The sequence below is a fragment of the Oryx dammah genome, unplaced genomic scaffold (assembly GCF_014754425.2).
Source record: "Oryx dammah isolate SB20612 unplaced genomic scaffold, SCBI_Odam_1.1 HiC_scaffold_20, whole genome shotgun sequence".
Taxonomy (NCBI): Eukaryota; Metazoa; Chordata; class Mammalia; order Artiodactyla; family Bovidae; genus Oryx; species Oryx dammah.
The window spans coordinates 37882023-38023865 of NW_024070204.1; the positions used below are offsets into that span (position 1 = coordinate 37882023).

At 40.7% G+C, this 141843-nt stretch overlaps 1 protein-coding gene across 1 annotated transcript; it reads right to left on the bottom strand.

Annotated features, from left to right (window-relative positions):
• Window positions 1-14478: 14478 nt before the first annotated feature.
• MROH2B (maestro heat like repeat family member 2B) lies at window positions 14479-90997 on the bottom strand. The gene is made up of 42 exons (XM_040262388.1): window positions 90970-90997; window positions 89708-89769; window positions 87292-87402; window positions 85884-86043; window positions 84706-84804; window positions 79900-80054; window positions 74441-74581; window positions 73982-74074; window positions 73824-73893; window positions 72081-72194; window positions 70945-71018; window positions 67573-67695; window positions 66740-66853; window positions 64631-64787; window positions 64444-64484; window positions 63673-63814; window positions 63097-63140; window positions 59372-59479; window positions 56039-56155; window positions 52745-52852; window positions 52037-52189; window positions 48391-48417; window positions 46997-47116; window positions 46691-46770; window positions 41233-41368; window positions 41036-41131; window positions 37726-37815; window positions 37191-37311; window positions 32741-32838; window positions 30171-30323; window positions 27856-28013; window positions 27169-27295; window positions 26498-26685; window positions 24506-24646; window positions 23872-23986; window positions 22868-23014; window positions 22167-22349; window positions 18216-18371; window positions 17750-17884; window positions 16979-17081; window positions 15021-15086; window positions 14479-14585 (listed from the first exon to the last, which is right to left on the bottom strand). The coding sequence occupies exons 1-42, from the start codon at window positions 90995-90997 to the stop codon at window positions 14479-14481; spliced, it is 4761 nt and encodes a 1586-aa protein (XP_040118322.1).
• Between the last annotated feature and the right edge of the window lie 50846 nt (window positions 90998-141843).

The window sequence follows — 141843 nt, forward strand, 5'->3', positions numbered from 1 at the left end:
ATGGTAACTTCAGGCTGAACACAAGAGTCTTAGAGCACCACTCTGTTGCCTCAGCACCAACCAATCAGAAAGAAGTCACACACCCTGCAGCCCTCTCCCCAGATGCTGCCTTCTGTTTCTGGGGACCAGTAATGACCATCCTGTTAGGTTTCCTGTTTGGCCCCTGTCTATTTCATCTCTGAGAGGAGCCAACAGTTTCAAACTAAAGTGCTGTTATTTACAAGGGTGAATGCTGGTTTCAGGCAAAGAATACCTCGACTTAGAGCAGGTAGAGAGAGATATCTGCTCTGCTAGGCAGGCCTATGCCCATGCATAGTAGGAAGAAGTTACAGAAGAAAGATACCTCCGCCTCAATTCCCAAGAAGTATCTTGAGTATGAAGTCTCTCAGGGGGGAGTTGTTAGGGGAAGCACACTGACTGAAATCCCCCACCCTGGCCAGGCACCATAGTAACCACTTACATGAGTTGTTTTAAGACAGGAGGTCCCGGTAAGGAACACGGAACTAATAAGCCACTACCAACTGGAAGAGTTCAGGAAAGGTGAAAAGGAGATACCACATGTCTGACCACCTCCCAGAATCCTTCTTGCTGGCATCCATCTTGGCTGAACAAGGCAGGCACCACCAGGAAGGACTCTGAGTCAGAATGATTGGCTAAAGACAACCCATAAACTAATCCCATCACCATAAAACCTGAGACCATGAGCCATGTGGCAAAGCAGTTCTCCTGGGTTCTACTGCTCTCCACCCGGGTGCCCTTTCCCCATAAAATCTCTTGCTTTGTCAGCACATGTGTCTCCTTGAACAATTCACTTCCTAGTGTTAGACAAGAGCCCAGTTTTGGGCCCTGGAAGGGGTCCCCCTTCCTGCAACAGGATCACAAAGAATGGAACACAGTTGAGTGACTGAGTACATATGCACACGTGGGTATATCTACCTAGAAATATGTCTATCATGATTTTATCCTAAGGATATGAAACTTTTACAAACATTGACTTTTTAATTAAATAACATTAATTTTCTAAATATTTTGGAGATTTCAAAATATCTTTCTGTTATTGATTTCTAGTTCAATTCCACTGTGGTTATAGAACATACTTTGAATGATTTCAACCCTTTTAAATTTATGGAGATTTGTCTTATGGTTCAAATATGATCTAGTTTGGTGAATGCTCCATTTGCACTTGAAAGGAAGTTGCCTTCTGTTGCGGTTCAGTCGAGTGTTCCACGATGTCAATAAGGTCAAGTTGGTGGTGTTGTTCAAATCTTCTGTGTCCTTATTGATCTTCAGCCTGCTTGTTCTATCAGTTATTGAGAGTGTTGAGAGCTCCAACTATTGTGTGGATTTATCTATTTCTTCTTTCAATTCCATCAGTTCTGCTTCATGTATTTTGAAGCCCCATTATTAGGCGCATAAACTTTTAGGATTATTCTGTCCTCTTGATAAATTGACCCGTTTGTTGCCATCAAACATCTCTTTGTATCTGATATATTCTTTGTTTTGAAGTCTACTTTATCTGGTATTAACATAGCTACTCCAATTTCCCTTTGATTATTGAAGTAGTATGTATAAACACTGTACATATAAGTAGACTTTATTTGTTAGGGTTCTCCAAATAAACATGTATAAATATATACATGTACATATAAAATAAGTTTTATTATTAGGAATTGGCTCATGTGATTATTAAAGCTAAGAAGTCCAATGATCTACTATTGCATGCTATAGACCCCAAAGCCCCTGGTGCAAATTTCAATTTGACTCCGAAGGTCTGAGACCCAGGAGTGCCAGTGGTATAATTCTCCAACATCAGGAGGAGACCAATGTCTCAACTCAAGCATTCAAGTAGAGAGAGAAAATTCAACATTTCTCTATTTGGGCTCTCAATGGGTTGGGTGATCCTCATCTATATTGAGGCCAATCTACTTCATTCTATCCACTTTCAAATGGGAATCTCTTCTGGAGAAGCCCTCACAGACACACCCAGAAAAAAGTGTTTAACTAGATGTTTTGCATCTTGTGGCCCAGTCAAGTTGACACAGAAAATTGACCATCACAAGTCCATACCTTATTAAGTTGTGCACCCATGCACATCTCTACACTATACTTAATCTCCAAATGAAGATAATAATAAGGTCATAATTCCACCTAACTATCTTACCTACAACTGAAAACATACTCATCCTTTCTCCAGAAGAGGAGGTAGAGAACTTGAGAGATTCTTACTTTTCTCTTCGATATCCTGTTAAGTACTATGATGCAAAATGAACAATACTTACATACATGATGTAAAGTATGTTGCATGATAGGGAAATAAGGGAGAAAAGAAAAAAATTATATTTGCTTAATATACTTGCAGAAATTCATGACAAAGCAAAGAGAAAATATTCATGACAATTATAGCTCTCATCTCTACTATACAGCTGGTCATGTGGTTGTAGCTGGTATTTTAGTTCTCTTTTTCAATTACCAAATCTGTATTCCCTTTGCCTTGAGCAAGCACCTCAGCTAGTTGTGGTTCTTTACCCAGTGGAGTGACCCACACCTTCGTTCCTAAATTGTCTGGGCTGTTAGTAGCCCTGCCTGGATTAGGTTGTTGACCTTAATCACAGGGCATGGTAGCACCAAGAGAAGCCCTAAAGGATCTCCTGTATTCCAGACATGCTCTTCTTTCCTTCATTGTGGATAGTAGTTCAGTTTCTCCTTGGTAAACAGGATCAATCACACCAGTCAGACAATTACTTCTTTCTTTGTCTGTTGATTCAGCGGCATGAAGAGCCCAAAGTGGCCAGGTGTTAGTCTTAACTTCCTGTTCACAGGGAAACATTTACCCTCCGGAACAAAGACTTCTAGGCCTGCAGGTCATAAGATCATGGGAGCAGAAAACAGAATTTACTAATGGATTACTTGGGATAATAATAGTGAGTGACACCAGTGAGTGAGTGATGCCACCCCCATTTCCATCCTTTGGTTCTTGGATCTCTGAGTAGTGGACGGGAGAAATAGTACCATTTCCTGGATTTGGATTCAGAGCATGTACAACCTTCTTCAGATTTTTGGCTAGGAGCATGTGCCTGTTGTAGCACTTCTTTTGCTGTGAAGGGAGTTCCTAGATTAGAAGCAATCCTGTGTGGAATACCATGACTGTGGATAAGACATTCTGTAAGTCAACAGATGTTAGTTTTACTAGAAGTATTGGATGCAGAAAAGGCAAATCCATATCCATACTTAGTGTCAATTTCAGTAAGAACAAAGCACTGCCTCTTCTGTAATAGAAACAGTTCAGTGTATTAGTGCGCCCTCAGGCTGACCACCCTGGGAATGGTGCTATACTGAGGACTCAGTGTTAGTCTCTTCTGCTGGCAGATTGGTCACTCCGTGGTGGCTGTGGCCAGGTCAGCCACGCTGCTGAGTCTATGCATGACCTTATCCTTGTCACCACGGCCGCTTTGTTCATGAGCCCACCGAGTGATGATGGGACCGACTGGGGAAAGAGGCTGACTGGTACTGTGTGTGCATGCTAAGTCACTTCAGTTATGTTCAATTCTTTGTGACCCCAGGGACTGTAGCCCCCCAGATTCCTCTGTCCATGGGATTCTCCAGGCAAGAATACTGGAGTGGGTTGCCATGCCCTCCTCCAGGGGATCTTCCTTACCCAGGGACTGAACTCTTATTTCTCCTTCATTGACAGGCAGATTCTTTACCACTGTGCCACCCGGGAAGCCCAAGTTGTACCATAGAACAAGTCATTCTCTCTGCTTGATTATTAAAGCCCTCCACTGCTGAGATATACATTTTGGTGAGCATTTACATGGGACACAAACTTCTTCATATTTTTTTTTGAAAATTCAGAGAGGTTTATCCATGTTCCTCTTCCCTAAATTTCCTTGGCACCAATTTTCCAGTCATGTCTTTCCATGTTCCTGACCATCTAGAAAATCATGGGACACAGCCTAAGAATCTGAGTATAATGCACACCTTGCCATTGCTCCTTCCAAGCAAAGTGAAAAACCAGATGCCCTGTTCAAAGTTCTGTCCACCAGGAGGGTTTCCCTTCCTGCTGCTTTCAGAGGAAGGGCTGTGATGTTGCAGCCATCTGCTCCTGAGTGGTGACTGCAGACCAATCTGTAGACCAGGTCTGAGTTGTCCCTTCCTCTGTCAGCTGATCATGGCACTCATTGTGCGCCAAGGGGTCATGGGTGCACACGGGAGAAAGAGGGCAAGATAACAGGAGGAGGGATTATGGGCATTTGGGTCACATAGTCTCATAACTTACTTATGTTCTTCAGCCTGCTCAGGCCCAGTCACTATTCATCACTGCTATTTGATGATGGAGAGCTGCAGTGCTCATCAACTTTCTGGCTTGGTGGTCAGATAACACCCAATTCACAATGTGCAGCTCAGCTCACACAGTAACTTGGTGACCCACGACTAAGCATTCCATCTCTATTAAGGCCTGTGAAGTTGCTCAGTTGTGTCCGACTCTTTGTGACCTCATGGACTGTAGCCCACCAGGCTCCTCTCTCCATGGGATTTTCCAGGCAAGAATACTGGAGTGGGTTGCCATTTCCTTCTCCAGGGGATTTTCCCAACCCAGGGATTGAACCCAGGTCTCCTGCATTGCAGGCAGATGCTTTAACCTCTGAGCCACTCTATTAAGGCCTAGTAACAGGCAAAGAAGAGGAATTTGCAGAGGATGGCAGGGCTTTGCTCCAAAATACAAAAGCCTGTTGTAGCACTTCTTCTGCTGTGAAGGGAGAGGCCCACGAGGCGTTGTGCCTTTCTTGGCTGGAGGAGCAGCAGGATACAATAGTTTACCCCTCATCATAGATAGGATATCTCCACATGGGCCCATACCTCTGGACCCCTAGGCATGTCACTGAGGGAGATGTTCTCAGTTTAGGTAGATTTCTTTCCCAACCTCGAGCATGTTAAGGTCTTACCAAAGAATCTAGAGTAGTTGCTATTTCTTGCTCACTAGATCCAATCAGCAATGCAACTACCTGATGTGATATTTTGTAAAAGAGAAAGGTGGTCTATATTCCTATGAATTCTTATGCCATAAATCCCACTTGAGCATATTGTGGTGTATGATCCTTTTAATACCCTATTGAACTTGACTTGCTAACATTTTATTGAGGACTTTTGCATCTATATTAATCATGGATTTTGGTCTGTAATTTTCTTGTCTTGTGGCATCCTTGTCTGGTTTTCGTATCGAGGTAATGCGGGCCTTGTAAAATGAGTTTGGAAGTGTTCCTTCCTCTTCTATTTTTTGGATAAGATTTTTTTTGAGAAAGATTGGTATTGATTCTTCTTTACATGTTTGGTAGCGCTCACTGGTGAAGCTGTCTAGTCCTAGATTTTTGTCTGTTGGAAGAATTTTGATTACTGATTCAATCTCCGTACTAGTAATTGACCCTGTCATTTCTTTCTTCTTTATTTTTTTAAAGTTTATTTATTTATTTTTTTTTAACGTAGACCATTTTTAAAGTCTTTATTGAGTTTGTTACAACATTGTTTTGGTCTTTTGGCTGCAAGGCATATGGGATCCTAGCTTCCTGAGTAGGGATTGAACTTGCACCCCCTGCATTAGAAAGTGAAGTCTTAATCACTGGATGGCCAGGGAAGTCTCCGTCGTTTTTAAAAATAATAGTCCTTAGTCCAAAAAGCTGTCACCTATGTCTAACTCACCAGCTTATCTACTCTGTTAATTGCATGCTAAAATACTAGTTTTTTATTTCATTACCTTGATCAAGAACTTCTTTTGATTTGGTTTCTTCCAAATACAGTATAACTCAATTTGTCCTCCAACATTTGGCCCTTTGCTATTTAGCTGTCTTCATCTCGTAGTAACACCTTTTTAATACAGTCATGGTGCTCCATTCCACACTCTATGACATGGTACAGATTGCAAAATGGCCCCATAGACCTGTCTACACCCATCCTCAGGCCTGGCACATTCTCACCATCTCAACTCTAAGCAGAGCCATTGAGGGTTAGATGTGAGATAATTATAATTCCACTGGATAAAAGTAAAGATAAATTTCAACTCCCCCATCTTTCTCAGAAAAATTTTAAAAGTCCTGGTGAACCTGTCCTGCAGCCTAATAAGCAATTGTCCACGTTTCCCGTTTTAAGATAGAGTTTCTTTTTGACTGCCGTGCAATTGAGGTGTTAGGGCACTGGTCAATTTAATCCTCAAAAGTCACTTCAGAATATTAGGAGGAAGTGATAGGTAAGGTAGAGGGAAGGATTTCTTATCTTGTGTTTTTTGGTGGCTCTCAAATTGAAAAAGAAACTGTGAGTCACATATATTTAGAAAACTGTGTTCTCCAAATTTATCTTTCTTTCAGGATAAGCACCTAATTCTATAAATAAAATCCAGGACAGTGTGTCCAGAAGGAATACAAACAAGTAATATTGTTTTGTTGGATAAATAAAGTTTGGTAAAGCAGAGGGAAGAAGCAAATGCTATTTCTCAGGTCATGCCTTAGGGGTTTCTATATGTGCACAAACACGTATTTTTATGATGAGCCACACTGTCCTTCCCTCACTTTGCTCCTGACTCTTCCCATGTTTTATACTGTCCTGGTTTTAGAGATACTTAAGGTAAATTAAAAAGAAAGAGAAATTCTGAAAAATGATAATTCTCAGACTGTAGCTGTAGAAAATTTCTTGCTAGAGAGTTTCTCTCTGTCAGGATGTAGATCAAACACTCTGATCACCTTACAGGTTGCTACCATGTCTGACTGACACGTGCTTTCTAGTTTTATACATAGATAATCTGAAGGATAATTATGGGGTTGGAGACTAAGTTAACTGAGAATATAACACTGTTAGAAGATGTTTGCTACAACCTTGTTGGAGTCTCTTGAGGACTCCAGAATAAGTACCTGGTCTTGGATTTTCTGTTTTCAGAGTGTGGTGGTATGGGGAAAATCTCCTTTAAGCAACCCCTGGCTTCTTTCTCTGGAAGCGTGTCTCCTTCTTTCCATTTGTGGTTTTTTGTTTTCCTGTTTTCTGGTAAAACTGCCTTCTTAGCAAAGTCAGCCAAGCTAAACGTCTCTGATTTACCAGCAGAACACTGGCTTTCACTGTTGGGTTAAAGGGCAGAGTGCCGAATTGCAAAATAATGTCATTCAGAGGGCTTCAGAGTAGCGCTGGCCCATTAAGCAGTCTGTGAACATCACTGAATCTCTATCCTAAAGTAAACACAAGTTGAAAAATGATTACATGTGCAAGTAATGGTGAGGCAAACAGCAGGAGTAAGACTGGAAAACAAATCTGTAATTTCTTCAAGAGTACTTGAATATATGTTTTCTCTATAACTCTATTTCCCTAAGATCTTCAAGAAGTCTCTTCCTGCTGAGTAACATGCCTGTGTCTCAAACATAGAAGTGAACCATGGAGGCCAGTGGAGGATTAACCAAAAGAGAGGCATCCAGGGGTGTAGGGGTGGGCAGCTCTGAGAGGATGGTAGTGTTTGGGAGGGGTTAATGGAAATACTTGTTGAGGTGAGCAAATCTAAATTTCTCCTGTCACACAACCTGACTGTGACTTATTCTGTACGTATGAGAGCAAGCAAGAAGCCTTCAGTGGGAAATTATAGTCTGTAAGAGGCCGCCAGAACAGCTGAACTGGATCCTCTGACTAGAGGGGCCATGCTGTCTCCATCCTCCCAAGAAGAGCAGCAACATTCACTGAGCTAGGAATGTGCCACTTAGGGTGGGATAATCAGTTGGCTTTATATTGTCAATCATGGAATTTATGTTAAGATTTGTGATTCTAGTAATAAATATGTTACTCATTAATATTTATATTGTATAGTTGACATTTAGTTAATAATGATTCTGTGCCAGATTTCTACATTCTTTACATGTACACTAATACGTCTAATCTTCACAATAGCACCTTGAGGTAGATAAGTATGATCCCAGTTTCAGTTCAGTTCAATTGCTCAGTCATGTCCAATTTTTGTGACCCCATGGACTACAGTATTCCAGGCCTCCCTGTCCATCCCCAACTCCTGGAGTTTACTTTAACTCATGTCCATTGAGTCTGTGATACCATGCAACCGTCTCATCCTCTGTCCTCCCCTTCTCCTCCCACCTTCAATCTTTCCCAGCATCAGGGTCCTTTCAAAAGAGTCAGTTCTTCGCATCTGGTGGCCAAAGTATTGGAGTTTCAGCTTCAACATCAGTCCTTCCAATGACTATTCAGGACTGATTTCCTTTAGGATGGACTGGTTGGATCTCCTTGCAGTCCAAGGGACTCTCAAGAGTCTTCTCCAACACCACAGTTCAAAAGCATCAATTCTTCAGCTTTCTTTCAGCTTTCTTTCTTCAGCTCAGCTTTCTTTATAGTCCAACTCTCACATCCATATATGACTACTGGAAAAAAACATATCTTTGACTAGATGGACCTTTGTTGGCTTTTTAATATGCTATCTAAGTTGGTCATACCTTTTCTTCCAAGGAGCAAGAATCTTTTAATTTCATGGCTGCAGTCACCATCTGCAGTCATTTTGGAGCCCCCAAAATAAAATCTGTCACTGTTTCTATTGTTGGCCCATCTATTTGCCATGAAGTGATGGCACTAGATGCCATGATGTTAGTTTTCTGAATGTTGAGTTTTAAGTTAACTTTTTCACTCTCTTCTTTCATTTTCATTAAGAGCCTCTTTAGTTCTTTGCTTTCTGCCATAAGGGTGGTGTCATCTGTGTATCTGGGGTTACTGATATTTCTCCCAGCAATTTTGAATCCAGCTTGTGCTTCATCCAGCCAGCGTTTCTCATGATGTACTCTGCACATAAGTTAAATAAGCAGGGTGACAGTATACAGCCTTGACGTACTCCTTTTCCTATTTGGAAACAGTCTGTAATGAGATCAGCCCTGGGATTTCTTTGGAGGGAATGATGCTGAAGCTGAAACTCCAGTACTTTGGCCACCTCATGAGAAGAGCTGACTCATTGGAAAAGACTCTGATGCTGGGAGGGATTGGGGGCAGGAGGAGAAGGGGATGACCGAGGATGAGATGGCTGGATGGCATCACTGACTCGATGGATGTAAGTCTGAGTGAACTCTGGGTTTTGGCGATGGACAGGGAGGCTTGGCGTACTGCGATTCATGGGGTTGAAAAGAGTCAGACACGATTGAGCGACTGAACTGAACTGTTCCATGTCCAGTTCTGACTGTTGCTTCCTGACCTGCACACAGATTTCTCAAAAGGCAGGTCAGGTGGTCGGGTATTCCCATCTCTTTAAGAGTTTTCCACAGTTTGTCATGATCCACACAGTCAAAAGCTTTGGCATAGTCAATAAAGCAGAAATAGATGCTTTCCTGGAACTCTCTTGCTTTTTCTATGATCCAACAGATGTCGACAATTTTATCTGATTCCTCTGCCTTTTCTAAATCCAGCTTGGATTTAGAAAATTTCAACAGTATGTGAAGTTCATGGTTCACATATTGTGGAAGCCTGGCCTGGAGAATTTTGAGCATTACTTTGCCAGTGTGTGAGATAATCGTGTGGTAGTTCAAGCATTCCTTTGTGTTGCCTTTCTTTGGGATTGGAATGAAAACTGACCTTTCCAGTCCTGTGGCCACTGCTGAGTTTTCCAAATTTGCTGGCATATTGAGTGCAGCACTTTCACAGCATCATCTTTTAGGATTTGAAATAGCTCAGCTGGAATTCCATCACCTCCACTAGCTTTATTCATAGTAATGCCTCTTAAGGCCCACTTGACTTCGCATTCCAGGATGTCTGGCTCTAGATGAGTGATCACACCATCGTGATTATCTGGGTCGTGAAGATCTTTTTTGTACAGTTCTTCTGTGTACTCTTGCCACCTCTTCTTAATATCTTCTGCTTCTGTTAGGTCCAGACCATTTCTGTCCTTTATTGTGCCCATCTTTGCATGAAATGTTCCCTTGGTATCTCTAATTTTCTTGAAGAGATCTCTAGTCTTTCCCATTCTATTGTTTTACTCTACTTTGCATTGATCGCTGAGGAAGGCTTTCTTATTTCTCCTTGCTATTCTTTGGAACTCTGAATTCAAATGGGTATATCTTTCCTTTTCTCCTTTGCCTTTTGCTTCTCTTATATTCATAGCTATTTGTAAGGCCTCCTCAGCCAACCATTTTGCCTTTTTGCATTTCTTTTCCACAGGGATAGTCTTGATCCCTGCTTCCCGTACAATGTCATGAACCTCCGTCCATAGTTCTTCAACTACTCTATCAGATCTAATCCCTTGAATCTGTTTGTCACTTCCACCGTATAATCATAAGGGATTTGATTTAGGTCATACCTGAATGGTCGAGTGGTTTCCCCTACTTTCTTCAATTTAAGTCTGAATTTGGCAATGATCTGAGCCACAGTCAACTCCTGGTCTTGTTTTTGCTGACAGTATAGAGCTTCTCCATCTTTGGCTGCAAAGAATATAAGCAATCTGATTTCAGTATTGACCATCTGGTGATGTCCATGTGTAGAGTCTTCTCTTGTGTTGTTGGAAGAGGGTTTTTGCTATGACCAGTGCATTCTCTTGACAAAACTCCTCTGTTAGCCTTTGCCCTGCTTCATGTTATACTCCAAGGCCAAATTTGCCTGTTACTCCAGGTATCTCTTTATTTCCTACTTTTGCATTCCTGTCCCCTGTAATGAAAAGGACATCCTTTTTGGGTGTTAGTTCTAGAGGGTCTTATAGGTCTTCATAGAACCATTCAACTTCAGCTTCTTCAGCATTACTGGTCAAGGCATAGACTTGGATTACTGTGATATTGAACGGTTTGCCTTAGAAACAGACATCATTCTGTCATTTTTGAGACTGCATCCAAATACTGCATTTGGACTCTTTTGTTGACTATGACGGCTACTCTATTTCTTCTAAGGGATTCTTTTGCCCACAGTAGTAGATACAATGGTCATCTGAGTTAAATTCACCCATTCTAGTCCATTTTAGTTCACTGATTCCTAAAATGTCGATGTTCACTCTTGCCATCTCCTGTTTGACCACTTCCAATTTGCCTTGATTCACGGACCTAACATTCCAGGTTCCTATGCAATATTGTTCTTTACAGCATCGAGTTTTACTTCCATCACCAGTCACATCCACAACTGGATGTTGTTTTTGCTTTGGCTCCATCCTTTCATTCTTTCTGGAGTTGTTTCTCCACTGATCTCAGTAACATATTGGGAACCTACTGTCCTGGGGAGTTCATCTTTCAGAGGCCTATCTTTTTGTGTTTTCATACTGTTCCTGGGGTTCTCAAGGCAAGAATACTGAAGTGGTTTGCCATTCCCTTCTCTAGTGGACCATATTTTGTCAGAACTCTCCACCATGACCCATCCGTCTTGGATGGCCCTACACTACACGGCTCATAGTTTCATTGAGTTAGACAAGGCTGTGTTCCTCGTTCTCAGTTTACAATGTCCATGACCCCAGTTTACAGATGTGGAAATTGAAGTACAGGCAGGTAAAATGATTTTTCCCAAGTCACACAGCTAGTAAACAGTGAAGCTGGAATGTGATAAAAAGAGTCTTGGAAATTGGTGTCAGGGTGAATCCCTCTAAGATCAGGGTTTAGACAAAAGTTCAGTTGTGGTATGTGTTTCACGTGGCCATTCTACCTAATTTCCACCAATCAATGATAAGGGAGGCTCTTTGCTGGTTGCCAGGGTGGGTGAAGAGTAATAGTGGTGATGGATATGTGAAGAAGTATCAGATAAGATCTTGTGTGAGTGAATTTACACTTGTTGAGAATGTCCTATAGTTCTGGGTGGCTCAGCCCAAATTCTGTTACAACACTTTGCCTCATATTCTGAAATTGTCTTGTGGGATACTGTAGCTAATAGGTACATATGGCTACTTAAAATTAAAAACTTAATTTCTCTGATAGACTAGCCATATGCTAAGGCTAGTGGCTACCATATTGGCCAGTGCAGATATAGAGCATTTCCATCATTGCAGAAAGTTCTATTGGAAATGTCTTTTGACTTAAAATAACCTGCCAAAGAGGTCAACTAAACCGTATCTCTTGTCTTCTTGCTTTGTTTCATGTGTCGGAATAGCTCCGACTCCATTAAGAATTTAATCAAAGTCATTACCTGAAAATACACCTACGCAATTATACACAGAAACTTGCATATGACTTTAGGTGGGATCACAGACTGTCTGTGTAATAGTTACCCATCAGTGCATAGCAAATTACCTTAAAGCTTAGTGGCTTAAAACAACATTGATTTATTATCTCATACAGTTTTGTGGTTTAGGAATCCAGGAGTGGTTTAGCTTAGTGATTCTGACCCAGGACTCTGGTTAGATTGTACTGGAGTGACTGGATTTAACAAATAAAAAAATACAAGATGTTCAGTTAATTTGGAATTTTAGAAAAACAATAAATAATTCTTTAGTAGAAAGGTGTCCCATGCAATAATCAAGACATGATTTTACTGAAAAAAGTACTCGTTGCTCGCCTGAAATTCAAATTTCATTGGGCATTCTGTATTTGATCTCATAATCCAGTCAATGTGTCAACTGAGGCTTCAATCATCTGAAGGCTTTGCCCAGGGCTCAGGGATTCATTTCCAAGATGGCTCCTTAATGAACCTAGCAAGTTAGCTCTGGTTGTTTGTAGAAGGAATCAGTTCTTGGCCACATGGATCTCTTTTTGGGCAGCTTGAGCATCCTTATGTTGGCAGCTGGCTTCCTCCACAGTGGGTGATTCAAGAGAGGGCAGTACCATTTATGACCTTGCCTTGAAAGTCACACACTGTCATTTCTGAACTTTTGTATTGATTGCACAGGACATTTCTATTCACTGTGGGAAGAGGGTTTCAGGAACACCAGGAGACAAGAATCATTTGGAGCCATCCTGGAGGCTGCCTCCATCCTCTGGAAATTATATACAGATGTCATAAACTATAAATTTTATGAGGGTAGAATTTTTCTACTTTTTTTCTTCATAGTTGTAGCCCCAGTGGCTATAACAGTGCCTTATACATTTATAGGCACTTAATAAATATTTGTTCAATGGATGAATAAATGAGACTCTGGTCTAAAATCTCTGACCTAAAAGACTCCTTTGGTTCCTAAAATGTTTGGTGGAAATGAAAGATATTTTCTCAAGAACTTGAGGATGAAGGGCTTAGAATATAGATTAGAGGAATTTATAAGGAGACATGTCAATTTAGTAAGTGTTGCCGTTGTTTGCGAAAAGAATCCTAGAACTTGTTGGAAAACTGGGGATTTTTGAAGAAGGCACTAACATTCTGTTTCTAGACTGCTGTGCTAATCTATAGATTCTAGACTTGAACTGCAACACTTCCAGTCTCCAGCCAACCCTGCTTACTTCAGACTGGGTCCCACAATCCGAATTGGCAAGAGCCAGTTCCTTAATATCCAGTAACTGAGTTCTGAGTTCAGTGGTTTTTGTATACTGACAGACTCCTAGTTTTTCTCAAGTCTGGAGTCAAGAGGAGATTCTGCCTCCGTTTTTCCTCCAATTGTATGGCTTGTCCCTATGTTTGTGCTACTAAATATAAAAGGTATATAGTTATAATACCTCCTAGATTTTCTCTAATTGTTTAATGTACAGTGTTAAATACATTGCACCCTTAAAGCTGTCTATCAGTTTATCTTTATTTCAGAAATCTGAACAAAGGGCCAGATCATACTTGAGCTCAATGTTTGAAATTTAAATGTCCACAAGACAAAAATAATAGCAAAAAATAAGGCTGCTAATGAATGACTATGATAGTGGTCATGTTAAATGAGTCCTGGACTCTGTGTTAGAAGTTTCTTTGTCTGAACATGACTTCCTGTATTTTTAGGTGTGCATTGTGAAAAAGAGTGAAGAGTTATGATTCAGATGCCATGAAGCAGGTTAACACATATGCACTTGCACACACACAATTCAAAGAGAGGAATGCTCTAGGATAAAAATGGAAAGGAGATAGTGAGATTTAATACAATGTCAGGAAGGGTCTTTTGTAGAAAATTCCCTGGGGCACAATCTTGACACATAAATTACAAAGTAAGAACAGACAGGTTAAAGTTTGTCATAAGACTGATTTTTAGAAAGAAAAGAGCCTAAGCAGGAAGTCAAAACTGGCAAAGATATGAAAAGGGGCTATGTGTGGAAAGTAGCAGCAGTCCTCTTCTCAGTGGCAGCAGAATTGTCTGACGTTCTTTCATTTTTTTTGGTATCTGCTGGGATGTAAGCTTCCATTGAAGGCCATCCTGTCCAAAGCCATGTGGCTTTCACCACTCACATCACAGGTTATTCCTCACGTGAACTGGTGAGTGTGGTTTTTGCTAACAGAAGCCACCAGGGAGTCTGGAGGGTAAGGGATATACCTCTACCTCAAAATCCCCACCCTAGGTGCCACCTCTGTCCTCAAGATATTACAAGTTTGTGAGTTGTGAGGATGAAGACAGGAGTCAGTTGTAAAAAAAAGCCTAGCAGTTTATTTCCTGATGGTTTACAGATGGACACTTATGTCTTTACACCTTCTCAGGAGGGTCTGCATGGCAGCTTCAGCTGCTCTCTGGACACTGATACAAGGGTCCTGTCGAAGTGCTTGGAGCCCTGAAAAGGGAAGAAGAGCAACGTCCACTGAGGGAAGAAAGCCAAAGCAGTGCAGGGAAGCCTCCACTAAGGATCAGAGCTACATGGGGCTCAGGTCCCTGGGCTCACATTTTGCCCTAATGGTTAGGATTTGGATCCACAAATTTAGAAACTAGTTTTACATTGAAACAAGGGAAGAGAAGATGCTGACCTTGGGACCAGTAGGTTTAGAAACAATCGAAAAATTGAAGTCTGTTGGGAATGGTGCCTACAATGGGACGGAGCTGGGGGTCACCTTACACTCTGGGGAAAGTCCAGTATATGGGGAACATCAGAGACCACTGATGATGGGGTACACTATGATTTTACAGCTGATGTGGAACTTGGAGTGGCTCTAGCTTCTCTTACTCTAAGAATATAACAGGGCTCTGGACAGAAACTAGGGTTGGTACTCACGTGTGGTCAGTTGTTCCCTGTCTACTAGCTCCACATATTGGTAGGTCAAATTGAGAACAATGGCATCTAAAATCAACAGGAAGAAAAGTTACTATTTGCTATAGAGAAATTGGCCACAAAAAGTCAGGGCAGACTCTGCACCTGGTCAGAAGTTAAGTGGTCTGAATAGTGAATGAACAAGTTAGGCTCCTCTTGCACCTCCAGGATGATGTGAGGGTGATGTGTATGGAGTCTTGAGTGCTGTGACTGGAAGCGGTTGCTTGCCCACCGCTTGCATGTTACTGGGAAAACTCACTATGTCCTCCAGGGGGCAGTGCGAGTTGTCAGGGTTTTGAACATGTATGGCCCCTGTCTTCCAAAAATTTACAACGTAGTTAGGGGGCTATGGTTTTTCCAGTAGTCATGTACAGATGTGAGAGTTGGACCATAAAGAAAGCTGAGCACTGAAGAATTGATGCTATTGAAATGTGGAGCTGAAGAAGACTCTTGAGAGTCTCTTGGATGGCAAGGAGATCAAACCAGTCAATCCTAAAGGAAAACAACACTGAATATTCATTGCGAGGACTGATGCTGAAGCTGAAGCTCCAATACTTTGGCCACCTGACGTGAACAGCTGACTCATTGGAAAAGACCTTGATGCTGAGAAAGACTAGGGCAGGAGGAGATGGGGGTGACAGAGGATGAGACAGTTGGATGGCCTCACTAACTCAATGCATATGAGTTTGAGCAAGCTCCAGGAGATAGTGAAGGACAGGGAAGTCTGTCATGCTGCAGTTCATGGGCTCACAAAGAGTTGGACACATTTTAGTGACTGAACAACAACAGAAAGGGGATCCTCTATAGGATCCAATAAGGGATCCTTAGGATCCTGGCTTTCCTGGTGGCTCAGACAGTAGAGTCTGCCTGCAGTGTGGGAGATGCAGGTTCCCTAGGTCGGGAATATCCCCTGGAGAAGGAAATGGCAACCCGGGTACTCCAGTATTCTTGCCTGGAAAATCCCATGGATGGAGGAGCCCAACAGGCTACAGTCCACAGAGTCGCAAAGAGTCAGACACGACTGAGTGACTTCACTTTCTTTCTTTCTTTCTTTCTTAAAGGTGGCCAACCCAGTGGGCCTATTCACTGTGGGCCTGATTAGATGGAATGGGTTTCATGATAAGACTTAATCTTCAGCGATTCACTTACTTTCCTCTTTAATTTTGTAGATCAAACAAAGAGGCAACACAGTGAAATTAAGTGAATTGTCCAGAATCACCCAGCAGAGCCAAGGTCCGCTGGCCCCCATGCACCCATACACTTTTCACTAGTTATCATGTTGCTGCTAAAGCTCTCAGCTTGAACTGAATTTAGAAGGTTGACTATGGTTTGTGTTAATGGGTGATACAAAGGAAAACAATTTGGCAGGGGCTGCAGGCTTGGATCAAAGACCTGGGGAAAAGAGGGAACAGTGACCTGGAACCAGAAGAAGCAGGAAGGACCCAAATAGGGGGAATGGTCTGATGGAAAGAGAATGAGTGTTGGGAATTCAGAAGCTGCTACTGTAAGTTTGCAAAGAGAACAGGTTCTTTTGAGGGAAGATGTTGTTATACATAAAATGAATTTTCTGGCTTATTGTTTTTTTTCTTTTGGTCATACCAATCATACTGGTCTTCCCAGGTGGCACTTGTGGTAAAGAACCCACCTGCCAATGCAGGAGACATAAGAGACATGAGTTTGATCCCTGGGTTGGGAGGATCCCCTGGAGGAGGGCATGGCAGCCCACCCCAGTATTCTTGCCTGGAGAAGCCTATGGGCAGAGGAGCCTGGCAGGGTACAGACCATGGGGTTGCAAAGAGTCAGATATGACCAAAGCAACAGCACACAATCATACCAGCATTCATGCTGGGGTAGTTTCCAGGCAAAGCAAAACAGGATGGCAAGGAGCAGGCCTGTGAGTGGAGAGAGTGGAGAGGCCTCACCTGTGAGTTTGATGGCTGCACTCCTGATGGTCTCCCAGCTGCTGCTGAAGAACGTGAATGAGTGTGTGTGGAGGATCCATAGGATTTCTTGGTTTCTCTTCGACTGGAAGAGATATGTGTTACAAAAAGGGCAACTGAAAGTGGGAGGGATGGGTCGGCAAGGGAAGGACTGGGGGTTTGGGATTAGCAGATGCAAATTAGTATATAGAGAATGGATAAACAACAAGGTCCTACTGTATAGCACAGGGAACTATATACAATATCCTGTGATAAACCAGAATGAAAAAGAACATGAAAAAGAATATATATGTATAACTGAGTTATTTGGCTGTTGAGTGGAAATTAACACAACCCTGTAAATCTACTATACTTTAATAAATTTAAAAAAAACAGAAGACAACTGAGAAGTGACTCTAAGAAATTCAGCATCCTATAGGCCCCAAGAACAGACATCAAAAGGCCAATAAGCATGCATACAGCCGTTAATTGTTCTGCTGGAAGGTGTCTTACGGCTATTTCATTCTACATTTAATCAGGGTGGCGCTGGAGCTTATAGGACTAATCAACAGATGTTTCAGGAATCAAGAGCAGATTCCAGCTGGAACTTGGGGACAGAGTAGAGGGTGATGTGGCAGGATATCCAGTATCACTGTTCTTCCCAGATGGTTCTGGCTCTAGCTGGGATTCTTTGCTATGTGCTTTGTCTTCTGGGATTTTCCTGGACTCTTGGCCTGAATTTTTGGAAGCAGCACCTATTTATTGCACACTCACCAGCTTCACGCAGAACTGCCTGTAGAAATCCCTGGCTCTTGGTAGATCCTGACCATCCAGGAGATGGTCTAATACCCCATAGAGTTCCTGGAGGCCCAGAAAAGGAATGCAGATAATCAGGACATCACGGCAAGCCTGAAAAACAGAGTTTTCTGCGTCACAGTGCATAATGCTAGTTCCGCTTCCAGAAGGGAAGGCAGGCTTATTGGTGTGTTGGGAAAAGAGCAGTAAAGAGTGATGCAAGGGCTGGACAGTCAGTGCTACCACCTTCCCAGTTTCAAAGATGGAAGTGCAAACTCAGGAAGTGATGGCCAAAAAGGAACCCAGGATGGGATAACTGGTTTTCAGGTTCATCTGAGACTGGTGTCTTCAGATATGGCTGCTGGTCCAGCCAGACCAGGCTTCCTGGCACCTCTTGGCTATGGGCAGAGGAGGAGGTGCAGCTGTTTGTGCAAGGGCCACTTACAGTTCCAATCTTGGGATTGGGGTCCCAGAGGTGGAGAAGGAATGAAATCATGCTCTTTTTTATCTCTTCAGCAAAAAAAATCTTCCACCTTCTTCCTGTTAGGGATGCCAGATTCTCAAATAAGAGGATGGCAGTCAGCCTCACATCATCCTGCTCCTGTGATGACAGATGCATGTCTTTGGTGAGTCCCCCACACGGCCATTCCCAGCTGGAAACCCCCCGGCCCACTCTGCCCCTTCCCATTCAGTAAAGGAGGCTGGAGCCCAGGTACTGGAGCTCGCTTGTCACAGCCCCTGTGTGTTCCAAGAATGCCCTTCCTTTCCCAGTATCTCTCCACCCACATGACACGAGTTTAGAGCTGGAGTCTTGGTTTTTGACTTTGAGGAAATAATGAGGAAATGTGACCACAGGAATAATAAACAGGGAGTGCTGGTGGCAGAAGACCAGGGAGGGTTCTTGTTTATTCTGTATTTTATACATATTAGTCTGATTGCATCATTAGCCTGGAGTTATGGGGCCTCTGATCTAAACTGCTCAGTGTCTAGGATGCTTCTCCAAGATCCCATACACTTTCCAAAGGGATTACAGGAAGCTCAGAAATTTGGGCTTTGGGTCTCAAAGAGAGAGAGAGAGAGAGAGAGAGAGAGAGGATAAACAGAAAAGTGCTTAGCCCTACTATTGTATATATGAAGTTATGGAGCTCCCTTGCTTACTGTCCAGGAGGGTTGGCAATGCTTTTTAAAAGGCAAAAGATTTATGCGATCTCAACAGGTGGTGGAGAAAGATGGCTTTCTATTATCTCAGACGCTTTGTTGATATGGTTTAGAGTTCTAACAAATTCTGATGAATTTTCTGGAGGTTTTCTTTTTTCTTTCTTTTTCTTGAGGGAGTTGGGTATCTAGAAAACTAGTCTAAAATACCCATAGGAAGGCAGAGGGATGAGGGGAAAGGTCATTCCGGGTAACAGAATATTATTTAGATTAGCAACAACCAAGGACAAATAAAAAAGCATTCCCATGGATATGAGGGGAAGAAGACAGAAGAGTTAACTTTGATAGAAAAATAAAATGTGTGAGAAGAGGGCATATAAACAACAACATTGTGAAAAAGGACACTAATAAAGATCTACCATAAAAAAATAAAGACGGCTTGTTGGGAAAAGGCTAGAAAAGTTAAATACATGAGATGTGACCTTGTAGAATAGAAATGGAAGTAGACATGTTCTTTAAATGTACTAGAAGTAAGGTCAAGGTATATATATTTAAAAGATCTCCTTTTAGAAAGAGAAGCAACCCAATGACAAAGTATCCAGAAGCTAGAGAGTTATTTACTTAAAAAAAAAGAAACCATTTGAATTTTCTAAAATCAAAGACCTAAAGATAGGTCTGCAAGGAGATCCAACCAGTCCATTCTGAAGATCAGCCCTGGGATTTCTTTGGAAGGAATGATGCTAAAGCTGAAACTCCAGTACTTTGGCCACCTCATGCAAACAGTTGACTCATTGGAAAAGACTCTGATGCTGGGAGAGATTGAGGGCAGGAGGAGAAGGGGACGACAGAGGATGAGATGGCTGGATGGCATCATGGACTCGATGGACGTGTCTGAGTGAACTCTGGGAGTTGGTGATGGACAGGGAGGCCTGGCGAGCTGTGATTCATGGGGTTGCAGAGTCGGACACAACTGAGCGAATGAACTGAACTGAACTGAACTGAACTGGAAGATAGGTCAAACAGGAATTAACCAATTGGGACAATGAGAAAGCAGAAAAGAGAAGGGTAGAAGTGTCTTAGGTGCTGGGAGAAGTATTAAAGTTTAATTTCCTGTTATAGAGAGTGATGTGAGTGCTTGGGTGCTGGCGTGGGAAATAGCAGTGAGCAGGGCCTGGAGCATGGGACAGCAGCTGTATTTTCTGTTCTACCATTTTTTCAAAGTGTCACCATATTTTTAGAGTTTCAAGAAAGTATTTGAATAGTGAAGAAAAGAAAGAATTTGGAGATTACAGAATTGTATGTTTTACCTATAGAAAAATATAGGGGCAAAGTATCATAATTTATTTGCAGAAAGAGAGCATTGCTTGCACCTAGTTGCTTTAGTTGTATCCAACTCTTTATCATCTTATGGACAGTAGCTCACCAGGCTTTCCTGTCTATGGGATTCTCCAGTCAGCAATATGGAGGTGGGTTGCCATGCCCTCCTCCAGGGGATTTTCCCAGCCCAGGGATTGAACCTGCATCTCTTAAATCTACTACATTGGCAGACAGATTCTTTACCACTAGCACCACCTGGGAAGCCCCCAAAAGAGCATTATAGGACTGTAAAGAACATGTCGTTATTAAGACTCAATTTTTGTCAAATTTTATGCAAATTTGATGAGGTTGATACCTACTAGACATGAAAAAGTTCTAACCTAACAACCAGAAAGACTTTAGATTTTTTTCTTTTGCAGTAAAACTGAGAAACATGCTTTTGACCATAAAACTTGTAGACAGACTTGTGATTAGTGAAGGCTCAGATCCAAGAGTGTTACTATCATTGAATCAACTATGGTCCAGGAAACCTAACAGGTAGGGCTCTCTGGAGCTGACTTCAGCTCTTGGTTGTTAAAGATTGTTTCAATTATCTGTGTATTGAAGAAAAGAACATCTTTGTTATTTTACAGAAGATACTGAATTGAGTGAAAGCCCATAAAGTATTTTTGAGTACAAAATGAGAATGAAAAGTAACACTAATACATTGGAGAAAGTAACACTAATACCAGCAGAAAGCTGCTTTCAAAGGTCAGGTTTAGACTCACACAAAAGAAACTGAAACACACAAAACTGGTGGACTATGGACTGAGGGTATGTATTACAACCTGAAATCTGGAGGTCGGGGTGGTTAATACATTTCTGAAGAGTCAGGAAGAAAGGGTAAGATAAAAAAAACTGGAGTGAATAAATAGGAAAAAATTGGACTTGAGAGGTGATTTTTCTTCAGATTCTATTCAATACTTCTCAGGCCTCATTTAGAGATACAACACAGTCACTGGCTTGTAAAATATTAAAGAGCTGAAAAATTAGGTTGATGGTGAATAATGAAGGAAATAAAGACTTTTCATTCTGGAGACTATCAGTGAACAGGTAATTTAATAAAGCCTGAGTGCTTAAGAAGTATGCACTTGAGGAGGCAGCCAACAGTTTCCATCTCCTCCAATCACACAACGGGAGCAGACAGGTTTAGATTATAAAAAATAGGTTTATGTTAGATGTGAAATAGATTTCTATATTAATGGCAGTGAATAAACCAAGAAGAAATAATAAAATCTAGTTTCCCAGAAGGTAGAAAGAAAAATGACCTTCCTTTGCCTAGGATCATTGACTAATCTTTTCTGAAATGAGGGCTGTAAACCAGATCAGGGGTTGACAAAATTTTTCTGTAAAAGACCAAACGCTGAATAATTTAGACTTTGCAGGCCACATGGTTTCTGTAACAACTAATCAGCTCTGCAGATGAAGTGTGAAGGTTGCCATAGATAACATGTAACCAAAGGGCATGGCTGTGTTCCAACAACACTACCTTTGCAAAAAGATGTTCTGGGTCGCATTTGGCCCATGAGCCACGGGGCAGTTTAATGACTCCTGGATGAAATGAACTAAGCAAGTATTTTAAGTTTTTGAAATCTTGCACATGAAAAAGATAGTGTTGGAGGCATCAACGTTTAGCCCTGTAATGAGTACTGTCATCATCTGTGTTCCCCCAACAGGAAACATTGAGGTAAGGATTTAAGTGTAAGGGATTTACATGGGAGGTGAGCCCAGGAAGCAAGATGGGCGAGAGAGGAAGGCTATGAAAGGGAATATAAGTGGGTATGGGAGATGGACACCAAACTGGTCTGCTGCAAGCACTGCCTGAACCTCTTTCTGTTCACTCACTTCTTCTGGGAAGGGAAGATTCCTGAACAGGTTCACTTACATCTTCAAGGAAGGTTCTTGTTTGCAGCACTATTTCTTTGAAGTAGAAGCTCACGTCTCTGTCTGTGAGCAGATCCAGGATCTTTTTTAGAGCCTTCAAGCTTTCACAGACGACCTCAGTGCGGGCCAGGTGATAGAGGCCTCTGATGACAGATTCTAACATTATCTGCTTGTGCTTCTTCACCTATTTTGAAATAAGTTTTCTTAATCTGGAAAACTGTTCTATGTGTATCTGGAATAGGGTAGGAGACCCCAGACAAGGGGACTGACATTCTGTTAGGGTCATGGATCCTTCAACACAAGAGCCACTACTTCAGCAACTTATTTGGATTTTCACTTAATTTCTGAAATTAACACACATGGTTAACCCCATGTGTAACCATGGGGAGTGGGTTACTAAATAATTATTTTAAAACTCTACTTGTGTCTATGCATGCTTAGTTGGGTCCAGTTCCTTGCAACTCCATGGACTGTAGCCCACCAGGCTCTTCTCCATGGGATTTTCCAGGCAAGAATAATGGGGTGGGTTGCCATTTCCTTCTCCAGGGGATCTTCCCAACCCAGGGATGGAACCTGTCTCCTGTGTCTCTTGCATTGGCAGATGGATTCTTTTTTTTTTTTTTTTTAACCACTGAGCCACTTGGGAAGCCTCTAACTCTACTTAGATGAACTACTTTTTGTCCTTCCCTCAACCCCTTTTACCTTGTGAGGGGCTCCAGAAGCCATATTACCGAGACCCCGGATGGCCATTTGCCTCAGGATGGAGTTGGAGTCCCAAGCACTCTGATCCATCAGGACAAGCACATCCCGTAGATTCCCATGCTTCCAAAGGATTGGCTCCTTCATGAGCTGAAAATGATACACTTCTCCCCTTTAGTTGAGGGAAGGGCCTCCCTTCAGGAGAGTTCTGAAGGCATCACAGCTATGATGAAAGGGCAGGGCCCCAGCTGCTTGTGGAGCAGAGGAAGAAGCCTGGGGTGAATATGCAAATCTGGCAGGAACTAAGCTCTAGTGGTAAGTGACCCACAGGTCAAGGTTATGAGCTGATGAGAACCAAAACACCTAGTTAAGAATATACGTGCACGTGCTTAGTTGCTCAGTTGTGTCTGACTCTTTGTGACCTCATGGAATAAAACCCGCAGACTCCTCTGTCCATGGAAATTCTCCGGGCAAGAATACTAGAGTGGGTTGCCATGCCCTCCATGCCCTCTTCCAGGGGATCTTCCTAATCCACGAATCGAACTGGGGTCTCCTGCATTGCAGGCAGATTCGTTATCAGCTGAGCTACCAGGGAAGCCCAGTTAAGAAGATAATTCTGATCTAAATGGGAAAATAGAGCATAGGAAACAGGAGTAACTGATGATGTTATTTCTCTGGACTGGCTGGGCCAGCTTTTATCCCAGGGTGTGGAAGGACTGTAGTATTGATATATTTGTTGGTTATATTTTGTTTTGTCTTTTGCAGGTTAATTCTCTATCCTTCTCTGCTTTGGAAATTGATGCCTACAGACCAGAGGGCAGGAAGAGGATGAGGCTGGGTTCTTTTTCCTCTCTTTCTCTCTGCTCAGGTACTGTATCTCTGGCAGTCGTTGGGCCTCTCCACTCCCAAAGCTCCCAGTGAAGGTCCCTCTTCCATGGCTCTGGATCCCATTGAACTCCTGAGAGAGATACCCCATGGGACCCAACAAGCCTGCTGGGATGGCTTGCCTCAGAGAAGAAAGCTGTGCCAGTTATCCGGTAGTTCTCTGAGGAGGAGGTCAGGGATGGGAAGAGTTGTTCTGTGATGTCCAGTATGATTCCATGTTGCCACACGGCCATGCTCCTAGAAAACCAAGGCTCCCATTGTAGCGGAGACTTTTTTCTTTCTAAACAATGGAAGACACTTTAGTCTATTTCTCTATCAGGAAAATCAATAATTTTAAAAAGGGATGTTAACAAGGAAAGAGCACCAAGGCTTAAACTTTATAGCACCCTATCTAAGTGCCTGACGAGAGTGTTCAGTTCAGTCACTCAGTCATGTCCGACTCTTTGTGACCCCATGGACTGCAGCCTGCCAGGCCTTCTTCTCCATCACCAGCTCCCGGAGTTCACTCAAACTCTAAAGTGTAGTTCGCCTAAAACTGTTAATTTGTATCGCTATTTTTTGAGGAATTGTTGAGTTTGGAGCTGATCCTACTGTGTCTTCCCAACCCCCTTTGCTCTTTCCTCTGTTTTTTTTTTTTTCTCCTTGACTCTAAGGCCTTGGTGACTCAATGGCGTTCAGTGAAGTTGCCTGCACTGCATTTTCACTTTGTTTTCAGCTTTTCCTTTGGTATCTAGTTTTGGAGTATCTGAACATTACCTGGCCAGTGCACAGACTCCTATGTGGTGGGTACTGGGGCTGCTGAGGAGGGTCCACACGTTGTCTCCCTCGTCAGATTCTCTGGTCAGCCCTTCTCTCATAGCCTGGGCCTGCACACACTTCAGAGTTGTAGTTGAGAGCCTGAAAGAGACAGTTGGCATCACAAAAGTAAGTCGATACCATGCAGGGAATTGTGAACTCCTCAAGTCCATAATCCATAATAAATACCATCAAGCTGTCTGTATTCTGTATTTTCACATATTATATCTTGGTGCTCTATATTGAAATGTATGAATCTGGTTACTTATAACCACTATGTGCTGCAGAATAAATATAGCACATTTTGTTTGTTTTAAAAAATGTTCCCCACAATACTCCCTTACTTCTGGATGAATGGAGGCTGTGTAAGGAAAACACAGGCAGCCTTGATCTCACACTTTGGTGCTGGGGCCAAAGGGGATATTGACATGTCCTGAACTCAGTCAATAATCCCACAAAATCTTCACCTCTCCTGAGAAAATCAAGCCCTGAGGATAGAAATGTGAAATACTATATTTTAGTGGCTCAAACACAGCACCTTGGAAACCAGGATGCATCTCTCAATGGATAGTGCATTGCAATTGTTGGCCAAACAGTAGTTGTGATGCAGTCTCTATTGATTGTGTATACAATTCGTGTACACAAACATATTCAGGTACGGCTCTTTGAGCTGTCCCTGGAGGAGGACCTGGCCACCCACTCCAGTATCCTTGCCTGGAGGATCCCATGGACAGAGGAGCCTGGCAGGCTACAGTCCATAGGGTTGCAAAAAGAGGGACATGACTGATGCGACTTAGCGTGCACACATGCATGCTTAGAGCTGTAGGTATTTTAGTAAAGTTACATGTATGTATGTACATGTGCTGAGCCTAACTCCTTCCTTGGTGGTTCAGATGGTAAAGAATCTTCTTGCAATGCAGGAGACCCACAGTCAGTCCCTGAGTCGTGAAGATCCCCTAGAGAAGGGAATGGCAACCTACTGTAGTATTCTTGCCTGGAGAATTCCATGGACAGAGGAACCTGGTGGGCTACACAGTCCATGGGGTCACAAAGAGTCAGATGGGACTGTGTGACTGAGTGCATGGGCCCGCACAGGCAAGCAAGCGGACCCAATCCCTTGCCCGCCCCCCCACTCCACCCCATATGCATGCTCACTGAGTCTAATTGCTCTTTCAAATGCCTTTTAATAGGTTGATTTGACTTTGGAATAAAAAGTTAGGCAAGAGAACAGGGAAGCAAAGCAATGTGTTACAAAATAAAAATCTATACTTAATAATCCTCAAAGAGCTCTATGGAACAATATAAAATACGAATTTAATAGTTTAAGAAAGCACTAATTTATGACTTAATTGGGACTTTTAAAAAACTTTTTCAATGGTTCATGAAATAATATTGCTTCTTTCAATTGGTGAAGTCTTAGATTTGAGGAAATATAATATTTATTTTTATTTTTCTTCTTTCTTTGTATGCTGTGTATGTGTATACTCATGTTGGACTCTTTGTGATCCCATGGACTGGGGTCCCCCAGGACCCTCAGTCCATAGAATTTTCCAAGCAAGAATACTGGAGTGGGTTCCATTTCCTTCTCCAGGGGATCTTCCCGACCTAGGGATTGAACCTGTATCTCTTGCACTGGCAGTCTCCTTCGCTGGGAGACAGATTCTTTACCACTAGTGCCACCTGCCTTGAATATTACAGAATTCCAACTTTCCTTGAAAGATTTCAAGGAAAGAAGACAAAGGAAGTGGATGGGCCACTCAAGAGAGGAGGATGTTGCTGCTTGTAAGACTGTTCTGGATGACAGCGCCTGGGTACCAGTTCCGGGAAGAAGGGCTATGAGGCTCAGGGATGGAGGGACCTTGTTTCTAAATGGTTAGTTGAGGCCACACCAGGCTCTTTTGTGGAGTCTTGGGTCAGGATGTCTCCAGAATGCCCTCTTGCCTGGCCGTTTACCTGCAGGGGTCAGCTATCTGCTGCCGCTCCCCCTGCGGCATCACCCGCCGCCGGCGGCTGAGGGCAGAGGTGGGCATCTTCTGACCGAGCGTGCAGCTGACCAGCTTCAGGAGAAGCACGAACAGCTCCGGGTACAGGCTCGCGACAGGGGTGCCCGTTGACACCACTTCATACATGGCACAGGCCACCTGCAGGGAGGAAGTGTCTCGTGTCAGGGGGGGCTGACCTTCCAGGCTGTTTTCCCTCCACAGGATTGCTTCCCAGGTGGACCACACTTGTAAAAGCACACAGGAAGGGGAGAAAATGGAGGGCTTATTTTTCTGGGAACTTCTCAACTCAGGCTGTGTTTTTCTCTCAGGGCTCCCATGTGGGGTGACTCCAAAGTCTAGTTGGCACCACCAGGTTAGGCTTAGGGTCTTTTGACAACAATTAGATGTCTTGAAGGATAATTTGGAAACACAGAGGCACAGATTCTCCTTGGGCTGGTGAGAAACGGGCTTCTAAACATGATCAGCCACAAAGTCATTGCCATATCACTGCCATGACTGTCCAGAATAAACTGGGAGTCGATTTAAAACCAGAGTATAAGAGGGGAAGAAGTGTGATTAATGCTGCAGCACCCAGTGCCGGGTGGGAACAAGCTCAGATGTGTGACGGGTTGTCCAACTCACAGATATTGCCTCTATTCTGGCTAGGTCATCTTCTAACTCGTTCTCCAGTTTGTCGACTAAGGCTCGCAAGAGTTTGCCACTGGAGGCTGGGTTCTCAGCCAGAGATTTCCACAGTGTCTTTGTGTCCCTAGGCAAGGAAGGCAGGAAGCTGATGAGGCTCAACTCCTTGGGAGATTCGCTTTTCCATTGGATCCACTCTAAAACCACATTATGACTAATCACAATTGCAGGGATGAGTGGACATGCCAACGTGCCTGGGGATAATAAGGATGCTTTATTTAACAATCTAGCATTTGGGCCTTGGGTTGCTGAGGTTTGTTAACATCCATCAAGACAGAAACCTCTCATATAGATGCATTCTCAGCAACCAGAAAGGGGGGAAATAATCACTTTCTAAAACTCACTTACTCCTATTTTAAATATATATATATATATATACATACACACACACATACACAAACATATATACATATACACATACCTAAAATTCTGATCTTCCAATGAGGACATATATTTGAAAAATACTTGGAAAACCATTACCTGTGATTCAAGCACTGTTTCTGAAATTAGCCAGGTGAGATGTTTTCAACTTTTGTTTGCTATCTTTCTCTCAAACCAGAGATTCTTCCCCAATGCCTTACAGAGGGGTCTTCCCTGGGAAAAGGGACCACCTTAGTTTGAATCTACCTGTCAAAGGGCAGAGCCTTCTGTAAAAGGTTGGCAACAACCGCGTCCATGTGAAAGCTGGCTATCTGAGAGATGGCTTCTAGCATAAACTGAAAACTTTCCTCCTTTTGTCTGAGGACCGGCATGTGATGGTAAATTATGCCCAAGATCTCCAACAGCTAAAAAGAAAAAGCCAATGCAATCACTGAATCACCATTTTTCCTTGACATGGTTGACTTAGGTCATGTACAGTCAGCAAGTTGTGGGTGGTGATTGATGAAATAGAAATAATGTTAAGGAAGTGATTGATTCTACACATGGCCTATCTCTTGCTCAGGACAATTATTGATAAATTAGGCATTTATTCTTAAATCAGTTTAGCAAACATTTAGTAAAAGGCAGCATTATGCCAGGTGCTGAGTTAGGCATTGTGGGGATTTTACCAGGGTTGCATAAGATGTAGCCCTTTCTCAAAAGGAATGAATCATCTCATAAAGGACTTCGGCTATACACCCAAAGGCTTGTATACAAAACTGTGTATGGCAAATGGTGTACAGGAGATTCACGGGACTGATAGGGGAATCCAGAAGTAACTGAGGTCACCAGAGAGGGACGTCTGCTCTGGGTCTCAAAGGATATATACCAATTCCAAAAGGCAAGGTGGAGATGGCGAGGAAAGGAACCCACGTCAGAAGGAACAAGATAGGTAAAAATGCAAATAGAACACAGAGGGTTCAGAGAGCAGTGAAACTAATCTATCCTCCACTATTGGATACATGCCATTATAAATCTGTCAACACCAAAACTAAAAGCTCTAATGTGAACTGTGGACTTTGGGTGATTATAGGATGGGTCAATGTAGGTTCATCGATTGTATCAAACGTAACCTGAGGTGTGGGATGTTGGAAGTGTGGAGATAGGAGGTGTACTGAAACTCTATAACTTCTGCTCAGTTTTGCTGTGAACCTAATGGCTTTAAAAAGTAAAATCTATATAAAAACTACACGAAAGCCTGGTAGAAGCAGATGTAGAAAACCTTATGGAATAGGAGAATGGTTCAGTTTGGAGCACAGAAAGAATGAAGGTGAGAAAAAAGAGGAGGATAACTTGATAGACAAGACAAAGCTGAATCCAAAAGGGCATTGAGGGCCACCTTTCTGAGTTTGGGTATTAGTCTGTGTGCAGTAGGGAATTATATCATGCATTTGGATTTTTGACATGGATTAGGACCTGTCTCTAGGCTAAAGCAACTTTGCGTCCAGTAGATATTTCTCTTGCTTACTTTAGATAGACATTTTTAGGTTAAATATAACATTTTTCATGGAACTGTAATTCCTTAATCATAAATATCCTGCAAGCCTGATTATCACACAGTCCCATACTAGTGATTCTTGGAAAACATTTAGGTCCCTAGCCTTTACCTAGCGTATGAACAACTTCCCCATTTATGTTTAACACGTAAACACATGGATATTCTAAATTTATTAACCTTTCATTCTCCCATGACTGGCCTAGGGCCTGCCACAGAGTATACACTCAATAAATGTTTTTGAAAACAAACAAATGGTTGGGCAGTAGTTAGAACAGAGGTCAGTTGTAAAAGTCATGCTTTGGAGAATTCTTTAATTTAGGATGATTAACTCCCGGCTCTGGGGACCATGACTTCTTCCTCCTGTTACCCTTGGGAAGGAAGCCTTTCTGAGTTAAAAATTCTTTCCTCATCACTGATCTCTGAATTGTTAATATTTTGATTCTGACTTTAGGAGAGAGAGAAGACAGCATATCCATTTGGAGCTCTTAACCAGACTTCCTGAATTTAAATCCAATTCTCTCTGCTTAATTCTCTAGTTGGGAGGAAGGATTGGGACTTTTTTTTCAGTCAGTTCCTCAAGGATAGCCTTCTTTATCAGAAAATACCTAAAGGGTGTTAAAGAGCAGCTCACAGGGTGGCAGTGGAGTTAGAAAACCCGCCTGGCCCTCAGCGGCCATCTCAAAGTTTCATGAGACCACTGTTATGCTTGCAGATCTTACAACCCAGTCTTGCACACTCCACATGCTTCTGGCTCAGATATTCTTCCTCTAGCCAGAGAGTGGCAGCTTGGAAAGTGCTCATCATCACAGACTAGAGAGGCAACTGAGTCAGGCTGATGGGCCCTCCTCCTGAGACTCGTTGTTCATACACAACTTGGGTCTCTGTTGAGGCCTCCTGAGGCTGTGGATATACTCTTGCCTGTGACTCATCAGAGGACCAACTGAGGAGTGATGACCTGCTTCTGGTACTGGCATTTCAGAAGTGCTAGAATTGTGCTCAGATGTCAGACTGGCTGTCAGTTCACCTGGTCTTCCAGAGTAGCTCCCTGCTCCTTCAGGGCGGTGATCATCCAGACACCACAGGCCTTTGTACATGGGGGGTTGAGGCTCTCCAGACCATCCAGGGTTTCCTCCAGGAACATGAGCATTTCTTCACTGGGGATGAGTTTACTGACAATCTGAGAACGGACCCAGAAAGGCTCATGTCACCAACCCCTCACTTCATATCTGGACCCAGAAAGACTCATGTCACCAACCCCTCACTTCATATCTGGACCCAGAAAGACTCACGTAACCAAGCCCCTCACTTCATATCTGGATACCCAAAACATGCTGTCCTTTGTTTTAGGATATTAGAAACCACTGGGCTTTCCAAAGAGTTAGCATATGACTGAGGCCATAGAAACTAGAGAAAATACTAAAATAGGACATAGACACGGCTTTTCAGTCTAAGTAAAACTTTCCTTGAAGTTGCTTTCTAAAAATCATTTCATATTTATTAAATTCTAGGTCTGCCAAGGCAATTTCCTCTCCAAACCTGAATTTGTAATATGCCCCATAAAGGAAAAATAATGCATAAATGGCAATTTAAGTGTTGTCAAGTACTTTCATATACATTTCATCTATCATAGAAATGTCTTGTGTCTGCCAAAGAGTAGCTAGGAGCTAGGCTTGAGGATTCAGGAAATCTATCACCATGTACTAAGTGCCTGGCTAAATAGCCTGTGCCTCATAGTATCCAAACAGAGGGTGAATTAACAATGAATCCTGTCTTTTGCTTTTGTGTGTTTCAATATTGAGTAGTCAATAAAAGGTCAAGAAAATAAGACTTTGTAATTTTGGTCTCTAGACAAATAATTATATAGAATGTTTGATTGTGTATGTCTCTGAGTATGTGTGAATGAAAAGGCAGGCAGGGGAGGTGAAAAGTTAGCAGTCTGAATAAATTCCAGAAGCATTATCTGGGGCTTTAACCAAACAAGAAGGTCATGGTTATGAGTTTATGGGTATGAAAACATTCCTATTCACAACTGAATTCCCTCTGTATTAAATGGCCCAGTGATGTGTGGTAGAACAGTCTTTGAGAGGACATGAATTCCTTTTCATGAGTAGCTGCCTGTCCTAGCTGGATTCTGAGTTACCATGGCTCCAAGATCAAGGCCTAGACTCGTGTCTGTTCTATGGAGCACCAAATGTCTGCCTGGGTCCAAGCTCAACAGTTATGTGTTTTTTTCTTTCTCATATTGGGATGATATTGGCTTAGGAATAAAGGAAGGAAGGGAACTCCTACTTTTGACACTTATCGTGCATCAGACACTGTCTTAGGCCTCGGACCTGTTTTCCCTCCCTGTGCCCCCATGAGTTTCTCTTCTGTATACTCATCACTTTCTTGTCACTTGCTGCTGCCTCCTTAGTCCAAGCCACCTGAGCTCACACGTGGATTCTTACACTTTCCTCCAAACTGACCTCACTAGTTTCACTCTTGCCAGCCTATAATCTAGTTTCAACATGGCAGCCAGGTGACCCTTCAGAAATAAAGTTGTACCATATTCTTCCTCACAGAACCACTACTAGCCCATAAGGAGATTTTGCAAGTTAGGAAAAATGCTTTGTTCTCAAGAAAGTTCCCTTCTCTCTGTTATTGTCATGATGACCGATTTTATTGTTTACTGCCCTCAGTGGGTAATTACTATAGAACACGTATAAATCCACAACGTCTGCATTAGGAACGATGCTGTCTCACACAGGTTGTGCATTTCACACCTGCCACCTTATATGCAGTGGTTTTGACTCTTCTGATCAAATCCCTCTGCTGGTTTTTTATTTTTATTAGAGTGAAACCAAGGTTCTTAAAAAGGCCTGGAAGGCACTTCAATCAGCTCTGGGCTGTCTCTTGGATCTCATGACCCACTTCTTTCTCCACCTCAGGGCCTTTGCACATACTGTTCCCCCCTTTGCCTGGAATGTTCTTTCCAGATATCTTTGTGGTTCTCTTTCAGAGTTGTGAATCCCCACCTTACTCTTCATTCCCTTCCTTGACTTTGTGTTTCTCACTTATCACTACCTGACATCATATTTATTTGGCTGTTCCATCCACTAGGAGGGCAGGCATTTCCATCCTCAGATCCTGGAAAACAGTCTGGCACCTGGTAGATTCACAGGGCACATGAGGTGAATGCATAAGGGACTGAACAAAAGAATGAATTGATTGACCAGTTCTCACAGCAGCTCTGAGAGGGAGCTTATGCCTTTCTTTAAGATGAGGAAATGGATCACACAGTGCATGCACTTCAGGGGGTGCACACAGAATACATCTGACGGACTCCAGTGCCCTGTTTCTCTCATTTTACCCTGCTGCCTCCTTCACTTGGAGAGGACTGCATGGCTCCCCAGGCTTCCCAGAGTTTGAAATGAGATTAGCAGGTGTTGCCTGTATACATGGATCCAGATTTAATGAATGGACAAAAGTCGTTTATTTCACTAGAATGGCTAGACTGTTTGCCCTCCTTGGTAGAGGAGCGTACACAGCTGACTCATTTGAAAGTCAACCCAGAATCATCCTTATGTCCCTTGATCAGTCCTCTGTATCTATTACCTTTGCTATTTTGGAGGAAATCTTGATCTGGAGCTGCACATCATCACATTGCAGCCCTTCCTGCAAATCCTTTAGTCTTTCCACTTCCAGGTGAACACCTACAATCAACAAAGGGTGACATGGGAGTTCAAAGAGCTGAGAGGGGTTGAAGAGGCTGTCTATATTTTGACGTGACACTAATTCAGCTGCTGGATGCCTTTCACAAACGCACGAAAGCCTCTCTGATGAGCATAAGAGCATAAGAACACTGATTGAGGAGTTTCTGCATACTAAAAGCATGCTAAATACTCTGATCTCATTTATTACTCCTAGAGATCATCTGAGGTTGTTTGCAGTTGAGAAAACTGACACAGACAGACGTAAAGTCATTTGGCCAGGTTATGCAGGGAATGAAAATAGAGGGTTGGAACTTGAACCCTGGTCTGACACCACTGCCCAGGCTCTTACTACTCTGCTCTACTGCTGGCTCTGTTGGAGTTCTATTCTGCAGTGAGCTTCTGGAATGGTAAGGTAACCATTGCAATCATTGCAATTGTGTGATTATTGATATTGACTTGTAAATGCAGACCTCAATGGTAATGATTTTCTGTTTGTTGTTTGGAGTTAGTAATTGGTGGAAACTCACACCTGAATCACTCTCTGGGAGGTACCTTAGCCTCCTGGGCGGAGGACCTGGGCTCAAAGTCCAGCTTCACAGCTTTCAATTGTCCAAGCGACTGGTAAATTTCTCAACCTCTGATCTATTATCTGCATTAACAACAGACTGAACAACATCTACAAATATTAAGTGGGCATTTAATTCAGTAAAACTCTAGTTACTTGTATCCAGTACACATTTAATTTAATGATCATATTCTCTCTCTCTCTCTATCATGTTTATTTGATCAACTAGGAAAGAGTTAACATGAATAATGAAGTATGGGATTTCCTGCTAACAAAGAATATTTAAGAACTGGAACTTTGCATGTTTCAGGAAAATAAAGGAACCTAAAGGGAGAAATATAGATCTGATAGAGCGCCTGAAGAACTATGGACAGAGGTTCCTAACATTGTACAGGAGACAGTGATCAAAACCACCTGCAAGAAAAAGAAATGCAAAAAGGCTAAATGGTTGTCTGGTAGACCTTAAAATAGTTGAGAAAAGAAGAGAAGCAAAAGGCAAAGGAGAAAAGGAAAGATATAACCATCTGAATTCAGAGTTCCAAAGAATAGCAAGGAGAGATAAGAAAGTCTTCTTGAGTGACAATGCAGAAAAATAGAAAACAATAGAATGGGGAAGACTAAAGATCTCTTTAAGGAAACTGGAGATACCAAGGGAACATTTCATGCAAAGATGGGCTCAATAAAGGACAGAAATGGCATGGACCTAATAGCAGCAGAAGATATTAAGAGGTGGCAAGAATACACAGAAGAACTATACAAAAAAGATCTTCATGACCTGGATAACCACGATGGTGTGATCACTCACTTAGAGCCAGATATCTTGGAGTGTGAAGTCAAGTGGGTCTTAGGAAGCATCACTACAAACAAAGCTAGTAGAGATGATGGAATCTCAGTTGACCTATTTCAAATTCCAAAAGATGATTCTGTGAAAGTGCTGCACTCAATGTGCCAGCAAATTTGGAAAACTCAGCAGTGGCCACAGGACTGGAAAAGGTCAGTTTTCATTCTAATCTCAAAGAAAAGCAATGCCAAAGAATGTTCAAACTACCACACAATTGCACTCATCTCACATGCTAGCAAAGTAATGCTCAAAATTCTCCAAGCTAGGTTTCAACAGTACATGAATTGAGAAGTTCTAAATGTTCAAGCTGGATTTAGGAAAAAACAGAGGAATCAGAGACAAATTGCCAACATCTGTTGGATCATAGAAAAAGCGAGAGTTCCAGAAAAACATCTAGTGCTTCATTGACTATACCAAAGGCTTTGACTGTATGGATCACCACAAACTGTGGAAAATTCTTAGGGATGGGAATACAAGACCACTCAACTTGCCTCTTGAGAAGCCTGTATGCAGGTCAAGAAGCAACAGTTAGAACTGGACATGGAACAACATACTGGTTCCAAATTTGAAAAGGAGTATGTCAAGGCTGTATATTGTCACCCTGCTTATTTAACTTATATGCAGAGTATATCATGGGAAATCCTGGGCTGGATAAAGCACAGGCTGTATTCAAGATTGCTGGGAGAAATATCAGTAACATCAGATATGCAGAGGACATTATCCTTATGGCAGAAAGCAAAGAGGCACTAAAGAGCCTGTTGATGAAAGTGAAAGGGGAGAATGAAAAAACTGGCTTAAAACTCAACATTCAAAAAACAAAGATCATGGCATATGGTCCCCTTACTTCATGGCAAATAGATGGGGAAACAATAGAAACAGTCAGAGACTTTATTTTCTTGGGCTCCAAAATCACTGCAGATGGTGACTGCAACCACAATATTAAAAGACACTTGCTCCTTGGAAGAAAAGCTGTGACAAATCTAGATAGCATATTAAAAAATAGACATTACTTTGCCAACAATGGTCCATATAGTGAAAATGGTTATATCTTTACTTTTCTCCTTTGCCTTTTGCTTCTCTTTTTTTCTCAACTATTTTAAGGTCTACCAGACAACCATTTAGCCTTTTTGCATTTCTTTTTCTTGGAGGTGGTTTTTCCAGTAGTCATGTATGGATATGAGAGTTGGACCATAAAGAAGACTGATGGTTGAAGAAGTGATACTTTTGAACTGTGGTGTTGGAGAAGACTCTTGAGAATCCCTTGGACTGCAAAGAGATCAGGCAAGTCAATCCTAAGGGAAATCAGTCCTGAATATTCACTGGAAGGACTGATGCTAAAGCTGAAGCTCCAATAATTTGGCCACCTGATGCAAAGAACTGACTCAATGGAAAAGATCCTGATGCTGGGAAAGATTGAAGGCAGGAGGAGAAGGGAATGACAGAGGACGAGATGGTTGGATGATATCACCAACTCAATAGAGTTTGAGCAGGCTCCAAGAGATGAGGAAAGACAGTGAAGCCTGGCATGCTGTAGGCTATGGGGTCGCAAAGAGTCGGACATGAACAACAACAAAGGAAGACCAGGCAGAACAATAATAGAATTCCTTTCTTCCTATGAAGTCCTTTTGTGGTACATTTCTTGTCTTATTAGAATGGTCCTTTAATTCTCACCCCTTTAATTCATTTTTTTTTCTGGCTTTGATAAAATCATACACCCTTCAAGAATTCTCTTCCCAAATCCCAAGGGACTGTCAGATCTATTCAGGTTCTGCTGAATAGTTTTCCCCTATTGACTGACTCTGTTGTCTGCCCTCAACCAAATCCCACCTTCTGTCTTTCACACACTTTTAGCATGCAAATTTAGAATTGTTATATCTCTGTGTCCCAGAATCAGAACAGCGTCTGACACACAAAAAGGCACTCAAATATTTCCCTAGGGGCTTCCTTTGTAGCTCGGTGAAGAATCTGCCTGCAGTGCAAGACACCGGGGTTCGATTCCTGGGTTGGGAAGATCCCCTGGAGAAGGGATAGGCTACCCACTCCAGTATTCTTGCCTGGAGACTTCCTTGGACAGAGGAGCCTGGCAGGCTACAGTCCATAGGGTCGAAAGAGTCAGACACAACTTAGTGGCTAAACCACCTCTTTCACCTTCATCAAGAGGCTTAGTTCCTCTTCGCTCTCTGCTATAAGGGTAGTGTCATCTGCATATCTGAGGTTATTAACATTTCTCCCAGCAATCTAGACTCTTAATTCTACATCTAAAAGAACGAAGAGTCTAGTGTAGGCATGAGTGGCAGTCAAGCTGGCTGGGGGATCCTGGCTGCACGTGGTCTGGAGGGAACTGTACACGAGGCAGGTCCCACCTTGGCAAAACACTTGCTGATTTAACCTGTATTTAATCAAGAAGCCCTGAGTGTTGGTTTCAGCCTGATATTGAGGTTTTAAAATTCCTTCTGTTTCCTGACATTGATAGGTATTTACACATTCCGGCAGAGCAGGCAGAGGTCCTGCTATGCAAGCTACAAAAATCTCCACAAAGTTATCTCTCTTAGAGAACTCTGAAATTCACTTCGCACCAGGATAATAGTATGATTTCCTCTGAAAGAAAACTGTGTGGTAGAAAAAGCTTTGCTAATATGTCCAATTGGTGTGTGATTTAAATCAGACACTCTCAAAACATTTCACCTGCTTTAATGGATCTTTATGATGCTTGGGTGCTATTATCTTTATTTTTAAAAAACCAAAAAGCAGAGTCACTGAGGAAAAAGGATCTAAGAGAGAGAGATAAACTGTGTAACATAACTCAGAAATGACTGAACTAGGGGAGGAGAAAGAAAGAGAGAGAGAGAGAGGAAGGAGAGAGACAGAGATATACAAAGAGAAAAGCTGAGAAAAATGAAAACAGGTATCTTCTCTGCATCTGTGGGTTTCTCATCCTTCCCTCACCTTTTATAGAGAACAGACCAATAGCTGAACTGACAGCCGCCTGGCGGATGGAGGGCAGGGTGTCACAGGAGTGAGGAGCCAGGAGGCCAAGAAGTGAGCCGATCTTAAAATTCTCTGGTGCCTGCAGGATAAAGGAGGATCCCGAGGTGATGGGGTGGCTTGATGATGTTGCAGGATAGTCCCAACACTGGATATTAAGTCCTTGTTTCCTCCGTGCTGGCCCTTAGAATAAAACGGAATCTCGGACTTTCCAAGCGGACAGGCAAGCAAAGACAAATGAATCGCTTCACTCCCCGGCTCCCAATCTCCCAATCTCCCCCTCCCCCCCTCCCCCCCCCCCACCCCACCGCAACCCCTCAGCCAGCTCCTGCTTGGACTCACAGTGCTGTGGGATGGGGCAGACCTCAGGGTGGTTCTCTGAAAAAACTGCGCCTGGACCGGAGATCCATCACACAGGAGTTTTGGATTCCAGTGGCCTCCAAGGTCCTTGCTGTTAGCAAGCAATGACATCCACCCATTCTAGGGGCTTACTCACCTCGACATCATTTGTCAGAACGTTTGCGGTGATCTGGAAGGCTCTTTCTCTTTCCCAGTCTTTTTGTGAGACAAGCCACATTCGGAGAAGCTGTTGGTCAAAGAGTAAAAGTGCTTTCCTTCAGTTCAGTTCAATTCAGTTCAGTTGCTCACTCGTGTCTGACTCTTTGTGACCCCATGAACTGCAGCAAGCCAGGCCTCCCTGTCCATCACCAACTCCCGGAGCCTACCCAAACTCATGTCCATTTAGTCAGTGATGCCATCCAACCATTTCATCCTGTGTCATCCACTTTTCCTCCTGCCCTCAATCTTTCCCAGCATCAGGGTCTTTTCAAATGAGTCAGCTCTTCGCATCAGGCAGCCAAAGTAATGGAGTTTCAGCTGCAACATCAGTCCTTCCAATGAACACTCAGAACTGATCTCCTTTAGGATGGACTGGTTGGATCTCCTTGCAGTCCAAGGGACTCTCAAGAGTCTTTTCCAACACCACACTTCAAAAGCATCAATTCTTCGGAGCTTAGCTTTCTTCACAGTCCAACTCTCACATCTATACATGACCACTGGAAAAAACATAGCTTTGACTAGATGGACCTTTGTTGGCAAAGTAATGTCTCTGCTTTTTAATATGCAGGCTAGGTTGGACGTAACTTTTCTTCCAAGGAGTAAGCGTCTTTTTAATTTCATGGCTGCAGTCATCATCTACAGTGACTTTGGAGCCCCCCAAAATAAAGTCTGCCACTGTTTCCCCATCTATTTGCCATGAAGTGATGGGACTGGATGCCACGATCTTAGTTTTCTGAATGTTGAGCTTTAAGCTAACATTTTCACTCTCCTCTTTCACTTTCATCAAGAGGCTCTTTAGTTCCTCTTCACTTTCTGCCATAAGGGTGGTGTCATCTGCATATCTGAGGTTATTGATATTTCTCCTGGCAATCTTGATTCCAGCTTGTGCTTCCTCCAGCCCAGTGTTTCCCATGATGTACTCTGCATATAAGTTAAATAAGCAGGGTAACAATATACAGCCTTGACATACTTCTTTTCCTATTTGGAACCAGTCTGTTGTTCCATGTCCAGTTCTAACTGTTGCTTCCTGACCTGCATATAGGTCTCTCAAGAGGCAAGTCAGAGGCTGGTCTGGTATTCCCATCTCTTTCGGAATTTTCCACAGTTTCTTGTGATCCACACAATCAAAGGCTTTGGCATAGTCAATAAAGCAGAAATAGATGTTTTTCTGGAACTCTCTTGCTTTTTCAATGATCTGGCAATGTTGGCAATTTGATCTCTGGTTCCTCTGCCTTTTCTAAAACCAGCTTGAACATCTGGAAGTTCATGTATTGCTGAAGCCTGGCTTGGAGAATTTTGAGCATTACTTTACTAGCGTTGAGATGAGTGCATTTGTGCAGTAGTTTGAACATTCTTTGGCATTTCCTTTCTTTGGGATTGGAATGGAAACTGACCTTTTCCAGTCCTGTGGCCACTGCTGAGTTTTCCAAATTTGCTGACATACTGAGTGCAGCACTTTCATGGCATCATCTTTTAGGATTTGAAGTAGCTCAACTGGGATTCCATCACCTCCACTAGCTTTGTTCGTAGTGATTCTTCCTAAGGCCCACTTGACTTCACATTCCAGTACGTCTGTCTCTAGATGAGTGATTACACCTTCGTGATTATCTGGGTCATGAAGATATTTTCTGTACAGTTCTTCTGTGTATTCTTGCCACCTCTTCTTAATATCTTCTGCTTCTGTTAGGTCCATACCATTTCTGTCCTTTATTGAGCCCATCTTTGTATGAAATGTTCCCTTCATATCTCTAATTTTCTTGAAGAGATCTCTAGTCTTTCCCATTTTGTTGTTTTCCTTTATTTCTTTGCATTGATTGCTGAGGAAGGCTTTCTTATTTCTCCTTGCTATTCTTTGGAACTCTGCATTCAAATGGGTATATCTTTCCTTTTCTCCTTTGCTTTTTGCTTCTCTTCTTTTCACAGCTATTTGTAAGGCCTCCTCAGACAGCCATTTTGCTTTTTTGCATTTCTTTTCCATGGGGATGTTCTTGATCCCTGTCTCCTGTACTATGTCACAAACCTCTGTCCATAATTCTTCAGGCACTCTATCTATCAGATCTAGTCCCTTAAATCGATTTCTTGCTTCTACTGTATAATCTAAGGGAGTTGATTTAGGTCATACCCGAATGGTTTAGTGGTTTTCCCCACTTTCTTCAATTTAAGTCTGAATATGGCAATAAGGAGTTCATGATCTGAGCCACAGTCAACTTCCAGTCTTCTTTTGCTGATTGTATAGAGCTTCTCCATCTTTCGCTGCAAAGAATATAATCAATCTGATTTTGGTGTTGGCCATCTGGTGATGTCCATGTGTAGAGTCTTCTCTTGTGTTGTTGGAAGAAGGTGTTTGCTATAACCAATGCGTTCTCTTGGCAAAACTCTATTCGTCTTTGCCCTGCTTCATTCCACATTCCAAGGCCAAATTTGCCTGTTACTCCAGGTGTTTCTTGACTCCCTACTTTTGCATTCCAGTCCCTTATAATGAAAAGGACATCTTTTTTTGTGTGTTAGTTCTAAAAGGTCTTGTAGGTCTTCATAGAACCATTCAACTTCAGCTTCTTCAGTGTTACTGGTCAGGGCATAGACTTGGATTACTGTGATATTGAATGATACGCCATGGAAATGAACAGAGATCATTCTGTCGTTTTTGAGATGGAATCCAAGTACTGCATTTTGGACTCTTTTTTGACTATGATGGCTACTCATTTCTTCTAAGGGATTCCTGCCCACAGTAGTAGATATAATGGTCATCTGAGTTAAATTCACCCATTCCAGTCCATTTTGGTTCTCTGATTCCTAGAATGTTGATGTTCACCCTTGCCATCTCCTGTTTGACCACTTCCAATTTGCCTTGATTCATGGACCTGACATTTCAGGTTCCTATGCAATATTGCTCCTTACAGCATCGGACCTTGCTTCTATCAACAGTCCCATCCAGAAGTGGGTGTTATTTTTGCTTTGGCTCCATCCCTTCATTCTTTCTGGAGTTATTTCTCCACTGATCTCCAGTAGCATATTGGAGATACTGATCTGCTTTCCTTAGTATCTTTCACATTCATCCATTCTTGTTCTCTCGCTCTCACTCTGCCTCTTCTGGAGTAGGGTGCTGGCCTCCCCACAAACACTGTGTGAGTGGGCTGGCTCTGTGGTGTTGGTGGGGGCTACGTGGGTCAGGCTGGACGAGTCCCTGGGAGGAGGCGGAGTTGGAGGGTGCCCTGGAGCACAGGTTAGGGTCCATGGGACCTACTCACATTGAACATTTCTTGGCAGTCCTCTGCTTTCATGTTATCCCACATCATGGTCCTCAGCAGCTTTCCGAGAGCATCCATGGATCGTTCGTAGAGAAACTGAAATGAAGTGAGTGACAGTGAGGCCGACAGCACGCGTTCATTCAAGTTCATTCATTCTACCCAGCTCTTCACCCTCCTCTGGCCTCGCCCCCACATACTTGGATGTGCTCCTTGTCTTTGTCCGTCTCACCCTCATTTCTGAGTTTTTCCAAGGGTGGAAGGGGCAGCAGCCTCCGAATATTCTCCTCAAGAATATTAAGATGCTCATTCAGTGAGAGTTGAGGTTTTAATTTACTGAAATTAGAACCACGTAGAGGAATGGATATTATATCGCCAAACAACACATATCTCAGTTGAGTTCCGGAGAACTGAGGATCTGAAGGGGCTTGAAGGGGTCAGATGCGTTTCGGATGGGAATGCAGTGTTGAAGGAGATGATAACAGGAGTAGAGAGAGATTGGGGACTTAGAACCATACTGTAGGTCTAATTTATTACAGTGATAAACAAACCATCACTTGCTTGGCATCACTTAATCCTTTATTATATGATCTAACATTTATCTGCTTGTTTTCTTCACCACTCAAGTTATGTGTGTATGTGTGTGTGTGAGTGACTGAGAGAGAGAAGAGAGACTCTAAGTTTGGAGCCGTGGGTTTTATCCATTTCATACGTCCTTTCATGTCATATGTAGTCCCTGATGGCTCAGTCTGGAAAGAATCCACCTGCAATGCCAGAGACAAAGGGTTGATCCCTGGGTGGGGAAGATCTCCTGGAGAAGGAAAGAGCAACCCACTCCACTATTCTTGCATGGGAAATCCCATGGACAGAGTCTGGTGGGCTACTCCCCATGTAGTTGCAAGAATGGAATACAACTTAGTGACTAAACACCACCTATAAATGCATGAGTAAATGACACTGGAACCTTCCTTTTCCTTTCTCACTATCTGACATATAGTATAGACATGAGGATATAAAGAAACCTGGAAATAGCTTAGGAAAATGTAAGTATTCAATAAATATGAAAACCTCCATTTGTTATTAAATAAACGTAAGTTAAGACAATACAACACTACTTATCTGCAACAAAATTCGCAAAAAAATAAAAAATGATGACACTGTCAGAGAAGGGTGAAATTGGTTCTCTTACAGGGCTTCGTTTGTGGCTCAGCTGGTAAAGAATCTGCTTGCAATGCAGGAGACCTGGGTTTGATCTCTGGTTTGGGAAGATCCCCAGAAGGGAAAGGCTACCCACTCCAGTATTCCAGCCTGGAGAATGCCATGGTCTATAGTCCATGGGGTTGCAAAGAGTCTGACATGACTGATAGATTTTCACTTTCACTTTCACAGAGGAGTAAAAGTCAATAAAGCTGCGACAGCTTTATTGAGTGTTAAATATGTTGATATATAGTGTGCAATCTTCTCATCCTTATTGCCTGGCTGGCTATTTAAAAATATCAACTTATCAAGGCATAATTTATGCACAACAAGCTGCATCCATTTAAAGTGTGCAATCAAATAAATTTCACACTCATGAAATTACCACTATAATCAATATAGAACATTGTTATCAGCCCCCAATTTTTCCTGATGCATCTTTGCAGTTCATCTATTCCTCCACCTTGGCCCAAGGTAACCACTGATTTGCTTTCTGTCATTAGTCTTCAAGTTCTACAGATGTCTTGTCCATATGAGAGAAGCCGTTAGCTACATGTGGCTATTGAACTCTTGAGTTGTTGCTAGTTTGATTTAAAATACACTGTAATTGTAAAACACACTGGATTTTGAACATGTAGTATGAAAATCATGTAAATAATCTTATTAATTCTTTACTTTAAATACATGTTGAAGTAGTATACTGAATATATTAGATTAAAATAATTATTTAAAATTAACTTAATGTTTCTTTTTTACATATTTAATAGTGGCTACTAGAAAATTTTAAACAATAAATGTGACCTGTATTATACTTATTTCTACTCAACAACACTGTTCTGGAACCTGTTTAATTCTTAATTCATCTTCAAGATTTCTTTGCACTTTCTTGAAACCTCCCTTATCTTTATAAATATGGGAACTTGTGCCTTTCCCTTATTTTGCTTCTTACTGAATTTTAGAAAAATTATGTGGATGTGTTTTGAATTAATTTCTCTTTGTTGGCTAAAACTCCTTAAGAGAAAGGTCATATTTTGTTCAACATTGTCCTTTTAGAACCTAGCTCAATGTCTGATACATGGATGCAACTCAATAATATTTATTGAACCAAATTGTAAGCTTTTATAATTAGATGTTCAAAGAACATTTTTTTGCATGAGGATGTTCATCAAAGTATTACTTACAGGTTTTATAAACAAGAAATAGTTAAATGTAGCAATAGGAGGTTGATTAATAATTGAAGGTAACAATATGAGGCATATCTATGCATCAAGATATCAGGCAGTGATTAAAATATTTGTTACCTCAACATAATAAAGGCCATATATGAAAACCGTATAAGCTAACATCATGCTCAATGGTGAAAGACTGAAAACTTACCCTCTAAGATCAGGAACAAGACAAAGATGCTACTTCTATTTAACATAATACTGCAAGTCCCAGCCAGAGCAATAGATAAGAAAAATAAATAAAAGCCATCCAGATTGGAAAGGTAAAGGAAAATTATCTCTGTTTGCAGATGACATGATCTTATATATAGAGAATCCTAAAACATCTACAAAAATATTACAACTAATAAACAAATTCTTCAAAGTTGCAGAATACAAAACCAGCACACAAAAATCACTTCCATTTTTATACACTTAAAACAATGAACCATCAAAAAAGAAGTTAGCAATTCCATTTACAATAGCATCAAAAGAATAAAATACTTAGAAATAAACTTAACCAAGAAAGTGAAAGGCTTGTCCACCAAAAAAACCACAAAATGATGCTGAAGGAAGTTAAGAAGACACAACCGAAGGGAAAGGTGTTTCATATTTAGACTGCAACACTTATGATTGTTAAGATGTCCCTCTAAAGCAGTCTGCAGATTTAATGTAATCCCTATCAGAATCCCAATGATACTTTTTGCAGAAATAGAAAAATCCATCCTAAAATTCACATGGAATCTCAAGGGACCTCAAACACCCAAAACTATTTTGAAAAAGAACAGTTTGGGATCTCACACTTTTTGGTTTCAAAACTTATTACAAAACCACTGTAATTAAAACAGTATAGTACTGGCATAAACAAACAGACACACAAACCAGTGGAATACAATAGAGAGCCCAGAAATAAACTCTCGTGCATATGGTGAAATGATTTTCAACAAGTTCCAAGACCATTCAGAGGGGAATAATATTGTATTTGGCAATGATTACTTGGATATGACACTTAAAAGTACAAACAATGAAAGTACAAATAGACAAATGGGCCTACATCAAAATTAAAAATTTCTGTTCATAAAGGACACTAAAGATAGAGTAAAAAGACAACCTATGGAATGAGAGAAAATATTTGCAAATCATATATGTGATAAAGGGTTAATAACCTTAGGCAATGGCAACCCACTCCAGTACTCTTGCCTGGAAAATCCCATGGATGGAGAAGCCTGGTGGGCTGCAGTCCATGGGGTTGTTAAGAGTTGGACATGACTGAGCGACTTCACTGTCACTTTTCACTTTCATGCATTGGAGAAGGAAATGGCAACCCACTCCAGTGTTTTTGCCTTGAGAATCCCAGGGACAGGGGAGCCTGGTGGGCTTCTGTCTATGGGGTCACACAGAGTCGGACATGACTGAGGTGACTTAGCAGTAGCAGCAGAATAGAAAGTATGAAAAGTATAAAAATATAAAGAACTACAACTAAACAAAAAAAAAAAAGAGAGAAAGAACTGAGACAAATGGACAAAGGATTGAATATTTTTCTCAAGACGATATGCAAACAGGCAATAAGCCTATAAAAAGATGCTCAAAGTCATTAATCATTAGGGAAAGGCAACTCAATGCTACAGTGGGACACCATCTGACACCCATTAGGATGGCTACTATAAAAACAAACAAACAAAAATCAGAAAGTGACGGCAAGGGAATGGAAAACTTAGGACACTTGTATACTGTTGGTGAATATAAAATAGTGCCCTGCTATAACAAACAGTATGGTGGTTCCTCAAAAGATTAAAAACAAGCTTGCCATCTGATCCAACAGACTGACTCATGAGTATATGCCCAAAATAAATAAAAGCATGGTCTGGAAGAAATATCTATATACTTATGCTCATAGCAGCATTATTTACAGTAGCCAAAATGTGAAAACCCCCCAACAGGTGAGTGTCCAATAGATGAATGGATTAACCAAGTATAGTACACACATCAAGCAGAATATTGCTCTGCCTTCAAAAGGAATGAAATTCTATTACACCCTACAACATGAATGGACCTTGAGGACATTATTCTAAGGAAAACAGGTCAGGCATCAAAAGACGAATACTACATGACGCTAGTGACATGAGTTACCCAAAGTATAAAATTCTCAGAGACAGAATATAGAGTAGTAGTTGCCAGGGCTGATGGAAGGAAGAAATGAAGAGTTGATTAATGGGTACAGCACTTCCATTTTGAACGATGAAAAGGTTTCTGGAGATTGGTTGCACAATCACGTAAAAGTACTTAACACTACTGAACTGTACACTTAAAGATGGCTAAGATGATAAACCTGTACATTTTACACAATAAAAAATTTAATGAAAAATGAATGATGTTTGTGAAGAATTAGTAATGACATGGGAATATGTAAGATGAGGGAAAAAAACAGGATAAAAATTATATGCAGAGCAGAATCTCAGCTCTGTAATCAACATGGGCAATTAGGAATAAAGAATTGAAGAAAATATACCAAAATTTTGATAATAGGGTGGGGTTAGGTGTGATTTTTACTATTTTTAAAGACTTTCTGCAGTTTCCAAGTTTTAACAGTGAACTTCTATTTCTTTTACTGCAGGGGAAAATATTATTTTTAAAATGTGCTTAAAATTATCATTTTCTTCAGGCATAGTGCTGCTAACCAAACCTGGGTGTGATTAAGGCTTTCATAAGTTTTTATGGAAAGATTAAAATTTGCCTATAGGCCAAGAGAAATTATTTTTGCACAGAAATTTCAGTCCTCATATATCAATAAATCTGACTTTTATAAGCAGCTTGCTAGTCCCTGTCTAATGATCAGGCTTTCAGTCAATTCTGTCACTTTGGAAAAAGAAAAAGCTCCCATTTGAGATAACCTATTGATGAATTGGGCTTCCCAGGTGGCACTAGTGGTAAAAGAAACCACCTGCCAATGCAGGAGACGTAAGAGACGTGGGTTTGATCCCTGGGTCAGGAAGATCCCCTGGAGGAGGGCATGGCAACCCACTCCAGTATTCTTACCTGGAGAAGCCCATGGACAGAGGAACTCGGGGCCAACAGTCCACAGGGCCACACAGAGTCAGACATGACTGAAGCAACTTAGGTAACATGCACACCGTGATGAACTGTGTCCTTTCTGTGATGGTGCGCTAGAGTCTGCACTGATCAATGTCAGTTGATCAGAATGAGTATATGGGGAGGAAATTTTTTTTTCAATGAGAAGAAACAAAAAATTCTCTACCTGAGGTATCTGATGGCGATTAAGGCTTTCCACCGAATAGGGCTGGCCAAGGAATCCAGAGGCTCATCCCTGATGAAGTCCTGCAACACAAACAAGGCGGTGAACTGTCTCAAGGAGGACTAGGGGAGTTTCTAGACGCATTGAGGTGGAAGCCTCATTGGACTGTTGGGTGCCCTCAGGCAGAACCATAGCAAAATTCTGTTCCTAGGGACTGGTGAGTTTTATCCACTTGAAAAAAAAAAGACAACTTGCTCTCTTGGTAATTAACTTCTCAGGATCTTGCCCATGTCCTTCCTGCACACTCACCAGCATGTAACCCAGCAGCACCTCCTTGTAGGAGAACTTGAACTTCTCATCCTCAGCATCCTGGACAGCAATACCAATCTCTGTGATACTTCTGGTAAAACTCATCTGCAGATCCATGTCCTAAAGGAAAATGACTCACAATGCAAGCCAGGGTCTTAGGCACCGCACCTAGTTCTACAAATGTTTGACCTATGGTTGAAATATGTACCCAGACAGCAGTGACACTGTGCTTCTTTTGCCATTTTCACCTTAGTCTCAGATCCAAGTTGCAGGGAAGTTGAGAAACTATGCTTTCTCAACCCCTGCCTCCACCACGGACTGAGGATTCTCTAGAACAGTGGTTTTCAAACATTTCTAATCAGAATCAAAATAGGAAACAGTTTATAAATTTACCTGGTACTTATATGAACTATATAAATATGTATATATAATGCATATATAATGTGGTATTGGAGAAGACTCTTGAGAGTCCCTTGGACTGCAAGGAGATCCAACCAGTCAATCCTAAAGGAAATCAGTCCTGAATATTCATTGGAAAGACTGATGCTGAAGCCGAAGCTCCAATACTTTGGCACCTGATGCGAAAAACTGACTCAATGGAAAAGACCCCGGTGCTGGGAAAGAGTGAAGGCAGGAGAAGGGGACGACAGAGCATGAGATGGTTGGATGGCATCACCGATACGATGGACATGAGTTTGAGTAAGCTCTGGGAGTTGGTGATAGACAGGGAAGCCTGGCGTGCTGCAGTCCATGGGGTCACAGAGTTGGACATGATGGAGTGGCTGAACTGAACTGAATGCATGTATATAATAGATAACTAAATGTAAAAAAAAAAAAGTTTTGTGATACTTATTGTTATATATAATCATTTTTCTTTCTTTTTATTTTTTAAATTATGAAAGTATGATAACACACTTACAGAAGACTTGGAAAATATAGAACAAAGTTACATACAGTTTCACTATATATTACAATTATTTTTAAAGTAGAAAAATTCTGATTTTTAGTTGGAGTTTCAATATCAAACTCTCAAAAATTATCTTCTATTCCTTTTTTTTTATTACAAAAAATTTCTGATTGTGATCTATTAGATATACTAAACTGATTTCCTGATCTACTGGTGGGTCACAACCCTCAGTTCTAAGAACATTGTTCTGGTTTACAGTCAACTTCCAAACCACCTAGAACCAAATACAATTCCTTGTTCTGTCTTAAGTTAGGCTTGGGAATCCTGACTTCAGAATTGGATTAATTAGTTAAATTTTGGGATTCTTTCCTGTGGAATCAAATCAAGAGAACATTTATACTTATTGTACTTTCAGGGAGCATAATTTGTATTCAAATATATTTATACTCAAACACAGGTATTCAGGTACATCAAATATATCACCTACCTTGTTCACCACAGACATGCCCAGAACCTGAAAAAAATCAGAAGGAAAGGCAGATACTAGAGCAGCAGTCAGAGCTCCTTCGCCCCAACCAAAGAACCACGCATCAACCTGAAGGACAACAGTGAGACAGAGTGTTCAGCCTTTCCAAGTGGTGGGGGCTACCTCCCTCCCTCAGTTTCAAAGGGACACCTGTGTATTGCTGGATTCTTTGCCCTGGATGAATCATGACTAAGCTACAAAAGGCTGCACAAAGATCTCAAGCCTTTGGATTTCAGGCTTCTCATTTTAAAAAGGCTCTATCAGACCTTGGTAAGAAAAAGGGCACAAAAGCTCTTGCAAGAAAGAGCAATAAAAACTTATAAAATGAAAGTTAATGGAGCAGCTGATTTTGGAACTGAGATATAGTCAGTTCTCTGACAATGCCTGTGTTGAAAATGCAAATTTGTTACAATGAAATTGATGTATGAGGGAATACTTTTAGCATATTCTGAATTTTGAGTTTGCTTATGTGCAGTTTTTCTGTGAGGGCAAAAAGGTGAACCAGACGAACTGGGCCTGAGGATGACTTGCACATACACCACAAACGTCATCAGCTGCCTCTGTTTACTGTGTGTGATGAGCTGCTCTCACCCAAATCTGGCATTACAGCTGTCTGTCGGATTTCAGATATTCCTCCTTCCCACCACCATTTCATAATAGCTCATAAATTGTGCAGTTGACTTCAGGGTTTTTTAAGGAAAATTTCCATCATTTTTTAGTAGTATTTATCTACTTCCTGTTTTTAAAATTTTGAAAATTAAATCGTGTTTTTTTTTTTAAACTGTATCATTGATGGGGTTGTTGAATATTGTACCACTCATCCCATTTCCCCCATAATCCCTGTGGTTTTTCCTGTATTCTCTTGCACAAAAGTTGCATTTTAGCAGAGTTGACCTACCTTAAAGTGTAGTGATCCTTATCTAAAACATCTTTATCTCCTATTTTATTTTTACCATAACTTTCCTCAGTGATGGACTTAATAGTAATATAATATAAAATACCTTCTTAAACTATGTTTTCAGTTCTCATCATTATTTATAAAATTTTGGGTGTGTAGCATCAGAATCACATTTAGAATCTGTCTAAAATGACAAATTCAGTGATCCATCCTTGAAGACTGATTCATTGTTGTTGTTCAGTCACTAAGTCATGTATGTCCAGCTCTTTGCAACCCCATGGACTACAGCACGCCAGGCTTCCTGTCCTACACCATCTCCTGGAGTTTGCTCCAATTCTTGTCCATTGAGCCCATGATGCTATCTAACCATCTCATCCTCTGCTGCCTCCTCCTTTTGCCTTCACTCTTCCAACAACAGGGTCCTGATCAATGAGTTGGCTCTGCGCATCAGGTGACCAAAGTATTGGAGCTTCAGTTTCAGAATCAGTGCTTCCAATGGACATTCAAGACTGATTTCCTTTATGATTGACTGGTTTGATATCCTGTAGTCGAAGGGACTCTCAAGAGTCTTCTCCAACACCATAGTTCAAAAGCATCAATTCTCTGGTGCTCAGCTTTCTTTATGGTCCAACTCTCACATCCATACATGACTGCTGGAAAAACCATAGCTTTGACTAGATGTACCTTTGTTGGCAAAGTAATGTCTCTGCTTTTGAATATGCTGTCTAGGTTGGTCATACCTTTTCTTCCAAGGAGCAAATGTCTTTTAATTTCATGGCTACAGTCACCATCTGCAGTGATTTTGGAGCCCCAGAAAAGAAAGTCTCTCATTGTTTCCATTGTTTTCCCATCTATCTGCCATGAAGTGATGGGACCAGATGCCATGATCTTGAATGCTGAGTTTTAAGCCAGCTTTTTCATTCTCCTCTTTCACTTTCATCAAGAGCCTCTTTAGTTCTTCTTCACTTTCTGCCATAAGGGTGACATCATCTGCGTATCTGAGGTTATTGATATTTTCCTGGGACTCTTGATTCCAGCTTGTGCTTCATCCAGCCCAGCATTTCACGTGATGTACTCTGCATATAAGTTAAATAAGCAGGGTGACAATATACAGCCTTGTTTTGCTCCTTTTCAATTTTGGAACCAGTATGTTGTTCCATGTCTAGTTCTAATGGTTGCTTCTTGACCTGCAAACAGATTTCTCAGGAGGCAGGTCAGGTGGTCTGGTATTCCCATGTCTTGAAGACCTATCCACAATTTGTTGTGATCCACACAGTCAAAGGCTTTGGCATAGTCAATAAAGCAGAAGTAGATGTTTTTCTGGAATTCTCTTACTTTCTCTATGATCCAACAAATGTTGGCAATTTGATCTCTGGTTCCTCTGCCTTTTTTGAATCCAGCTTGAATATCTGGAAGTTCTCAGTTCACATACTGTTGAAGTCTGGCTTGGAGAATTTTGAGCATTACTTTGCTAGCATGTGAGATGAGTGCAATTGTGCGATAGTTTGAACATTCTTTGGCATTGCCTCTCTTTGAGATTGGAATGAAAACTGACATTTTCCAGTCCTGTGGCCACTGCTGAGTTTTCCAAATTTGCTGGCATATTGAGTGCAGCACTTTCACAGCATCATCTTTTAGGATTTGAAATAGCTCAACTGGAATTCCATCACCTCCACTAGCTTTGTTCATAGTGATGCTTCCTAAAACCCACTTGACTTTTCATTCCAGGATGTCTGGCTCTAAGTGAGTGACAACACCATCTCGGTTATCTGGGTTACGAGGATCTGTTTTGTATAGTTCTTCTGTGTATTTTTGCCACCTCTTCTTAATAATATCTTCAGCTTCTGTTAGTTCATACCATTTCTGTCCTTTATTGAGCCCAACTTTGCATGAAATGTTCCCTTGTTATTTTCTTGAAGACATCTCTAGTCTTTCCCTATCTACTGTTTTCCTCTATTTCTTTGCATTGATCACTTAGGAACGCTTTATTATCTCTCCTTGTTATTCTTGGAACTCTGCCCAAGATCTTACAAAAGAAACAAATCACTCACCGCCATTTCATAATCAAATTTTCTCTTCCCATATGTTCTCACTTTGCAGACAAAGGTCCCTATAGTCAAAGCTATGGTTTTTCCAATAGTCATGTACAGATGTGAAAGTTGGACCATAAAGAAAGCTGAGAGCTGAAGAATTGCTGCTTTCTAACTGTGGTGCTGGAGAAGACTCTTGAGAGTCCCTTGGACTGCAGGATATCACACCAGTCAATCATAAAGGAAATCAGTCCTGAACGTTCATTGGAAAGATTGGTGCTGAAGCTGAAGCCCCAATACTTTGGTCACCTGCTGCGAAGAGCCAACTCATTGGAAAAGACCCTGATGTTGAGAAAGACTGAGGGCAAGAGGAGAAGGGGACAACAGAGGATGAGATGGTTGGATGGCATCATTGACTCGATGCATATGAGTTTGAGTAAATTCTGGGAGATGGTGAAGGACAGGGAAGCCTTGCCTAATGCAATTCATGGGGTAGCAAAGAGTGGGACATGACTGAGTGATTGAGCAACAACAATATGTTCTTATCTTCCAAATGTACCAGATCCTATCTTCCCTTTGGTCTGTATCCTTTGAGGATGAAGATTTTGAAGAGCTGAGCTCCTGTAATGTTTGGGAACCCCAGCCTTGGAAATTGAAGTAGCCCTATGTTGGCTATTACCCGAGAGCACTGGCCGTAGAGGAACAGGACTTGGGATACAATGTCCTGATCAAGCCTGGTTAGGAGTTGACTCTTGGGTGCATGGAGGGCCACGGCTCCATAGATTACCATGATGTCAGTTTTGCTCAGGTTCTTTTTCCCAGAGAAAATACCCTGAAGAGGAGAAAAGAGAGACATGAAAAATATGGCTGAAAGAGTTTCTTTTTGTCTCATGATTTTTCCTAATCCTATGGGCCACTATGGGAGTTAAGAAATGGGACTGGGATTATTAAAATGAATCTGAAGCTGATGTGCTTGCTGACATCAATTTAAACACCCAGAATGGTGTGGTGATCTACCAGGCTTTAATAGAGGTACCTGAGAGAGGGCTTGCATTCATTTTTACTCATTTATTCCTCTTCTTTAGGGGAAGCAGAGTGTATGCAATGGAAACTGTTCATGAGGCCTGAGGAGCCAGAAGAGGGATAAGACTAGACACACACAGAGCTCCTCAGGTCCTCCCAGGTCAGCATGAGTGACAGGAAGTGGAGGAGACTTGTTATCTAGCTGGTCATTCTACAGGGGTTGGGCTCAGATGGTTAGAACCTGGAATAAAGACCTGAGGATGGGAGCAAGTATGATATGGAGAAAGGATGTCTACTGATGGAGTCAGTGTCACTTGCCTTTGCAATGACCAAGGGCTTTAGAGGAGGAGGATATTCTTTTTACCTTACATCGATTCATGAAAAACTTTTCCCGATCTTGGAATATCTTAAGAACTTTTAAGACAACTTCAAAGTGTTTCTCAGCACAGTATCCTAAGATAGATGTTATTCCCTAAAATCAGAAAAGACAGGGCATTTTGATGCATCAGGAACTCTAGGTACTGGAAATATAGGAGTCAACAGAACACACCAAACTCCTCATCCTCTTGAGTGTAAAACCAGGGGAAGTTACAAGGAAGTGACATAAAGTGAATACGCAAATCCAGTAAGCCTATAAATATACAGTATGTCAAATGGTGATAAGTGCTGTAAGAAAAGAAGAAAAAAGGGTAGCTTCTATAAGTTGGGGGAGTTGGCAATACAAATAGAGTAGCCAGCAAGTTGTCAATAAAGGGAGACATGGAGAAGAGCCCCAGAATAAGCAAGAGAGTGAGTCAATGGACTTCCTGGAAATGAGAGTTCCAAACAGAGAGAGTATGTGCAAAGGTCCTGAGGCCCACCAAGGAGGGCAGATGGAACAAAGAAGTGCAAGATGAGGTCAGAGAGAAAGTGGGGGTTGGTCTGAGTAAGGTCTTTTAGGCCACACTCAATACTTTGGATTTTTAGTCTTAGACCAGTGGGAAGAAAGTGGAGGTTTTCTTGAGCTGGAGTTGACTATCATTTCTACAGGATCACTCTCCTGCTGAAACTTTACCTTGAAAAGTGAAAGTGTTAGTTGCTTAGTCCTGTCTAACTCTTTGTGACCCCATGGACGGTAGCCCTCCAGGTTCCTCTGTCCCTGTGGACAGGCAAGAACACTCGAGTGGGTTTCCATTCCCTTCTCCAGGGGATCTTCCTGACCCAGCGATTGGACCCAGCTATCCTGCATTGCAGGCAGATGTTTTACTGCCTGAGCCACCAGGGAAGCCCAAGGTTAACTTCACCCTTAGGTGGTTAAAATGTTGAAAGCTCCTGTTTCACACTCTGTGTTCATATTTCCCCCTTGCCCACATTCTTTCCAGCTCACTTGCTTCAGGCTCACTTCACCACTGTACCTTCATGCCAGGTTGTTAATGAGTCCTGATTTGTTTCATTTGGTTGCATAACCCTGCTAGAGCCAGAATGAGAATCCAGGGACTAGACTTCTGTCGTCAAGCTCTCAACCAGCACTGTTCTTAGATATCAGGTCTTCTAATCTCTGCTACCAGGAGATGCTTGGAAGAAATCTTTAAAGGCGGGTGGCCTGGTGTCTGTTCTCCTTAGTCATGGTTCCTTGGTTCCTTAGGTTCCTTTACATCCTAAGATGTAAACCTCTGTGTTTTTCCATCTCTGGGTCCTCTCACCCCACAGTGCTCTGTGTTTCTCCTCTCCCGACCCACCTTCCTAACTTCTTAACTCCCTCCTCAACTTTCCAGCTCTGACCTATGTCCCACTGTCTTTCTAACATTTGAGTCTGGAAAAACCCAAGCCCTGGATAAATCTGACTCTCATACTTGTCTATCACCTATTGCTACACCTCATTTGCTGGATGCTACCGGGAAAAAAACATCACCACTGAGAAAATTGCTGGAGTAGAAGATGATTTCAACTCCCCAAGGGGCCCTCAAATCTGCACACATATCCTATTTGTTTTCTTTAATCTATTTTCTCTCTCCAGTTCCTCACAGTTGCAATTTCAGATCTCTCCTAAAACTCCTTACTAAGCATTTTCTATGAAAAAGAACTTTGAAGTCTATTTTCCTTTATCTTATTTGGAGGAACTTGAGGCATGCAGGCAATGTGTTGTGAAGGCAGGATTTGAATCCAGCTGGTCTGACACCAGAATCAGAGCCTAGGTGTCACCTGAGTGAGAGAGTCATTCTTAGGAGAAGGCAGGCCAGCTGATCAGTGAGACTTAGAGAGTTATATGTTAACTCCTCACCAACCCAGAGGCCATTTGCTAAGTGATTTGAGTGTGCAGGATACACTCAAGAACTTGAAGCAAAGTTAAGTAAAAGAGGAATTTGAGAAGCTTAAGTGGATGTCACAAAGTTCATCTTCTAAGGCTTGTGAATCCCTCAGACTTTGAATGATGGCCATATGATATGCTTGGATCCAAAATAAACTTAGTTGTTCCCTAGCCCAGAGCAGAACTAAAAGGGCAACTAGAAAGGAAATAATGGTGCTAGGAATAATGTCAATGAGAAATAATTGAAGGCTGAATATCTGAGATAGGAAAAAGAACTAATGACAATATAAAGTCAGTTTTAAAAGTTCAGTAAGTATAGTGTTTTCTAGCTATTTACAATAGGGAAAGGACCCTAAACACCTGAGAATTTCTGAGACGGGTATATAAAAAGACAGACTACGATAATTTATTTTTTACTAGCTGGTCTTTTTTCCTGGGTGGTTTTTATTCTTAAACAAACATTGTCTTTTTCTTCCACATTCACATATGCTCTCCAGCTTAGGCTAAGATAGGGAATAGGCAAAAGCTTTTTGCAAAAGCTCTCCAGGTTATATTTTCTCTAGGAGGAAAACCAATGATACATACCCTTACTTTCAGCTTACACATTTAATGATTTTGATACTTACAATCATAACCTTATGTTACAAAGCCAAGGTCAAAGTATTTTTAAAATACTCTTGTTGAGTAGGAGCGACTGAAATTCATTTTTCACTATTTTCACAAATCTGATTAGATAATGAAGCACTGATTTTTAAATAGGGAAGCCTCAACCTAAATGTCCGTCAACAGATGAATGGATAAAGAAGACGTGGTACATCTATATGATGGGATATTACTCAGCCATAAAAAGCAATGAAATTGGGTCATTTGTAGCGACATGGATGGACCTAGAGTCTGTCTACAGAGTAAAGGAAGTCAGAAAGAGAAAAACAAATATTGCATATATTTGGAATCTAGAAAAATGGTACAGAGGAACCTATTTGCAGAACAGAAATAGAAAACGCAGACGGAAAGAATATACTACCATGTGTAAAATAGTGAGTAGGAAGCTGCTGCAAAACAAACACAGGGAGCTCAGCCCGGGACGAATGGTAGGTGAGAGGAGGCTCAAGCGGGAAGGTATATATATGTATACATACAGTTGCTTCATGCTGTTGTACAGCAGAAAATAACACATTGTAAAGCAATTATACTCTAATAATAGCAAAAAATAGGGAAGCCTCATTTTCCTGAAAAATTCTGTTGGACTATTTTGAATGTATGCATGGACAATTCTGGTGAGCAAGATATCAATGTAAGAACTGCCTGAGGTTTTCCAGGGGGAATTCATTATCATTGTCATGAGAGGAAATAGAGAGAAAGTGGTCCCACCTGTCGTTGGTCCCCCAGGTGGTGGGGAGCAGCCAGAAATTCCTTAATCTGTGAGCTGACAAAGTCCACATCTTGGCAGCATGCTAAGGTGGTTCCCAAGGCTTTCCAAAGAAATTTCTGGAAAACAAAGGAGAAGCAACAGCATGTTGGAAGTTGGAAAGCAAGACTGATAAAAAGTAGAAAGAGTGAAAATAGTCATTCAAAAAAGAAAGACATTGAGTTGACTTAGGACTGCTTGCTTATTGAGCACTTTCATGTACTGTCTCTTCTTCAGAGTGTTCTCTGCCCACCGGCTCTGTGCTGCCTGTGTTCTGCATTCCTCTAGGCTGTGTGCCCTGCCATCATAATAACACCTTTTATTACCTACTGGGATTTTTAATTTTCTTATCGTCTCTATGCTCAGCATTTCAGTTCTTGATAGCAGAGTTTTTCACTGATTATCTATGTACAAATAAGTGTTAATAAGTTCTTATTGAATAAACATGCTCAATGAAAATTGGGTTATTTTGAAGACAGTGTCATCTGATATTTTCAAACTTCACAGTATATTGACTTGGTTTATAGTTTAAGAGATTTAACAGTAGTTTTGAAAGTAATACCTTGGCTTCTCTACCATTCTCTCTCTCTGGAAGTGCTGTCAGACTGGTGTTAGGAATGAAGCAGAAAAGTCACATAAGAACTTTCACACACACATTGTGTCTTCAGTAATGAACGCTGAGTAAATTGGGGAAGGAAAGCATCCAGTGGAGGAACACTGGTGATAGAGCATGTCAGGAATCATTCTGTGGCTTCCACCCCCTCTAGAGGTGGTGAGAGTGTTGGATTCATTATGCCAGCCCTACGCTGGGCACTTCTGTAGTGTTGGGTGGAGAAAAGGCAAGTAGGACAGACATTGCTTCCTGTCATCTTTCACTGGAGGCCGTGTAGAGTTATTGACTAGGGGCAAGGGATAGCCCTGCAGTAGCTTGTGTTTGAAAATTACAGCACATGTCTGGCTGTAAATAGGTGTATGAACATGCAGGTATACAAAGCAATTTATACCAGACTGGCATCTTTTAATTTAGAATGTCCATCTGGTTACAGAAAGGAGAAAAATTGGCCAGTTGGAAGTCCGCTCCAAAAACTCTGCAGAGCTCAAAAGATTGTAGCTCTTGAGTGGTCATTAGTGATCAGAAAGGATCTATGGCACAGGAAGAATGGAAAATCTAGGTGTAACAGATAAAGTCAAGTTAGTACATTCAGGACAAATTGTACAGATTAATCTGATTGGGGGCCATAAGGCTATAAAACAGGTGGAACAGGCTAAGAGTAGACTTGATCAGAGTAAGAATCTGATGAGCGAGCATCCACTCATTCTCAGTTGTCTAGGCAAAAGATCCCCTGAGTAGGGCCAAAGCTGCTAGAGTCTATTTAGCTTCATCTTGGGAGAAGGGCAGCAAAGAGTTGGGAAAATCTTGTGCTGCAGGAATATTGATTTGAGGAAGGAGGAAAATATATTATATTATAATATAGCCTCAGTGCCTCCCAGTACTGCTGACCTTTAGCCTATCTGCTGAAATTTGTCAGATTCAATGAATAGTGCATTCACACCTGGGGACTTGGTTAGGAATCCCAGATATCAGAAAGCCCGAATTGGGGGGAAATTGTGGTTGATCATAAAATAGCCATAATCTTTCTATCTCCCTTCTGTCCATGCTTCCCTGTTATGGAAGTTTGCGATTCCTATCAAGACAAGTCTATTTCTCCATTCTTTGCATCTGGGCTTGCCTTGCAACTTGCTTTTGTCGCTGGAATGTGGTAGAAGTGATAGTATGCCCCTTTTGAGCTTAGACCTCAAGGATCTTGCACACATCATCGCTATGAGAGCAAGCCCCCGATAGCCTGCTGCAGGATGAGGGCCTGCAAGGAGGAGAAACAAGCCTCCTAGATAAGATCATCCCAGACCAGCCAATCCCCAGTACACCTCAGTGAGACTAGTTGATATCAGAAGAGTTCCTAATTGAGTCCAACCCAAATTGTCAACCTGCAAAATCCAGTTTTTTAGGTGCCCGTTATTTTAAGTCACGAAGCTTGTCACGCTTTTAGAGCTACTTGGTACACTCCTAGTTTTCTGGTGTTAAGCAGTTGAGAGCCATTGAGGCAGCTCATTGTTTGAATTGTTTTGTCTACTCACACCACCGTTATCTTGAACTAATCCTGTGGGTTTGGGAGCCATTGGATGAATGGTATTACATAAGATGCAGAAGGCTGGTTTGTGTGTAAGAAGATGAGGCATTGCTCACCAAATCTTCCTGATGGGTGTGTCTGTAGGCTGGGTAGGCCAATTTGGAGAATCAGTACTCTGTACCAAATTAGAGAGTCAATCAATGAGGGGAATTTTGAAAATTACATAGAAGAGTTGCAGGTTGCTAATAATTTGTGGAAAGAGACACTTAATCCTGGGAACACAATGATTTAGGAAATGGTTTTTTCCAGGAAATAATTTAGGATTTGAAAATGATGTAAGAGAGTTGTAGGTTGATAATAAAGGATTTGCGGGAAGAAACACTCAACACTGGGAACACTTAATGACTGAGGAAATGTTTTTCCAGGGGGAAAAAAATTCGGAATGATATAACCACAGTGATAACCATAATCTACTTTTTATTGAACACACGCCACGTGCCAGACACTTCACTAGGGTCTTTATATACTTTATCTCATCGAACACTTATAACAATACAATCCTCAGATATAAAAATTTCCATCTTATTGGTCAGTATACTGAGGCTCTGAAAAGGTTAAAAATTTTACCAAAAGCTGCATTAGTAGTTAAGTAGTGGAAGCTGAATTCAAACTCCATTTGGAATGGATGGTTACAGTGTGAAGGGTTTGGTAGAGGTCATGTGTAGAGAGAGGAATGAAAATTTGTAAATTTGTAAAAATGTAAATTTGAGTGCTTTTTTTTTCAATTAAAAAAAAAAGATAGATTATTTCCCACAGCCAGCTTCACAAGAGTGGCCCAGTGGAATGGAAACCAAGACATAAACTGGCATTAAACCAGTGCTGTGGTTAAGAGGCTGCTATTTGCTCTCCAGTAATTTTTTTTTTCCTTCTCTAGAACAGAACCTCCAAATTTTGGTCAGGCATGTATTTATCTTAAAGGCACTATACTCAGCAGTTTTCCTTGCAGATAGGCTGTGGCCCTGTAACTTTGGGTCAAATAAAGGTAAACAGAAGGGAACGTTTTTCTAACCACTTCTTCCTTTGCATTGCAGTGCAGACAAGCTGGAACTTGCACCACAATTTTTGGTCATAAATTAGAAGGTACAGTCTCTGAGCTGAGAAACCAACCTTCTCAACAGAGGTGTTGCCGTAACTGTCCATTTGCTGGTAGAAATCCCGACTCAGTTGAATGGTCCAGGCTACGTCACTGATCTTCCATAATGATTCTTTGAGCAACTGTCATAGGAGGTAAAAATCAGATATGAATGTGACTGTTTTATGTGTTTTCTTGCTACTTTTCTGTTACAATATATTCTAGAAGTATAAATTGTATATTATATGGGATTATTCCTTTTCCCATAAAAACCTGATTACTTTGAAACTTTTCTTCTTATTTTAGAAGACATACTCTGTTTTGTTCTGAATTTCCAGTAAGAATCAGATCCACAGGAAGTGGAAGTTAACTCCATGTAAGTGCCTTCTGTTTTCCTTTTAAATAAAAGATTTACAATAGAAACTCATCCAATCTGAAATTTAAATTGAAGTTAACAATTTTCAAGGTTTCAGTAGATTTGGAAAAACTCCATTTGTCAAAGTTAGTTTGTTTTATTATATACTAAGAAAAAGAGACATTTTTGGAATAGTGAATTAAAGGCCTTGAAGAACCAATTAGATGTACAAGCACAAGTTGCCAACTTCAACTGGAGTAATGAAATATTCCTCATTTCACCAGTTATTTTGAGCCAGGGCCACAATCAGTCATCTGAACCCATGTCTTTCTTCATTGAACCATATATGAAGAGGTGTTTTTGTATTTTTGGATGGCAAAATCCATTGCAATTTCTAAAATCTATGATTTCTCCTGTGTTTTCTCTGTCTTAAGCTTGGAAAGAACACAGTGTCAAAACCATTGAAAAAGTTTGTGAACGTGTTTTCTTAATAAGAATTCATTCAATGGATCTTTTAAAAAGTAAAAATTGTACAACCTTGGCATTATAAGGGAAGAAAGCAAATGTAGACAGTTTTGGAAAAAGAAGCCAAGAAGTATACTCAAGATTGGAGAAAGGGAAAGTAATGTTCTCAAGGCTTCAAGAACTTTCCTTCCTAGTAAGAACAGTTATTTTAAAATGGTGAGTGGGGAAACAAGGTAGAAATTTTGACAGAGGGAGGGAGAGATAAAAGAAGCATGAATACAGGAGGAAGATAGATTCCAGACTTAAGGAACAGGAAGAATAGAACTGCTGCTTTCAAACCTCATATTGGATAAGACTCATTTGTGGGTGCCATTAAGACCTGTAAGCTGTCAGGTACCCCCTCTTGGAGATTCTGATTCTAGAAGGGGGGTGTTGGGGGTAGAGGTGCTGTGGAGAGGTCACTGAAATATGACATTTTATAGAAATTATAGTTCACATGAAAAGATGCTCAGCATTGCTAATTATTAGAGGAACACAAATCAACTCTAAATGTCCATCAACAGAGAAATGGATAAAAAAGATATGGTACCTATATACTGTGGAATATTACCCAGCCATAAAAAGGAATGAAATAATGCCATTTGTAGCAACATGATGCATCTAGAGATTATCATACTAAGTAAGTCAGAGAAAGATAAATGTCATGTGATATCACTTTTATGTAAGATATAATTTTTTTAAAAAGATACAAATGAAGTTATTTATAAAACAGAAGTAAACATAGATATCAAAAACAAACTTATGGTTACCAAAGGGAAACATAGGAAAGGGAGGGATAAATCAGGAGCTTGGGATGAACACAAGCACATCTACTGTATAAGATAGCCTACACGGGGAGCTTCCTAGTGGTGCTAATGGTAAAGGACCCACTTACCAATGCAGGAGATATAAGATATGTGGGTTTGATTCCTGGGCTGGGAAGACCCCTTGGAGGAGAGCATGGCAACCCACTCCAGTATTCTTGCCTAGAAAATCCCATGGACAGAAGAGCCTGGCCGGCTATAGTCCACAGGGTCACAAAGAGTTGGACACTACTGAAGTGACTTAACACAGCTAACAAGGACCTACAGTATAGCACAGGGAACTCATCCCAATATTCTGTGATAACTTATATGAGAAAATAATCCAAAAGTGAACGAATATATGTGTATGTATAATTGAATCATTTTGCTGTATGCCTGAAACTCAGACAATATTGTCAATCAGCTATACTCCAATAAAATTAAAATACTAAAAAAATCTAGCAAATTTTATAATTAAAATCCTAAAAAGTTATTTGATAGGTACTTTTTAAAATATAAATTTTAAAATCATTAAAAATACCCTTAGCTTACTTTTAAAAATACACCTTTTCTGTAATAAATAGTAATAAATACACCCCCTCAAAACTGCCCCCAAACAAAAACAAACTACAGTGAGGTACTACCTCACACAGATTAGAATGGTCATCTTTCTTTAAAAAGTCTACAAATAACAAATGCTAGGGAGGGTGTGGAGAAAAGGGAACATTCTTACATTCTTGGTGAGAATGTAAGTTGGTACAGCCCCTGTGGAAAACAGTATGGAGGGTCCTCAGAAATAAAAAATTGGATTGCTATATGATACAGCAAGCCTGCTCCTGAACAAAACTATAATGCCAAAAGATACATGCAACTCTATGTTCATAGCAGCACTATTCACAATAACCAAGACACAGAAGCAATGTAAGTGTCTATAAATACATGAATGGATAAAGAAGATGTGGTACACATATACAGTGAAATACTACTCAGCCATATAAAAGAACAAAATAATACCATTTACAGCAAGATGGATGCGAGTAGAGATCATCCTACTAAGTGACGTAAATCAGAAGAAGACAAATATCGTATGGTGTCACTTATATGTGAAATCTAAACTATGACACAAGTGAGCCTATTTATGAAATAGAAACAGACTCTTGGACAGGGAGACCAGACTGGTGGTTGCCCAGGGGGATGGAGTGGGAGGTTGGGATTACCAAATGTAAGCTTTTATATATAGAATGGATAAACAACAAGTCCTACTGTATAGCACAGAGAACTATATCAATATCCTATGATTAACCATAATGGAAAAGAAATTAATAAAGAATACGTATGTATATATATAGGTATGTATAACAGAATCACTTTGCTGGACAGCAGTAAATCAATAAATTCAATAAAAAAAATAAGGAAGCCATAATTAATTTCTATATAGGTGGTTTATGCACTGAAAGTCTGTTGAATTAAAAGCTTCCTGGCTGTGGGCTCCTTGATCATCTGTGGACTCCTAAAACCAATGTGCTGTTTGTAATGCTAATGTCCAAGTCCTATATTACAGTTTTGGGGATTTGACATTATGCCACTGTTGGCTGTCAAAGTTCAAAAAGTTATGGATGAGAGTAAGATTCTTTTCTGGACAAGGGGTGCAATGTAGTCTTTTGGTGTTTAGACTTCAGGAAAAAGATAATGAGAAGCAGATATAGGAGGAAATGGAGTTGTATTTAGGAGCAAAGATGTGGAAATTATGTTAATTTCTGTTTCTCTATATGAATGGTGAAAGAATGCAATTGCCAGGAGAGGAGAAAACTTAAAAATTAGAGAAGACTTAAGAAAAAGGGAGAAAAATATTAGTAAGTGAAATCTTCAAAACTGTCTTAGATTCTGAACCAAATTGAAGACTAAAGATTGTTGTTCAAATTATGGTAATTTAAAGAGCACAATGTTGACACGATCACATCTAATAGTCTAACAATTTTCTCAAGAAAAGGAAATGCTGTTTCCTGCCCTTGGGAATTGAATTCTTTCTGGTCAAGGTGAGTAATTTCAGATGGTTTCACACCCCATCATCAACAGTTGTTCTGGGAGCCATCTTTACCTGAAGCAGCATGGTCTCCCACAGCACGATACTAGTGTTCTTTCCTAGAAAACAGAAATTGATGCAATAAGGAAAAAAAAAATTCAAGATGTACTTCTCCCTTGCCAGGTTCCCACTGGATGCTAGTGTTCCCTTTTCAGTTTTCTCCCTACACAGGATGGTTATTTCAGATTAAAATTACTATGTTAGCAATCTTAAATTGCTAGTTCATGATAAAAATCCAGGCTTTTTGCTAATTTCAACAGTACTTACTGAATGATAGTATTTTAATATTCTAGCATAGATGAATAGTAACATTTTAGAATAATACCAAAAGAAAACTTCTCTAAATACAAGAAAAAGACCAGATCACAAGTAAAAGTTCTTGCTAAGCATGTAATCCACCTGGTCTTCTTACAGTATAAGTATTTGGTAGAGAAATGGAACCTGAGGACAAAACAGAGCTGTCCACGTTGCATATCAAGTTCACTGTTTTTATTGTCTAAAATGAACACTCATGGCTTAAGATACAGAAGAGGTGCCTTGTTCCTTGTGCTCTTGCCTCCTTGAATAAGACCTGATCACATGCACGTGTACCTTCCAAAGGCTGTAGGAGTTCAGGTATGCGTGTTTTCCACAGCTCTACTAAATTTGGGTGAATTATCTCAGGCAGTATCTTCAAAAGTCCTATTGCACCAGCCCCACACAATTTCCCCACACTAGCGAGCATAGATATTACCTGGAGGATGGAAGAAAAATTACTGATCAACTCAGGGGTATTTAAAAGGCTCACTGACATTTTCCTTTTAATCATTGTTCTGGATTCCCTAGAATCCTTCATTAGATAATCTCTTAACAGACCATCACAGACTGTTCTTACTTATTCTAGAGCAAAGCTAATACTTAGACATCCATCCGTCCAATGTTTTTCTGCAGGTAAAAGTGAAAAAGTATATGGAAGGCATCAACTGAAAATAAATGAGATGTACTAACAGATATATCTGTGAATTAAATAAGGGCACGTGGAGATACAACTGAAGTAATTGATACATATGTGGCCAAAAGGAGAGAGAGAAATCTAAACAACAGATATGCAATTTGCTTGAATCGTTCTTATGGATCAGATTCAGTTTATACTTATTTAAAAATCATAAATGAAGTTTTAACAAACATTTCAGAGTTAGGAGATAATCTTGCCAGGAGTAAATTTTCATGAGTGTCATTAATATAGCAGAACATTTCTTATGCCCTTTTAGTGTTTCTTTGGGTTTGGGGTATCTTTGTTGCTTTTACTATCATTTATTTGGAACTGGAAATATCTTCATTGGTTTAAATTGATCCCACCTTGGTTTTTCATAACTCACTCACCAGAAGTCTGGCCAGTAGCTGTTGTGGTGAAGGAAGTTTCACTAGAAAGAGAAAGCAATTTTCATTACTGTTATGGGGGCTAGAAAAATTCAAATTGGGGTTGGGTGTATGAGCGAAGCCCTGCAGCCCTTTAGGAAACGAGTTTCTCATAAGAGAAATATTTTGCTTTGTTTTTGAATGTACAAACCAGCTCCTGTAGAGATGACAAGTGCTGTTGATTCTTTGGCATTATTCTTCTTTCTTTCCTCTGCCATTAACAGAATCCTGATGATATTAAACAGGTATTCCAGCGTTCCTGTATATTCCGCAGGTACCACGAAAGTCAGGATTCTGGGCCATAGCACCTGTGGAAAACAAAGGCAAGATGCAAGTGCTGCTTGTTCTTTTCCATTATTCCTCCCTGGTCCTCACTGTGTGTTTCCCTCTAGTTTAGAAAACTTCCTCTCACTTGTTATTATTTTACTCTTTGGGCCAAATCAAAATGAAATCATGAAATCCAGTTTCTGGTGAGCACATTCTTTTTCAGGTGCTGCTTGCCACGGGTGTCAGTGTTTCTCCATGGGGTTGCTGCTGGAATCTGGGACAGGACAACTCTTCACTGTGGGTCATTCCACTCACCAAGTGCCATTAAGCCCCTTGTCAATATGACAACCAAAAATGCCCCATATATTTCTCCAAACTCCAAGGCTGGAGTGGAACTCTCCAAAGTGAGAATGATTGGGAATGGATAGCGAATGGACTGTCTGTGCTCCAGGTGCTAAGTTCTGTAGTCTGTGTGTTTCACATCCCTCGGAAAACTTGAATATGGTTCATGTCCTAATGGAAACCTAGGTATCAACTTGGACTCTGCCTTTTGTTTTGCCATCTGTATTTAATCACCAACATGCTGAGTTGCTTCAGTCATGTCTGACTGTTTTTGACCCCATGGACTGTAGCCTCCCAGGCTCCTCTGTCCATGGGGTTCTCCTGGCAAGAAGACTGGACTGGTTGCCATGCCCTCCTCCAAGGGATCTTCCTGACCCAGGGATCGAATCCAAGTCTCATATCTCTTGCACTGGCAGGTGAGTTCCTTACCGCCACCTGGGAAACCCCACTGAATCACCAAGCCTGGACCTTGTTTTCATTATAAGATTTCTCATGCCCTTCCATATTTCCTTCCTACTTTTATGACCCATATCCAGTCCCTATGAAATCATCTCAATCTCTGTGCTTAGACTACCCATGTCAATTCACCGACTTCCTATAGTTAGCAAATGTTTAGCCCTTGCTTAAAATTTCCGATGGCTTATCAAGGACAAGGTAGGAATTTAGCATTTCAGACCCTTTATGATTCTGGCTCTAGACTACTTTTTCATCATTTACTGCTGCTGCTAAGTCGCTTCAGTCGTGTCGGACTCTATGCGACCCCATAGACGGCAGCCCACCAGGCTCCCCGGTCCCTGGGATTCTCCAGGCAAGAACACTGGAGTGGGGTGCCATTTCCTTCTCCAATGCATGAAAGTGAAAAGTGAAAGTGAAGTCGCTCAGTCGTGTCCGACTCTTAGCGACCCCATGGACTGCAGCCCACCAGGCTCCTCCGTCCATAGGATTGTCCAGGCAATAGTACTGGAGTGGGGTGCCATTGCAGATCAGAAATTCCCCAAACTTTAATATGCATCAGAAATGTTGGAACTTATTTGCATGCTGACTCATGGGCCCCATGCCCAGATATGCTGACTCATTTAGGTCTGCCATGTGACCTGGAAATCTGCATTTTAAATAAATATTGCAGGTAATCTACAATCACACTTTAAAATACCATCCTAGATAAAGCCTCTGATTCACTTAAATTGGTCTGTAGATTGTGTTCTGGCTGTGCCATATATTTCTGGCCATTAAATCCTTTCCCAGGTTGTTTTTCTTAAGCAAAACGCAGATCCCAACGTTCCTGAGGTTCAGGTTATTTTAGACCTCAAGTGAGGTCTGAGAATGTGTGCTTTTAACACATTCCCAGGTAAATGGGGGTAAGTTTAGTATTCAGTGCATTACTACTTGACAATATGTCTAAATACATTGGGGAAAGAAGAGAAACAATATATTAAGATGCTTAAAAACTGCCATTTGCCTCCAGATATAAAAGAGTATGTAGCTAATTTAACACCTGTTTTTGAGAAACCATTATGTGCTGGCCTTGAATATTCTCATATAATTTCTCTGGCCAGAGCATCAGAAAGCTGATGACAGATGGAGTACCAACTTCTTTATTCCTAAATGGACAGAGCTTTAGAGAGGTGATCAAAGGCAGAAGGCTCCTTACCTGAGGCATTCCAATGACCAGTGGGTCCAGGGTTTTTAAGACCTCCAGGCTTATTTCTCGGATAGATGTCTCTCCCTTTTCAGTCTCCTGCGAGTTAGGTTTTATTGGCTTCTCCTTTAAGAAAGATGAAGCAGGTGACTTGTTAATAATCCCTGTTGTTGGTCTCCTCTGAGTTGGGTGTGTTCTTAGTCTCTGGGTTGGAGGATAAAGTCACTCAGCTTAAAGGGCTTGAGGGACCCAGTGACCTTGGTCTCCAGTATCTAATCCCTGCTTTTAAGTGCTCTTTGGAGGAATGGGGAAACAAAAACGCCTCTGTTTTTTTTCATAGAAAAACAAACATTGTGAACTTCAGTTAGCCCCTTTCTCACTCAGGCCTTTCCCCATTTTTCTCTGGGACAAAAATTTCCACTATTTCCTATGGAGTGGACTGCAATTTCACTTGCAGTGAGGTTATAAGATCACTGAGATCTTAGACATGTGTTTTTCAGGCTCTTCATCCAAAGGAACCAATGTAACAAGTATGGATGTTTCCTGTTTTCTAGAAACAATTCACTTTCTCTGCCTCTCTCCAAACCAGCCCCCAGCCTTGGAGGCCAGGTTGCCTGCTTTCTAGGGAAAACTGTGATTTAACCTACCTTGCATTTATGATAAATTAGAAATGGTATCAGTGGAAGGGAACTGAGAACACTAGATGCTGAAAAATTTATGAATAAAAGTGATAAAGTTTAAATATGACTTTAGTTACTAAATTGAACTGCAGGTATTTTTAAAAATCCAGTTGAGTCAACTGCACTTGTTGCAGAGCAGCGCTCAAGATGGCACCCTCTTCGTACCAGATTCTTGTTAGACATTGAAAACTGGGTGAAGATGTAGTCAATCAGTGGCCAGCCTTCCCGGGCTTCAATGTAGCATTTTTCACACATGGTTTGGATGAGGAGGAGGGTGGAGTTCCTCACCTAGAGTAGGGAAAATGCATTCAGAATATTTAACTTCTTTGGGCAGAATGAAAATTTAGATACTCCTATTCTGTAACCTTTATGGGTTGTTCAGCAGGAATCTTAAAAAAAAAAAAACAACAACTATAAATTGAATGATATTACTATAATAGATGGGGCTTCTCAAGTGGCTTAATGGTAAAGAATCTGCTTGCCAGCCAGCAGACCCCAGATTTGATCCTTGGGTCAGGAAGATCCTCTGGAGAAGGAAATGGCAACCCATTTCAGTATTCTTGCCTGAGAAATCCCATGGATGGAGGAACCTGGTGGGCTACAGTTCCTGGGGTTGCAAAAGAGTCAGACATGACTGACCAACTAAACAACAACAACAATTACCCCCTGTTGGAGCAGGAAGTAATCTATAAGGTTATGATCTAAGTGTCACTAGCAAAGCTCTCTTTAACCAAACTCTTTCTTTCTAGTTCCCATGACATATCCTGGCTAAAACACTCAGTTCAGTTCCGTTCAGTTCAGTCACTCAGTTGTGTCTTACTCTTTGCAGCTCCATGGACTGCAGCACGCCAGGCTTCCCTATCACCAACTCCCAGCGTTTACTCAAACTCAGGTCCATCGAGTCAGTGATGCCATCCAGCCATCTCATCCTCTGTCGTCCCTTCTCCTCCTGCCTTCAATCTTTCCCAGCATCAGGGTCTTTTCCAAGGAGTCAGTTCTTCGCATTAAGTGGCCATAGTATTGGAGTTTCAGCATCAGTTCTTCCAATGAATATTCAGGACTGATTTCCTCTAGGATTGATGGGTTTGATCTCGCAGTCCAAGGCACTCTCAAGAGTCTTCTCCAACACCACAGTTGAAAAGCATTTGTTCTTTGATGCTCAGACTTCTTTATAGTCCAACTTTCACATCCATACATGACTCCTGGAAAAACCATAGCTTTGACTAGATGGGCCTTTGTCGGCAAAATAATATCTCTTCTTTTTAATATGCTGTCTAGGTTGGTCATAGCTTTTCTTCCAAGGAGCAAACATCTTTTAATTTCATGCCTGCAGTCACCATCTGCAGTGATTTTGGAGGCCCCCCCACCCCCCGCCAAAATAAAGCCTTTTCCTTTTCTGTTTTAGCCTATGAAAAGGCTAAAACACTGCCTCACTTAAAAAATCCTCAGTGAAAGATGGCACATTAAAATAAAGTTCCGCAATTCCTTATCCACAAACTCAGACTCTAAATGACACTGAAAACTGGAATTTTGTTTCTTAAATTTGGTTCCAACTTGGTGGAGAAACTCAAGCTGAACTGTTTTAAAGCTATTTGTTGTTATTCAGTCGCTCAGTCATGTCCGACTCTTTGCGAGCCTATGCGCTCCAGCATGCCAGGCTTCCCTGTCCTTCACCATCTCCTGGAGCTTGCTCAGACTCATGTCCCTTGAGTCGGTGATGTCATCCAACATTTTTACCCATTCTATGTAGTGTGAATATGCATACATTTTCTTGAAGAAATCTTAATAGGTTTGATTGTGGGCTACTATCACAGTAATACTTTTTTCAAATCTGAAAAATTGTAAATTCTGAAATGTGTCTTGTTCTATGGGTTTGAATAAATGGTTATGAACCTGTGTCACAAATTTTATAAAAATTTGGCTTCAATTCATTTATTGGATTGTTTCCCTGGAAGATAGAAACCTCAGATCTAATTCCTTAGTGAATGGGTCTTTTAATGGAGGGTAAGAAGAAAATAATTTTTCACAGGGAAGCAGGGTCACAAGGTTGCACACACGGACTCTGTAATCTCCCTAACTGAGGAGAAAGAGGTAAACTTCTCTATATTTGCCCAAGGAGTGAGCGCTTTCTTGGAAATTTCTGTCCTCTTTTATTTTACCCTAAATCTTAGCAATGCTTCAGTTGGTTTGCTCAATTACTGGGTCAAGCTTTTATACATAATCACTCTATTATTATTTATTGCATCAGTTCAGTTCAATTCAGTCACTCAGTCGTGTCCGACTCTTTGTGACCCCATGAATTGCAGCACGCCAGGCCTCCCTGTCCATCACCAACTCCTGGAGTTCACCCAGACTCACGTCCATCGAGTCTGTGATGCCATCCAGCCATCTCATCCTCTGTCGTCCCATTCTCCTCCTGCCCCCAATCCCTCCCAGCATCAGAGTCTTTTCCAATGAGTCAACTCTTTGCATGAGGTGGCCAAAGTACTGGAGTTTCAGCTTTAGCATCATTCCTTCCAAAGAAATCCCAGGGCTGATCTCCTTCAGAATGGACTGGTTGGATCTCCTTGCAGTCCAAGGGACTCTCAAGAGTCTTCTCCAACACCACACTTCAAAAGCAGCAATTCTTCGGTGCTCAGCCTTCTTCACAGTCCAACTCTCACATCCACACATGACCACAGGAAAAACCATAGCCTTGACTAGATGAACCTTAGTCGGCAAAATAATGTCTCTGCTCTTGAATATGCTATCTAGGTTGGTCATAACTTTTCTTCCAAGGAGTAAGCGTCTTTTAATTTCATGGCTGCAGTCACCATCTGCAGTGATTTTGGAGCCCCCCAAAATAAAGTCTGACACTGTTTCCACTGTTTCCCCATCTATTTCCCATGAAATGATGGGGCCGGATGCCATAGGTTTGATTATTTTAACCATAGTTATTGGTAACCAAAGCCTCTTGGGGGAATTTTCTCCTCTTCATTGGCTTCTGCGTAGGGTTTTGATCCAAATAAAATATGATTTTCATACAAAATAATACTATAATTGCTAATTTTAAAAATTTCTCCCATAAAAGTTCTATGTCTTTTCCAACATGGAATACTTTAATCAGATAATCAGGAGATACTGAGAAATCTATTGTGCATGTAAGACTTTCTATAGATGCTCCCTGACTGGAAAATAGGATATCTCTGCTCAAAATAGGGTTCAGGGGTTATTATTTTTGGAGGAAGATGTATCATCTTTATAATTAACAATTAATTTTTAAACTATTTAACCAGCATAGCAGAATCATGCTCTAGGCCAAAATCTTTTTTTTTTTCTTCTTTTCCTACTAAGAAGCCCTTGAACTGAATGTGCTTCAGAACTTTACTTTGATAGAGTTTATTTTATTAGGGAAAGATGGAGTTCTTTTAAAAGTAGAATTGATCACTGAGCTCTTTATAAATCAGTCTCATAAGCACATCCTTAAAGAGTCAAAACCATTTCATTTACTCCTAAAGCTATCATTATCCAAATAAAAGTCCCCATTAATTCTCTTACTTTAATACTGAGGTCACCCATGACGACTTTGACTGCTTTTTCAATTGAAGTGATATGATCCCTCAACTTGGGCTCTGAAAGACAGAGAGAGAAATTGATAGGCCTGCTTCAGTAGGAGTACAGTACGTTCTAGAATTGTTGAAAACCGATTAGAGTTATGTCACATAATTGCAAAGTCTCTTGTCCTTAACATTTTATGTTATTCACTTCCTTCCTACCTTCTCCTTTTTCAACTCTTTATAGATGTTGACTGTTTTTTGGGTTCTCTGTTACACTTTGTTTAATCTTGTTTAAATTGTTAGATTCTTAAGTGCAGTCAATACATCATACCTAATGGATTAGCCTTAAATTTTGGAGACCACCTCAGGTTTCTTCTGCCAATTCTTCAGTAAATCACAGGGCAAACTGAATTTTTTTAAAAAAATTATTTAATTGTACAAAAATGAATGATCATATTTTATTGAATCTAAGGTATCAATTTTATGAGGCATCATTAGTTTATATTGCACGAAGAGTGAAAAACTATAGTGGCTAATGATAATTAAAGATGTTATCAATTATAAGATGCATTCTGAAATTGCAAAAATAAACAGTTTTTGGAATTAATGAAAAATGAAAATTTATTAAATTCTCTTTTCTAAAAGTACAAATTTATAGAACACTGTGCATTCTTACACCCACCCTCAGTTTATTGGGCCACTTAACTGATACCTCTTTTCAATTCCAGATTCAATTCTCAAATATTCTATTCCTTTACTGACTGCATCCATAAATATCATGAAAGAACAGAGGTAACTGGAAATGCCTATTTAAAAGTAGTAGATTGATTATAGACAACGCTTCAAAGTGGGAGACCCGGGTTCCATCCCTGGGTCGGGAAGATACCCTGGAGAAGGAAATGGCAACCCACTCCAGTACTCTTGCCTGGAGAATCCCATGGAGGGAGGAGCCTGGTAGGCTACAGTCCATGGGGTCGCAAAGAGTCGGACACGACTGAGTGACTTCACTTTCACTTTACTTGAATATGATGTTCTGTGAACTTCCCAAAGACACAGGATCGAATTAGAGGCAATGCACAGGTTTCAATCTGCTTCTTAATACAAAAGAAGCAACTCCGGTGTCATCTCTATTCTTACCCTCAGCATTGATAGCCGATCTTAACAAAGTCAAGATTCCCATTCGAATGGCTTCATTATTATTTCTCATTTGCTCATCAAAAAAATCCATCAGGTCTGCAGGGTTTGAATGGGCTGTGGGTTAAGAAATACTGGAGTTAAAAGAACTCATTTTCACCTTAGGTAAAATTCTTGTGAATGGGAAGACGATCATTCTATGAAAATTGTCAAAGTCACCCTTTGGTTGGTAATCAGATTTTATTAGGCCCATACTTCTTTAGTATACAGAATTTAACAGTTTGGTCCCTAAGAGAGCTAGGCCCACTTCTGTTAATACCTGTGAATGTAACCTTATTTGGAAATTAGGTTCTTTGTAGATGAAATCAAGTTAAGATGAAGTTGTATTAATTCAATATAGCTGGTGTCTTGAGATGGATAGAAGACACAGAGACACAGACGGAAGCCTTGTGAACATGGAGGCAGAGATCAAAGTGATGCTTCACCAGCTGTGCTGCTGGTGGGGCTAGGGAGGAAGCAGGGAAAACTGAAGAAAGGTCTGGATAGAGTGGAGAGGTGTGGGCTGGAAATGATAAAGCGAAGTAGTTAATTAGGCTGGCACATAGAGAACTGGAAAGTATAGAGACAGAGGGGCTGATTAGGAGAGAACTAGACCATACTAGAAAGGTATGCAGTGAGGTAGTGGAGATGACATATTTTGGAGAGGGTGCAGGTGTGGGAGGTATAGGATTGTTCTTGTCCCTTGCCCTGAGAAACTATATTAGAACATAGTTTTGTATCCTGACCCTGGGACCCTGGTGTTTCCTCTGCAACTTGCGTCAGGTTGTAGATTCTAACATAGTGATGGGCAGGATTGTGATGTGAAAGCAAAAAGAAAAAAGAGAGTGAAGGCTGGAGAAAATGGTAAGGGATAAATGCCAAGAGTTGACAGGGAAGAAAAAAAGGGTAACACTAGTTTGATAGAGTTTCTAATAATCACAAATACCAAGAAAAAAATGTATTTCCCAGCCTTAGGGCTACCAACTCACACTGGTTTGCTTGGAAATAAACCCAAGCATATATGGTCAAAATTTTTCAACAAAAGACCTGGGAATATATACAATGCAGAAAGATTAGTCTCTTCAGTGAATGGTGCTAGGAAAACTGAACAGTCATGTAGAAAAGAAAGAAATCTGATTGTTACCTCAAAAAATACAAATGCACACAAATTAAATAAAAATAAATTTAAAACTTGAACATAAGACCTGAAACTGTAAAGCTTCTAGAAGAATATAGAGACTAAGCTTCTTGACACTGTCTTGGCAATGATTTTTTACATTTGACTCTAGAAGCAGAGGTAACATAAACAAAAATAAACAAGTGGGATTCCATCAAACCAAAAAGCTTCTGCTCAGAAAAGGAAACCATCAACAAAATGAAAGGCAACCTATGAAATGGGAAAAATATTTGCCAACCACATACCCAGTAAGAAGTTTATACCCAAAATATGTCTGGGACTTTTCTGGTTTTAAAACTGAAAGTTCTAATTTCCCAGAAATCCTTCAGTCCTGGGCAGATCAGGTCACCTCACCTACTGCACTCCTCAGAACAGGTAGGGTATGAAAAAACAGAATAGTGTAAGTCCAAGGAACATTTGGTGTGTATGTGTGAAAGTGACGAATGTGGCAGTTTGCTCACACTTCATCCTTGTTGTCATCACCACTCTGAGACATTTAAATTAAAAGCCTACTGGATGCTGAGTCCTACCTAGAATGAGGAAACAGTTTGAAGCTTCAATTTCGTTTTCTTTTTCTGGAGGCTCTGGAACTCTGCACACCTGAATGAGAAGAAAAAAAATTAAGGGGCTAGACATGAAACAGAAAACTGGTGACAATGAAACAGGTTTGACAGCATGGTCTTCTTACCTGGTGGAGTAAATTGATGAAGATGGCCTTCCTCAAGGCCTTCGGAAGGCTGACATCGTAAAGGACTGCTGCGGTCAGTATCTGTCTTAGACTCTGGAATAAAAGCTCTCCAAGGTCAGTTGGAGCCTGCCTGTGGAGCGGCAGCTCAGGATGTGGAAGGCAAATGATCATGTATTGTGAGGAGAACATACCCCTATCCTTCCAGTGGTTACCTGTTTTCTTTTGTGATTCTGGCTGCCTTACCTGGTTCAGTGCCCCAGCAGCTTGAACAGGAATTCCTTTCTGGAGTTTCTGCCATCTCAGAGGCCTACTGCTTCTCTACCTCATATTTCCTGGGAGGTATATAAATTCAGCTGCCCCAAAACATGTTTGAGTTTCTTAACCTCTCCTGAGAACGAACATCCTTCAGGATGATCTTTGGACAACCGTGGGAATCAGTTTCTCTGATGTGGCTCTCACCTGAGTGACGTGAAAGTCAATCTCTTTGTCTTTGTACTGGTTAAGGAGCCACGGGACCTGGCCCAGGGCGTATTCACAGAGGTCTTCCCGATGGAGCAGCAAGCTCACTGTGGGGCCATGAGCCTTAATGATGGCCAAAATCTGCAGAGGCAGCAAACAGATACTTAGAAAAAGTATAATACTTAATTATACTTTACATAAGTGTATAATATACTTATGTATATGATAAGTATATTATATTTGTGTATATTATGTATATTATACATATTATGTATGTTTAGTATATTTATTTAAAGTATAATATATAACTATATATTAATAATATATATATAATAAAGATTATACTTTACATAAGTACATAATAAAATATTTCACTTTGCTTTTTGTACATTTCTCAGTATAGTACTCTTGCCTGGAAGGTCCCATGTATGGAGGAGCCTGGTGAGCTGCAGTCCATAGGGTCGCTAAGAGTCAGACAATACTGAGTGACTTCACTTTCACTTTTCACTTTCATGCATTGGAGAAGGAAATGGCAACCCACTCCAGTGTTCTTACCTGGAGAATCCCAGGGACGGGAGAGCCTGGTGGGCTGCTGTCCATGGGGTCACATCGAGTCGGACACGACTGAAGCGACTTAGCAGCAACAGCAGCAGCAGTATACGAGGAAGAGCTTTTGTCAGTTCAGTTACTCAGTCATGTCCGACTGTTTGCGACCCCATGAATTGCAGCACGCCAGGCCTCCCTGTCCATCACCAACTCCCGGAGTTCACTCAAACTCACATCCATCGAGTCGGTGATGCCATCTAGCCATCTCATCCTCTGTCATCCCCTTCTCCTCCTGCACCCAATCCCAGCATCAGTCTTTCCCAGTGAGTCAATTCTTCACATGAGGTGGCCAAAGTACTGGAGTTTCAGCTTTAGCATCATTCCTTCCAAAGAAATCCCAGGACTGATCTCCTTTAGACTGGACTGGTTGGATCTCCTTACAGTCCAGGGGACTCTCGAGAGTCTTCTCCAACACCACAGTTCAAAAGCATCAATTCTTCGGTGCTCAGCTTTCTTTAGAGTCCAACTCTCACATCCATACACGACCACTGCAAAAACCATAGCCTTGACTAGATGGACCTTTGTTGGCAAAGTAATGTCTCTGCTTTTCAATATGCTATATAGGTTGGTCATAACTTTTCTTCCAAGGAGTAAGTGTCTTTTAATTTCATGGCTGCAATCACCATCTGCAGTGATTTTGGAGTCCCCCAAAATAAAGTCTGACACTGTTTCCACTGTTTTCCTATCTATTTCCCATGAAGTGATGGGACCAGATGCCATGATCTTAGTTTTCTGAATGTTGAGCTTTAAGCCAACTTTTTCACTCTCCTCTTTCACTTTCATCAAGAGGCTTTTTAGTTCTTCTTCACTTTCTGCCATAAAGGTGGTGTCATCTGCATATCTGAGGTTATTGATATTTCCCCCGGCAATCTTGATTCCAGCTTGTGCTTCTTCCAGCCCAGCGTTTCTCATGATGTACTCTGCATAGAAGTTAAATAACCAGGGTGACAATATATAGCTTTGACATACTCCTTTTCCAATTTGGAACCAGTCTGTTGTTCCATGTCCAGTTCTAACTGTTGCTTCCTGACCTGCATATAGGTTTCTCAAGAGGCAGATCAGGTGGTCTGGTATTCCCATCTCTTTCAGAATTTTCCACAGTTTCTTGTGATCCATACAGTCAAACGCTTTGGCATAGTTAATAAAGCAGAAATAGATGTTTTTCTGGAACTCTCTCGCTCTCTCGATGATCCAGCGGATGTTGTCAATTTGATCTCTGGTTCCTCTGCCTTTTCTAAAACCAGCTTGAACATCAGGGAGTTCACGGTTCACGTATTGCTGAAGCCTGGCTTGGAGAATTTTGAGCACTACTTTACTAGCATGTGAGATGAGTGCAATTGTGCGGTAGTTTGAGCATTCTTTGGCATTGCCTTTCTTTGGGATTGGAATGGAAACTGACCTTTTCCAGTCCTGTGGCCACTGCTGAGTTTTCCAAATTTGCTGGCATATTGAGTGGAGCACTTTCATAGCATCATCTTTCAGGATTTGAAATAACTCAACTGGAATGCCATCACCTCCACTAGCTTTGTTCATAGTGATGCTTTCTAAGGCCCACTGGACTTCACATTCCATGATGTCTGGAAGAGCTTTAGATGCCTCCCAAAACCTTTCCTTACTGCTTTTAACCAAACAAGGTTTTTTCAAAAAGTAATCAGGCTAAGATCACTGTATTCATTGTATGATGAAGAGTTATATTTATATTTGTATCTACATCCATATCCATATCTATGGTCATTTCAATGTTTGCCCCTCCCTTCTATTTCTTTTCTATCTCATTCTAATGGTCAGTTTATTTTACTATATTGACAAATTTGTTAAAAACTTGTTCTAGTTTTTAAATTATGAAAGTATGATAATAGCACAAGTACAGGAGACTTGGAAAATACAGAACAATGTTACATGCGGTTCCACTATATATTACAATTATTTTTTAAGTAAATAAATTAAGATTTTTAATTGGAGTTTCTCAATATTAAACTCTCAAAAATTAATAGAATATACAGAAAAGTAGAAGGGTATAGTAGATCTGAAAAGCACCATGTGCCAATCAACATAATGAAGGTTTAAATAATTTTCACACAATAGTAGGATATAAATTCTATTCAAGTTCCCACAGACTAAATTTTTTTAATTAAATTTTTTTTCATGAAAAATATTTAATTTTCTTCAGTAGTCCTCTGAATATTATTATTATTCTGAATAATATTATTAAACATCATGGTGCTTAAAATGTCAATAATCTAGAAATTTTACTTATAAGTTTATTTTACAAACAATGTGGATCTTTTCTTTTTTGGGGGGGTTTCTTTTTAAATGAACTTTTATTGGGGTATAGTTGCTCTACAATATTGTGTTAGTTTCTGCTGTACAGGAAGATGGATCAACCACATGTATATATCCTTTCTTTTGGACTTCCTTCCCATTCAAGTCACCACAGTGAATTAAGTAGATCTCCCTGAGCTATACAACTAATGAGAATATATTAACAAATTAAAAATCTCCCTGACATCTAAAATTCTGAGTCCATATCACTTCAACCCCACTGTTATCCTCACCCAATTCTCTTTCTCTTTTCTTGCTTGCGTATCAAAGTTTATTGAAGGAGTGGTCTGCCTTTGTTATCTCCACTCCCTACCTTCCATTTATTTCTCTCTCCACAATACTCTGGCTTCCACATGATGTGAAAAGTGAATCCTCACAAAATATAAATGCAATATATATTGATGATAAAAATTTAGAAATCACAGAAATTAGGATGAAGCAGAAAACATGTACCCACAGTACTCATGGATAGGCAGTATTTGGTATGTTTTTAATACATTTTTTTTACTTGACCTTTTCCTTTCTCTCTTTTTCTCTATGTATTTTAATTTCTTAAAAACTGGCATCATTCTTTAATCTATAGTTCTATATTCTGCTTTCTCTACCTAATATTATATAATTTTTATCTATTAGCTAATTTTTTCTATAGAGCAAACCGTCTCAAAAGTTAGTGGCAGTCACAGAAAGGAATAAAATTGTGTCATTTGTAGTGATGTGGATGAACCTAGAGTCTGTTACGCAGAGTGAAGTAAGTCAGAAAGAGGAAAACTCTTTGCATATTGTATATTGTAATATACAATGCAATAATATTGTATATTAAAACATATACTTGGAATCCAGAAAAATGGTGCCAATGGACCTATTTGCAGGACAGGAATAGAGATACAGATGTAGAGAACAGACTTGTGGGCACAACGGGGGAAGGAGAGAATTGGATGGATTGAGAGACTAGCATAGACATATAGACACAGCCTTGCATGAAACAGATAGCTTTTGAGAAGCTGCTGTATAGCACAGGGAGCTCAGCTCAGGGCTCTGGGATGACCTACAGGGGTGGGATGGGGTGGGAGAGGGGTTCAAGCGGGAGGTGATATATGCATACACATATCTGATTCACGTTATTATACAGCAGAAGCTAACACAACATTGTAAAGCAATTATACTCCAATTAAAAAATAAAGAAATTTTTAAAAGCTTAGTGGCTAACAACAATAACCATTTATTTCACTTAAGACTGTATGTCAGCTGAGAGGTGGTTCTACCACATTTCCATGCAGTGGACATGTTTCAAGATTTTCCTTATTTGAGCACCATAACAGTGGCCTCTGTAGATCTGTCTTTGCTTTTTGAAAATCACTCCTTAGTTTCTAAGATCTCATTCTTCTTAAGTCCTCCCAAGTTTTCTTATTTCTTAAAAAACATCCTGTGTAGAATTCAAGGCTCTTTATTCTGTTGGCCAAGATCACCATTTGGGTTTCATTTCCGCCTCTTTATATTTACGTTCCTCACCCTGCTTTCCCTCCTCTCACTTAACTCATTCAAGTGCCACGTTATCCCATCTCCAACCTACGCTTCAGTGAGTTTTCCCCTCTTTAGTGACTGCATCTCCCCAGCAGTAAATGACCTCATAGGCTGCAAGCTCAGTTCTAGTGTCACGGCCTTTCTAGTACTCATCGGGTGTTAAGTGGTTCTCTCCCTGTGCTCTCTTACTCCTTTGTGCACCTTCTTGTTACTTGCCTAACTCTTGTAGTGAGCAAATTTGAATTGCATTTTGCTTTTCAAGTGGCTTCCATAAAAGACCTCCACAGAGTATTTTAAAAATTTCATGTTTGCTAATGATTTCACCATCTCAGCATGTTAAAAAAATTAATAGCTCAAAATATAAAGAAGAAACTAGAGAAGGTAGCTAAATGTTAAATCTTTTATAATATAGCAATAAAGAGATTAAAATAAAATATAAATTAGCTTACCTAAAAAATTATAGCAATTAAGCAAGATTAGGATGGGATTATATATATGAATGCACTTTGTAATCTATTCTTTATAAGGCATTACATTATTATGAAATGGTCAGTCTCATTCTTTAGATGTCATTTTAATTCATTGTGATAGTCATAGACACAGCAAATTTCTGTGGACTGGTGTTTTTCCTAATCAGTGACTCAGTCCAAATATGGGTTATGATATAGCTAATATTCCATATATTTTGCTCATTTTAGTTATTTATTGTTCTCTTCACACATAGGCATGTCAGTTCCATAAGAGTGGGGATCTGGGTCTGTTTAATCTCTGCTGTATCTCCAGTATGTGGAATGATATCTGACATGTCATGGGGACTCAACAAATATTAGTTGAAATAAACGAGTAAATAGTGATTTGAAACAGGAAAAACAAAAGACTTAATAAACCAAATAAAATATAACCCATCACTTTCCAAAAGAACTAAGATGAATTATCATGTTAAAAAGAGAAAAGGAAGTTCAATCAGGATGCGAGGACAGCTGGCTGGAGTCATACTGAGCCCCACTCACTTGCGTGGGTGAGGTCGTGGAGGCCCACTTGTCCATGATATACCGGAACAGCATGAAGATCTTGTCAGAGAGGCGGTTGGCATCCAATCTGGGGTAGGGGAAATCTCTCCAGTGGTTGACATACTTGTAAATGGCCCTGCTGAACTTCTCTAGGGCTGCATTTAAAAACAACCACAGACTGAGAAAAATATCAAGAGGGGATGGGCCATAATATAATCTGAGAAGAGCGTCCTGATGATTAACAAATGTGTATTAATTTCTATAAAATCTATGACAGTACCAAATGAATTTATAAAAAAGTGCTCCAGCCACTGTAGTGAAATGTAAATTAAAACCATAATGAGATACTGCAACATACCATCTGGAATTGCTATCATTTCAGACAGTCAGTGTCAAGTATTGACAAGACTAAGGTACAGCTGGTATTTTGACATTTTGCTAGTGAGTGTATGAACTGCTGCAAACACTTTAGAGAATGGTTTGACATTATCAACCAAAGTTGAATATGCTTTATCTAGGACTCAGAAATTCTGCTCTGAGGTATACAGCCCTTAGATATGCATACATATAGGCACTAAAAACCTTGTACAAGAATGTTTCTATTCACTTTTTGGTAACAGCTTCAAACAAAAAACAATCCAAATTATTTGTCAACAGGTAGGATGGAAAAAATACCATATAGACATGTAACTGTAAACAGAGATGAACATGGACTCCATGGACACAAAACAACATGCGTGAATCTCACAATTAGGCAAAGTTAACCTGTGGTGATAGAATCCACAATTGTGGTTACTCTTGGAGAGGATGGAGAGGGTGATGATTGGGAAAAAAGATGAAAGATTGGGAAAAAAGATTGGGCCTCTAAGGAGTTAGTAATGTCCACAGTTTTAACCTGAGTGGAGGTCAAATGGATGGCTGACTTTGTGACAACTAGCACTTTGTATACTTATCGTAATTATGTTTTTCTCCATGTACATTTTACTTTAATAAAACTTAAAAATCTTGAGCCTGCAAAATATCATATATATTTGCATCAAGTCATTAAATAATTGTTTTTTTCCATTATGATTATACAGTGGAAGTGAGAAATAGATTTAAGGGCCGAGATCTGATAGATAGAGTGCCTGATGAACTATGGACTGAGGTTCGTGACATTGTACAGGAGACAGGGATCAAGACCATCCCCATGGACAAGAAATGCAAAAAAGCAAAATGGCTGTCTGGGGAGGCGTTACAAATAGCTGTGAAAAGAAGAGAGGTGAAAAGCAAAGGAGAAAAGGAAAGATATAAGCATCTGAATGCAGAGTTCCAAAGAATAGCAAGAAGAGATAAGAAAGCCTTCTTCAGCGATCAGTGCAAAGAAATAGAGGAAAACAACAGAATGGGAAAGACTAGAGATCTCTTCAAGAAAATTAGAGATACCAAGGGAACATTTCATGCAAAGATGGGCTCGATCAAGGACAGAAATGGTATGGATCTAACAGAAGCAGAAGATATTAAGAAGAGGTGGCAAGAATACACGGAAGAACTGTACAAAAAGGTCTTCATGACCCAGATAATCATGGTGATGTAATCACTAATCTAGAGCCAGACATCTTGGAAAGTGAAGTCAAGTGGGCCTTACTACGAACAAAGCTAGTGGAGATGAATTCCAGTTGAGCTATTTCAAATCCTGAAAGATGATGCTGTGAAAGTGCTACACTCAGTATGCCAGCAAATTTGGAAAACTCAGCAATGGCCACAGGACTGGAAAAGGTCACTTTTCATTCCAATCCCAAAGAAAGGCAATGCCAAAGAATGCTCAAACTACCACACAATTGCACTCATCTCACACGCTAGTAAAGTAATGCTCAAAATTCTCCAAGCCAGGCTTCAGCAATACGTGAACCGTGAACTCCCTGATGTTCAAGCTGGTTTTAGAAAAGGCAGAGGAACCAGAGATCAAATTGCCAACATCCGCTGGATCATGGAAAAAGCAAGAGAGTTCCAGAAAAACATCTATTTCTGCTTTATTGACTATGCCAAAGCCTTTGACTATGTGGGTCACAAGAAACTGTGGAAAATTCTGAAAGAGATGGGAATACCAGAGCACCTGACCCGCCTCTTGAGAAATCTGTATGCAGGTCAGGAAGCAACAGTTAGAACCTTACATGGAACAACAGACTGGTTCCAAATAGGAAAAGGAGTATGTCAAGGCTGCATATTGTCACCCTGCTTATCTAACCTATATGCAGAGTACATCATGAGAAACGCTGGGCTGGAAGAAACACAAGCTGGAATCAAGATTGCCGGGGGAAATATTAATAACCTCAGATATGCAGATGACATCATCCTTATGGCAGAAAGCAAAGAAGAACTAAAAAGCCTCTTGATGAAAGTGAAAGTGGAGAGTGAAAAAGTTGGCTTAAAGCTCAACATTCAGAAAACTAAGATCATGGCATCCGGTCCCATCACTTCATGGGAAATAGATGGAGAAACAGTGGAAACAGTGTCAGACTTTATTTGGGGGGGCTCCAAAATCACTGCAGATGGTGACTGCAGCCATGAAATTAAAAGACGCTTACTCTTTGGAGGAAAAGTTATGACCCACCTAGATAGCATATTCAGAAGCAGAGACATTACTTTGCTGACTAAGGTCCGTCTAGTCAAGGCTATGGTTTTTCCTGTGGTCATTTATGGATGTGAGAGTTGGACTGTGAGGAAGGCTGAGTGCCGAAGAATTGATGCTTTTGAAGTGTGGCGTTGGAGAAGACTCTTGAGAGTCCCTTGGACTGCAAGGAGATCCAACCAATCCAGTCTAAAGGAGATCAGCCCTGGGATTTCTTTGGAAGGAATGATGCTAAAGCTGAAACTCCAGTACTTTGGCCACCTCATGAGAAGAGTTGACTCATTGGAAAAGACTCTGATGCTGGGAGGGATTGGGGGCAGGAGGAGAAAGGGACAGCCGAGGATGAGATGGCTGGATGGCATCACGGACTCGATGGACATGAGTCTGAACGAACTCCGGGAGATGGTGATGAACAGGGAGGCCTGGCGTGCTGCAATTCATGGGGTCGCAAAGAGTCGGACATGACTGAGCAACTGAACTGAACTGAACCTCATGCTATCCCTTGTGTTAGATAGTAAAAAATTATAGTTTACTCTCTCAAGGATATGTCACACAATACTATGGAAAAGATGCCAAGTAGCTTTAGAACTGGTCATTTATTGGTTTATTCCTCCTCCTCCAGACTCTCTCATATAATCTCATGTTACATTTTCTCAAATCTATTTTGTGCGTGTGGTATACATACCTTGTTTGTTGATATCCTGAAACAACAAACACAACATCTGTTTCTTTGCTGATTGATTGCACAGCTAGATGGATGGCTATTAAATTGTATATATTTTCTTTATAGTATAGACATGGAACCTTAACTGGCAGTCAGGCAAAGTTGCTTTAGGATCAAAGAGCACTTAGATAACTTTATAATACACAGATAAGTATTCCCTTATTCATTGCATTATGATTTCTGATTTTATTTTCTTTTACCTTCTTGGTTATTAATACTGGAGGTAGAAATGCACTTAGAGGCACCAAATGTTGTTTTGCTGGAACACAATGTTAACTGTGATGGTAAGTAGGGAAAATAAAAAATATTGAAAACTGCTAATCTAGTATAGTAGTTTGAGTCCTTTACTTAGACTGTCATACTTCACATCTTGTCTCTGCCAAGTATTGGCTATGTGATTGCAAGCAAGCTGTTTAACCTTTCTAAGCCTCAATTTCTCATCTGTAAAATGAACTGAAATAGTTATCCACTCAATGCAGTAACTGTGAGGGTTAAATGAAATAATAATCTAAAAATACCCACAGCAGTACCCAGGTAGATAGTAAATTCTCAGTATTTATCAGGTACAAATCTTACCTTCACTGAGGACAGACAAGAAGAAATGGGCAAAATAGAACAGAGAAGACTTGGATGATCAGTAAAGAAGACATTTCTGACAGCATGGGCCTTAAAATACTATAAAATAATAGTCACAGAGATGTCAGTGGTGGAAGGAATCTCAGCAGTCACTTCATTTGTGGTTTTAAGAGGTGAAATTGAGGTTGAGAGAAGGACAGAATCACCTGGTGGCTCAGTGACTGGTCAGAGGAGAGAGTCCAGGTCTTCAGACTCATCCAAGAAGCTCATTGTGCAGAGAATGCTTTTTCCAGGAACTAAAGGGCAAGTCATTCTCTGCAGACTGTTGATTACTATAGATGTCTTTCAGTTTTGGGGTAGAAGGGACTTGTGACCCTAGTTTGTTTACCCGTTTTCCTTGATTTTATGATTGCATATATTTTTATTAGATTGTCTACTTATCATTTTCACAATATTGCATTACAAAGAGATACCAAAATTTAGCCCATGGCTAAGAGCTAGTAAGACCTCATAATCACTAGAGAAAGTGTGGTGCAGTTGAAAAAGGAGACTAGGAGAAACTGACTACATAGGACCGTGGAAAGAATATGGACAGGGTGATCATATAGATCTGAATGCCACCTCTCCATCACATTGACTGTCATGAATTTGAGAGAAAATCACTTAACTCCCTTGACCCTCAGTTTCTCATCTGTAAAATGGGCTAATAGTACTTTGTAGAATTGCAGTGAGGATGGATAAGGGTAACTCCTCCTGGCAGAAGGCCTTCCATGTGGAAGGCCCTCAGTAAATGGCAGATACTATTACTAGAAAGGATAAGAGTAAAAGGGAAAATAAGACATTTGCTCTACTTATAGTCTGGTGTTAACAAAGGGGAAACCACAGGGATACCCACCAATGCAGAAAGCACCTTTCATCCTCTCCTCCTCGGTCAGCCTGAGCATGGTTTGCATGGTGAGCAGGGTCATCATCATGAAGGGAATACTCTGGCATACTGCAGGAAGGGCACAAGAGGAAGTTCTGTCACAGCTCCGCAAACCATCATCAGTTAACAAGCATTTCAAAGCAGATGAGGTGTGGTGGGAGCCATTCTGCCCCACGCCCACTCCCCAATGCCAGGCTGAGCAGTAAGTCTCCTACATATGGATTTTCAAGTTGCAAACTTTCAAAGATGAGAACATGCACTTGCATGTCCAGTCTCATACGTTAGTTCACGTGTCTGGTATACAATGTCATGTGCAAATAGGTATGTTCTTTACCGCCCGGTACCGTAGACAATACAGAAGTACAGTATTTTTATTCCAAGCCCAGCATGTCTGGAAGCAAGCACAAAAGCTGTGGTGATGTAGCTTGGGATTACTGTACTTTTCAAGGTACTATACAGTAAGATTAAAATATTTTCTTCACATTTTGTGTTCACTTTTTATGTATTATTTGTGTGAAAATTATTATAAACCTATTACAGTACAGTACTATACAGCCGACCATGCTAGGCTAACTTTGTTGAACTGAACGAACAAACTGGGCTTACAAACACACTCAGTCACATCTGGGGGACTTACTGTAGTTAGAGCACCTTAAAATAAGGTGCCTTCTGTCAGTTGTCTGTACCTGTTGCTTCATAGCAATTACTTACTTGGATAATTATTTCATCAATGTTCATCTCTCCCACCAGAACTTGCCTGTATCCCCAGGGCCTAGCACAGGTGCTCAATAAATGTCTGTTAAATAAAGTAGTTTAGAAAAAAGCATCCTAGGAAACCCTTACTTCATGTAAGAGTTGAGTGGTTTGCAGAATATGGCTTGTGGAAAATCTGGCAAAGACAAAGCCAGATGAAAGGAAAGGTGAGGGTGGGAGAAAGAATCCAGCCAAATTCAGAGCAGTGTGGACCCATGACTGGCGAGCAGGCCCATTCAAGCTCACAAACAGTAGCCCAGACGTCGCTGTCAGTATTTCTTTAGTACAGAAGGAAGTAGAAGAGACCCTCCCCCTCTGCTGTTTGCTCCCATTTGGGTTTAGACAATTAAAATGATGACCTCCCAGGGAAAATGTGGAGGCTATTCCCTCCGTACCGTAGCTGGTTGCCAGTTCAGCCAGGGCAAGCACAACGAACTCGTTTGGTAGCTCCAGAATCCTGAAGTTACTTTGTACTTCATACATTACAGAGTTGAAGTCATGTGCAGCAAGAGACACCAATACCTCCCCAGCTAGCATTCTGATTTCTCTGAGGATCTGAAGAAGAAAAGGAAAATAACAATAACAACCAGCAAGAATCAGCAAAGGGGAAATAGTTGACATAATATTGATAAGTTCTCTACCTTTTCAATCGAGGGAGAATAGGCTGTTACAAACCATGCGTGGAAGACTCTAGGGTAGATGTCAGCAGCTGGGAAGCGGAGGTAATTCAAAAGCACCTCAAAGCCAGGTTTTCATAGAGTTCTTGTAAGCTCGAGGCAATGCATATTTTCTAGCTAATTAATCAGGTACCATGAACTTAAGATTTATGTTTAAGTGATATGAATTACTGAAGGGAATGGAGAAAGAAAAATGGGCTGGGAGTCCAGAGCTTTGAGTTTTAGTATTGTCCTGATCTAATTATCCTTAATGGAGATATTTGGAGGGGTCTTTGCTTTTGGTAATGGTGAATGAAGTCAATTTGATCCATTTTCCTGCTGAGGAAAAGAAAAAGTACTGGGCAAGATATTAAAAAATATACTCGTAGAAACATCAAAGACAATCACAATATAAGGTGAAATGAATTACTGAATTGAAATCTGGACAAGACTGGAAATCCAGAGATATAAACCCTTCCTTTGAGACTGCTTTGCAGCTTTTCGGGACAATAGTCAGAATTCAGGGCCAACCAATAGTGAGACCCTGGTCATCCTATGTTTTACTTTTCAGGCTTAAGACCCCAAAGGGCTGCATTGATATGGAAGGTTAAATTGGCTCTCCATGGACTATTGAGTCACGGAAGTTGCCCAGAAAAATCCCAAGCCCTGAAATTAGATTGCTTGTGCCTTGGCAGGTAAACAAGGAAAAATCCTTTCTGGAAGGAAATAATGTAAGACTCAAACTACTTCTACAAATAACTTTTCAGATACAATGCCTAGTATACATGGACAATTAGGCATATGAAGAGATAGGAATTCACATGGGAGCCAAGAAATTTGGGTTCTAGTTTACTCATTCTGTTGATAGATAGCCGTGTTACTTTGCAAACAATCTCTCTAAGCACCAACGTCCTCATCTAAAAGTGAATGGGATATTACTTCTAAAACTTTTCAAAGCTCTACCTTGGTTTCCTCATCTGTGATGGGGTAAATAATATCCAAGTTACCATGAAAAACAAATAGAAGTGATCTATGGTCCTTGTAGTGATGTAAAAAACATTTGTAGATGTCTACATGGGTGCAGTTGCATCACATAAAGACCTGTTACTGGCCCTGACACTGATGCATCATTAAGGATCAAACTTACATTGTCATCTCTCATGTCCTTAGAAGCATAATAAATCAACCTTTGGACAATTGCATCATCCAAGATGTCAGTATTCTGAATAATGGAAGTGAGATGACCATAAATGTCTTCCTGTGAACATACAAAGTTATACACAGAAATTTGAGTTGCAAAACTAAAAGATTCAGATAATGTCCAGATGAATAATACCATTAAACTAAGCAATGTATCCCTGCTACTGCTGCTAAGTCACTTCAGTCCTGTTCAACTCTGTGTGACCCCATAGATGGCAGCCCACCAGGCTCCCCCGTCCCTGGGATTCTCCAGGCAAGAAGAGCACTGGAGTGGGTTGCCATTTCCTTCTCCAATGCATGAAAGTGAAAAGTGAAAGGGAAGTCGCTCAGTTGTGTCAGACTCTTCGCGACCCCATGGACTGCAGCCTACCAGGTTCCTCTCTCCATGAGATTTTCCAGGCAAGAGTACTGGAGTGGGGTGCCATTGCCTTCTCTGAATGTATCCCTATGAGATTTTATATATCCTAATTGAGGCTTCCTTAACATAATATGGGCTTCCCAGATGGCACAGTGGTAAAGAATCTGCCTGCCAATGCGGGAGACCCAAGAGACGTGGGTTTGGTCCCTGGGTCCGGAAAATTCCCTGGAGTAGGAAATGGCAACCCATTCCAGTATTCTTGATTGGAAAATTTCAAGGACAGAGGAGCCTGGCAGGCCACAGTCCATGGTGTAGCAAAGAAGTGAACATGATTGAGCACACATGCACTTAACATAATACGCATCTTTAGGAATCAAAGACTTATAGGTAAAGCAAAGTTCATTCTAAAACCTGTTTTAATATCACTATATTTCTAAGGCAATATCTAACTGAAGGCAGGAATGGGCTACTTGACATACTAAAGTCTCTTGAAATTCTCTGTTGTAGGGCTCTCAGGGCAATGGAAATGCCCATCACCCTAATTGTTGCTTTTACTACCAAACAGCACCTATAGCATTAAGGAATATGATGTGATTCCCAAAGAGGCTGCAAAGTTATGCAACTTGTTCCTAAAGGGGATTTGTAAGCCCTTACTTCATTTATGCCTTTGGGGAGGAGAAGTTGTGAATTCCTTTCCACAGAGCTGCAGCCTCTGGGAACTACATGGCTTGAGCAGATGTTGTGTGTGAGGGCTCTTCTCAATCTCTTAGATGGCCACAAGGCCTTTGGAAGATGAGAGACTGGTCTTCTGAAATCTCCAAGAGCCTCATAGTTACCTTGAGGTACTATGCCTGTGTTTAAGGTGTGAGCTAATTCACTTTGCATACAGGATTCTACTATGGAGTCAGGGTTGAGAACCACTGGATTAAGAGATAAAGGTGTAGGCACTGCCCTTCACAGGGAGGTTACATTGAGTAATGATTAGGAGCATTATTTTGGAGTCAGATGGGCTTGTCTATTGTTCTCAAGCATGTTACTTCTCTGGGCCTCCCTCTTCTTAGCTGTCAAATGGAAATAACAATACCTATATCACAAAGTTGTGAAGAGTGAGCATAATACAGTGCATTATTGTTTGGAAAGAATCAAGGGCCCTAGATAAGTGTTCTATGAAGGATAGCATTGTTATTTTATGAAAGGTTATTGAAGCCAGAAAAACCTTCAAGTCTCAGAGAAATCCATCTCTGTTGTGAAATAGCACTATAGATGGGTTGTTGCTGTCTTTTGTTCTGTTGCTAAGTGCTGTCCTTCTCTCTGCTACCCCAAGGACTGCAGCACACCTGTCCCTCACTGTCTCCCGGAGTTTGCTCAAACTCATGTCAATCGAGTCCATGATGGACACACCACATCATCCTCTGTCACCCCCTTCTCCTGCCTTCAACCTTTCCCAACATCAGTATCTTTTCCAGGGAGTCAGTTCTTCCCAGCAGGTGGCCAAAGTGTTGGCGCCTCAGCTTCAGCCTCATTCCTTCCAGTGAATTACTCAGGGTTGATTTCCTTGAGGATTGACTGGTTTGATCTTTGGGAATTTTCTCATCGGAGTCCTCAAATTCCTTGCAGGTCATTTGGTCCTATCCAAAACATTCATAAAACATTTGGTCTGCACCAAAAAATGTCTGCTAACCCTCAGAGTACACAAGAGTAGTCTCTAACCCACGTGGTTGTGACTCTGACATCTCCCTCTTTCCACATCTATCTGCATAAGGATATGGAAGGGGACATTCTTTTGCTAGCTTCTACAACTGGATATTCTGAATCCTCAAATGCCAAGTGTCATGGTGGAAACATTAAAATGACTGCCATGAAAAGTGCATTTGCTGAAAAACTGAATACAACTTAAGAAGCCCAAAAGAAAAGAAGTTGAAGCAAAGAAGGATGCAGATGAAATATTGCAATAACTGGACTAGAAAAAGTGAGTGAGGAAGAGATTTTTCTCTGTTTTCCTTACCTTGCTTATATTATCTTCTTTGTTCAGCATGCCAAGAGTGAGGTTAATATCTCCCAAAATCTCTAAAATGGATGGGGAAAGAATTAAATATGGCAAAAACTAATACAACATCGTAAACATTAAAAAAAAAAAACACATGCTGAAATGCCCTCCTGTTAATTACTTTGCAGTGTTCACTTCTCTCTCCTTCTCTTTATCTCCTTCTCTTTCTCTCCTTCTCTGTCTCTCTCCTCTCTCTTCTTCTTTCCTTCTCTCTCCTTTCTTTTCTCTCTCCCTCTCTCCCTTCCTCCTACTTTTCTCCTCTTCCCTCTTGACTGCCAGCTCTTTGATGGCAGGAACAGTGTCATGTATATTTCATATACTTGACAATAGAATATGCTTTGTATTTTTTCTTCAAAACCTAAATTAAACACGGAGGGGAAGACACAAGATGCTATGTCCCAATTTATGCCCCTAGTCATGTAGGTATCACTCTATATCCTCTTCAGCAAGGCTCAGCTCTCAGATTCCATGAACTGAGCCCCTTATGCCTGACTTGAGCAGGGGAAGGCAGAAGTGTAATAGAGCTGGTTATTTTCTACCTCCTTCCTCCATGCTCCCCTCCATCTTATTTATTCACATTCTCTTTTTCTCTGACTTCCCTTCTGAGCCTTCCAGCTCTTCTGGTACCATGCTCATGCAACCTTGCTCTTTTCTGAAAATGATCCAAATATTTTTGACTTGCACATTCCAGGCATTATTTGAATAAAACACGTTGGAGAACTGAAAAAGACATATTTGAGTCAAGGGAACTGAGAAATTTCACACCACATGGCAAGTTGGTAGGAGGGATCTTTTTGGATGTAATGATTTTCCACAAGCCTCCAAATCAAACAACAACACCCTTTCATACAGTTGTTTTTGGCAAAGCAGAATATTTCCAAAGGACTCTGCCAGCACTGAAGATTAAACAAGAAACTGCCTTTGTGTTGTAGCCACTTTCTCTTCAAATAGACTATACATTTTTAAAGAGGTAAAACACAATCATCTCTCAGGCTCCCAGTCCCTCATTGGTCCTTTATACTTATAATTTATAATCTGGTGATTTTTATTATTTTGGAATAAAGGGAGAGTAGAGAGAAACAATCTTACTTTAATATAACTTTTCATAAAACCTTTTCAGGTGTACAGATCTCCCTCAATCATGCTCACTATTCCCCACCATATGTATATGGTCACACAGACACAAAATATCTAACTCCTCAGGGTCCAGTGACGCTTACCTGCAGATTCCTCCATGTTCTCAGCCATGTCTTGGCTATTTCAGGCTCTCTAAGAGATAGCACCTAAGTATCAGAAACAGTAAGGCTAACAAGTCCAAGAAACAGGTTTGCAATTTTCCCACATAAGGCTCACATAAGGGTGTCTAAATGAAAGTCCCTCCACCACTCGATTGGCACAATGCTCTGGCAACTTCCAGCGATGGGCTGCTGCTGAGGAAGATGATGCTGTATTCTACCACTGGGACATTTTCTTGCTTCTGAGCTCCTGCTGACCAACAAAATGGCTTCATCTCACCAAATAGTGTCCTTTTGATGGAGACCAGAGTATCTGAGAAGGAAGAAATTAGAGACTGAAACTCAAACCATTTTGGTAGACCAAAGGAGTTCTTAAACGTGGGTCCATTGATCACAAATTTGGAAATTGTTTTCAGTGGTCACTTTACTGGCCTGGTGTTGGTCAAAATTTTATGGTGACCTTGTTGATTGCTCTACCTGGTGAAAGTCAGTCGCACAAACTAGGCATGGTCAGTGGACTGGAATGCCCACCATGGGCAGTTGAATGGAATGTCCAACTGACAGCAGGAGAGCCCAGACCTTCTCAGCCTCCCTCCCCACTCCCTCTGCCACTGACTTGATCTGGATACTGCCCTCACTCCAGGCTCAGACTTTTTTCCTCTGACTTCATTCTCTCTTCTTATTTTCAAGTCATTCTTTATCCAGATCTCTTGGCTATAATACTTTCAACTTTACTAGTACTTCAGTCTGTTCTCCCCACACCTGCAAACTTAAATCTATTCACAATTTTCAGTGTATGTCCAGATAGTATGTTAAGGTGGTAGATGCCAGAGGAAGTGCGAGTGGGGTACCAGCAGTCTGTAGGTCTGGGTGTGAAAGGGGCTGAGGAGAGGGGCCCAGGACAAGTCTCAGCTACTGCTGCTTCTCCAGCTATCTTCCCATCATTAAGGATATTTCAGATTCCAAGGCTGGATGCTTTTGCCTAAACTTTTGGATTCATTGTCCTTCTTCTAGGTATTTTCACTCCGGATCTGTTACAGAGGTCTTCAGTAGGCTGGTGATTAGAAGCATTTTCAGCTTCCCAAGTCATCATCACTGTTTCTCAAAGTGTGGTCCACAAGTGTGTTATATCAGGAATTACTGGTTGTCCTTATTTAAAAATGTTCACCCCCAGGGAGACCTCATACCTGGTAAATTACAAAGGGGCTTGGAATTTGTATTTTTAATGATTACTCTGACTGATTCTTAGGTCCACTAAAGTCTGAGATGCACTTGCCGAGATCTTTGTGCAATCACCCATTCGTGGATAATTGAAAATTTAGCACTTCTTGGAGGGTCTTCATTGTGTTTTGATGAGAATAGCAGCTGCTCATCTTCAGAACAATGACTCGCTCACCCATTGGAGGAAAGGCTAAGAATTAGCGGGTCGGAGAGGTGATGAGAGGAAACCCGAATCTCTTAATGTCTTATAGCGAAACAAAAATGTTAGAAATGATGTGCTTTTAGAATCTTAAAGAACACTGTGAAATAGGATCAATACTAAGGAAGACAGCGATTCAGGTGATTGTTACAATCAATTTCTTATTCTTTTCATGAATGGTGGAAAATGAGTTTTTTGAGTGTCTGTACATAAAGATTTTCTTGATTTCACAGAGGTTAGGGAAGTTAGGAGATGATTGATTTATACCGACTTTGTAATTTATTCATCAGGGCAATCAAAACAACTTTTTGTTAAATGTTCTTTCAGATAAAGCAATTTACCCATAGATCTCTCTTTTCATAAAGTAGTGTTGCAGATATATTTTAAAAAAAGTCATTTTCCTATTATTTCCTACTTTTTGTTCTAGGCTAGCACAATATGGGTTTTATTTCTCTGAAGCCGTAGAAGCATGCTAAACCCTAATTCTCAAAGCTAATAGGATGGCATGTGCTAACTAATAATGTATTGTTTCTAGATGTTTGATTGCAGGGGAGCTGATGTTCAACTTGCTAAAGAACTAGGGTGTCTCTCTGGGTATGATGTAACCACCCCCTTTCAGTGTGACTTGTCAAATGATACCATTCAACCCTATGCGTACTATGGGAGCACTGTGTTCCCAAATGCAGTGTTATTGGACAAGGATATTAATAAGGCAGTAAAGGAAAAATATAAGGCTATGTGAGAATAGATATGTGAAAATAATATAAAAACATTATGGAAATTAAAATTTTATGAAAATCAAATTTTAAATTTTTGTGGTTTTAGTGGTTTCCCTATAGAGTACAATTCCTTAAACCTTAACACAAATCCTTTTGTTCTTTAAATGAAATATTGAATCTTATAAAAGATATCAAAAATGAAATTTAGGCTCTGAGTTTTTGTTCAGTTCAGTTCAGTTCAGTTCAGTTGCTCAGTCATGTCCGACTCTTTGCGACCCCATGAATCGCAGCACGCCAGGCCTCCCTGTCCATCACCAACTCCCGGAGCTCACTCAGACTCACGTCCATCGAGTCCATGATGCCATCCAGCCATCTCATCCTCTGTCGGCCCCTTCTCCTCCTGCCCCCAATCCCTCCCAGCATCAGAGTCTTTTCCAGTGAGTCAACTCTTCGCATGAGATGGCCAAAGCACTGGAGTTTCAGCTTTACCATGATTCCTTCCAAAGAAATCCCAGGGTTGATCTCCTTCAGAATGGACTGGTTGGATCTCCTTGCAGTCCAAGGGACTCTCAAGAGTCTTCTCCAACACCACAGTTCAAAAGCATCAATTCTTCGGTGCTCAGCCTTCTTCACAGTTCAACTGTCACATCCATACATGACCACAGGAAAAACCATAGCCTTGACTAGACAGACCTTAGTCGGCAAAGTAATGTCTCTGCTTTTGAATATACTATCTGGGTTCATGATATAAGCCTAATCCCTTGTACTCTAGTACCCAGAAGGGCAAGAAATATGAGATGGTAATTTCACAGACAGATTAAGTATGCCTTTGTTGTGAGTAGTTTCCATTTTCCTCTTTTTATTTTCCCTTCCTTCTTTCCTTCTCTGTCCCCCTCTCTCTTCTCCCTCTTGTCCTCTTTTTGCTCCTTTCCTCCTCTCTGGTCTCTTTTCTGTCTTGTTTCTCTTTCTCTTTCTTTGTTTTTTTCTTCTTGTAGTAAGCAATAACAACTAAAGAATGATGTCCAATATAGTTCACTGTGGTTCAATTCAACACACATTTACTGTCTACTTGTTGGGCAAGAAGCTCCATGATGGAGGTGCTTGAACGTATCATGATGAGAGGCTATGTTGTAACCTCAAGGAACTTGCAATCAGAGGGGCGAAGCCACCCCATTGACACAACTGACTGACAAATGATCCAGTATAGTGATAGTTACACTAAAGGCATAAACAAAGAGCCCGGATAGATTGTGAACTCTGTTCACAGAGCACCGGGGTAGTGCTTGCGATAGTCTATATGACAGTGGAGACGAGTCCTCTGAATAACATACAGAGAAACACACTTCCTGTTTTTTCTAAGTAGAAGCCCACAGACCTTCTAATCTACCTATTTTGTCATCAACATGAATAGTAAACATAAGTAATAGCATTTCTTGATTTTTATTTAACAAGATTTAGACTGCTACTCTTTTCAATGCAAATGTAAAGTATTCAGCCATGATACTATGATAAAATATATATTCAAAATTCTTTCTTTCTTCACAGCGGAATTCACATAGGAAACAAAAGTGAAATGAAGAAATAGTATGAGACTTGGAGTTTAGGAACTTGGAGTATGTCTAAATCCTGCTACAAATTAGTTGTTTTACTCAGGGAAAAATCAATCTCTCTGGACTGAATTTGAGTTTTTTAGTAGCAAAGATGAAAGGATCTGGTTAGTTAACCTGAAAATCTTTCCCTGCAGGAAGCAACTTTGTTTTCACTTTCTCAGTGATACCAAAGCCATGCACAGTGTTGTTTTGCATTTCCAAACACTAAATGTATAAAGGGATGACAGAGGATAAGATGGTTGGATGGCATCACCGACTCAATGGACATGAGTTTGAGCAAAATCCAGGAGATGGTGAAGGACAGGGAAGCCTGCAGTGCTGCAGTCCATGGGGTCACAAAAAGTCGGACATGACTGAGCGACTGAACAACAAATGTATAAACGAATTGTTTAGACTGCCCTTTTGTGGACAGGGAATTTCTCACCCTCTCCCCCACATAAACCCAGCATGGAGCCTTCCTTCTTCCTTGCCCTGATGGCAGCAGTGATGTTGGGCAGTGGTCCCCAACCTTTTGGGCACCAGAGACTGATTTCTTGAAAGACAATTTTTCCATGGACTGGGTCAGGGGGATGCTTTCAGGATGATTCAAACACATAACATTTGTTGTGCACTTTATTTCTATTATTATTATATCAGCTCCACCTCAGATCATTAGGCATTAGATCCGGAGGTTGGGGACCACTGATGTAGAGAGAGGAAGTCGGAGGAGCATCTAGGGATTGAATACAAGGCAACCATCACTATGGACAGCAAGGGAAGGCACATGAACATGTTTTCACAAATGACTGAGCTTCAGTTGGTGATTCTTGATTAGTAACCCTTGGACATTAGTTATGAATTGCTAATGTGAAACACGTATAAACAGCAGTTACTCTTCTGTATGTTATTAAGCATGCAGCATTAAAAATTGAGGCTATGGTTTTAAAGTTATCTCTCAGAAATTCAGAAGCTTAAGAGTTTAGTCTTGATAAGGGAACTTGCTGATGGATTTATAAAATGGCTTCACTCTCAAGTGACAGGTGATTAAAACTCTGTAATTTTCTAGCAAATTCTTTCCCCTTGGGCTTCCCTGGTGGCTCAGCTGGTAAAGAATCGGCCTGCAATGCAGGAGGCCTGGGTTTGATCTCTGGGTTGGGAAGATCCCCTGGAGAAGGGAAAGGCTACCCACTCCAGTGTTCTGGCCTGGGAGAATTCGATGGACTGTATAGGCCATGGGATTGCAAAGAGTCACACATAACAGAGAAAACTTCATTTTCTCATAGTAGGCATTTCTATTTTAGTTTTGTTACTAACAGATGTCAGAAGAAGAGTACAGTCTGTTTTTGTAATTTGGAGTAGCGAGAGACATGACAGGAGCTCTTTGTACCTCTAAACACCCTGCCTCTCTTGTGGTCTGGCATCACAAGAGTTTGTTTTCTGCTTTCTGGAGCCCGTTTGCCCTTAAGAGATTTTAGAAGGACTAAGTTTTAACTGTCAGTGACTTCTTGGACACTCTGGTTGCATTTTCTTGTTGTTTTGTTGTTTGTTTATTCTCTAAGTTGTATACAACTCTTTGCAACCCCATGGACGGCAGCACATCAGGCTCCTCGGTCCTCCACTGTCTCTCAGAGTTTACTCAGATTCATGTCTATTGAGTTAGTGATGCTACCTAACCACCTCATCCTCGGCTGCCCCCTTCTCCTTTTGCTTTCAATCCTTCCCAGCATTGGGGTCTTTTCTAATGAGTTGGCTCTTCGTGTCAGCTGGCCAAAGTACTGGAGCTTCAGCCTCTGTCTCAGACCTTCCAGTGAATATTCAGGGCTGATTTTCTTTAGGATTGATGGATTTGATCTCTTTGCAGTCCAAGGGACTCTCAAGAGTCTTCTGCAGGTTGCATTAGTGAGAAATACAACATTATCTTTCTGGTTGAGAAATTCACCTTTAACAGTTGCTAGATAATTCAAAGTAAGATTCTTACATTACCTCAGTGTTTCAGAATGGATTACTTGGGTCCTGTAACTGCCCAAATATATAAATCTTAGAAGAAACAATATATTTTTAAGGGATAGAAAAATAGTTCTAAAAATATACTGTGATATTCTTTTCAACTGTTTCATTCATTGTGCTCTTACATCTCCAGCAAATATTTCTAATTAAGTTCAGTTCAGTCACTCAGTCATGTCTGACTCTTTGAGACCCCATGGACTGTAGCACACCAGGCTTCCCTGCCTGCCCCCAACTCCTGGAGCTTGCTTAAACTCATGTCCATTGAGTCGGGGATGTCATCCAACCAAGTCATTCTCTGTCTTCCCCTTCTCCTCCTGCCTTCAATCTTGCCCAGCATCAGGGTCTTTTTCAGGGAGTCAGTTCTTTGCATCAGGTGGCCAAAGTATTGGAGTTTCAGCTTCAGTACCAGTCCTTTCAATGAATATGCAGGACTGATTTTCTTTAGGATTTACTGGTTTGATCTCCTGGCAGTCCAAGGGCCTCTCAAGAGTCTTCTCCAACACCAGAGTTGGAAAGCATCAATTCTTTGGCATTCAGCCTTCTTTACAGTCCAACTTTCACATCCATACATGACTACTGGAAAAACCATAACTTTGACTAGATGGACCTTTGTCCTCAAATTAAGTTCTGCTGTATTAATTTTTGTAATTGACTGTTTTTTACTTTAGAGAAAAATAAATTTAAAATGTCATCAAAAAGAGACAATTCCATTGCTTATGGGTGATTATCTTGTATTTAGAAAATCCTTTACTTTGATTATGAAGAAGCAAATGGGATTCTGTAATTTTTTGTAATAAGTACTCTTACTTATGGCAGAAAATGAAGAGGAACTAAAGAGCCTCTTGATGAAAGTGAAAGAGGAGAGTGAAAAAGCTGGCTTAAAACTCAACATTCAAAAAACTAAGATCATGGCATCTGGTCCCATCACTTCATGGCAAATAGATGGGGAAGTAATGGAAACAGTGAGAGACTTCATTTTCTTGGGCTCCAAAATCACTGCAGATGGTGACTGCGGCCATGAAATTAAAAGACACTTTCTCCTTGGAAGAAAAGCTATGACCAACCTAGACAGTGTATTCAAAACCAGAGACACTACTTTGCCAACAAGTTCCATCTAGTCAACTGAACTGAACTGAACTCAATCCTACTTTTTGTAAGATTAAAAACATGTTTCTAATTCATGATTTTGATAGTTCTAGTGCTTTCTAGATATGCCATAAAAATGTGGATATCATAGCAGAAAAAGAATAACCCAATCAAAAAGTGGTCAAAAGACCTAAACAGACATTTCTCCAAAGACATACAGATGGCTAATAAACCCATGAAAATATACTTAACTCCACTCCTTATTAGAGAAATGCAAATCAAAACCACAATGAGGTATCATCTCACTCTGGCCAGAATGGCCATCGTCAACAAGTCTATAAAAAACAAATGCTGGGAAAGGTGTGGAGAAAAGGAAACCTTCTTACCTGTTGGTAGGAATGCAAACTGGTACAGCCACTAAGGAGAACGGTGTGAAGACTCCTTAAAAAACTGGAAACAACTGCAGTATGACCCAGCAGTCCCTCTGCTGGGCATACCCTAAGGAAGCCAGAATTGAAAGAGACACATGTACCCCAGTGTTCATTGCAGCACTATTTACAGTAACTAGGACATAGAAGCAACCTAGATGTTCATCAGCAGATAAATGGGTAAGAAAGTTGTACATATACACAACGGAATATCACTCGGTTACAAAAAGGAAGGCATTTGAGTCAGTTCTAGTGAGGTGGATGAACCTGGAGCCTATTATACAGTGAAGTCAGAAAGAGAGAGACAGTTACTGTATATTAATGCATGTATATTGGAGAAGGAAATGGCAACCCACTCCAGTATTCTTGCTTAGAAAATCCCGTGGACTGAGGAGCCTGGTGAGCTGCTGTCCATAGGGTGGCACAGAGTCAGACACGACTGAAGTGATTTAGCAGCAGCAGCAACATGCAATTTATAAAGAGGGTAATGACGATCCTACATGCAGGGCAGCAAAGGAGACTCGGATGTAAAGAACAGACTTTTGGACTCAGTGGGAGAAGGCGATGATGGGATGATTTGAGAGAATAGCACTGAAACATGTACATTACCATATGCAGAATAGATGACCAGTGCAAGTTCAATGAATGGAGGGCACCCCACACCTGTGCTCTGGGACAACCCAGAGGGATAGGGTGGGGACGGAGGTGGGAGGGCGGTTCGGATGAGGGGGACACAGGTATACCTGCAGCCAATTCATGTTGATATATGGGAAAAACCATCATAATATAGTAAAGTAATTATCCTTCAGTTAAAATCAATAAATTAATTAAACAAATAAACCTCTTGAGGGGAAAAATGTGGATATCTTCATTTTAGAAACTTTTGCAATTCTACAAATGTTCAATGAATTTCGTAAAAACAGCAATAAATAAAACTATTCAAAACATTTTAATCAACAGCTATTAGGTAAAATCTCAAATAATGAAATTCCTGGTTACAGAATAGGAATTTTTGCCAGAAAGAAGGTGGATCACAAGACTCAATTCTAGACCCAGGATTTAGGAAACGAAACATAACTTTCATGGCTGGTCCTTGTGCTAATGTATGTCAGTCTTCTGCTTCTGTAGGGCACAGAGATGAACACACACATTCAAGAAGAGGAGCCTGGAGCTCATGACAGCATTTTGTGCTGGCTAAAGTAGAAAATAGACATATTCATTAATAAATAATAGAGATGCTTAGCAATAAAGTTACTTGATCTACCGAAGGCTCACTTACATCTTCTGTAAAATGGTTAGGTGAGAAGATCAAACTTTCTTTACGTTATCATTTCCTGTTATTTTGCGTTGTTCTGGTTCTTGTCAAATTTGTAATGTAACCAAAGAACAGACTAGTCAGATCACATCAATCCAGCAGCATTATGCTTATTGAGGTTTTAAGAGTATGGTTTCTGATTTCAAAAAAACACATGCTTTTCCAGGACATTTTATGAAATAATCAAACTCATGAATGTAATCCTTACCCAATACTTCTTAAGCATTTCTCATTTATATTATATTTTGTTAAGTAATATTCTTTAAATCCTCATTGCTTCCTGATGGTATATTAATTCTGTAAAAGCGAAGATACAAATCACTTTCCTTGCTGTTTACATCCTAAAGAATGTGATTTCTGTTTCTCTTTATTGATTATGGTTATTCCTCTTATTGGTCTTATTTTCCTGCTTATTTGAATTTTTTTTTCCCATTAGATGGCAGACATTATTAATTTTTTCTTGTTGGGTACTAAATATTTTTGAGCTTTGTTCTGTGACACAGTCAAGTCACCTGGAAACAGTTTGATCTTTTTCAAGCTTACTTTTAAGTTTTATAAGGTGTGGAGGCCAGGCAACCTTAATAAAGATCTAATTTGGTCCCACTACTGAAGTGATGCCTACTGAATCCAATCTGGGTCCCATGAGTTATGAAGTTTTCCACTTTGGCTGGATTCTTTTCAAGAGTTCAACCCATCTGTAACACTACCTACTCAAAGATAGTATGAGATTCCATAGGCAAAGGGCTTAGTCCCAAGACTTCTACATGACAGTCACCAGCCCAGATTACCACCCATGCTGACCCACTCCAGGTGGTGCTAGTGGTAAAGAATCTGCCTACCAATGCAGGAGACACGGGTTTGATCCCTGGGTCAGGAATAACCTTTGGAGGAGGAAATGGCAACCCACTCTAGTATTCTTGCCTGGAAAATTCCACGGACAGAGGAGCCTGGCTGGCTACAGTCCATGAGGTCACAAAGTGATAGACACGACTGAGCGTGCACACTCTGACCCACCAGCTATAGACTGGAGGTTCCCATGAACCCTTCTTCAGGTTCCACTGATTTACTACAGTGGCTCACAGAACTCAGTGAAACATTTTACTTACTGAATCACCAATTCCATTAGAAAAAGTTACAACTCAGGAACAGCCAGATGGAAGTGAGGCATTGGAAGAGGTATGGGGGAAGCCCACAGAACTTCTGCCCTAATCTTCCAGTGTGCACGAAACCAGAAACTCTCTGAACTCTCTCTTGTTGGGTTTTTATGGAGGCTTCATTGCAGGGGCTTAATTGAGTTAATTGTTGACCAATGGTGACTGAATTCCATCTCCAACTCCTCTCTCTTCTGCAGAGGTCATGGACTGAAAGTTTCAATCCTTTTAAGTTGGCTCCACTGGCAACTTGCCCCATCCTTTGGTGCTTTCTGAAAGCCACCTCACTGACATAACAAAAACTCCTTTATTACTCTCAGTACTTAGGAAATTCCGAAGGTTTTGGAAGCCATGAGCCAGAAAAATGGCTAGAAACCAAATATATTTGATGAATATGTTTTCTTATCTGAATGATAAAATAAGTATTTTAAAATACATAAACAATATTGCTTACGGTTTTAAGGGCAACAAGAAGCAAGATCTACTACTGCCCACTGTTACTTAAAAACATGTGGGCTATGACAAAATAATTCTTTTTCCCAATTTACAAAACACTGGTGTAGCTGGAAAAAAAAATGATATTAAGTAAAAGAAGAGAAAATAATCTTAAAAACAGTAACACAGTACAGTTAAAGCTATAAACATTTGCTTTATAAAAATAAAGCATACAACATAAAAAGGAATACTTCTAAAAGCATGTATGTGTGTCTATGTGTTTGTGTCTGTATATGTATGTATATACCTTATTTGCATTAAAAATTGGCAAAGTATCTCATTCATAAATTATAGTATTCAGACAGATTTGTAGTTCTGAAGTTGGCACTTAAATATTTCCCTTGCTTGTCAAGAAATGTCACTTTTAAAATTTATTAAATGAATACCATATGCACATCTAAATTTAGACAGTTTTTATTTAAGTGACTGAACTAGAAATCCTCACAAGGGCCATTTTGCCTCAATTTGTGCTGACTGCTCTGTTGTTAGATATAGCTTTCTCCATTGCAGGATGATCATCAGGTTTCTTTGAGTATTTTTTAGTGCCTGGGACTGTCTCTCCTTCCTTTGGTATATGGTAGAGTAGCAAGTATTGATGAGAGGACTTTAAAATTGGAGAGGATGTTAGATGGTCATACAGGCTCACATATGTCTGACTGCAGAACTCCTTCCCTCCTCCTCAGTTCCTAGCAGGTGGCATCTTGACCTCTGCTGGAAACCTTCCAGGGACAGAGACTTTACTGCTTCCACACAGCTAGACTACATTGCTTTGACGCAACTTAGTCAAAGTTATTGGAAAGCCCAGCTGATGAGTTTCTTCGGTTTTGAAAGTTTACATTTGCTTCAGATCTGTCCTTCGCAGTAGGAAAATTCTGTTCTCACTTCCATATGATAGAACTTCAAATATTTGGAAAGGTTTCCAGAACCTTGCTATCCTTTGCAGATTTCCTGTTTTCCAGGAAAACGTCTCTAAAGGATCTCTTTAATAGTTCTCCCTACTCCCCACCCCCGATAACATGGTTTCCATGTCTCTTACCATCTTTTTCATTTCCTTCTGATTACTTTCTAGTGTTTAAAAGCCCTTCTTCATTGTTTATAATGGATCCCGATATTTCATTCGGATATAGACATTGAACTTCTCTTACTTCAGTGTTTTTTTGCTTTGGTTTGTTGGTAGTTGTTGGGCTTCTATGCTGTGATTAACTCACAGACCTTTTTCACTTGAACTGCCAGCATACCAGATCTTCCCAACTTATATTTAAACAAAGGAGTTTGAAAAGCCTATCACCAAATATATTACTTTTCTAAATATAGTTTTATTTATTTTGATTTGTCATAAAATTTACTTTGATCATTCTGTCTCCTAACTTACTGAATATACCTCCTAGTTTTTAGAAAATTTTAAAATTAAATATATCTACCTTAAGTGAGGGCAGGGGAATTTACTTTTTTATTCATTTATCTGTTTCTAGTTCCTAGAATAGTGCTAGGAAAGTTCTCAGAAAATATTTGTTGAATAAATACATTAAAAATGAACATTTCAAAAATATTTTAGGGCCTATAAATTGGATGATCTCACCCATAGGAATAATTAGAAACTGATAACACTGGCCAGGCAGTAGGGAGAGAATATTAAGGCACCAGAGACATGCTTACTGAGATGAAGGATAAACATTCTTAGAGAAGTAAGAAAATATGCTTACACTTATTCAGGAAGATGAGCAGACTTCTGGATCCTGGGATTTCAGGTGGCAGACAAATAGAGAATAAATCATAGCTACAGATGACATGAGGAGAGAGATCCTTGTTAGTGGGTAGGAGAAGTGAGTTTGTGAGGGCCAAGGACTGTCCTAGGGAGGAGCACAGTAGGAATCTGGAGGCCTCCACAACTCCAACCCAACAGGCAAAACGCAGCTTCTAGAGGAACAAAGCAGAACAACAACTAATGGAAAATGCTTAGGATCATACAGGTTTGGCTTCATGGGGAAGAAAGTGGGGCTAGCACTGAAATTTGAGGACTGCTACCCAGGAGCCCAGGATTTACTCCTAGTTCTTGAGATTTGGGTATAATTGGCTTTAAAGAAGACCTTGAGGGATAGGAGAGTCAGTGTTGTGGACTGATTATTTGTGGTCCCTTAAAATTCTTATGTTGAAGATTATCATAGTAAGTGAAGTAAGACAGAGAAAGACAAATACCATATGGTATCACTTATATGTGGAATCTAAAACATGATACAGATGAACTAATTTATGAAACAAACAGACTCATAGAGAACACACTTGTGGTTGCCAAGGGAAAGGAGGATGGACTGAGAGTTTGGGATTAAGATGCAAACTGTTAACTATTATAAATAGGAGGGATAAACAAAGGATCTTACTATATAGCACAGGGAACTATATTCAATATCCTGTGATGAACCATAATGGAAAAGAATATATATATATGAATCAATTTGCTGTATAGCAGAAATTAACACAACATTGTAAATCAACTGTATTTTAATAAAATAAATTTAAAAATTTGCATGTTGAAATTCTAACCTTCATTTAAGTAATGGAGCCTCTGGAAGGTAATTATGTCATAAAAGTGGAGCCCTCATGAATGGCATTAGTGCCCTTATGAAAGAGACCCCAAGAGAGCTCCCTAGCCCTCTTTCTGCCATGTAAGGTCATAACAAGAAGCTGGTGTATGTTCTGCTGTGAAGATTGGTGTGGGAAAGGGGAAGGGTTCTGGGCCACTTAAAGGGAGAATTTGGAGAGTCACTTTCTAGAAACAAGGCAGATGGAACAAAGAAAATCAAGCAGGAATTGAAATTTGAGGCTGGAGATTATTCTATGTATATTGACAATGATGAACCAGCTATTTGAGGATTTGTGCTCAATAATTCTTCAAACTTTTCTTCCTGTATGTCTCCATTATAGAGTTCTCTCTCTTGACTATATTGTATGTCTCCATTATAGAGTTCTCTCTCTTGACTATATGGTTGTGAGAATTTTTGCTAATTGTCCAATTGAAATAAAACTATGCTCTTTTAGGCACTCATAATGTTTTTGCTACTGTTTTATAGAGATTGTACATTTATTTATGACTTTCCGTTATCTATCAAAGTGACTTTCTCTGAGCCGAGTTCTCATATCACTTTTACTTTTTCCCTTTATGCCCATTCTTCCTTCTGCACCCTTAAACATAAAAACATCAAAACATCGTACAAGAAGGTTATTGAGCACATACTCGATTCTAAATATGATGTCTTGGTGCATTTAATTATTTTAATATCTAATCTTCCAACAAAAGTACAAGGTATTGCTATTCTTATTTCACAAATGAGGAAACCAAAGTTGACAGAGGTTGCAATGAAAGGGACTTTGAAAGAAAGATAATTAAGTTTCAAAGTCAAATCTTGTCCTTCTGATCTAGAATTGAGTCAAGTGGTTAAGCAGAGGAAGTTTCTCTATAGTACTTGCCTTCACATTTCCCTTTTGGGACCGATTCTAATGTCTATCCTCCTCGTGTCTTACTCAAGCACATAAGTAGTTCAAACCTGAATTCAGCCCAAATTTACTCAAGTTGCATCCCATTCTCTAAGCTATTTCATCCACATAGCAAGATCAGAATGAAATAATTTGATCCCCTTTCTGCATCTGTTCCCTTTCTGCATCTGTTCTCAAGTTTCAACTGTTATCAGTACTGGGTACATCTGGGTATTTTTAGGGGATTTCTGGAGACCCCTGAAAATGGCAACTGTTTGAATTTCAGGTATTATAAATTGGATTATTCTGAGATTTAAAGGAGGAGTGAAGTCATGAATACAGCACAATTTTAATTGTCTTTAAAACATCCTACACCCAGTGTGTTCAGGGAATACCTTGATTCTCATGCCTTTGGCTTACATAGTGTATGTTGTCATCTTTAAAATGCTTTCACAAACTTCATCTCATTGAAACTCCACAGGGTAAAGAAGGACAGCTATTTTAAACTACATTTTACTGTTGAGAATACCAAAGCTTCCACTGACATGGCAACTTGTTCACATCTCCTGACTTCATGAATAATTCTCTTTCTTAATTTCTTTTTCTTTAATTGAAGTATAGTTGCTTTACAACGTTGTGTTAGTTTCTACTGTACTATGAAGTAAATCAGGTATATGTGTACATATATCCCCTCCCTCTTGGACTTCCCTCCCGTGCCCCCCACGATCTCACCCATTTAAGTCATCACAGAGCACCCAGCTGAGGTCCCTGTGTGATAGAGCAGCTTACACAAGCTATCTATTTTGCACATGGTGGTGTATATATGTCAAGCCTAATCCCTCAATTCATTCCACCCTCCCCACTGTGTCTACCTGTCCACTCTCTACATCTGCACTTCTATTCTAGCCCTGCAAATAGGTTCTATACTAAAGCCAGCAGGTGCTCAGTGTGAGCTGGAAAATCTACTTTCTGGGTGTTTAAAAATTTTGTTATTTTGCTGAACACTGAGCAGTAGAACAGGATCAGGGCACTTCTAGGGGCTTACAAGCAGAGCTGAGAGTTGAGTGAGTGTCCTCTTGGGAGCATCTGGGTGTCATGGAGGAGGCAGCACTGCAGAAAAAAGGGCAACTAGCCAAGGAGGCAGGGGACTGAGTGGGATTTTGTAGGAATATAGTCATTAGATATAAATAATAAAATAGGACACAAACGTGTGCAGAATGGAAACCTAAAGTAGAAACCACAGTTCTGTAAAATATCTTGGATAATGTGTAATCCAGAAATGCTACTTTATTTTGGACCCGATGCTTCTGACAGAAAAAACCTACTCCTTTTAATTTACACCCAGCATCTTGGCACAGCAATGGTAATTTCCCAGCATCCTCCTCCTCAGTCTCTGCTGAGTGCTGACTGGTGGGATGCTTTTAATGAGGTCTATTATCATTTTGGCAGCTCAACAAGATTTTCATGAGAGAAGCAGAGAATATGGCTTGGGACAAACATATCTCAAAGCTGTTTCCTATTATTCACACTGATTACTCAGTTTTCTTCGTAAAAAACTAGACTGGAGTAAAAATTAATTGTTCTATCAATACAGCATGCACAAAAGGCATAACTGTGGTGCCAAGAAGCCAATATACTACATTTCTGGGTGGCATATTCTTCACAAATCCCTTAGATTTTCCCTCAAAACAAAAGATAAACAGGGAGAGCTAATGTTGGTGTTTGAGTGTTAAAAAAAAGCTTTTTGTGTTCTCTTAGGACTTATCTGGGAGAAGGCAATGGCAACCCACTCCAGTACTCTTGCCTGGAAAATCCCGTGGACAAAAGCCTGAGAGACTACAGTCCATGGGGTTGCGAAGTGTCGGACTCGACTGAGTGACTTCACTTTCACTGTTTACTTTCATGCATTGGATCAGGAAATGGCAGCTCACTCTAGTGTTCTTGCCTGGAGAATCCCAGGGACAGGGGAGCCTGGTGGGTTGCTGTCTATAGGGCTGCACAGAGTCAGACACGACTGATGCGACTTAGCAGCAGTAGCCAGCAGGACTTATCTTCCATACAATGTCACAAACCTCTGTCCATAGCTTTTCAGGCACTTTATCAGATCTAATCCCTTGAATCTATTTGTCACTTCCACTGTATAATTGTAAGGGATTTGATTTAGGTTCTACCTGAATGGTGTAGTGGTTTTCCCTACTTTCTTCAATTTAAGTCATAATTTTGCAATAAGGAGTTCATGATTTGAGCCACAGTCAGCTCCTGGTCTTGTTTTTGCTGACTGTATAGAGCTTCTCCATCTTTGGCTGCAAAGAATATAAGCAATCTGATTTTGGTGTTGACCATCTGGTGATGACCTTGTGTAGAATCTTCTCTTGTGCTGTTGGAAGACGGTGTTTGCTATGACCAGTTCATTCTCTTGGCAAAACTCTGTTAGCCTTTGCCCTGGTTCATTCTATACTCCAAGGCCAAATTTGTCTGTTACTCCAGGTGTTTGCTGACTTCCTACTTTTGCATTCCAGTCCCCTATAATGAAAAGGACATCTTTTTAGGGTGTTAGTTCTAAGAGGTCTTGTAAGTCTTCACAGAACTGTTCAACTTCAGCTTTTTCAGTGTTACTGGTCCGGGCATAGACTTGGATTACCGTGAATTGAATGGTTTGCCTTAGAAATGAACAGAGATCATTCTGTCGTTTTTGAGATTGCATCCAAGTACTGCATTTCAGACTCTTTTGTTGACTATCATGGCTACTCCATTTCTTCTAAGGGATTCTTGTCTGCAGTAGTAGATATAATAGCCATCTGAGTTAAATTCTCCCATTCCAGTCCATTTTAGTTCACCAGTTTCTAAAATGTCAATGTTCACTCTTCCCATCTCCTGTTTGACCACTTCCAATTTGCCTTGATTCGTGGACCTAACATTCCAGGTTCCTATGCAATATTGTTCTTTACAGCATCGGACTTTACTTCCATCACCAGTCACATCCACAACTGGATGTTGCTTTTGCTTTGGTTCCATCTTTTCATTCTTTCTGGAATTTATTTCTCCACTTTTCTCCAGTAGCATATTTGGCACCTACTGACCTGGGGAGTTCATCTTTCAGTGTCCTACCGTTTTGGGTTTTCATACTGTTCATAGGGTTCTCAAGGCAAGAATACTGAAGTGGCATGCCATTCCCTTCTCCAGTGGACCACGTTTTATCAGAACTCTCCACCATCACCTGTCTGACTTGGGTGGCCCTACATGGCCTGGCTCATAGTTTCATTGAGTTAGACAAGGCTGTGGTTCATGTGATCAGTTTGATTAGTGTTTTGTGATGGTGGTTTTCATTCTGTCTGTCCTCTGATGGATAAGGATAAGAGGTTTATGGAAGCTTCCTGATGGGAGAAACTGACTGAAGGGGAAAGTGGGTCTTTTTCTGATGGGCAGGGCCATGCTCAGTAAATCTTTAATCCCATTTTCTATTGATGGGAGGGGCTGTGTTCCCTCCCTGTTGTTTGACCTGAGGCCAAACTATGGTGGAGGTAATGAAGATAATGGCGACCTCCTTCAAAAGGTCCCAGGCACACAGTGCTGGGCTCAGAACCACCGACCCTGCAGCAGCCACCACTGACCCATGCTTCTGCCAGAGACTCCTGGACACTCACGAGCCAGTCTGGGTCAGTCTCTTGTGGGGTCACTGCTCCTTTTTCCTGGGTCCTAGTGCACACAAGATTTTGTTTGTGCCCTCCAACATCACTGCCTCCTGTACAATGCCCATCTAGTCAAAGCTATGGTTTTTCCAGGAGTCATGTGGAGATGGAAATGGCAACCCACTCCAGTACTCTTGCTTGGAAAATTCCACGGACTAAGGAGCCTGGTAGACTACAGTCCATGGGGTCACAAAGAGTCGGACACCACTGAGCGACTTCACATTCACATGTATGGATGTGAGAGTTGGACTATGAGGAAAACTGAGCGCCAAAGAATTAGTGCTTTTGAACTGTAGTGTTGGAAAAGACTCTTGAGAGTCCCATGGACTGAAAAGAGGTCCAACCAGTCAATCCTAAAGGAAATAAGTCCTAAATGTTCATTGGAAGAACTGCTGCTGAAGCTGAAACTCCGATACTTTGGCCACCTGATGCTAAGAACTGACTCTTTGGAAAAGACCCCGATGCTGGGAAAGACTGAAGGCAGGAGAAGGGGATGACAGAGGATGAGATGGTTGGATGATATCACCGACTCTATGGACATGAGTTTGAGTGAGCTCTGGGTGTTGGTGATGGACAGGGAACCCTGGCATGCTGCAGTCCATTGGGTCACAAAGAGTCAGACACGACTGAGTGACTGAACTGAACTGAGGGCTTATCTTCATATTCCCTTTGCCTACACACTGCCCTGAGTTCTATATCAACTTTAGTTGCACTTACATCCACTTGTCATCATATTTCTTTTCTTTTTTTTGAATTGTTTTATTTTAAACTAATTTTTATTGGAGTATAGTTGCTTTACAGTATTTTTCAGCTTCTATTATTACTATACAACAAAATGAATCCTCCATACATATACATATATCCCCTCTCTTTTGGACTTCCTTCCCATTCAGATCACCACAGTGCATTAAGTTGGGTTCCCTGTGCTATACAATTAATTTATACATGGCATCAAAAGGATCATGTGTGCTTTGGGATCCATTCGTATCCTCTGTGCTGAGCAAAGTATCTTGCCATGGTTGTCCTTCAACAAATGTTGTTGTTGTTGCTGTTCAGTTGCTGAGTCATTTCCAGCCCGTGGACTGCAGCACACCAGGCCCTCTGTCCTCCACTATCTCCTGGAGTTTGCTCAAATTCATGTCCATTGAGTCAGTGATGCTATCTAGCCATGTCATCCTCTACCTCCCCTTCTCCTTTTATCTTCAGTCTTTCTCAGCATCAGGGTCTTTTCCAATGAGTCAGCTCTTTGCATCAGGTGGCTAAAGTATTTGAGCTTCAGTTTCAGCATCAGTCCTTCCAATGAGTATTCAAGGTTGATTTCCTTTAGGATTGACTGACTTGATCTCCTTGCCATCCAAGGGACTCTCAAGAATCTTTTCCAGCACCACATTTCAAAAGCATCAATTCTGCAGAACTCAGCCTTCTTTATGGTCCAACTCACATCTGTACATGATGACTGGAAAACCATAGCTTCGATTATATGGACCTTTGTTAGCAAAATGATATCTCTGCTTTTTAGTATGCTGTCTAGTTTTGTCATAGCTTTCCTTCTGAGGAGCAAGCCTCTTTTAATTTCATGGCTGCAGTAACCTTCTGCAGTGATTTTGGAGCCCAAGAAAAGAAAGCCTGTCACTGTTTCCACTTTTTCCCCTTCCATTTGCCATGGAGTGATGGGATCAGATGCCATGATTTGTTTTTTCAATGTTGAGTTTCTAACCACCTTTTTCACTCTCCTCTTTCACCCTCATCAAGAGGCTCTTTAGTTTAGTTTCTGCCACTCTAATGGCAAGAAGTGAAGAGGAACCCTTCAATAAATAGCCACTTAATGAATAAATACAACTCATCTGCCTGCATATAATTAGTGAAACTCACCCACTCTCATTTTAAAATGAAGTTTACAAATATCAGCCCTGTGGTAAACAAGCAAAAGACTAGATTATATCCTTTGGCCATTTCAGGCAGCCTAAAATTATGGTCTTGCTTTAATTTTATTTCTTTAAATATCTGTCTTCAATGTTTACTCATGGAAGTAAGAGGAAAAAGCAGTCTTTGTTAAAGAAGTTAGATTGCTTGTTGTTAAAGAGACAGATTTACTTATAAATTCACATACACTGACCAGAGCAGAATCAATGTTTAAAAACTTGTCAAACTCAGCCTGGTGCTCTGAAGTGACCTAGAGGGGTGGGGTGGGGGTGGGGTGTAGAAGGGAAGCTCAAGAGGGAGGGAATATATGTGTACTTATGGCTGATTAATTTTGTTGAAGGGAAGAAACCAACACAACGTTGTAAGGCAATTATCTTCCAATTAAAAAAAAGAAAGCTTGTCGAAATGTGGGCAAGGCTGGTCTGGACAAATCTGGCCTGTGGTGGGTGGGTTGGATGCACAGGCAGCGGACTGTGGTTTTCTTGCGCCTGGTATCTGCCCCCTCATGAGTGAGGCTTGTCTAGAGGTTAGCACAGGCTTTCTGGAGGGAGGGACTGGTGCCTGCCCACTGGCTGATGGAATTGGGTGGTGAGCCTCTGGTGGGCAGGGCCATGGGTAGAGGTGTGTCTAGAAGCAGATGTGGGCTCAGAAAGTCTGCGAGCAGTTTCTCTGATGTTGGGTAGGGACACAGCCAACACAACCAATAAGTTTCTTGGCCTGAAATGTCCCAGCACTGGCCCTACTGGCTGTTAGGCGGGGTCAGGTCTTGTCACTAATGACCCCGACAGAGGTTCACATGATGGCTCTCTGGCACACTAGTGTCTCCCAGATACATCTGCCACCAGTGTCTGTGTCCCCAGGGAGAGCTGCAGTGCCCCTCCCCCCACCAACCCCCACTTCTCCAAGGACTCTCCAGACTAGCAAGAAGGCCTGCCCATGTTCCTATCAAGTTGCTGCTTTCACCCTGGGTCCCAGAGCCTGTGAGATTTTGTGTGCGCCCTTTAAGAGTGAAGCCTTTATTTCCCTCAGCCCTCAGACACCTGAAATTAAGCCCCACTGGCTTTCAAAGCCAAATGCTCTAAGGGTGCCTCCTCCTGATACCAGACACCCAGGCTGGGGATCTGGATGTGGGGCTCAGACCTCTCCCTCTTGTGGGAGATCCTCTGTAGTATAACTATTCTCCAGTTTGGGGGTCTCCCACCCGGGGGTGCAGGGACTTAATTATATTGTGAGTCCACCCCTCCAACCTGTCTTGCTGTGGTTCCTCTTTATGTCTTTAGTTGTAGAGCTTTTCTGGCAGGTCCTGGTCTTTTATTTTAACAGATGGCTGTTCTGCAGATCGCTGTGATTTTGGTGTGCTCATTAGAGGAGGTGAGCTCAGGGTTCTTTCTATTTCCCATCTGGGCCAATCACCTCAAAAGAGGTAAAGCAGTGGTGGGAGGGATGTTTTCAAATTTCCCTCCATAGGTGCTACTTTATTTTTTTATTAAAAAAAAATTTTTTTTTTTTTTTTTACTTTATTTTACTTTACAGTACTGTATTGGTTTTGCCATACATTGACATGAATCCACCACGGGTGTACATGAGTTCCCAAACATGAAACCCCCTCCCACCTCCCACCCCATATCATCTCTCTGGATCATCCCTGTGCACCAGCCCCAAGCATCCTGTATCCTGCATCAAACATAGACTGGCTATTCGTTTCTTACATGATAGTATACATGTTTCAATGCCATTCTCCCAAATCATCCCACCCTCTCCTTCTCCCTCAGAGTCCAAAAATCCGCTCTACACATCTGTGTCTCTTTTGCTGTTTCGCATACAGGGTCATCATTGCCATCTTTCTAAATTCCATATATATGTGTTAGTATACTGTATTGGTGTTTTTCTTTCTGGCTTACTTCACTCTGTATAATCGGCTCCAGTTTCATCCATCTCAGCAGAACTGATTCAAATGTATTCTTTTTAATGGCTGAGTAATACTCCATTGTGTATATGTACCCCAGCTTCCTTATCCATTCATCTGCTGATGGACATCTAGGTTGTTTCCATGTCCTGGCTGTTATAAACAGTGCTGCAATGAACACTGGGGTAATGTGTCTCTTTCAATTCTGGTTTCCTCCGTGTGTATGCCCAGCAGTGGGATTGCTGGGTCATAAGGCAGTTCTATTTGCAATTTTTTAAGGAATCTCCACACTGTTCTCCATAGTGGCTGTACTAGTTTGCATTCCCACCAACAGTGTAGGAGGGTTCTCTTTTCTCCACACCCTCTCCAGCATTTATTGCTTGCAGACTTTTGGATCGCAGCCATTATGACTGGTGTGAAGTGGTACCTCATTGTGGTCTTGATTTGCATTTCTCTAATAATGAGTGATGTTGCGCATCTTTTCATGTGTTTGTTAGCCATCTGTATGTCTCCTTTGGAGAAATGTCTATTTAGTTCTTTGGTCCCTTTTTTGATTGGGTCGTTTATTTTTCTGGAATTGAGCTGCATAAGTTGCTTGTATATGTTTGAGATTAGTTGTTTGTCAGTTGCTTCATTTGCTATTATTTTCTCCCATTCAGAAGGCTGTCTTTTCACCTTGCTTATATTTTCCTTTGTTGTGCAGAAGCTTTTGGAACTGGAGGAATCAACTTGCCTGACTTCAGGCTCTACTACAAAGCCACAGTCATCAAGACAGTATGGTACTGGCACAAAGACAGAAATATAGATCAATGAAACAAAATAGAAAGCCCAGAGATAAATCCACACACATATGGACACCTTATCTTCGACAAAGGAGGCAAGAATATACAATGGAGTAAAAACAATCTCTTTAACAAGTGGTGCTGGGAAAACTGGTCAACCACTTGTAAAAGAATGAAACTAGATCACTTTCTAACACCACACACAAAAATAAACTCAAAATGGATTAAAGATCTAAACGTAAGACCAGAAACTATAAAACTAGAGGAGAACATAGGCAAAACACTCTCCGACATAAATCACAGCAGGATCCTCTATGATCCACCTCCCAGAATTCTGGAAATAAAAGCAAAAATAAACAAATGGGGTCTAATTAAAATTAAAAGCTTCTGCATAGGTGCTACTTTAGTAGGGTTTACGTGTGGAACGGTGCATGGAAACATGTTTGTTTATTCTAGTGATGACTCAGCATCCTTTAGAGACTGACCTCTCCATAATCTGACTCAACAAGCAGTTTCTATTTTTAAAGAGTAGAGAGTTGACTTAAAGTGGGAGATTACTATTAATAAAAAAACTTTTTTTTAACTCTATATGAACGATATTAGATTTGCGGTGATGGAGGAGAAGGAGTTAAAATGGAAATACACTCACTATAAATGCCCTTCAAAAAACCACCAGTAATGAAGGTTGAAACCTGTGGGCCTGTGAGCCAAACTTAGCTACCAGATTGTTTTGTGCTTTAATTTTTTTAAGAAAAATTTATGGCCAAATGTTTTAGTCCTATTTCAGGTACAATAATGTTGGGTGAAATAACAACCCGGAAATGTCAGGGCATGCAACAACAAACATCCATATCCCTCACACTTGAGTCCACAGGTTGGCTGGGGTGGTTCTGCCTTAGGTTGCAGGTGAGGGATCTCTCCCATTTTAGGATCAGCGGCTACAGTTGCACTGAGTTTACAGCTCTGGTTAGACATGGAGTATGAGGATCACTCATTGGAGCAAGTCCCATGGCCAAGCCCTTCCTCAGAGGGGCCAGGAATTTCACACATGTCAAGGCAGTAGGTGTGTAATTCAGAACAACAAGGAAATCTCTATCACAGCAACATTTAAAATCATTTAAACTTGCACATAAATTTGGACAATCTTAAATAAAAATCTGTATTCTCAAATCTTAAAGATTAGTAGATTTGTCACATCTGAGCCTATATTCTTTTATTGGCAAAAACGTGGTGGATCTGAGTAGAGCTTTTTCCCTTCAGAAAGGATGTGCTCTTTCAGTTAGACAGGAACTCCACCACCCACGATTGCCATTCGTCAGTTCGCTTTACTCATCATTACCCTTCTGGTGTTTGGAGGCAATTCAAATTATGGCCTGTCGTATTGCAGATGGCGCAAAATGCAAACACACACAAAATGCCTCAAAATCCAACTGGAAAGTATCATAAAACTACTTTAAAATAAACCGCCAGGGGAGAACTCTGGGACAGGGATTATTTTTGGTTGATGGCAAGCCATTAGGCTAGAAAGAGTGAACAGTCTATGGAACTCTTTATTAAAGAGCAAAAATTGGATCAGAGTCCCAAAGCATGGGTAAATTTCACTATATAACAAGAAAGTCTTGTTCTAATAAGTGGTCTGCAGACACTATAGAATGTGTGAAACAGAAGCATGCTCTGGGTGTTAGTAGAAGGGTAATACTAAGCAAAGAGCAGAGATATAACTGATCTGTTTATCTTCACATAGTTATTTTTCTCTAACATAAAGGAGAATTCAGTAAGTTCTTTGGGGCAAGAGAGACCCCATGAAACTGTAGGAATAAACAATAAAAACTAAAACTTTGCCTATCAGTTATTTTAAAGTGTGAATTTTACAGGTTGCAATTTTTACATACTTCCTGCTTTCAGAGTCATAGCTGGCTGGTGTCTCTTAGAAACATGCCTTTGCCCTCTAGAATGTTAATTACATTCTAGGAAGTCAAAAGCTGCTGATCTTGAGCCTTATTGTTTCATAGCTGCCTAACTGTGTAATGTGGCTAGCATTTTAATATTTAAAGAACTCTTAAGGAACATTTCTAGGATTAATTGTTTAACTGAAAGGTTTTCCTTCACTGTGAATACAAGCAATATTCAATCTTTTGTAGGTGTTGCAACCTGCAGGATTAAAAAGAAAAATATAATCCAATTTGTGTGTCATGTGGGGACAGGGTTTGAGGGGTAGATTATTCAGCTATAGCCACAAAACTGCTATGGAACAAATCACCCCAAAATTCAATGCATTAAAGCAATAGAATTTATTTTTACAGGTCTATAGGCTGGCTGTGGGTGGTTGAGTTAGGCAGGGGTGTGACTGGATGGTTCTGCTGATCTTGGCTACATTCACTCATGTGTCTGCAGTTTGCTGGGTTCAGCTGGTCCAGGCTGGGTATATTTGGTTCATGTTTTTCTCATCTTCCCTCTGAACCAGGCTTTCTCATGGTGTTGGCAGAGGTAAAAGAGGGCAAACCCAACCATGCAAATGCTTTAAAGTGCCTGCTTGCATTATGTCTATTAATATCCCATGGAACAAAGCAAGTCACATGGCTGAGACCTGACTTGAGATATGAAGCTTACTCTCCACCTATGGTTTAGTAGGTAAAGAATCTGCCTGTAATGCATGAGACTCAGAAGACTCAGGTTTGATCCTTGGGTTCAGGTCGATCCCCCGAAGGAGGAAATGACAACTCACTCCAGTATTCTTGCCTGGAGAATCCCCATAGACAGAGGAGTCTGGAGGGCTACAGTCCAAAGGGTTGCAAAGAGGCAGACATGACTGAGCAACTAAGCATGGACACCACCTATAGACAGTCTGTTAGTTACTCTGTCATGTCTGACTCTTTGTGACCCCATGGACTATAGCCCACCACATTCCTCTGTCTGTGGGATTTCCCAGGCAAGAATACTGGAGTGGGTTTCCATGCCCTTCTCCAGGGGATATTCCTGACCCAGGGATTGAACCCAGGTTTCCTACACTGCAGGCAGATTTTTTACCATTTGAGCTACCTGGCCCTATGAAGTTACCTGGCAGGGACCTCCCTGATGGGAGTTAAAAAAAAAAAAAATCTGCCTGCTAATTCAGGGGATGAGAGTTAGATCCCTGGTCCTGGAATATCCCATGTGCAATGGAACAACTAAGCCCATGCATTGTCACTTCTGAAGCTTGTGTGCCTAGAGCCTGTGCTCCACAACAAGAGAAGCCATTGCAATGAGAAGCCCATGCACCTCGACTAGAGAGTAGCCCCTGCTTGCCGCAAGCAGAGAAAGCCCAGGCAAAGCAAAGAAGACCCAGAGCAGACAAAAATAAATAAATAAATGCTATATGCAGGAAGTAGTAAAAAGCTGAGAGCCACATGGCAAAGGGTGGTTGTACAGGAAGTGGTGAAAATTTGGGAGCATTAAGGCAGACTACCACTATGAGCAAGATCACACTCTCATTCAGCTTGTGCAATATAGTACAAAAAGCCAGAGAAAGCAATGCTTTTGGAATTTAAACAGATATGGATTCACATCTTGGCTCTGCTCTTTATTTGCTCAGTTTTGTTAACTCTAAAATGGAGCTGCTAACAATACTTACTTGTTATGGTGCAGAAAGTGCTTGGGACCTGGTAAGCACTAAGTGCTAGTTCCTCCCTCTTCAAACATGCTTTCTTTCAAATATCTCTTCATCTTGCTTTATGGAGATTTTTTTTTAAGACTCATAATCTATATCTTTAGTGAAACCCTCACCTGATATTCTTTGGTGAGTGAAGTGAAGTCACTCAGTCGTGTCCGACTCTTTGCAACCCCGTGAACTGTAGCCCACCAGGCTCCTCCGTCCTTGGGATTCTCCAGGCAAGAATACTGGAGTGTGTTGCCATTTCCTTCTCTAAGGGAACTTCCTGACCCAGGGATTGAACCCAAGTCTCCTGCATTGTGGGCAGATGCTTTAACCTCTGAGCCACCAGGGAAGCCCGATATTCTTTGGTAGTATGAATCAATTACCTAGAAGGATGCTTTTAGCCCTATAAGAGGGATACCAATGAACATATTCCACCATCATCATATCTCCCCAGGAATAATTCCTTTGATTATTTTTCAAAGCATGCTCATTGAAACTCTCCTGGCAAGAACATTCTTTTGTCAGAACATAAGTCTAAACTGGGTTTAAGACAGATTTGTGATTTCTAATGAAAGCCATATAACTCTAAAAATAAACATGAATTACAGACACACCACAGCATTCTCTGAGTCTGCAGCAGATTGGAGTTTAAAATAACACAGAGATTTTGCATGCTGGGAATACATGAGGTAGTATGTTTGAAACCAAATTGACCTTACAGAACTGGATTGAAACAAATTTTTTGTCATGGCAGAACTGTCGTGAGCTGTATCAAATTTCCTTCAAAAAAACAAACAAACAAAAAATATATGTGGAAAGAAGGTTTTCATTGCAAAGAATACAGGCTTTGGCTGTGAAAGGATGCCAGTCTGTATAGTTGAGGCAGAAAGGAAGGATGAGCCCTTGTAAAAGTTCTGCTCAAAGTAAAAAAAAAATCTCTGGGGACATATATCCTCTCCACCAGAATCATTAAATATGTTATCATATTTTCCTTTCCTGGAGCACTGTAATTTTTATTCCAGTGCTGAGTAGGAGTAATACAATCACTTTTATTATATTAGAGATGAAAATTACCCATGACATTTTGTCTAAACTCATCAGCACTTGGAACTTATTTATGCATATGGAAGAGAAACCATCTGACTTTAAGGATAGTATGGCCATTACCTGGTTAAAACCAGAACTGGTTCTTTTGTGTTTTTTTGTAATATAAAACTTAAGCACAAGGATGAGAGTAAAACTTCAGCAACATTCATTTAAAAAGGGTTAGTATTCATCTATATACATATATACAGTATGATATCAAGTTGAATACTGTGGAATAAGGAGAGTGCATACGCATTTACAGGACCTGTTTTGGTCTCAGCTGTATAGATTATTATACTTCCCTGGCAGCTCAGCTGGTGTAGAATCTGCCTGCAATGCAGGAGACCCTGGTTTGATTCCTGGATCAGGAAGATTTGCTGGAGAAGGGATAGGCTACCCACTCCAGTATTCTTAGGTGTCCCTGGTGGCTCAGTTGGCAAAGTCTGTCTGCAATGTGGGAGACCTGGGTTTGATCCCTGGGTTGGGAAGATCTCCTGGAGACGGGAATGGCTATCCACTCCAGTATTCTGGCCTGGAGAGTTCCATGGACTGTACTGTCCATGGGGTAGCAAAGCTTTGGACACGACTGAGCGACTTTCACTTTCATATAGATTATTAACTGATGGGTTTGGGACACATTACAATGGCGATAGCACTTCTATAGAATTGTTTTCAGTATCAAATAAAACAATATATAATAAGAAAATTATTTTTAAATGTTAAAGTGCTGTATTTGTGCTGTACCTATGTCATGAAAACCTTCATTAGGGAGTCTTGCATTTTCAAGATTTTTTGTTTTTCAGATTCCTATGTTTTACAGGTTTCTTTTCAAGTCATATTGTATTTAAATAGCATCACCAAGGTTAGGCAACTTATACCAAGGGCTTCAACAGTGTTCATTCTTATGTGACCTAGTTGTAATCTCCTAATATGCTCATCACAGTAATATTTACAAAATAAAATTTAACTATGCTCCTTTTGACTTCTTTCAAATTATATGTTAAATCATAACATTTTATTTAGTCATATTATACTTAGATAATCATAATTATACTTTTAATCAATTATTACCTTGTTCAGTTCAGTTCAGTCGCTCAGTCGTGTCCAACTCTTTGCGACCCCATGAATCACAGCACACCAGGCCTCCCTGTCCATCACCAACTCCTGGAGTTCACTCAGACTTACGTCCATAGAGTCAGTGATGCCATCCAGCCATCTCATCCTCTGTTGTCCCCTTCTCCTCCTGCCCCCAATCCCTCCCAGCATCAGAGTCTTTTCTGATGAGTCAACTCTTCACATGAGGTGGCCAAAGCACTGGAGTTTCAGCTTTAGCACCATTCCTTCCAAAGAAATCCCAGGGCTGATCTCCTGCAGAATGGACTGGTTGGATCTCCTTGCAGTCCAAGGGACTCTCAAGAGTCTTCTCCAACACCACAGTTCATATGTTTTTACTCTTATTTAGTCATTATGGATTTAGAGATTACAATCTGTATCCTTAAGTTACTAAAGTATAATATAAATTAATACATTTACCACTTTCTAGACAATGCAAGGACCTTAGAACATTTAAACCTTATTTATCCTTACTCCAATTACTTGGGCTTCCCTGTAGTTCAGCTGATCAAGAATCCATCTGCAATGCAGGAGACCCTGGTTAGATTCCTGGCTCAGGAAGATCCCCTGGAGAAGGACTATGCTACCCACTCCAGTATTCCTGGGGTTCCCTGGTGGCTCAGCTGGTAAAGAATCCTCCTGCAATGCGTGAGGCCTAGGTTCGATCCCTGGGTTGGGAAGATCCCCTGGAGGAGGGCATGGAAACCCACTCCAGTATTCTTGCCTGGAGAGTCCCCATGGAGAGAGAAGCTTGGTAGACTACAGCCCTTGGGGTCCCAAAGAGTTGGACATGACTGAGTGACTAAGCACGCACACATCACTTTCTAGACAATGCAAGGATCTGAGAACATTTAAACCTTATTTATTGTTTTCTCCAATTATGTAATGTTGTTTTCATTTATTTTTCTCCTCATTTTTGTTCAATCTTCGCACATCCTGATCATGTACACTCTCTATTCACTTACCCACATATTATCCTTTTCCCCTCATTTTCCTTCTATCTAAAGAACAGCTTTTGTCATTTGTTTTGGTGTAGGTCTGCCAGTGATAAATTCTTTGTGTTTCTTAGAAAATATATTTACATCATTTTCATTTTCAAAAGGTATTTTATTGTATATTAATAGATGTTTTCTTTCCATCCCTTTACACTTCTACTATCTTTGGCTTCCATTATTTCTGTTTAGAAGTAAGCTGAAAGGTTAATTTCTCTTCTTTTGAAGTTTTTTTTTTTTTCATTTTATAATGACATTAAAGATTTTTTTCTGTCTTTAGTTTTCAGCAGTTTAACCTACATGTTGTCTAATAGAGTGTTATTCTTAGAGTTCAGCTCTTCATTCAGTTCAGTTCAGTTCAGTCGCTCAGTCGTGTCCGACTCTTTGCGACCCCATGAACTGCAGCACGCCAGGCCTCCCTGTCCATCACCAACTCCTGGAGTTCACTCAGACTCACGTCCATCGAGTCAGTGATGCCATCCAGCCATCTCATCCTCTGTCGTCCCCTTCTCCTCCTGCACCCAATCCCTCCCAGCATCAGAGTCTTTTCCAATGAGTCAACTCTTCGCATGAGGTGGCCAAAGTACTGGAGTTTCAGCTTTAGCATCATTCCTTCCAAAGAAATCCCAGGGCTGATCTCCTTCAGAATGGACCAGTTGGATCTCTTTGCAGTCCAAGAGACTCCCAAGGGTCTTCTCCAACACCACAGTTCAAAAGCAGCAATTCTTTGGCACTCAGCCTTCTTCATAGTCCAACCCTCACATCCATACATGACCACTGGGAAAACCATAGCCTTGACTAGACAGACCTTAGTTGGCAAATAATGTCTCTGCTTTTGAATAAGCTATCTAGGTTGGTCATAATTTTTCTTCCAAGGAGTAAGCGTCTTTTAATTTCATGGCTGCAATCACCATCTGCAGTGATTTTGGAGCCCCCCAAAATAAAGTCTGACACTGTTTCCACTGTTTCCCCAACTGTTTCCCATGAAGTGATGGGACCGGATGCCATGATCTTTGTTTTCTGAATGTTGAGCTTTAAGCCAACTTTTTCACTCTCCTCTTCACTTTCATCAAGAGGCTCTTTGGTTCTTCTTCACTTTCTGCATATCTGAGGTTATTGATATTTCTCCTGGCAATCTTGATTCCAGCTTGTGCTTCTTCCAGCCCAGCGTTTCTCATGATGTATTCTGCATAGAAGTTAAACAAGCGGGGTGACAATGTGTAGCTCTTCATAGGCTCAGTCAAAAGCCTGGCATATGTGGTAGTGCCCATCTTTTTGTGTGACCCTTGAACTCAGCTGCAGTAACACCACAGATCGCTCTCTACTACTGCTCAGTTTCTCAGCCCTCAGCTGCCATTTTCAGAGCTGGCAATTATCTCAGTGAAAGAGCCAGTTTCTGTGCCTCTCCCCTATGCCTAGATCTTGCTGCCACAGATCCTCATCTTCGTGGTAGCTTTCTGATGCTTTCACATAAATTTTGTTAACAAGTTATCTAGATTTCCCAGCTGTCCTCATTGCCATTGTTAGAAGCAGAACCCCTATGTGAGACACTCAGTGAAGTACTATGGAAATGTCACTCTTAATGTAATCAAACTCATCGGTGTAGGCTTGATATGATTTGTTCTGTTGTGCACCAAGCATTTTCTTTCTGATAGTTTCTGACTTCCTTTAATTTGGGAAAATCATTAGTCTTTTAATTTAAAAATCTCTGGTCTTAAATTGTGGAACAATGGTCGGGTATATGTTAGAACTTCCTATCTATTCTTTCCTATCTTCTACATTTTAATTTTTGCTTATGCTCTACATTTTCTTCCAGGTAAATTCTTTTTTAATTTTAAATTTATTTATTTTTAAATTGAAGGATAATTGCTTTACAGAAATGTGTTTCTTTCTGCCAAACATCAACATAAATCAGCCATAGATATGCATATGTCCCCTCCTCCTTGAACCTCTTTCCCGGCTCCCTGTCCATTCCACCACTCTAGTCTGTTAAAGAGCCCCAGTTTGAATTCCCTGAGTGATACAGCAAATTCCCATTGACTATCTATTTTATGTATAATAATGTAAGTTTCCATCTCAGTCTCTCCATACATCCCACCCTCTCCTTCCCCCCCAATACCCCCACCCCAAGTCCATAAGTCTGTTCTCTATTATGTCTGTGTCTCCATTGCTGCCCTGGTTCCAGGTAAATTCCTAACCACTATCCTCCAATTTGGAGAAGGCAATGGCACCCCACTCCAGTACTCTTGCCTGGAATATAGCATGGATGGAGGAGCCTAGTAGGCTGCAGTCCATGGGGTCACTAAGAGTCAGACACAACTGAGCGACTTCACTTTCACTTTTCACTTTCATGCATTGGAGAAGGAAATGGCAATCCACTCCAGTGTTCTTGCCTAGAGAATCCCAGGGATGGGGGAGCCTGGTGGGCTGCCGTCTATGGGGTCGCACAGAGTCGGACACGACTGAAGCGACTTAGCAGCAGCAGCAGCAGCATCCTCCAATTTGGACTTCCCAGGTGGTGAAGTGGTGAAAAATTCACCTGCCAATGCAGGAGGTGCAAGAGATGTGGGTTTGATCCCTGGATCAGAAAGATCCCTTGGAGTAGGAAATGGTAACCCACTCCAGTATTCTTGCCTGGAAAATTCCATAGACAGAGGATCCTGGAGGGCTGTAGTCCATGGGATCTCAAGGAGTCAGACATGACTAAGTACAAATGAATAATCCTCCAATTCACCAGTTATCTCATCAGTTAGATCCTTATTTTGTCTTTTCCTATTACAGTGATTATATTTTTCATTTCTGTGATTTGTTTTCCTCTTGCTCTGGTTACTCTTGATTCCTATCTTCCTGGTTTTGTTTCGTAATGATTGATTTTGCATTATAGAGATGAGAGCAAGATTCAGGGGAGAAAGTGGAAGCTCACAGATAAATGTTCAGCATTTGGCACCATTTGTTTTCTCTTGAGGTGTTTGTTGATTCCAAAGTTACGAGGTTGAGAAGTTAAGCATTGATTTTGTTGAATGGGAGTCAGGTAAAAATTTGAAAATTTCTCCTTTATTTTACTCATTGATTTGTTGTAGTAAATGAATCAGTCCACTTGAGAATAGTGGCAGAAGTACTCAATTCATTTTAACTGCTATTATTTTGTTGTTGACTTTAGTATTAATATTATTCTCCTCATCACTGCACTCCTCTTTATGGAGATTTTAAAGTCCTTGGAAGACTGTTTTAATATATGCCATTATTTTAGAATAATTTTTCTGTTTTTTGAGCTTAATGATATTTATTATTTTTCAGTTCAGTTCAGTTCAGTCACTCAGTCGTGTCCCACTCTTTGCGACCCCATGAATCACAGCACGCCAGGCCTCCCTGTCCATCACCAACTCCTGGAGTTCACTCAGACTCACGTCCATCGAGTCAGTGATGCCATCCAGCCATCTCATCCTCTGTTGTCCCCTTCTCCTCCTGCCCCCAATCTCTCCCAGCATCAGAGTCTTTTCCTTTGAGTCAACTCTTCTCATGAGGTGGCCAAAGTACTGGAGCTTCAGCTTTAGCATCATTCCTTCCAAAGAAATCCCAGGGCTGATCTCCTTCAGAATGGACTGGTTGGATCTCCTTGTAGTCCAAGGGACTCTCAAGAGTCTTCTCTAACACCACACTTCAAAAGCATCAATTCTTCGGTGCTCAGCTTTCTTCACAGTCCAAATCTCACATCCATACACAACCACTGGAAAAACCATAGCCTTGACTAGATGGACCTTAGTTGGCAAAGTAATGTCTCTGCTTTTGAATATGCTATCTAGGTGGGTCATAACTTTTCTTCCAAGGAGTAAGCATATTTTAATTTCATGGCTGCAATCACCATCTGCAGTGATTTTGGAACCCCCCAAAATAAAGTCTGACACTGTTTCCACTGTTTCCCCATCTATTCCCTATGAAATGATGGGACCAGATGCCATGATCTTAGTTTCCTGAATGTTTAGCTTTAAGCCAATTTTTTCACTCTCCTCTTTCACTTTCATCAAGAGGCTCTTTAGTTCCTCTTCACTTTCTGCCATAAGGGTGGTGTCATTATTATTCTTAAGTGCTTTCAAAGGTTTTATTTGCAAGTTTACTTTGTGTAGGATGTATGTGTGTGTGCCCTTGTATGTGTTTTCTTTTTCCCTTGCCACATGCGTACCTCTGTGTTAGTATTTTTAAGTTGGCTTTGTCCAATATGTTAGTTTCTCATTATGGAACCAGACTTCATTTTGGTATTTTAACAAGGGTCTATTATGCTGGGAGAATATAAAAAACACATTTTGTAAGGCAACAGGATAGCTTGATCCAAGTTTGTGGTCTCAAATCCTACTACTTTCTCCATATAGAATGGGCTTTAAAAAAAAAAGAAAGACTTTGTTCAGACAAGAAGCCCCATCTCTGAATTTATGTCACAAAACTGACCCTGGTTGTCTAAAACGTATGTGACATTATGTGAGCCTCCTTGTTGGCTCAGTGGAAAAGAACTCGCCTGTCAATGCAGGAGATACGGGTTTGATCTCTGGATTGCAAAGATCCCTTGGAGAAGGAAATGGCAACCCACTGCCATATTTTTGCCTGGAAAATCCCATGGACAGAGGAGCCTGGCCTGTCACAGTCCATGGGGTCACAAAAGGGGTCACAAATGGGGTCACACATGACTTAGCAACTAAATAAACAAACAAAAACCAATGTGACAATATAGTTTCTAACGAGCTACCTAGAAATTGATGTAGATGTTTGGTCTGGTATCACTCTGAAATTCAATAGGTCTGGGGTCCTAATCCAATGTAATTCTCTTTCTGGTTCATGAATATCTGGTTAATACTGTTTTAAGAACAAATATATATGTATGTTTTAAAACATATGCAGATATTTTATCATTGTTATATGTTTACATTAAAGTTGTTTATTTGATGAATAATCTTACAATTATTCATCAAATTGACTAGAATAAAGTATTATTGTTATTATCAATGGCAGTAATAGAAATAATGCTAGCAATTATTGCAGTGTAGGCTCACATTAAGATTGTCAGCACCTAAAAGCCTACTTTTTTAAAAATACAAACTGTTCTAAAGACAGCATTTGATTTTCTACTTGCACAACACTACTTTTGATGTGCATTCATACATTTTTGGAAGCCAATGAAGGGAAATAGCTATGTTTATATAGTTATATTAAAGCTATTCTGGAGAAGGCAATGGCACCCCACTCCAGTACTCTTGCCTGGAAAATCCCATGGACGGAGGAGCCTGGTAGGGCTATAGTCCATGGGGTCACAAAGAGTCGGACATGACTGAGTGACTTCACTTTCCTCGCATTCATTAAAGCTATTTAAAATATAAACTATTTTGTTTATAGCAAAATAGCAGAAGAAATAGATCAGATAGCCCAATATTATTAAGTAGTGGAAGGAAACAAATTAATCAAGTCACAACAGATATCTTGAGAGACCTTCTCTCCCCTAAAAGATAACATGTTATGAAAAAACAGATGCAAAGTGAAATAAAAATTCTAAAATATAAACTTGATAATGACAATCCCGTGGGTCTTACATCTTCAAGATATTTCATTGGTATTGAATTATTTTGCTTTGTGTATTATATAATGAATTGAATTTTTGTCCTTTCATTGAATACATTTTCAAAAAATAAGCATGTAAAAGACATTCAGGCATTTTGTCAAAAAACACTACACTGATATTCTGCCAAATGTGGTTCTGTATTAATGACTTTAGAAATTACAAAACTGGCAAGAAACATTTCAGCTGAATGCCTTCCAAACTGAAACATATAAAAATTAAACATTTTCTTAAAACTTTAAGAAATTTCATGAAATAGACATAAACTGGGGTTTTCTATGTCACAATTTTTCCCCACTGCTTTTTTTAAAACTAAATTATAGATTAATTTTATTGATTCACATAAACAAGATTTTATAGTTTCAGAGATGCTACACATTTTAATTTTTGTTAAGTCACTAGGTTTATCTAGATGTTTCTATTCTTGAACTTGCTCTCTTTGTGCACATGAATTCCTTTTGGTTATCTTCATGTATATTTGTGTTTTTTTTAATTTTTAAAATCTTTATTTATTTATTTTATATTTTACTTTATTTTACTTTACAATACTGTATTGGTTTTGCCATACATCAACATGAATCCACCACGGGTGTACATGAGTTGCCAATCCTGAACCCCCCTCCCACTTCCCTCCCCATACCACTGCTTTTTTATTGAATTTCCATATGCTAGTACATCACTGGCAGCTTCTATTTTATAAACATGCTTTTCTCCCTCTTTCTGTTTTCTGTTCCTAGGTGATGAGGTTGAAGTTTCCTGGCATCATATCTGGGAACAATAAGTGCATCAAGCAAGATAATCCAGTTAATTTATTTGAATTTTTGTGGTAAAAGATTAGAAGAATCATAATTGCTGGATCACAATACATTATGGTTGGTTTATTTATCACAATTTATTTATCACAATACATGATTGGTTTATTCTTTTAGTTATTTGTTTATGAAATAAACTTTAGACTTCTATTTTATGTATAAACATTCATGCATCTAGGAGCATGTTGCCATTTCCAATAAGTGGCTAAATGAGAGCAGAATCCTTGAACTGAGCTCTTCTATCTTTTTGCTCATGTTCAAAAGCAAAGGTGTTTCCAAACACATTTGCATCTAATTAGCAGGAGTTAGTAAACTGCCTATAAATATGTTTTAATTGGCAGGAGAGTAATTAAAATATTTTAAAAATTGTATTTGAATGGCTGTAGATGGTGCATTGGAGAAGGAAATGGCAGCCCACTCCAGTGTTCTTGCCTGGAGAATCCCAGGGACGGGGGAGCCTGGTGGGCTGCCGTCTGTGGGGTCGCACAGAGTCGGACACGACTGCAGTGACTCAGCAGCAGCAGCAGCAGCAGATGGTGTATATGCTGCAGGTTCATCAAAAGATCCCCCACCCCATTCTCTATTAGCAAAAAGCCTGATCTTTACCCATCTTATGCCCTGCCTCTGAAAGCACTGGCATTTGTCACCCGTGTGACAAATGTAAAGCCTCAAAACTGATATTTGACTACCTGGAAACTGGATTTCTAAACACAAAATGTTTTTGCTCAGTCTGTGTAAAACAGGCAGACATCATACTGCTGAAAATAATTCCTAGAGAAAAGTTAGCTTAGTGTGGTAGAAAGTACTGGAGTAAGAATCAGGATACTTGGATTCTAGTCCTTCTTTTGCTACTGAGTTAGTCTTAGGAAAGCCTCCCAACTTCCCTCAGCTCCCTAACTATTCTATCATTCTACCCCATCTTGCTTGAGAGGTTTCTCTCAAGTCAGAAACCTGAGAGATCTTTACTATCTTTCTTTCTCTGACCAATTACATTCAAACCACCAGCAAGTCCTGTAGTATCTACCTCCAAAATATATCTTGAATCTATTTTCTTCTCTTCATATCTGATACAATTCCAGTCCAAGTTACCATCATCTCCCAGCTGGGTTAGAGTTATGGCCTCTTGGATGATTTCCTTGATTCTTCTTTTTAAAATGAAAATTGAGTTATTTCACTCTCTTACTTAAAACTATAACTCAGAATAGAATTAAGACTTTCGGGGCTGGTACACTGGGATGACCCAGAGGGATGGTATGGGGAGGGAGACGGGAGGGGGTTCAGGATGGGGGACATATGTACACCCGTGGTGGATTCATGTTGAGGTATGGCAAAACCAATACAATATTGCAAAGTAATTAGCCTCCAATTAAAATAAATAAATTTATATTAAAAAATAAAAATAAATAAATAAATAAATTTGGGGAGTGTTTGCATCTTAAAAAAAATAAATAAAGACTTTCCACCATAGCCTAAAAGGGTCTGCATGAGCAGCCCCTGTTTATATTTTCAATCTTATATTTCATTCTCTTGTACGGTACAGCTACATTGGCCTTATTTGTCTATTTTAAAAAGATTTTCTTGAATATAATAACCATACTTATTTAAGCGCCCCATGTCCTAACGTCAATATCTGGGTCACATGAGAGTCTGTATTTATTGTCTATTTTTCCTCTTGGTTATTGGTTTATAACCCTTATATGATCCTGTCTAGTAATTTTTAGTTAAGTATCAGTATATATATTTTAAAAAATTTAGAGGTTCCAGTTGATGTTATTACTCACCAGGGAACTTTCTCTCTTTTCTTTGTTAAGGAGATGGAGGGCAGAACTGATGGCTTTAATCCACTCATTGCTGAGCTTGATTGAGGTTGGATTGTGGTTTACCCCCAGGTGACCCTCGTTCTTAGGACTTGGTCCTTTGGGACTTTTTCAGTGAGTCTTGTGGACTTGCATCTCCTTAGTGGAGAGATATAGTATGAACTGTGGTGCTGAAGAAGACTCTTGTGAGTCCCTTGGACTTCAAGGAGATCCAACCAGTCCATTCTAAAGGAGATCAGTCCTGGGTGTTCATTGGGAAGACTGATGCTGAAGCTGAAACTCCAATACTTTGGCCACCTCATGTGAAGAGTTGACTCATTGGAAAAGACCTTGATGCTGGGAGGGATTGGGGGCAGGAGGAGAAGGGGACAACAGAGGATGAGATGGCTGGATGGCATCACCGACTCAATGCTCTTGAGTTTGGGTAAACTCCGGGAGTTGGTGATGGACAGGGAGGCCTGGTGTGCTGCAGTTCATAGGGTCGCAAAGAGTTGGACATGACTGAGCAACTGAACTGAACTGAGCTGATGGTATGAAACTTCCACTCTGATTTTGACAGGTTTTTATTTAACAGCTTTTTTAAGCTATAATATTCACCCATGTTTAATGTACAATGGAATTTAGTGTTTTGACAGAGTTGTGCAGCCATCACCTCAATCTAATTTTAGGCCTTTTTAGTGGCTTGCATGGTCTTTCCAGGTGGCTCAGTGGCAAGGAATCCACCTGCCAAGGCAGGAGATACAAGTTTGATCCCTGGGTCAGGAAGATCCCCTGGAGGAGGAAATGGCAAACCACTCCAGTATTCTTGCCTGGAAAATCCCATGGGAAGAGAAGCCTGGTGGCTACAGTCCATGGGGTTGCAAAAGAGTCAGACAGCACTGAGCACACACACATGAGAGGTTTTTGACTTAGCTCTTTAGCCTGCCGCTGTATGAAGTTTCAGTCGGCAGATGCCTTGAGGGAGAGACTTACTCAGTGCTGAAAGCCCATAACTCTCCATTTTTGTCACTCCTAGTCTACGGGACTAGCCAAAAGTCCTGCTGGCTTTCCCTTACCTTGCCTGTGACTCTTCTCCAGGAATCAGCCTGGATTTTCAGCCTTTAGAAGTGCTGATGTTCCTATATGGGTACATGTGCTGTGCTGCGCTGCGCTTAATCTCTCAGTTGTGTCTCACTATTTGTGACTCCATGGACTGCAGCCCGCCAGGCTCCTCTGTCCATGGGGATTCTCCAAGCACGAATATTGGAGTGGGCTGCCATGCCCTCCTCCAGGGGATCTTCCCAACCCAGGGACTGAACCCAGGGGTCCCACACTGCAGGTGGATTCTTTACTGTCTGAACCACCAAGGAAGCCCAAAGCTGGAGTGGGTTGCCTATCCCTTTTCCAGGGGATCTTCACAACCCAGGGATCGAACTCAGGTCTCCTGCATTGTAGGTAGATTCTTTACCAGCTGAGCTATCAGGGAAACTCCATGTTGGTACATGCTCCCATATAAAATGTGTTAAGAAGTTGCCAGGATCATCTCATCACTTCCTCAAGGGTTCCTGACTCCTACTTGGTCTTTGCTTCCCAGATCTTGTGCTCCCAAGCACTGGGAGACTGTAAGAAATCCCTCTGCTTTTCCAAGACTCAGCTTAATGTTTTAGCCTCCTGTTCTACATCTCTGGAATGTCAGTATTTTGAGAGAGAAAGTGGCCAAATGCCTCAAGCCATTTACTTCTCCATTTATCACTCCATTCTGTACAACCAAATGATCCCATTGGTTTCCCTGTGCCCCAGCATTGGCCCGCTGCCTGTCTTTGCCCTGATTCTTGGTCTCTAGTAGATGCTGAGGATCAGCACGTGTCCCCAGGGGCAGAGGCAAATCACCAGCTCACCTCTTGAAAGTCCCTTTTCTGAAATGTTACCCCCTTTAGTCCTTGTTGCTTCCATAGCCTTTTACGCCTTAATAGATACACTTTAAAAATATGCCTGGCTTTTCTTTTTGTTTTAACAGCATATTGGCCTCCAACCTGCTTGAAAGCAGAAGTCAAATTAGCCTCACTCCTTGGAAAGGTGCCTGACCCTTTCTCAGCTCAGGGTCTTTGCTTGGGCTGTTCTCCACGCTTCTCTCCTCTCCCTCAGACTTCACATGCTGTATGGCTTCTTCCACTTCTTTGGTTCTCACTGCAGTTTGTAATACTGTAACTTACTTACTAGTAGTTAATAATTTATTGTTTGTTTCTTCCATAATAATTTATGTTCCATGAGAATAAGAAGCATGCTTGTCCTTAATAATGCTTTTAGTAAACTCTCAATTGAATGAATAAATACTAAAATGAATTAGTGGATGAATAATTCATCAAAGAAAATCGGGCTTAATTCTCTTAGGGAAATTATTTACTTGCATGGTTTTTTGTGTTGCTGGTAGATGATGTATACTTTTATATTTCTAATCCCCTTCTGATCCATTTTCTTTATTTCTGTTATGCTTTTACTTCTATTCAAGTAAGTGTATCACTGGCTGTATCAATGGCTCTCTGCTATGTATTTTGAAGTTTACTAAGAAGACTTTTAGCTTAGCTCCTTTCCTCATGTATATCACTATCAATTTTAGTAGACTACCAATAAAATTTATAATATCTCTTTATACATGACACTGAAGCATATAGTAAATATTCAGTATATTATTATTGTTGTTGTTGTTACTTAAACAAGTACCCTAGGTTAAGTATGCTTGAAGTGTCTCCTGAGAACTGAGTCTTGATGGTTTTCATGGGACAAGGAGCCTGTGACAGAATGCATGTAAACTTTAGTGCTAATTACACTGCTTACTTTAGCCTACCTTTTTTTTGCTAGCAAGACTTTATGGATAAAGGAAGCAGTTTGTTGATTTGCATTTTGGTGCTAGCCCACTATCTTTCTGGAGACCATAACAGATAATTCACAGATAAGCATTTTGAGTAGCACTACTTGAGTCAATTTTGGTACAGGTGATCTTGGTTCCAGGTTTTGAGTTGGAGGATAAATTGCCTACCCTTTGACATGTCACATTCTTCTTTCATCCCAGACTGTCATTTTACTCTCTACCATTTTTCTCTCCATATTTTTCCTCCATTCCTTGAGGAGGAATTTCCCCTCCATTTCTCCATTCATTTTAGAGCCATAAACTTTCTAGAGGTAATAGGAGAAATGAAATATTTCCCTTGACCACTGGGTATGGATTTTCGAGATTCCCAAGATTAAAGCTAGAATCAGCCAGCCGGGCCAGCCAAGGCGGAGGACTTGAGCACCATGCTTGAAGGAACAAACTTTCAGAAGATGCTGGCCATATGACCTTATTGCCACATGATCTTACTGGCACAAGCCTAGGAAAGCTGTGGAAGCCTTGAAGAGGGTGTGAGAGAGTGGGTGAGGGATAGGGTTTGGATTAGCGCCAGTGTCCAAGGACTCAGAGCACGTAGGGAGTATGATTCCTGTTATATAACAAACTGTACACCTCAGCCTAGATCTGAAACAGTTTTGCTGACTGGGTTTCTAATTGAGTGTGTGCTTTTATCTGTTCTGGACATTCTAATGTAGTAACTCTGGGTGGGACTTGGGAATCAATCTTTTTAAAAAGCTCTCTAAATGGTTTTGATGATTGCTAGGTTTGGGAACCACTGTTAGTAGATTTCTTATTGCTGTAACAATGTCTCCACTTTCTGAAGGACTTATCATTACTCTGATTCAAGACCTCACATTCTTGTAACTCAGTGGAAACTTTGAAGCTTTGCTATGACATGGAACTATTATATTACCTATGGTGACCAATCTCAAGGGAATTGCACCCCTTCCTACATCTCTCTTTCTTCCAGAGGGCTAGTGTCCAAGCTGCTTTACTCTGGATGACCTTGCCTTCTGATCATAGTTGATTGGTCTACACATAACCATCTTACTGAAGCAAGATTAATGAGAGTCTTCCTGCGGGTTTTAACTTGAGATGCAGAGAGCCAAGGTTTATCCACTCATTTCCTTAAAATTTGGCTGTCATGTTTTCTATTATGCTATAGAGCTCATCTGTGGAGACAGAGAATAAGGCAGAATGCATAAAGAAACTTAAATACAAGATAAGGAGACAGTCCTGATTATACTGAAATGTGAGTATTTTGGAAGGTTCTAACATCTCTGGTCCCATGTTATGGGGTCAGAAACAAAGAGGACAGGATATCCTTACAATTTGCAGTGATGATATTGGTCTTCTACTTTGTGAAATGATTTCTCTTTAATTAAAAAAAAAAAAAGCTTCCAAGTTTATGGAGAACTCTGAATCTCTTATGGCTAATGATGTTTGGAGTACCTGAGATGTGGCAGACGGAATCATGTCTCCCTACAGATGTCTATGTCCTGATATCCAGAACCTGTGACTGTGTGACCTTACGTGCACAAAGGGAATTTGCTGATGTTATTAAATTAAGGATGATGAAATAGGGAGATGACCCTGGACTATCTGGGTGGGATCAGTGTAATCACAAAGGTTCTGTTAAGAGAAAGTGGGAAGAGAAAAGAGAAGGAGGAAGACGTGATGACAGAAGCAGAGGTAGGAGTGATGAAATTTCTAGGTTCAAATACGGTGGAAGAGAACCAGGTGCCAAGGAAAGCAGACAATCTCTAGGGGCTAGAAATGGCAAGGAAAGGGATTTGCTCCTAGAGTCACACGAAAGAGTCAGGACTGTGATCACTAACGTTCTGTGTGGAATGATCAGTGGCCATCAGCCCTTAAGTGCAGTCAAAGAGTCCTAAATGATTCTTGTTAATAATGTAACAGAATCCAGCTTTTTTCTTGTTGTTGTTTGTTTTTCTGATATGCTCTCATCCTGGTCTCAACAGATTTGAGGTAATTCATATAAGCAGAATCATACAATATTTACTTCACTTAGCATAATGTCTTCAAAGTTAATCCAGCATATGTCAGAATTTCCTTCTTTTCAAAAGATGAATAATATTCTCTTGTATGTATATATATGTTTTGTTCATTCATTCATCCATTGATGGACAATTGTAGAACCCACATCTTAATGGGAGAGAGTAAAAAATTTGCAGCCATCTCTATTATTATCACTACAGTAAGTGAAGTTGCTCAGTCGTGTCTGACTTTCTGTGACCCCATGGACTGTAGCCTATCAGGCTCCTCCATCCATGGGATTCCAGGCAAGAGTGCTGGAGTGGATTGCCATTTTCTTCTCCAGGGGATCTTCCCAACCCAGGAATCCAACCCGGGTCTCCCGCGTGGCACAGATGCTTTACCGTCTGATAACCATGGTGTAATTATAAAAATCAACAAATTTAACACTATTACAGTACCATTGGTCCTTGAGTCCTTGAGTTAGACTGGGCAGGTTTGAAGTCTGTCTCTTGTCTCTGCTTTCTACAAGGTATAGACTTTTGGCAAGTAATTCTGGCCTCTGATCTTTAGTCTCCTCATCTCTAAATGAGGCCAATAATACCTATGTCTTAGGTGGCTGTGAAGCCTAATAAACTATCATGATTCTGGCACCCAGTAGTGGCTTAGAAAGCTTTAGGTTTCCCTTTGACCTCATAGAATTAAACATACCGCTGAGTGCTCAAGAGGCCTACAATTAATTATTGGCTGGTTGGAAAGCTTTAGAGGCAACTTCAGTTTTCTCAAAAATGATGAAATTCATTATATGCTTAAATTGTTGCCTTATGAGTCTCTATTTCTGAAGGTTCATCTTTCTTTATCACATGCAAGTTTAGTATCATCAACCAAGAGATAGAATTCTCTATTTTTAAAAAACAATTTATAGTCATTTAAAAGAAAAATATATTACCAATCTAACATGTTAATACAATGTATGAACAGCATGAAGGTACAAACCTCAAGAACTTGACTAATTTCTGAATCAGGATACCTTTGGCTAATGTAGCAGAGCAACAGCTCAAAAATAGGTTATGCTATAGAGAAATTGTTATAACAGGAAGACCAGAAACATGGATCCTCCAGAATTGGGTAAATCAGTAGATCAATGATTTCACAAGGGTCCACAAAGGGTTCTTTCTATGTCTCTAGTGGAGTCTCTTCCATATGTTGGCCTGGACCACAAATGTAAACCTCCTCATGGTGGCAAGATGGCTGCAGCAGTTTCAAGCATCACATTCAGACATGGCAACGTTCAGAAGAGACCTTCCTTCCTGTGAACTCTTTCGGAGTGAGAAACTCCTTCTAAGAAGCCCTCCAGAAGATGCTCCTCATCTCCACTCATCAGATATGCATCACCTGTACATGTCCAAACCACCTGGGGAGGGAAATGCAACCCTGTAGACTGACTTAAACCAATTGTAGTTTACTTCTTGGGTCTAGTGTTGCGGCTGGTACTAACCTCTTCTGAAATACTGGTCATTGGTCAGGAGCTGAATAAATTGGTGGGGGAGGAGCAGTAAATACTACCTGCTACAGTATACTAGCTAGATTGTGTTATAACCAAGCATTAGAAACTAGAATAAAAAAATCCACTTGGTACATTTGCATCATTAGCAAATTCCTGATGTTCTTTGGAAAGCAGTTTTGATAAGCAATTGGCATGAAACATAATAAGAATGATTTGGTAATCAAGAAAAATGAAGTAGATTGAATTAACTTTGAAATGCTTTTTAAAATAATAAATGTTTCTAAGATTCTAAAAAATTTCCCAAATATAATAAAGAGATGGTTAAAGATGTGTTCACCATTTTTGCATTTGAATTTACATTTCTTTATAGTCCTAGCTGGTAAACTCTCTATGGAAGGATTTATTTTCTTTTAATTTTAATTTTCCACTAATCCATTTCTCTCTAAAATGAGGGATGCAATTATGAATGTATTTAAGAACTAAGCATAATCACTTCTCTTCACTAATTTTAATTTGTTCTGTATTTTTTTTCCCAATCATATTAGTGATTATAGGCTCTGTTCAGACTAAAAGCAATTCCTATTTACTCAGTAATGCCCACAGGAAACTGAGTGTTCTAGATGCAATCTGGGCAAGTGAAAGAGATCAGCTTCCTATGTCATCATGTCATCTGTTACAGTTAGGATCAGACAGGTAGTAACAATGTAACAAGTATACCACCCCCACACCTCGGAAAGGTTTCTATTTTGCTCATGCCATATACCCACAGAAGTTGACGACGTATAGAGGACTCTGCTCATGCTAGTGAATCAGGTTGACAGAGGAGCTACCATTTCAAATGTGCCACAAAGGAGTGTTGGGAGGTCTTCATGCCAGCAATTCCTTGTTTTGTCCAGAAGCTACACACATACTTCTGGTCACATTTCATTTGTCAGAATCAATTACATGGCACCCCAACCCATGGGGGCTAAAGAAGTATGTTCCTACCAGGTCCCTGGGAGATGGAGAGCCAGCAATGGTGAGCAGTATTTTTGACAATGGCCAAGATGTACCAGTGTGAATCATTGCCTTTCAGTAGAAGGGGAGACATGCCCTAAAGGAATAATTAGTGTTCAGTTGTTATAACCCAAGTGGAAATGCTTCAGTTAGGGTGTGCTCTGTACCCTAGTGTTACTACAAATACAGATTTAAAAAGGACAACGGAATCTCACCTCATGAACTGGAACTGTGGTATGGCTTTTCCCTCACATTAAGGGTCATATTTTAGGTAAAATGTAGCCTTTTTCAAAATCTACTCTGTCACTGCATACTGGTAAGGTTCAGTTCAGTTCAGTTCAGTTCAGTCGCTCAGTCCTGTCCGACTCTTTGCGACCCAATGAATTGCAGCACGCCAGGCCTCCCTGTCCATCACCGACTCCCAGAGTTCACTCAAACTCACATCCATCGAGTCGGTGATGCCATCCAGCCATCTCATCCTCTGTCGTCCCCTTCTCCTGCCCCCAATACTGGTAGGGTGGTATCAAGCAAATAATCTTGGAGGGTATTTCCAGCTGCCCAGTCTAACTTCCTCTTCACTTTCTAATCATGGGTCTTCTGTCCACATTGCTTTTGATATCATAGATTGTTAAGTTTTGGACTTCAAACATTGAGCCATCTCCATTTATATGGTATGAAGCATGATTCATTCTAAAGAGAACTTAAAAACCCTTTACTGCTGGTGTTGCTCATTGTGGTCATGCCTGCATGAGCACAGTGAAGAAGCACATTTCATCAGCTTAGTCTGAATACTCAGTTGGAGTATTCTACCCATTTCTCTCCCCTGAACAATCTAAGTAAGCCCATGGGCTCTTTAATAAATCACAATTCAGTGGAAAGAATGGCAATAGATGAAGGGTCTCATATGGCAGGAAATAAAGGGAGAAGTCCAGCCACTCTTATCCACTGGTGTTAAATGATAATAATAATAGTATTTGAGTAGGTGAATGCACATTGTATAATACACACAACTACTAAAGAGCCTATTCTCTGGAGAAGGCAATGGCACCCCACTCCAGTACTCTTGCCTGGCAAATCCCATGGACGGAGGAGCCTGGTAGGCTGCAGTCCATGGGGTCACTAGGAGTCGGGCACGACTGAGTGACTTCCCTTTCAGTTTTCACTTTCATGCATTGGAGAAGGAAATGGCACCCCACTCCAGTGTTCTTGCCTGGAGAATCCCAGGGATGGGGGAGCTTGGTAGGCTGCCGTCTATGGGGTCGCACAGAGTCGGACACGACTGAAGTGACTTAGCAGCAGCAGCCTATTCTCAGAACAAATAGAGAGTTGGCTGGTATTTTCCTGTTTTTACGTGAGGAAACAGTCTTAGATGTTTGTTCAGGTTCAAACAGCTGTTCAGTGTCTCCAACTGTAATATAACTTTGGAATTTAGATTTTATTTTATTGACTGTCCAGTATTTTTAATTCTCTGATGTTATCCTTACTTCTAATTTTAAAATAGCTTTCTATATTATATAATGCTGATTTAAATACACCTTTAAAATCTCCACACGGTACTGTAAGTACCTCCAAAATCTTTGCACAATTATACGTCTAACCCTTGTGACTTGGCAGGCATTCAGACAATGCTTATGAATGAATGAGTACATCCATGTGAGGCTCACATGTCTAGCCTAGCTGAAGACTACCATGTGTGCAAATCTAGACCAGACGAGCTGTCTGACCTCCAAGGCCAATTTGCTGTCAGCTTTCTATATAAGCAGAATCAGTTATCTGTTTTTTCTACTTAACTTGAAAAGAACATTTTAAGAACAATTTTCATGATTGATTATATATAAAAATTCATGCTGAGTAATATATTTAATGAATAATAGCAGCAAACGTGTAAGCATAAGAACAGATCAATATGAAAATAATTTATTAAGTGTGAATTATTTGTACTATATTTTCTAAACATCTACAATAAGCTTGTGCTACTTTCATGATTGGAATAAAAAGAAAAAAGATTAAAAAATACATGCTGATTCTAGAAAATCTAGGAAATGCAGAACGATATAAATAAGAAAATAAAAATAATTCTAAATTCCAGAGATTTGTTCTCTCAATCATTCTTTCTAAGGGCATGTGGACACACAAAACTTACACAACTGTAAGCATACATAGTATTGCAGCCTGATTTTTCATTTTATTATGTCCTTTAAAATCTTTTTAAAAGATGCTTGTCAGTGGTCTCATACTGTTCTATCGTCTGGAAGGTGCATGATTTATTATTGGACATTTAGGCTCTGTCAATTTTTTGCGATTATAAATAATGTTGTGATGAACATCTTTCTATATAAATCTCTGTGAGCATGATTTTCAGTGCACCATCCTTCCCTTGGAGTCCCATGATTGGTGATGCACACCTCTACTAACTGATATTTGACGTGTGGGGCTAAAGCTGTGTAGCTAGAACTTGTCAAGAAGACAAATAGTGTATCAGTGGCCTGTCTCACGCTCATAAAATAAAATGGTTACAACCATAATTCTGCAGACCATTTATTTGGCTAACAGCTAGATGCTTCATTGATTCCATACACAATGTATCCCTAAAGAATGAAGGTGACCTTGGAGACAGCCAGCCATCAAGAATCCAATTAATCCAGCCTCAGGATATTTGGTGCCCAGCACCGACCAGACCCAGCATGATTTGTTAGATCCTTGTTACTCAGAATGTAGGAAGGGATATGGGTTCCATTTAGTTGTGGGTGCTCTTCAGGAGGAAAAACAGAATAGCTTAAATTTTAACTCTAAGGAATGTTGCTTGTGGGAGTTGTAGGCTTTTGTAGAAAGAGTAACCATGTAGTCTAAAATTTAGTGAGCTTTACTGAAGATTGCCAAAAAGAGGAAATATTTGGTTAAACCTGAATGTCACCACACCAGAGGACTGGAAAAAATCATAGTCTTAGAAGTCTGCTTCTAGGACATTTGAGATTTATAGCATGTCTATTTATAAAGTTATTTAAACTGGGGTCCCATTTATTTTGTAGAATCAACAAAAAATTAAAATCCATATAAAAAATGGACTTGAGTTGGTTTCCAGTTACTTAAGCTACCAGTATGAATGCTTTGCATTCATCTCTAGCCTAAGAGGATAAAGCTTTTACCTTTGATCTAGAATTTATTTAATCTTCTAGGACAGCACTGGAGACTCTAGGTCCAAATTCCAGGTATTTAATATGTCTCAGTTTTGCTCTCTGCTTCATGGTGACAATTTTATCACTAGCTTTTAACACTTATTATACTAAATTGCTATATTAATATTAATGTCAGAGTGTGAAAAATTCAACTGGTAAGTGGTATGCAAATTAGCCTAATGCAAACTTTAATGGATTCATGCACTCAAAAAATCCTTTGAAACAAAGGTAATGAAAGTGATAAAAAGACCAACTAATCACTATTAAAAGGGAATATTACTACAAGTATAAGAACAAAATACTTTCAAGCAAGCAAGCTTGACTGATTTTAATCAAACAATATGAATATAATAGCTAGTATAAACCTTTGATTATATTATGGCGCATAAGTAGAAAATATATATTTTTTCCCCCAGTCAGGGTGCTCTGGATTGAATTGTGTCTGCAGTAAAAGACAAGTTGAAGTCCAAACACCTAGTACCGTACCTGCAAACATAACCTTATTTAGAAATAGGGTCTTCACAGATGTAATACAGTTACAGTGAGGTCATTAGAGGGGGCCTGATCTAAGATTGCTGTCCGCATATGGTAATGCACATTTAGGCAGACAGGTATGCACCGAAGGAAGGCAATGAAGAGGGCCATGAGATGATGGAAGCAAAGACTAGAGTGATGCTTCTACAAACCAAGGAATGGGCAGCATTTCTGACAAATGCCAAAAGCCAGAGGAAGCAGGGAAGAGTTCTCTCCCATAAGTTTCAGAAGGAACATGGTCCGGTGGACAGACTGATTTTGGATTTCTAGCCCCCTCGGTCTGTGAGACAATGTATTTCCACTGTTCTAAGCTGCCCAGTTTGCAGTGCTTTGTTATGATAGCTTCAGCAAGCTAGCAATAGTCATAGTTTTCCTCTATGCTCTGCCAAACCCCATTCTTCTCTTGCCTCAATTAAGTCTGAGACAGGTCACATAGATTTCTGGTCAGTTACTGTTTTTAAAAGTCAGTCCAGGTTATGTTTCTAATCTCAGATACAATTTATATCTCATCTCCTTCCCTGCTTCCAGTATCAGCCAGACCTGTTGGTCAGAGGACTCAGAGTAGGGAAGGGATGAGAATGGTTCTTGCAAATTTCCCACTCCTCTTAGAAGTGATGGGCAGAGGCATGTCTCATTCTAGGACACCCTTGTTCCCTGCATCTTTTGGATCTGGTTCTCTGCTGTTGGAAGGAAGTGAACTTGGAAAGATGGCAGAAGCTTCTTGATACAACAGTCAGTCATGGGGCATGCCCTCTGCACTTGTTCTTACTAAATCTGACTCTATGATACTGGTGGTCCCTGTGTTTCCTTGGGGTGGTATTTTGCTTTACTCTTACCCATGCTGTCTCCCAGAACTTTCTGTGAGAGAGGCAGCTATGCTTCCTTTTGGTGTTCCCAATAGGTTCATGTTCAAGACACAGGTGGCCTCAGAGTTCCTGCCTTTCTTCTTCTCTGTGCTCCTTCCTATGGAGTCATGAAACCCACCAAAGTCCTCCATTCCTTCTCTGTGCCTTGGGATTGAGGTGGAGGAAGGGCTGCATCCATCTTTTTTCCCAGTCACGCCACACCATTCCCTTGTCACTATGGAAACAATTCAGACCATTTTGTCAACACCCTGCCTCCCACATGCCCTAGGCAGCAAGGGGTCTTGGGCTCATGTAAGAGAGAATTCCTCTGGTGTGGATCCATACCTCCCAGAAACTCCCCCAGCAACCTGCTCAGCAGCGGTAGTTCTAAGATTCCACAGCCTCCAGCCAGTGAGGGTGGCATCACATATCCTGGATATGGGTACCCTGACAAGTGATTCTCTCAAGGCTCTGGTTGCCTGGCCTCAGGGGATACTTAGAACATCTCCCTCCCCCTCACCAAGGGGAAGAAAAGGACTTTGGGGAGGTAATAGGATCTTCACTATGAGCACTGCCTCCCTGCACCTGCAGAGCCCCATAGCCCACTGCCCCCTGCCCCCTGCCCCTGTCACCCCTAGTCCTGCTGTACAGCCTGGAAAGGTGTGGTGCTGGTGTGAGAGCTGGTAGAGCAGAGCCAAGTCAGTCCTGAGCAAAGTTTCCGGACTCAGTTGTTGGTGTCTCTCCTTTGAATGTGGGACTATTTAATACCTAAACTTTGCCTTCATTCTGGCATCTTGGGAGTGCTGAGGGCACAAAACTTACAAGAGTAGCCTGTGCCACTTTGGTAATGAGAAGGGAGTGGGGCTGCATGATGGGAAAAGATGGGTCACTGACTCCTGGACAAAGATCAATTCCCACTCAGTTGTCATTATATCAGGAAAATGGGTTTTCTGTTTCTAGGCTTTTCCTTCCTCATATTTATCCTTTGATATTGCAAGACGTTTTAGAGGTTGTTGTTTTGTTTTTTTTTTAAGATTTGGGATTTTTTTTGGGGGGGTGGGGCTGTGCTGCTCAGCATGTGAGATCTTAGTTACCTGACCAGGGATTGAACCTGTGCCCCCTGCAGTGGGGATGCAGAGTCCTAATCACTGGACCGCTAGGGAACTCTGTAAAATGGTTTCGATTTTGGCTGAGATCTTAATGAGATGGAGGAGGAGTGACGTTTAATGTGTAAGCCTAATAAGAGTGCTGCTAGATGGCTGTGACTCATAGCCCCTTCCCTTAGGTGAGCATCCCAGTGAGATTTAGAGGAACAGAATCTGCTTCCACTCACCTGCTTAGAGACTGACTGGCTCAAGTTGGGATCAGTTACTTTAGTAATTGGATTAGCTGCTGATGGCTTCACTTCTAGACTGAAAGTTTTCAAAATGTGATCATCATCAGCAGTCCCACCTGGAAAGTTGGTAGGAAGACAGATTCTCAGGCCCCACCCCAGACCTACTGAACCAGGAAGTGGGGGTGGGTTGCAGGCGTCTATATTAAAAAGTGCTCCAAGTGACTCCAATGCACTCTCATGCTGGAGAACCACTGCTCCAAAGATGTTTCTCTTCTCCAATTCAAAATGACACCCTAGCCTCTCTAAGAAATGAGTGTCTATTTGGTAGGGTCTAGTATAATAGATATGACTTACCTTAAGAATTATTCTTTTGAGATTTTCTGATGATTTTTCCATCCATCACACACTTTTAGCTTAAAAGCTTTCTGATGCACTTTAGCTGAAGCACAAACAGTCTCCTAAGAAGGAGGAAACTTCAGGAATTTAACTACTTTAAGCAAGGCAATTTCTACTTGGATTCAGTTGTCCTTACTATGATGCTTATTAACTATGGAATATTTCCTCACA

Coding starts and splice junctions, on each gene's coding strand:
- MROH2B (XM_040262388.1), bottom strand. CDS start 90,997: ATGGCTGAGAACATGGAGGAATCTGCAG. Junction 64,788..66,739: donor TGGTCATTGGAATGCCTCAG/GTAAGGAGCCTT, acceptor TGTTTTCCACAG/GTGCTATGGCCCAGAATCCT. Junction 14,586..15,020: donor CAGGGAACAACTGACCACAC/GTGAGTACCAAC, acceptor TTCCCTTTTCAG/GGCTCCAAGCACTTCGACAG.